The sequence below is a fragment of the Tenrec ecaudatus genome, chromosome 2, assembly GCF_050624435.1.
Source record: "Tenrec ecaudatus isolate mTenEca1 chromosome 2, mTenEca1.hap1, whole genome shotgun sequence".
In the NCBI taxonomy this organism is placed as follows: domain Eukaryota; kingdom Metazoa; phylum Chordata; class Mammalia; order Afrosoricida; family Tenrecidae; genus Tenrec; species Tenrec ecaudatus.
The window spans coordinates 159,119,753-159,260,591 of NC_134531.1; the positions used below are offsets into that span (position 1 = coordinate 159,119,753).

At 56.2% G+C, this 140,839-nt stretch overlaps 2 protein-coding genes across 2 annotated transcripts; both read right to left on the minus strand.

The window, feature by feature from the left end:
* Positions 1 to 9,097: 9,097 nt before the first annotated feature.
* Positions 9,098 to 78,609, minus strand: CAMK2A (calcium/calmodulin dependent protein kinase II alpha). The gene is made up of 18 exons (XM_075542714.1): positions 78,546 to 78,609; positions 76,324 to 76,480; positions 58,788 to 58,882; positions 51,826 to 51,885; positions 45,260 to 45,314; positions 44,499 to 44,564; positions 44,335 to 44,407; positions 41,343 to 41,445; positions 39,405 to 39,488; positions 39,160 to 39,254; positions 37,464 to 37,586; positions 37,045 to 37,128; positions 33,341 to 33,383; positions 29,918 to 29,958; positions 25,066 to 25,114; positions 16,592 to 16,667; positions 14,171 to 14,265; positions 9,098 to 9,330 (listed from the first exon to the last, which is right to left on the minus strand). The coding sequence occupies exons 1-18, from the start codon at positions 78,607 to 78,609 to the stop codon at positions 9,098 to 9,100; spliced, it is 1,596 nt and encodes a 531-aa protein (XP_075398829.1).
* Positions 78,610 to 82,959: 4,350 nt separating this feature from the next.
* Positions 82,960 to 90,608, minus strand: ARSI (arylsulfatase family member I). Its single transcript, XM_075541806.1, has 2 exons — positions 89,755 to 90,608; positions 82,960 to 84,968 (listed from the first exon to the last, which is right to left on the minus strand). The coding sequence occupies exons 1-2, from the start codon at positions 90,066 to 90,068 to the stop codon at positions 83,540 to 83,542; spliced, it is 1,743 nt and encodes a 580-aa protein (XP_075397921.1). The 5' UTR covers positions 90,069 to 90,608; the 3' UTR covers positions 82,960 to 83,539.
* Between the last annotated feature and the right edge of the window lie 50,231 nt (positions 90,609 to 140,839).

The following is a 140,839-nucleotide window of genomic DNA, read 5'->3' on the forward strand; positions in this document are numbered from 1 at the left end:
GTTGAATTTGCTAATTTGCCGAGGGTGCTTGAAGGGCCTCACCTTTAGGAGTGCTCCTCCCGCCCCTCCCCGGGTGCTCCCTCTGGTGGCCAGAGGTCTGTGCAGGCTCTCCCTTTGGCCAGGTGACTGAGGATCAGGGATGGAGGACCCTAGGGGCTCATCTAGGGTTCCCTCCACCCAAAATCCTGAGACTGGGCTTGGGGGGCTCTGGGAGCCCTGGTGACGGTGGGGAAGGGGAGGCTTTAGCCTGCTGGCCCCCAGGTGCGCAGTTGAAACCCACCCGCGGCTCCACAGGAGAAAGATGAAGCTGCGTGGTCCCGTGAGGATGCACCCTCTTGGAAACCCAAGGAGCGGTTCAGAAAAACCCGTCGCTTGGGAACGTGGAAGCACAATGAGATGAAGGGGGCGAGCCCCCATGAGCGTGAAGCAGTGGCCACAGCAACGGGAGCTCTCAAACTCCCTATTGAGAGCATGGCTCAGCACCCCCCCCTCCGCGACCTGAGGGCGGCCCCTCCCCACCCTGCCTCCCAGCTCTTCTCACTCCCCTCTCCCCACCCCCTCTGGGCCTCCCAACCTGCTTCTGGACTGCCTCCCCACCCCCACCTGCTGGCCCATCTGTCAGTCTGTCCTGGTCCTGCTTTTCCCATTTCCTCAGCTCCCAGAAGGGCCCTTGGCTCCAGCCACTCCCCTGCCTTTCCCCCTTCATGTCCGGCGCCCTGGCCCAGAGCTCACCATGCACCAGGAAGCTCAGCTAGGAGACCCACAGTAGGCAGCGGGCACCTTGGGACAGCACATCAGAACTGGGGGCGCAAACGGAGGATCAGTGGTTGGCACTGAGGAGCACTGGAGAGAGACTAGAGGCTCTGCGCACCCACATTGGGGGGAGGGTTCCTTTCCACACCGGCAGAGTCTGCCAGCTTCTGGAGTTCAGGTGAGGGCCAGCAAGCCACACCAGGGGTCCTCACTAAGTAAGCTCTGCTCCCAGGCCAGTCCATCACCCAGCCCACCCCAGCAGGCCAGGAAGGCCCCCATGGCCCAGGTCGCACCTCACATTGGCCCAGGGTCTGTCCCACGCCTACACCTACTCATGGCAACCATGCGTCTGAGGGGACTGCCCTCTAGGGTCACCTTCTTGAAGTCAACTGGCAGGGCTTTCTCCCGAGGCACTCTGAGCGGACTCCAACCTCCCTCTTTACCGGGAGCAGACACCGTGTTAGCCATTTCCTCTGCCCGGGACTCCGTGCTTGCGCCTCTTAATACACCTTCTCCCAGAAACCTCCCTCAGCTCTCCAGCCCGGGGAGTGGGGGTGCGGGCGGGGAGTGGGGGTGGGGCGCCCCGTCCCCTCCCCCATGGTGGATGGAGCCTCATCAGGAGAGAGTGCTTTGGGAGGGCAGTTGGGCCGGGCGGGTCTGCAGCCCAGTTGCATGGCAAGGGTGGAGCCGCGTCACTCTGCCAGCCTTACTTCCCGAACCTGGGATCAGGCCTCCTAGGTACGGCATGAAGCGCAGGGACCTTACTCAGGGACCACCCTCGCCCCCACGCCCCCCAGCGCCAGCCCGCAGCTCTGCACCAGGGAGCCGCGAAGAGTTAAGCCAGCCCCTCCTCTCCTTCCCTCCCCTCCCCTCCCCTCTCCTCCCCTCCGACGGGTCCACGTGGCCCGGGTCTGCGGTGGACCTTCTCGCCGGGCTCATTTTTGGCTGGTGGCTCACGGAAAGTCTGACTTCTCCAGCTGCTCGTCACTCCCTGGGGCGGGGCCTCGCTGGCGCAGTCTGCGGGAGAGGACACCCAGGACCGCCGGCTGCTGGGGGAAGCAGTGGGCGGCGGGGTCCCGGAGGGGCACCTCTCGGCGGTGCCCCGGGGGAGCGCGGCGGAGCGGGCGTCCGCTGGCCGCAGCCACTGGCCGCAGCCGGCTCTGCTGCCTCTGTAGACGCGCAGCGGGGAGACGCTCCACGCAGACCATAAAGATGACTCGGGTGCTGAGCACCAACTGCGGAATCGAGGCCTCTGTGCGGGGTGTGAGCATCAGCAGCTGACACTGGGACCGGTGCGAACACGGAGGCCCAGCGCCTGCCTCCAGCCAGCGCTGGGAGGAGACCAGACCTCCCGGCTGCGTGTACCTGGAGCTAGGTGTGGCTGAACCCAAGCCCTAGGCTCGCCTGCGCTGTCCAGCTCCACAGCGAGGTGGCTTGGAGGCGGGGTCCCAGGGTGCCGCCTGTCAAATACCTGGGTTGGATTGGATCTCCGTGCTCCACAGAGGGGCATCTGGGATAGCGGTGGGCAAAGGGTGCCCGGGGAGCTCCAGGGGGATCCGTTGCTCCCGTCTGCATCCCACCTGGTGGGAAGGTGTTCTCCCTCCTCCAGCAGCAGGAGCTTCCTGGTCAGGACACAAACCTGGTGGTTTCTTCAGCCAGCTGGCCTGCCCTGCCAACCCAGGAAAACATGCCCCACACCAGGTGGCATCACAGGGACCGCGTGTGCCCTCGTTTTCTTGATGACCGAAATTTGGGTGTAGGCCCCAAGCTTTTCTCCTGAGGCATCCGGGGGTCCCCTGCCCAATCAGAAGGCAGAAGCCACGAGAGGTGGGGGAGTGAGAAACCCCAAATTTGCTGACAGGCTCTCAGAGAAGTCGGGGGCCCCAGGGGTGGCAGGGGTTGGAGTGGTGAGGGTCAGTGTTGATCTAGCTGTGTCAATGGGAGAAGGATGGGGAAGTAGAAGGGATTTGGGGGCCCCCGGCCTGACCGTGGGAACTGGGGCAGGACAGGCTCCAGGCAGGATTCCCAGCCCCAGGCGGACCTGCCCTGCCCTCTGAGCGTGGGACCCCAAACATGGGGGTTTTCAGCAAGCTCTCTGGGTGCACCTGCAGCTCCCTCCCAGCTCACCATAGAGCCAACCCCATTTATGATAAGGAGGAAACAGGGATGGATGCCTAGTCATATTGGAGAGAACCGGCTTGGGGGCTGGATGGACCTGCCCTCTCTGGCTGTGAGCTGTGCCCAGGAATGACTGCCCCCGGCTGGCCAGGCAGCCCCAGGAAGCAGCTCTGAGACCTGGGCAGGAGGGAGAAGGGAGGTGAGGTCTCCGAGGAAGGACAAGGAGAGGGGCTATTCCCACATGGGACCATATGCCCCACTCTGCCCTGTGCACATCCCCCCGCATCTGACGACTGTCTGGTGCTGGGAAACCACCTACGGCAGCTCGCCGGGGCCCTGGAAGGGTACAGCCACATCGCAGCATACATCCTCTGCCCACCCCCAGCCCCACCTCTCCTCTCTCACCCCTGCCTGATGCACTGCTCCTGGGGGGCCCTCAGCCTGCATGCTTGCCTCCTCCCTTGCCCCACCCCAACCTGCCAAGCCCCCCACAAACCCTCCCCAGAACCCAGTCACCACTCTTCTCTCCCCTCCTGGCTCTTGGGTTCCAGCATCAGTTTAACCCCTGCCCACCCCCCCACCCCCCAGCCTGTCCGAGTTCTGGCTCTCCTCCTGCCCCTTGCTCTTCTAGTAGGCACCATGGGGGGGCATCTTGGGGGTCAAGCCATGGGTCTGGCTCACCACAGGCAGTCTGTGCCCAGGGAAGCTGGCTGGCCATGTGACTGAGAGTCTGTGCCTCACCTCCCTACTCCTGGGAGGGCCAAGCAGGCACCTGCACCCTGGGATTGAAGGGGATACCGTGCACACAGGCTAGAGGGAGGCTGGAAGGGGCTTGAATAGAGGAGGTGGGTAGGGCAGGCCTGGAACTCGGTCATCGGGTGCCCATGTCCACATGGCACCCACCTCCCAGAGGCCCACCCCCAAATAAAGCCATCGCATGGAGCCAATCACGGTTCACAGCCCCCGAGCAGAACCGCTTTGTGGGGTTTGCGAAGCTGCACACCTGCACAGGGGCAGACAGCCTCAACTTCCTTCTGCAGAGTGGAGGCGCATTCAACCTGCTTGCCTGCCGGCTGGCAGCCCAACACACAAACTACTGCACCACCAGGGCTCCTCCCCTCCGCGCAGCAGCACACAAAGGCCAGGGGCCAACTGCAATGAGGACACGGCCAGTGGCGGTGGTGTGCAGCCTGGGCCCAGACAAGAGGCTGCCCCTTCAGGGGGATTCCCTACAGGACAGTGGGCACTTGCTGGCTCTTCAGGGGCTATCCAGTGGATTCTGGCTCTGAACCCCGTGAGGGACAGAAGGACTACCCCAGAGGCCACAGTCTCTGGGCTGCAATCCTAGCGGAAGTTGACTACCACCTCCTTCTTTCTCCTAAGGGGTGAGTGGGTGGGCTTGAAGCCAAGGTGACTTCCCATCACAGCACTAGTGTGAGGTAGGGAGAGGGGGCTGTGGAGGCCCACAGTGGGATCCAGCCCAGCTGAGGCTGAGGAGGGAGATAGTGGGGCAGTGTTCTGAGGCTGAGGGGTTGCTGCTCTGCAAGAGAGGAGGGATGGGAAGCAGCCATCTGCAGTGGGGTTTGCAGCACAGAGGCCTGTGGGTGCAGACAGTGGCAAGATGGGAAAATTGCTGGAAGTAAACAGAGGATGGGAAGAGGGGGTTTCTGAGAACCGCAGTAATGCTGTGCTGGCTATCCAGAGGCGCCATCCAGTTCTGAGCAGGGCAGGGAGCCCCAGGAAGGGACAGACGGACAGAGGCCTATTGGCAAAGCATGGGGCTGAGTCCTGCCTCTCTGCCTTGGAGGAAGCCTCTTTGCCCTGAAGCTCAGTGTCTTTCCCTTTCCTGTTGTAAGGGTGAACTGGGGCAAGCACGTGGTTTGGAAGCACATTGTGAACTTATCAATAAATTTAGCACCGTGCACCTGTGGACTCATGAATGCGCTGGACGTGGAGTTGTTAGTAGTTTTTGAGAGTTGAAGCCACTCACAGGGGGTCCAGGGCTGCCCGTAACCTGCTCCTGTGCTGCCGCCTGCTGGCCAGTATCTACAATGGCAGCCCAAGCCCTCTAGTCCTCGCGGACACCCAGGGGAGAGAGTGTACCTGGGAAGCACTGGGGAGGTAGGTCACTAACCTTGGCGGGGGCCCAGGGCAAGAGTGTAAATGGGAGCTGTCAGGCCCCTCAGCAGCCTTCCCCCTTCTTGTCTTCCCAGCCTGTGCCTGCTCTCCCTGTGAAGCTGGTCACGTGTGTGAACACAGGGCCACCCTCCTGGCAGCAGGGAGGATGTCTGCCTGCTCTGTGGCAGGTTCCAGTCCTGGGAGAGAAACACTGCACCCTGGACACGTGGGGCATAGTCTAGAGGGGCCTGTGGGCTCCACGGGCACACCTCCAGGTCCTGTGTCGCCAGGCCTCTCAGGGCATGGCTTAGGGTGAGGGCTTGGCTTCTGTGGGGGCTTAGCCTGGCCTTGGGGGCACTGGATCTCAGCCCTGCAAGTCCTCTGTGAACACAGAAGGGCTGTCAGCCACCTTCACGTGACCTGACCAGGTCACAGCCCACCCTTGCTCTGACTTGGGTTCCAAGACCCACAAAGCCTTCCTGCTGGGCCCTCTTATTCCTCCGCTCCTTTTCTAAGGGCATGTTGTGAGGTGCAGTGGCTGGGGGAGGGGAGGAGGGGGAGGAGGAAGAGATGGGTGTTCTTCTGGAGCCCCTCTTTTCTTTGGGGGCCCCAAGGAGGGAGCTCAGCCGTAGACTGTTTGGGGGCACCTATGTACCTGGCAGGAAGATGATCCACCCTGGCTCTAAGGAAAGCATGGTGGGAGGTGACCCCCCCCTCCCACTGCCCCCTCTAACACCTCAGTAAGTGGCTTCAGTGCTGAGCAGGAGACCTAAGCAGAGTCAAACACTGAGATCAAGACTTCTGGCAATTGGGGTGGTGGGGAAGGAGCTGTCTTCAGCAAGTCAGAGAGGCAAGGTGTGCACAGAAGTTGGTAGCTGTTTATTGCACTGAAAACACCAGGAATGAAACAGACACCCTGCTTCCCACCCCCAGCCCCCCAATAGCAGAAAGTTTGAGCAGTGGTCATTCAAGTTCACAGCCACATATTTAAAAAAAAGGAACTGACCCCCCAAAAAAATGGTAACAAGGAAAGCAGCACGGGGTGGGAAGGCATGGGAGGTGGTGTATGTGGAGGTGTGCCACACGGTGGGCCCAAACCCAGGAGAGCACTTTCCCATCACCTCCGGCACGGCCAAGCCGTGCTTTTTTTTTTTTTGCATCTAAAGGTCGGTTTGGAGGAGCACAGGGGCTTGTCTGGTTTGGCTGGGCTCTGGGTGGCTTTTTCTTCCAGCATCACCTGCCTGCTGCCTCCAGGGAATGCCCAGTGCCCTGGGGTCTACCCCGGGGGGGGGGGGCTGTCTGCCCACAGGAGTGGCCATCACAGTGAGGCCATCTCAGCCCGGGGTGGGGCTGCCTCTGTGTCTCTGGCACTTGGAGAAGAAAAGAGAGGGGCATAGAGAACAGGAGAGGTGCTACCCAATGAGAGGCAGGACCTCGGGGGCCTCCAGCTCCATTTCCCCTGCTGCGGAAACCGAGGCCCAGGGAGGGGAAAGGACCTGGCCACACAGCTGGGAGTTGAAGCCACTAATCTCCCAAACGGTGCTCCTTCCCCTGCAGCACTGCTGAGCAGCTGACGGGCACCGAAGAGGGGACCCGGGGGCCGCAGGTCAGGGAGGCAGCAGAGGGCGGCCACACCCGGGGGAAGCAGGAGGCCAGGCTTCAGCCAGGCCAATAAGCTCTCCTGCTGCATTAGGCTTCACACCCTTAGGCTGTGTGTCCCCATCAGCCTTAAAATACAGGTTGGGTAGGAACCTTCAACCCTTTTAACAAATAGGGAAACTGAGGCTGCAGAAGGGGGACCAGGCCTTGCCACAGTATTTGCAGTGTCCCCTGGTGGCGGCCACACCTGCCTTTAGCCTGGGCAGCTGGGAGCCTGTGGGCAAGGCCGGTGGCCGTAGGCTGGGGCACTGGGATCACTGGTCTTTCAGGCATGCCCTCTGGGCCCAGGGCAGCTAAGTGCCCTCCATTGGGCGTGGGCAGTGGGCTCTCTGCCAATGACAGAGGCCATTGAGGGTCCAGCTTAGAAGTCAGGGGGCCTTGGCAGGCTCCTCCTGACCTATAGCTCCTGTCCAACCTGTCTGAGCTGCTCTCAGTCTTCAGCCCCAGGTAGCAGGAGCAGATATAGAACCTGGCAGACAGTGGGTGATCAGGGGCAACTCAGAAAGTTCTGGATCAAACCCCCCCACCAGCCCTGCTCCAGACAATAGCCCCTAGGGACTCCCTGAAGGGTCAGGGGTACCGGAGCCCTGTCCAGGTTCTGGGGATGCAGCGCCCCCCTCCAACATCCTCCAGAGGGTACAGTATCTCGTGCTGGCAAAGCAGGGCCACACAGAGGCCAGAGCACAGAGAGGAAGTACTGATCCCGAGTCGGACACTGAGAATACGACCTCTATTTGTTTTTCTCATCCCAAAACATGAAGATTGGTTTTGCTTGAGTGCATCTTCTTCTTTTTGTCATTTGTTTTTGTTTTTCCAACATATTTACTGCATATAAAGTCATGCAAAGAAAACAGTGTGGACAGTAGGCCCTGAGGGGATGCATCCGTCACCCCCGGGGGGGGAGGAGGGAGCAGGCAGGGGCTGCAAACCCAAGATGGGGGGAAAGCATGGAGAGGGGAGATTCCTGGAGTCTGCTGGCAGTCAGACGGCCAGGGGGAAAGCAATGAAGACACAAGCTTTATGGTCCCCCCTGAGGTGGGCAGGGGACCCAGGGGACAAGCGGATGTGGTAGGAGGGATGGATGGAACCTTGGGAAGCTTGGTTGTGGGAGAAGCAGAGAAGCCCAGGTAGTCCTGTCCTGACAGCCTCCCCCTCTGTTCTGCACTGACATTGGAGGTTCGCACCAGCCTCAAAGAACTTCTATGAGCTTCAGAGAGGCCGCCCCACCCCCACCATCCCCCACAACCAGGGCCGAGTCCAACTGGGTCCCACAAGTCCACCGGTGACTAAGCCCACCTCAGAGATGACGCAAAATTAAATTAAAACAGGAGATATTGAACAGAAAAGAGCTACCCCTCTTCCCACCCCCATCCCGCCCGTCCGCCCCACAACTGGAGAGGTCTAGTGATTACATAAATACCCATGAGCGGGAACCCCATTTACGAAATACACGGAAGTCTGGCTATAAAAAGGCATGCGGTCCAAGTAGAAGCGAAGCCTACACGCTGCTTTCTTCTCCCCGAGAAACAACGGGGTTCCCTCCCTGGGATTCAGAGGTGCTGGAATTCACCCCACATGAGTTGGGGATGGTGGTCGGGTGGGTCAGGTGTTGGAGGTAAACATAACCAGGGGGCAGGGGGAGTGGGGGCAACCTGAGAGGACATGCCCCCCACACAGAGGGGGAGGCCAGGAGTCAGCAAGGACCAAGAAGTCAGGGCGGGAGAGGGTCAAGTGTCACGTTCAGGCCTGAAGCTCCTGTAGCAGGTGTGGTGCTCTAGTACCTGCTTCCACAGGGGCTGGCTCAGGGGCCTGGGGACTCATTGGCCCAACCATCCAGCGGGGAGGGGGAGGAGCACATCCCACAGGACTCTGCCCCTCCTCCTCCCCAGCCCCTGGTCCTAGCTGATAGCCACAAAGGGTGGTCTTGGGAGCCAGCCCCCTGGCACCCAAGCCTGGGGAGGGTCACCCTGGCAGGGGCGGCTTCGAGGGAGATGAGGCGAAAGGGAGAGACGGGATGGCTTTTGTGAACAGACAGTTGTTCCTGGCGCAGGTGTGGAGGCGATCTGTGATGACGATGGCGGTGGGGGACGTGGTGAAGGGAATTCCAGCTGAATCCAAGTGGGAGAACCCGCAGCCACATTCCACGGACAAAGAGTGGGTCTCTGTGGCCCAGCAACACAGCGACCCCTCGGCCTGGTCCTTCAGCTGCAAGACACGGGGCCAGGGTAGGGGCTGCGTTTCTGCATGGGTACCGTCCCCACCCCCCCTTTCCATGTAGTTCCAGCTACTCCTAAGCTCCTGCCCCCGTCGGCTGGCCTCCCCCCTGCACATGCCCCTGCCCCCATCCCTGTTCACCCGCCCCCCGCCGTCCGTCCCCGCCCCCCAATCTGCCCCTTCAGATCCAAATCTCCTGGAGAATTGGCCTGTGTCAGGGGTGAAGGCAGGGCCCTTACTGCGGCAGGACGGAGGGTGCCCCAGATCTGTGGAAGTGGACGATTTGCCACTTGCCGTCCCGGCGGTGCCAGATGCGGGTCTCCTCGGACTGGGCCGTGCGGGGGATGCCGCCGGCGTCCAGGTACTGCGTGATGCGGATGTAGGCAATGCAGGCCGACTCATCGCCCATCAGGTGGATGTGTGGGTTCAGGATGGTGGTGTGCACCGGCTTGCTGTTCCGGGACCACACTGGAGATAGGGTCAGGGCAGGGAAGATGCATCTGGGCCTCCTCTGCACTTCCTTCACACCCCACTCCCAAGACCTCCTGCTGAGCCACCTCTGAGGCAAGCAAGCAAGAAGCCCCCCACCCAGCTTAGATAGTGGATAGTAGACACCCATTCCTCAAGTCCAGCCAGTAACCAGCTGCTGAAGAGCAAGCCCCTGAGGGTGGAGGTAGGACTGCTCTGCTAGGTGTCCAATGGCTGAGTTTGGGGGAGTAGAGGGCCAGGCCTTTCCTTGGCGGCACCCCTGGATCGACTTAACCTTCGGCCTTTCTGATTAGCAGCTGAGCAACCCAGGGGCTACGCTGCCTTCTTAGGGGAACAGGATTTTAGAATCAGCATCTCTGGACCAGAAGCATAAGACCAAGTTAGCTTAAGAATCAGATACGGGTAGTTAAGGCCACAGACGGAACCTCAAACCTCTGCAGCAGCCGGCAAGTACGAAGTTGGGGGAGGGACCTTGGTGTGAGCTGGGGTAAGAGGCTGGCTGTGTGCCAGCTGACCAGTGCCTCGGGGTTAGAGAGGCGGTAGGGAGTGGCCGGGAAGGTGAAGAAGAAAGCGGCCCGCGTTCGCTGCCTGAGTTCAACCAGTGTCACTGGAACCTCCCGAGTCCGAGGAAAGTAGGACAGCTGGACTTTCATGTGAAACCTCTCGCTTTGATTGTGGGCATCTCTTTGGAATTTAAGGAGCCCGGGAGGCTATCTGGCCCCCTAAAGCGTTACAGTCCCTGAAGATCTATGGAGGGTGGCGGTGGGTTTGGGCTTTGGGGAGGGGGGGCGCCCTGGTTAAGCACCTGGAGGCTAATGGACAGGTTGGCGGCTCAACGCCACCAGCCACTCCACAGGACAAAGACGAGGCAGTGGCCATCCATAAAGATGGTGTACTTAGAAGCCCTCTGGGGGCAGGTCTGCTCTCTCCAGTAGAGTCGCTGCAGAGGAAATTCTATCTCAACAGGTAGGGCAGTTGGAATGTCAGACATCCAACCGGCCCTGTGAGGTGCATCCACACCCCAGAGAGAGGCTGTGAGCTTCCTCAGCCACCTCTAAAGTAGACCGGGCACCTGAGAACTGTAGCGCCTTAGAACCGTGGCCCTGGAAGGATGGCTTTGGAGGCCACAGGGTGAGGTCAGGAGCTGTGGGGGAAGTGCAGACAAAGAACCTGCAAGCAGCCCCCGGGCTGTGCGCTACCAGCTGCCACCTAGTCGCTGTTGTTCAGACACTTTCCACCACTTCACTCAGATCAACTAAAAAATACAATTCACTGCCACCCAGTCGATGCCAACGCATAGCGGCCTCATAGGACTGGTTAGAACTGCCCCTGTGAGCTTCCAAGACTGCCACTCTGTGTGTGAGGTGCCATTGAGTCAGCTGCGACCCATAGCAACTGTCAGCACCACACAAAGAAACACTGCAGGGCCCTGTGCCATCCTCACCCTTGTTCCCAGCAGGCCTGGGCCCGTCTCGTGGATGCAGCACGGTGTCAAGCCATCTCCTGCAGGGTCTTCCTTGTTTTCACTGCCCCTCCACTTTACCAAACATGATGTCCCTTTCCAGGGACCGGGCTCTTCTGACAAGATGCCCAAAGTCTTGAAGACGGAATCTTGCCATCATCCTGGCCTTGAAGGAGGATCCTGGCCTTACTTCTTCCAGCACAGATCAATCTGCCCATGGTACTTTCTTCTCCAGCACCACAATGCAAACGCAACGATTCTTCTGCCATCTCCTTATTCAATGTCCAGCTTTCACGTGTGTGTGAGGCAATGGAGAACACCATGGCTGGGTCAGGCACATCTTAGTCCTCAAAGTGACATACTTGTTCTTCCCTACTCTATAAAGAGGTCTCGTGCAGCATATGTACCGAGTGCAATACACCTACTGGTCTCTTGACTGATGTTTCCATGAGCACTGATTGTGGATCCAACTAAGACCCAATCCTGGGTAACATCAACCATTTCCCCACTTATCCTGATGGTACCTATTGGTCCAGTTGTGAGGATTTTGGCTTTGACCATTGAGCTATAATCCAAACTGAGGGCTACAATCCTTGATTGTCTTCAGATCCACTGAGAAACAAAACTCACTGCCGTCCAGTTCATCCAACCGTGACCCTATGGGACAGATTAGAATCTGCTTCTAATCCTCCTCACCTCCCAAATAAACAAGATTGTTTCAACTGCATACTGATGACAAAAGCCTTCCTTGTCAATAAGCCTTCCTCCAATCGGATGCCACACTCTTCTTAAAGTAATCCAGCTTCTCTGATGATTTGCTCGGCATATGGATTGAACAAGTCTGGAGAGAGGATACAGCCCTGACACACATCTTTCCTGACTTTAAACCATGCAGGATCCCCTGCGCTGTTCCCACAACTGCCTCTTGGTTCGTGTGCAGATCCAACGGAGCACAATGACATGCTCTGGAACCCCCCTTCTCCTCAAGACGATTCACAGCTTTTTAGGGTCCACACAGTTGAATGGTTTTACATCATCAACGAATCACAAGTGAACGTCTTTCTGGCATTCTCTGCTTCGAGCCAAGATCCATCTGACATCAGCGACTCTTTACAGGGGTAGGAAGCCCTGTCTTTCTCCCTCGGGCAGACTGGATAGAGCATGGAGCCCTGGTGGTGTGGTGGAGGCCCAGGGCAGGTCGGCCGTCTCTCTGGTTATTCCTTTCTGCCACCAGAGCCGAATCTGTAGAGGCAGGTCTTACCTGGTCACCGGGCTCATCGTGGAGAACTAGCGCCCCTAGGGGACAGACTGGCTGATGGCGGTTACATGTTGTGCTAGGGTGCTTCAGGATGATAGTCCTCCTGGGGCCCAGCTACCTCTTCTCCCATTAGAATCCAGCTCCCTTTGCTAAGTGTGGAGGACCAGGGTTTGATTGGTTGGGGAAGATGCAGCTCCCTCCCTCGCAGCTCTTTTAGGTGTGTTGCATTCCAGGATCAGGAGCCTGGTGGCATAGAGGTTATATGTGTTGGGCTTCTTACTGAAAGATTGGCAGATCAAAGCCACTAGCCACTCCAATGGAGAAAGACGGGGCTTTCTACTCCCACCAAGAGTTACAGTCTCAGAAACTCTGGGGCAGTTCTCCCCTGCCCTATAGGGTCACAGTGCATCAGCACTGACTGAGTATTTAGTCTGGTGGCCTGGGGGAGGGGCTGTACCAGCAGGAGTGCTGAGTACTGTCCAGTGCGCAGAAGAGAGGGAATCCGGAGGGGTGGGGGGGAGGGGGGCGTGGCATGGGGAAGGGGGCCCTGGAGCCACTAAGGTCTGGGTTCTGCTAGCCGCTGCTCAAGTGCTTTTGGACAGGCCCTCTCCTCTCTCTGGGTCTCAGTATCCCCTGCTACCCTCCCCCGATGGGGAAGAGTTGGACTAGCTCAGCTGCCTCTGCTTCTGTCATTTAAATTCTGCTGCCTGTAATAATGCCATTAGACGATTCCCTTCAACTGACACGCTCTGTTCATTTACAGCAATGAATTCTCGAACACTCCTCACCAACCACCAGGAGGGCAGGAGGGGGAGCGTAGTAAGAAACCCAGTGAAAGCAAAATCGAGTCCCAGCTCCTGCTCTTGCCTTCGAGGGACCCGTGCCAAACTCCACTGTTGGACAGAGAGGTATGCAGGTCAGGCTAGCACCCACTAAGCTTCTCCTGATGAAGCGGGGGGTTCTGAGAGCATCATAAAGGGGGCAAGCTTCTCACTCTGTGAACTACTGCAGGTATGTGTGTGGCTGGGGGCTATCTGTACCCAAAACTGTGAGGATACACAGCAAGGTAAGCAGAGGCTTCCTTGTGCTTGCTTGCTAATCTGGAGTCAATAGCTTCCCGTTTGTGCACCACATCAAAGGCAGTGTTTGGAGGTCTGGCTGGGCTTCCTTCCCGCCCCACAGTACGCTCCTTTTGCTGCTGTTGTTTTGCACATTTACAATCCCTGATGGGGACAGAGTATCTAGCAAGTATGGCAAGCATGGGCTTCCTTGTGTTTACTTACTAACCGGTAGGGAACCATTTCCGCTGTTTATTTATTAATTATTATTACCATATCTTTGATAGGAAACCCATGTGAAATTGTTCACTGCAGATTCCTCTTACTTACTGACCCCAAATCGTCTTGTGGCACCTCAGAGGTATGTGCCCTTCATTGAGGGAGGGGACCCTTCTTTCTTTCTGGCTTTGGCTGATCTCCCCAGGACCCCTGACCAAGGAGAGTTGCAGACAAAGGCACACATAGGTCCAGCCTCATTGTCAGCTTCGAGTCAGAAAGGCCGAGATTGGCCCTCCTGTAGACCAGGGACCCAGGAAGGACAGACATACAGGACAGAGACCTAGACAAACAGGCAGGGCACAGAGTGGGAGCTCAGGGCCTCTCCTCTCCCCATGGGGACACTTGCTCAGCCTGGAACAGCTGTCACCATTTGGGCAGCCAGAATGGTCCCAAGTGTCAAGCACATAATTTGGTCTTTTGGGTCTGAGGGAAACCTCCTTTAACCACTCAGTGGGAATCGAGCCCTTCCGCAGGCCCCTGGCAAGGCAGTAGGTAGGCAGGGTGAGAGGGCTGGCCACACATTCCCCTGTCATGGGGGTCCCTTCCCCCATCCTCGGCCACAGGAGTGACAGCTGACAGCCTCCTACACAGCATTAGAAGCAGGAGCCAAGAGGGTACCCACCCTGTCCACACAGGCTCTTCTACTCCTTGGGCTCCTGAGCCGCCCCTGGGCCCTGCCTGTCACCCTGATGCGCCATCCAACTGGACAGGGGACACAGGAGAGCAGACAACAGGCACCCGAGAGAGAAGAGATTGGCTCACGGTTTTCAAAATAGAATCGATGGAAGTCCAGGCCCTCAACCAGGTTCCCCAGAGCCTCAGGCTCGAAGGCTGTCATCCCAGGGTCGCACATCTTCCTGGGGAAGGAGGGCAGAGAAAGAGGGCTGAGCTCACTTCTGGAGGAACTTCAGACCCACAGAGTCTGCTGGGGCAGGAAGTGGGCTACCCGGGGCCATACCTAAGGGATGGACTCAGTCCAGCCTGCCTCACAGGCCCAGTAAGGCTGCCGGTGGAAAAGGGCCTGCCAGGGCCGACAGGTAGGGCATTTAGAACTGGAAAGATGGGTCAGGTCCTGGCACTGCCACTGACTGGGAGGGAACCCTTGTCAGCAGTGTGAGGTCTCCACACCTCGCACCGTGACGTTGGGCCAAGCTGTGTGATGCCCAGGGGCCAGCTGGGGAGGAACTCAGCCTGCTCTCCCCTCTCTAGCCTGCAGCTCCCCCGCCAGGCAGAGGGGGCTCCTTCCTGCTCTGTCTACTCCAAAGGGGCACCTTTTCCTCCACATGGATGTGGCTTGCATTCGTCAAACCAGGCTTGTCCATCTGACCCAAAGTGCCCTATCATTGGCAGCAGCTTGACTGGTTCCTCGGGGTCCTCTTCCACCAGGAGCAGGAAGGAGGAAAACCAATCTCTCCTTCCCAGGTCTCTGGAGTCTTCTGTGGCTCAAGATGAGCCTTGTGGCCCTGACCATGACCCCAGGCCCCAGCACAAGTAAGGCCTGCACCTGGTTGTGCTGGGAAGAGGATGTCAGGGCAGCACTGGCTGAGCGGATGGCTGGGATCTGAGAGACAGAGAGGCCTGCTTCTCCATCCTGCTCATCCCTGAGAGCCCAGGCAGCTGACCTCTCCCTTCGGGGCTCAGATGCTCCAGAGGGATTATGTTGTTCGGGGTTTGAGGAGGTGGGTATGCATGATTCAGACTAGAATCTTCCAGAACTGGAGGTCCAAGGCAGCAGGAGAGGCCTGTTTCAAAGCCAACTTTGAGTGTCTTGGAGACTGACACACACATGGCTGCAGGGGGAGCCCCACTCCTGGAGGTATGTGGGCATTCTGCCTCTTGGATATAGGGACTTGGGGGCTGGAGGTCCAGGGAGATGAAGAGTTACAGAGCCAGACTGAGAGGCACCAACATTAGAGGTCATGACCAGGGGTCAGGATTCAGATGCCAGAGGCAGGGACATTGCAGGGGGAGGAGGGGCTCCCCAGGGCCACCCAAATGGCTGGGGCAGGCTTGAGCTTCCTGGGGGCCCCTCCCTCTGTCCTTCCGGAACCACCAACATGATAGACCCTGCTAACCCATCCCACAGTCACATCGAGACCCTTTATCCACCCGGCTCCGTGCTGGATGTGACACCCAGGCACACACGCCTGTGCACCCTGCCCTCTCCACATCCCACACACGTGCGCAGAGGACACGTGCATGCACACCCGGAGAAGCATGCTGGGCTCGGCTCACACATGCTCCTGCCAACGTCCTTGTCCTCCAGAGAAAGCCGGTTACTTTCTGGGGGTTTCGTCACCACGCCCAGCCACAAACCTCCTCCCCACAGTCAAAATGTGCTTGGCCTGCCAAGCCTTTGGAAGATAAACCCCAGTTCTGGGCTCAGTGGGACCTTGAATCAGGCTGCCCAGGAGTAAGCCCTGTCCCTGTTATTACCATCTCACCTGAACCCACAGGCAGGAGGGGGACCTGGGGGTTCAAGGCCACATCTAAAGCCTTGTCAGTGCTGGGGAGACAGAGCCCAAAGCTGGGTACCGACCCTTCCGCCGAGTGAGCCCCAGGGGGCGCTCTGGTTCAGCCTGGGCACCGCCTCCCGGAGCCCATCCTGCTGCACACGGGTATCATCTCACACTCGTTCCCATCCACGTGATCTCCCCCCCCCCCGCCCCCCGTATTCTGTCTCCTTCCCAGGTGAGTGCAGGTTCCATCCTGTGGTACCGTGGCTCACCTCAGCTCATAGCACACACACCCTGTGGATTCTTGCCTATGTCCTTCGATCTACCCCTCAGAGGCCGGGAGTCTGAGGAAGTCCAAGCTGAGGACCAGGGCCATGCAGTAGGGCTAATAAGGGATCTGTCCCCATCTTCCCAGCTTATCCTGGGGACCCCCCACACTGGGGACAGCCCCCCTCATTCCCTGGGAAGCATAGACGTGTGTTGGCATTGCTCCTGGGGAGAAGATGGAAGAGGAGGTGGGGCAGACACAGAGGAGGCTTGCTAGCAGAAAATTTCACAAACGGAAAAGCAGGAAGTCCGAATACAGAGCCAAATCGTTCCACCTGGCCCACAGCACATGCAAGGAGAGCCAGCGAGGGTCCGAGACGAGAACCCCCAAAGTAACCACCAGCACCCCCTGAAGCGAGATCCAGGCAGGGGCACATGCAGAATGCGCCCAGCGACTCACGTGTAGGACTCAAAGTCTCCGTTGCTTATGGCTTCAATCAGCTGTTCCGTCACTTTAATAATCTCCTGCTTCCGCACTGCAAGGCAGGAGGAGCAGAGAGGTGGTCATAGCAATACTGACTCCCGAGTCCCCACTGCGTGCCAGCCGGGGGTCCCCACTCAGGGACCTCCTACCAATGATGTTGTTGGTCTTCACATCATCCTGGGGACATATGTCTCATTGACCCCATTTCCCGAAAGGAGAAACAGGTTTCACAAGATGAACAAGGTCAAAGTTCCCTCCACTGGATAAGACAGAGCCAGCATCTGGGCGGGCAGCCTTTGCCTTCCTGGACCCAACCAACCATTGTGCTGACGCCAGGCCCGAACAGCACCCTGGTCATGACTCTACAGGATGAGAGGTGTCCTTGCCCTCTTGCTTTGCAAGGAGTAGCCTTTGTCCTTGGCCACCATGAACCAGGGGCACCTCTTCCAGGGTCAAAAGGTGTCCAGGGATCCTGCAGCACCTCTTGCAGTGAGTCCTGGTGAGTTATGGGTGCCATTTGGGTGCCTGGAGAAATCAGGCACGGAGCCCCTGAGAACCTTCCGGACATAAGGAACTCAAGTTGCTGAGACCTGGCTCCCCTGCGCCCCCGGATCCCCAGTGCAGGGCTAGACGCTGGGGGCCCTGGGCTCATGCCTTCTTACTAGCTCGGTGGTATCTTGAGGCCCAGCTTTCCCATATGTGAAGTGGGGCCTAGGCCTCCTTCACACACAGGGGAAAGAACCCAGGTTTCAGCATCAGCTCACGCTCAGCCTACACGCAGACAAACCATGTGATCTTCCCGGTCTGTCAAAGGGGGGCGGCAGAGGCCTACTGGCTGGCTTGTTCTCAGGGTGGGCTGAGGCTATGCTGCTGGAGCACTTGGCCCAGAGCCTGGCACGCAGCAGGGACACCCTGGGAGTGCTGGAATTGCCGGCACCTCCCACCCAGGTTGGCTCTTCACAAACACGCCGGGAGGTGGCAGAGCTGGGCTCCCCTGAATTTATACTAGAGAAACCTGAGCAGCGACACAGGCCAGGTACGCTGGCTCTGAGCCGACTTCAGCAGAAGTCTCACCAGATTCCCTGCCCGGCCGCAAAAACCCGACCAGCCTCCTGGAGCAGGGTTGGGGCAGTGACAGGCCCAGCTCAGTCTGAGTCCCCACAGTTCTCTGCCTGCTGGAGGCCTGTCTGTCCCTGTCCACTCCTCATACCAGGGCCATTGCCTTCACACCGGGCGCCCAGAAGACAGAGTCACAAGGCATCAGGCCAAGAAGAATCCCGGAAGGTCAGGAAATCCAGCCCCTGCCACATGGATGGGAATACTGTTGCACGGTAAGAGTTGTGACTTGCCGAAGGACACAGGGCATTCCTGGTGCGGAGCCTGGCTCCCAGCCACCATTCTCCCACACGCTCCTGGTCTTAGCAAAATCCTCACCCTCTTGTTTAAAGGGGCCCCATTCCACACAGAGGCTGGCCTGAAGCTGCCTTTGCCCTGAGGTTACATGGAGCCTAGAACAGGCCTGGCCCCAGAGGCTTTCGTGAATGAATGAATGAATGAATGAATGAATGTGTGGGCCTGGCATTGCCCTGTCTGTTCTGCCCAAAATATCTGGACTCTCAGGGCAGACTTCACTGTGGTGGTCTCTTGCCAGTCACCGTGAGAGAGCTTAAATGATAAGCTCCGAGTCACCTCCACTTCCCCTCACCCTCTGCTCCACGCCACCTGCCTCTCAGGGCAGGACCCCATGCCCTCACAGCCCTGAGCACCTGGTGGGCTCTCAGAAGATGCACTGGTGACCATCTGCAACCTCTCGGCCAGTGACCAGAGGTCCCTGGGGGTGTAAAGGATTTGCACACCGCATCGCTAGCGGAAAGACTGGAGTTCCCACGTGCCCAGGGGCACCTCGGAAGAAAGGTATGGTGATATGTTTCTGAAACCCCCCTGGAGTTGCGCTCTGAGGCGCTACACAGTGCCTGGCTTCCTTTGTGTTTCCCCGGGGACGTGGAGACTGAGGATGGGAAGAGGTCCAGAAAGATAGGTCCAAGGACCCCCTCCCACCACACCCTCCAGCTGCTCCCCTGGGGAACCGGGGTGATGGCCTCTGATGGACTGGTGCGCTCATGCTATCTGTACGCCTTCAGAACCCACCCAGCTGGGCATTGCGTGGCATCCAGCAATGTCATCTCGTCCCCGAGGGGCTCAGGGGCCGGTCTTGCTGAGTTTGGGTCTTGGCTCCGTGTGACCCAGGGCGAGGTGCCTCAGTGCCCCAGGATGTAGAATGGGGATACTGCAGATACTTACCGTGGTATGCCAGCTCGAAGGGATATGAGAGTGTAGCCTGTCAATCAGGTCACAGCCTGATGGTGCCTCCTTGTGAGCGTGGCCTTCTCATAAGGAGTGCCTTGGGGGCTCCCCCCCTCCCCCTCTGCCTTCACCTTCCTGTTGAAGAGTCTCTGAGGCCTGCCAGAGCCACCACCATTGGCTCCAGATGGCATCGCACCCCCTGGCCTGAGATCTTGCTGCATCGTTGCATGTGACTGCGTGAGTCTGAAGAGGGCCTGATGGACTAGTGTCAGACTATGGACCTGAGTTGGACCGGGCTGGGATGATCTCCTGATATCTAAGCTTCTTGATATGAAGCTCTTTCTTACACATAGAAGATTGTTCCTGGATTTTTTTTCCTCCAGTCATCCAGACCTGTCCAATCACAGGACTGCTCTGCGCATTGTGTTTAGAGCTCATCAGTAGAAATAGCCGACATCACACGGGCCTCACCAAAAGCCAGGACGGGTTCTTTCATAGAAACAACAAAACGGACCAAAACCCCCAAAGCACTGCCATCGAGTTGAGCCCCACACATCGCCTCATCTTTCCCCTGCAGAGCGGCTGGTGGGTTTCAACCACTGGCCTTACAGTCCGCAGTCCAACACTTACCTGACAGCACTACCAGGGCTGTCTGTGCATCCGTACACTTAGGCGAGTGGTGACGCGCTGTGCCAAGCGACACAAGGAGCTCTGTCGTGACTATTTGGAAACCGGATAACAGGGGCCAGTGGAGGAGACTCCAGCCTGCCGCCCGAGACAGCACAGTTTTACAAGTCCTCTTTCTGGAAATCAACCTCCCACTCGACGTGTGCGCATGCCTCACTGGCTTTGCCCCTGGTTAGCCACATCCCGGTAAGTGGTGGTTGGCTGGGCCCTTGAGGCTGGCACACTGGTGGGTGGTGGGGTGGTCATTGTGTTTGCTGCCAGTGAGTGGACCCCTGACTCCACAAGTGGCCCAGCAGTGACAGAACCGCCCCCCCCTCATCTGAATGGCTGCAGACTGGACTATATAGCGCTCCTTCGAGTTCTCTGCGCAGAAGTGGGTCCCCGGATCTCCCTTCCTCGTGCACCTGAGCCTGGGAGCTCTGCTGAGACTTGTCCGCATCCGCTCCACTGCAGGTTCCGGCTGACAGACAGCGGGTGGGGGTGGTGGGAGGGGGTGGAAGCTGCTCAGGAGGAGCAGTCTGGCAAAGGGAAGGTGAGGATTTCTGTCATTGAGCCACTCAGACCCCTTCTTCCTTCAAGTCAAACTCCGTCTCTAAGAAAACCACCCCTTGCAGTACCCTTTGGGGCTCATTTTGCCTTCCAGGGTCCCGTGGGGAGGGCCTGCTCTTCACCCCTATGCCCTCTTCCAGCCGGCCTTCCCAGGCCCTGGGGCAAGGACCTTCCTGCCAGCAGAGTGCAGTACACCCCTCACATATGATGTGACTTTCGCATAGTATTGGTCCTGTGGTGGCATTTTCTGTCCCCTTCTCCGGCCTGGGCTCCACACATCAATTCAGGAGGGCTGAGACAGTGCTTACAGAGTTGAAGCATCCAAACATCATCCTGAAGAGGAAGGCCCTCTGAGAGTTAAGCCATTCTTCAGAGCCCTCATGGTGGCTGGCCACCCCATGGGGGAAAGACAAAGCTTTCTTCTCCAGTAAAGACTTCCTGGACACGGGGGCAGTTCTGCTCCGTCATAGAGGGTCGCACAGATTTAGAAGGACCTCAAGTGTGGGTCGAGTCAACCTCTGAGCCCCACAAGCATGGTCTTCTAACCACACTCTTGGCCTGGCCCCTGCGGACCCCAGCTCTGTGAGCCTGTGCCTCCAGCCATGCAGAAAGCCAGTGTGTAGTGGGCGGGCAGGAACCTCCTGGATGCACCCTGGATCTGAAGGCCAGTGTCCTGAGTTCCGGAGGAAGTGCTGAGCGGGCAGGGCCCCTGCTTTGCAGCAGTCCCCCAGGACCTTGTGAGAGGCTTGTCCCTCATTCCCAATCAGGAGCATGCTCTATAGATGGGGAAACTGCAGCCCCAGAGAGGTGAAGGGACTCTCCTGAGGTCACACAGCACACCCAATGGAGGTGGAAGTCTGAGATGGCTCCTTGGGTTGGAGAGGAAATTCATTTTCCATGGGGTGCTCTGGGAGGAAGGAGGGCTGGGGAGGGAGCAGGGCAGCGCCCCGGGCAGCTCAGAGGGCGCCAGCAGGCCAGTGCAGTCAGCCCGGGTGCTCTGAAATATTAATGTCCCTTTCTCTGCTTAGGGGAAAATGTTCCCCGGAGGATGACATTTCTAATTAACTTTAATGTTGGGTCACAGTCCATCCCACCAGCTGCTCCTCTCACTTAGTATGAAGACTTAACAAATTAGCACCAGAAAGTGGCTTGCTGGAAACCTTCCTGGAGCCTGGCAGAGCCGGGGAGGTGAGATCTTCCCTGCCACGCCCAGGAAGAGGTGGCTGCCTGACCAGGGGGCCATCATGGCACTAAATCTCGCCTCTGGGGCTTTTGGAGGGGGGGGTTGTTAGTTGCCGGCAAGTCAGTTCTGACTCATAGTGATCCCATGGGGGTTGGAGCACCACGACCCCATGGAGTTTGCTAGGTCCTAATCTTTGGGGGAGAAAGCCTTTCTCCTGTGAAGCTGCCGCAGCAGCCTTGGATCAGCAGCGGTGTGCTTAACCACGGTGCCCACAGGGGCCTCCACCCAAACCAAACTCATGGCCAGCAAGTGGGCTCCGACTCAGAGAGACCCTATCAGACAGGGCAGTACTGCCCCTCGGGGCTTCTTAGATGTAACATCTTCATGGGGACAGCCAGCCTCTCTCCCACGGAGCCCCTAGTGGGTTCGAACAGCTGAATTTGTGGTCAGCTCGATGCCCAGCCCACTGTGCCACCAGCTTCCTTTAGCTCCCTGTGAACTAGACTGTAACTCCTGACACAAATGTCCATCCAGATCCCTCTAAAGCAGGGCAGGAGGATTGCAAAAGCAGGGCCTCTCAGAGGCAGCCCCAACCCATCACCCCAGATGGGACAGGCCACGGACGCCTCGTACTTTGAGTTAACAACTTGCACAACTCTTGCCATCTAGTCCAGAACATACGGCTTGTTCGCTTAGCATACAAACATCCGGCACGAAATCACCGTGGAGGAAAGCATGCTTAAAGAGAATGCCACGTAGCTTTCTGCCATCCGAGCCCAAACTCCAGCCTGAAGGAGAGAAGTGTGGATTTACGAAGCCATTGCGGCATGCTGCTGGGATGGGGGAGCGATTCCACCAGCATTGCAGACACTAGCAGGACGGCGAGACTTCATCTCATGGATGTTGGACATGTTGTCAGGAGAGGCCAGTCCCTGGAGAAGGACGCCAGGCTGGGTAAAGTGGGGGGGGAGGGGCGGGCAACGAAGGAGAGGAAGGCCCTTCATGACGTGGGTCAACACAGTGGCTGCTACCACAGGTTCAAATGTAAGGACCGCTGTGAGGGTGGTGCCGGCCTGGGCCATGTTTCATTCTGTGCTGGAGAAGGACAGGACGAGCTGCCATCGATTTGGTGACACCCAGTACCAGCAGCGTGACAAATCTCTCATTTCAGCTGCAAGAAAATAGGGAGGCTGGTACTACCTTGTGACGGTTGACATCATACCCGGTGGTGCTGTGGGTAAGGCATTGGACTGCTAACCACCAGGTCGGTGGTTCAAGCCCACCAGCTACTCCGAGGGAGAAAAACGAGACTGCCTGCTCCCATAAAGATCTGTAATCTCAGAAACCCTAAGTGAGGTCCATCTGAGTCTGAATCCAACTTGATGGTACTGGCCTGAGTTTACCGCTAAGGAAATGGAGGTGCAGAGAGGTTGAATAACTTGAGGTTGTCCAGAAAATGTTCTCTGGAGGGGAGTCCCAGAGCTAGGTCACCTTCACAGACCCCATCTGCTCCAAGACGTAGGTTCCAAGGCCAAGCCAAGTTCTTACCATGGGGGCAGGCCCAGATGAGGAGGCACATCCTAGCAATGGCAGGGGCTCGGTGGACTCCACAGGGGCAGGGCCAGCGGTGTGCTTAGCAGATGATGTCCCCGGGGCTCAGGAGGCTCACCTGACTGGACTGAGGAATGCTTCTTCTGGGTAATGCATTTAACACGGTATATTTTATGGTGGTACTCTACACCACCAAATAGACATCCAGTCACTGTGTCTGTGAGCAGCTCGATGGTCATCCCTTCACTCTGTGTCACTGTGCTCTCCATCTCTGCCGTGTGGCGCCATCAGCTTCTGTGGGGGCTGTGCCCAGTTCCGCTCTCATCCGTCGCTCATCTGTGTTCTTCGCAGCGGGCTGAGCTCCAGGCCGGCAGTCGAGAGCTGGGTCGCACTGATGTGGAGTCCCTCATGGTTCACCCTTCCAGGCCTTAGATGAAGGGTTCGCGTCTTGGGAGAAGAATGCCTTTTTACCCCTGGTACCAAGGTGGTCGGTCCCTTGCGCCCTCACAGCAGAACGACTGCGTGCTTAGTGCCAGGTTGTGGTGAGAGAGTGGCCTCTTCCCCGAGCTGGGCGGGGTGGGGGAAGTCTTCCAGAGTATCCATCCAGGCAGTGCTGGCATGGGGATGGTTGGGGCTTTACTGCCCGAGTTGCACTGGGCCACAATACTTATCACACGGGCAAAGGCCCCACGTCAAGCATTGCATTCCTTAGGAGGTGGAGTAGCTCAAGTGCTGAGAAGTGTTTAATCAGGTTTAGCTGAGTTCCCGGGGGTTCTAGGGCTGTGGTTCTCAACCTGTGGGCCGTGACCCCTTTGGGGGTTTACCCTTTCACAGGGATTGCCCGATTCATCATAGTAGCAAAATGACAGTGATGAAGTAGCAACAAAAATGCTCTTATGGTTGGGGGGGGTCACCACAACATGAGGAACTGTATTAAAGGGTCGTGGCATTAAGAAGGTTGAGAACTACTGGTCTAGGCCAACAACCTTTTTCTACATTTTCAATGAGTGCAGAGCCCTTGCGTTGGCCTGTGCCCATCCTAGAGGAGCGACGAGGGTGGGCGTGGTGGGGCCAGCAGGGGCTGCTGCTCCTGAGCAGAGAAGGAAGCATCCCTGCCCCACAGGCATGCTCTGCTCACGGAGGCCCCAGAGAGGGACAGGCTGCTCCAGTTCCAGCCCTGCCTCCACCCGCCTGGCCAGGAGAGCTCGGGTGGAGGTACTCATCCTCTCTGCCCTCTGTTCCCCGGGCGACAGAGTGCAGCGATGATGTGAATACACACAGAGTACTCAGAACTGGGTCTGGTGCACGGGACCTGTCCCAGGCATGGTGGCCATCATGAGCATGGGCATCGTTGGCATGGCCTCACTAACTGTCTGGTCAGTGGCCTGAGGGTTTACTCCTGTGACCCACCGGCTGCAGCAGGCCCCGCAAGGCTGGCTGACTTCCAGCTGCGCACCCCATTCTCCAGTCAAATGAACTTGCTGGGGTTTGCTGCCCCAGCCTCTACTGCTATTGTTGGGACGTGTGGGTGCCCATGCCTTAATCAACGCCCTTAAGAAAAATTAAGGCGGAACCACAGAAACATGCGGGAAGGGAGACAGCGGTCGGTGCAAGATAGGAAAATAATAATAATAATAATAATAATTTATGATTTATCCAGGGATCATGAGGGTGGGAGTGGCGGCGGGGGTGGGGGGAGTGGAAGAAGAGGAGCTGATACCAAACGCTCAAGTAGAAAGTAAATGCTTGGAAAATGATGATGACAACATATGTACAAGAATGCTTGACACCATGGATGTATGGATTGTTATAAGAGCTGTGAGTCCCCCAATTAAAAAAAGAAAGAAAGAAAACTTAAGTGCACTTACTTCAGAAGGAAATTTTATACTGCGACCCTAGGTTTTCCCTATGACCACAAATTTATGATTTAGATTATATTAAGTTAAAATTTTTTTTTTCGACTACAGATAGAAATAAATTCAGAACCCTCAAATCCCCTGCATGATCTGAGCACACCACCACTTGGGGAAGCGGCCCTGCCTCACGCCCATCTGGAAGGCTCCTGGGCTGGGCTCTGTGAAGAGGGCAGGTGGTGGTGGTGGTGGGGGGGTGTCTTGCCAGCAGAAACTGTCAGTGAGGCCCAGGGCCCAGAGACTGAAGCCAAGGCCCGCCCTACCTTTGGTGTCTTCGTCCTCAATGGTGGTGTTGGTGCTCTCTGAGGACTCCTGTCAGGAGAGAAGACAGTGTGTGGTGAGCTCACCTGAGCCCCAAGACCAGGTGCCGCTGGCTGGGGCCGCCCCCGCTGTCTCATGGTGCTGCTGCTGATCCCAGCAAGCCACCTGGACTCCTCTGTCCATCCGGATGCTGCCCTGAAACCCCCCCCCCCCAGACTGTCAAGCCTAAGGGGGGGCCAGCTAAGCAGGTGGCTGGTGGAGGGATGGGGGTGGAGGAATGGATGCAAAGAGAACCCTGGCCTTTCTGGAAGAGTGGTGGGCTGTCTGGGCCCTGTCTGCTCAAGGAAGCAAAGGGGATGATGTGGGGGAGCAGAGAGACGCCATGGCGTCCAGAGTCGGGGAAGAGAAGGGTTGGGGTGAGCAGGGTCGGTGTGAGGAAGGGCAGACTTGTTAGAAGGGAGAAGAGCCACACTGCACAGTGAGACGGCAATGGAGTCAGAAGAGGAGGAGCAGGTCACCATGCCACCCCTGAACCCTGAGGCCGAGCAGAGGCAGGGTGGGGGCTCCTTGGCCCCCGGCAGGCCCCGGGCAGCCTTGCAGAAGCTCAAGAAGGGTCTCTATGACGGCCACCGCCGTCTTGCCAAACCAAGCCCCACCCTCACCACAACTGGCAACAACCAAGCCCTGAGATGAGTCCTACTGCCGAGGGGCAGGGTGAAGCGAGAAGCCCAGGGCTGCACGGGGCTGAGGGTTCAAATCTACCTGCGTACCAAAGAGAGCTCTCAGTTCTACTGTCAGGCTGCTGGTCCGGGCATGAAGTTGGAGGTGTTAACAGAAACACCAAACAACACACACACAACACACACATGTTGTCACACAATGCACACGTACCAAGCACACCCTGAGCACCCTCTCCCGCCCCCGCTTCCCGGCGCAGCCTGCAGGAGCGAGGGTTCGAGGCCCAGCATTTACCGGCGGTTCGGAGATAGCAGACACTCACCATTAACTGAACGCTGGAACTGGACTTTCTTTTCTGGAAAAACAAGGAGAAGAGAGGGGACAGGAAGAGACACCGCGTGAAAACAGCAGGGGGCAGCGGACAACACGGACCGGGTGGAAGGAGGATGGACCTTGGGGCAGCCTCTGGGGGCCTCTGATGTCAGGACACGAGTCAGGGCCCCCGGCCACAGCCTACCGACAGCGACAGCACCAGGCCTCTTTCGTCCCGAAGGGCGGGGTCTACACCTACCCGGCTCTCTCCAATCCAGGACAAGCCTTGCACCAAGAGCGGTGGGGAAAGAGAACGCTTTCCCTAGCTCTGCCCCAGAAGCGTGCTCCTGGAGGACTATAGGCTCTCAGGTCAGGAGACCTGGCTGGCCCCCAGCATGTGTGGGAGAGGACCCCTCTCCTGGTGGAGTGTATGGCTGTTTTGGAAACTGGCCCAAACCATACAGAACCAGACCCTCTCCAAGGAGTTGATTACTAGGTCTGGGGGTGGGGTGGGGGACACCTCCATTTTCAGCAATAACCCCAGGTGACTCCAACACAGGCCTGGTCCTCTACGTGACCTTTGACATCCTGCATGGTGACTGGCCCCTTGCGGAGCACGGCAGTGCAGCTGAGTCCGGGGCAGAGACCTTTGGGTGCTGCCAACCAGGCAGTTCTAACTCGGAGCATTTGTAGCCTCCCCTGGGAAGGAAGAGGACAAATGTAGGGAATCTCCTTGTCTTAGGGGGCTCTGAGGCAGGAGTCTCAAAGACTCACCCTCACAGAAGGACGCAGGCTGAGCCTGACCCTTCATTTGCACAGGGAAGAACCCGAGGCCCCGAGAGCGGCTGTGCCCTTGCCTGACGCCTTGGGTAAGCCCTAGCAGAGCTGCAAGCAAGACCCCTTCCTCACTCTCTGGACCTCTATTCAGAAACGCCTGCCCTGCTCTTGTTGCAGGCACATACCGGAGGCCAGGAGGCCTCTCTAGCTGCTGGGCGGGCACCGAGGAGAGCCCGGAGAGGATGCCTTCCAGGGGATGCCTTGGCCATGGCGGTGAACCCGCGCTAAGGGCCAAATTGTGGGCTTTCTGACTTCGGGCGCAGGTGCACCAGACCCTAGGCTCCCTGTCCAGGGCCTCCATGGACATGGCTGGGTTCCCAGCAGGCATCGGGATGCCTCACAGACCTGCCCTGTCCCCAGCCGGGCCAGACAGCAGGCTTCCTGCAGTTAGCACCCCCTTCCTCCTCCCGGCCCTCCTGCAGCTCAGCCTCTCCACTGGCTCACTGGCGGGAGCCCCGCCATGCACAGTGCTTGTGGGTCAGGGGACAGGCCCACACAGCTCAGCTGTCAGCAGAAACCTGAGGAGCTGCAGGGAGGCCAGGGGGTTCCAGGCAGGACACAAGGAGGGAACACAGAGCAGAGACTGCATCAGATTCGGACGCACAGTGACAGGATGGGACATGGGGGAGGTTCACAACTGCACGATGGGACACCAACAGCGGCAGTGAGTGGGTGGAAAGGTGGGAGGAGTCGGACCCTCCTCAAAGAAGCAGGACCCTAGGGATGGGTGTTGGTGCATTGACGGTGGGCTTGATCATGTTTACTAGCGGCTGGGGGCAGAGGCGGGGTGGGGGCATGGCCGCTTGGTGGCAGGAAGTCTCCATTTCTCAGAACGCCGAAGGAGGGTGATACTGAGACCCTCACACCGGCTGCTTTAGAGTTTAGTTCACCAGGGACCGTCATAGAAAGTCGAGTCGAGTCTCAGGGCCACAGGGTAGCAGGGGTCTACAGTCAGCACAGGTGTTGGGGCGGAGGCCGATCAAAGCCCTAGGTGTCCACGTAGCAGCACAGCGTCCTGTCCCATTGCTCAGAATCCCGGGTCTGCACCAGGGCTGGGCTCTATCCCTCTTTCTTCAGCTAAGCCCCAGGGGAAGTGCTGGCTTAGACGCCCCAGGACCCAGGTACAAAGAGACCACGGCGGCACTCTCCCCTCCAGTCCATACAAGAAGCGAGGGGCCTGGACTCCCCAGACCCCACAGCAGCCTCCATCCCCTCCCACGGACACAGAGCAATGAACACAGGCCCTCTGGTAGTGAAGGTACCTGGGACCCACCCCAGGCTCTACCCCTGCTTCAGGAAGCAGCAAATTCCACCAGGGGCCCCTCTTCCTCTTTCCTCTGTGAGAGGGACGGAACCCTTTGCATGGTTGTTGCTTCTCTCTCCACTAGGCCCGGGCCACCCTGAGAAGTCAGTCGTCTGTTCTGGCTACGTGGAGCCGGGCACCCTGCTCAGCAGGCCCAGTGAGAGGCTCCAAGCAAGCCCTGCCCCTCAATTGAGACCCCTTTCCTCAGACCCTACCTGGTCTCATTCTGAGAGGAGCCGGCTTGAGCTCCAGACCCCACCTGCAGCCTTAATAGCCAGCACACTAGGCCGACCCCTCTCCATCCCTTCATCCTCCACCGACCTGGAGTGCAGCCCCCACCCAGCCCGCCATCGGCAGCCTCTGTCCCCAACAGCCCCATGCCGGGGTCAGGGAGATGGCGTTCCTCAAGGGCTCCAGCTGCCCAGCTCAGCGCCAGAAACACAGCCCCGCACGTGCGACCTTCCTCACATCACTCTCCGGAACTGGGGGCGCAAAGGAGACTTATCCACAGTCCATTCCAAACAAACAAGTCAGCCAGCACTGAACTCTGGCCTCCAGGCCAGGATCTGTTCAGGCTACAGATCCGGTTGGCCTTCCAAATGGTTTCCTGAGCAAACGTTCTTTTTCCAAGACATGGTGGCCCATAGTCCAGGACACCAGAGAGAAAGGGCCCTGACAGTGAGTGGCAGGCATCCAGGGGCAGGGGCCTTGCTGGCCCTCGATTACGCCCTCAGTGTGCACCAGGTGTCTTCGTTAATTCTCTCACACGGCCAGCTGCTTGTAGTGGACAGCCCATTCACAGTGTACCTATTGCTGCCCAGCCACTTTGGGGGATATTCAGCCCTGCCGAGGGCTTGGGGCAGATGGGCCATCCAGCCCATCCCTGACACCCAGCTGGGAGCCTCTCCCTCATTCCCAACCAATTGAAGCCAGCAGCCTGCGGCCATCAGTGCCATCCTGCACAAAGCCACCAGCACACCTGGCTGCAGAGTCTGGAGCACCTTCAGACCTCCCGGGGTCACGGGCCGGCCCAGCCCTGGGACCCTGGTCAGGCAGGGCTCTGAGCCCAGCAAAGGCAAGGCTGGAGAGAAGGGAAGGCGCACACAGACCGGCGACCCAGTGGCAGAGCGGGGCCCAGGCCCGAGAGCAGAGGAGGAGAGAGATAGACAGGAGGGAGGGCTCAGCATGGGGAGGGAAGGAACTCGGGTATTTGGGGGGATAGGGGGTTTCAGAGAGTGGGCCTCGGTCTCCTCCAGTCCCTGGGGCTTGGCAGGGGGCAGGGGGCCTTGGAGGCAGAGACACCTCTGGGTCCCAGAGGTGAGAGGACAGCTCCGTCCTCCCCAGGTTTTGTGGGCTGGGCCAGGAGGAGATCCGTTTCAGCAGTCCACCCTTGGGAAGATGAGCCGCCTGGGGCTTGCCTTTACTCAGACCCCGCCCACCCCCAGCTCCCCAGGTCTCCAGCCTCCATAAACCTACCAACCAGCCCCTCCTTCACACCCCAGACCACCTGCCCCTGGCCCCAGCCTGCCCCCACCAGCCAAGTCCCAGCACACCGGGCAGGAGGGCAGACACTTGAAGTCTGTGTCTCAGGCCTGGTGACAGCCTGGCCACAGGTACTACAGGTCTACTCAGACCTCCATCAGCGGGGCCTGGTGCTGGCCCAGTCCTGAAGCCAGTCGGTGAGGGCCGCCGGCCGCCCGCCCTGCCAACTCTCGGGAGCTTACCTTCACTCCATCATTCTTCTTGTTTCCCCCGCTCTTGCCTCCTGCAGAGGAGAGAAAGTAGAGGGTTACCAACACCAGGCAGGGCACCAGGGCCCACAGGGCGAGGAAGAGCAGCATCCTGGTGCGGACAGGCGGGCGCTGCGGGGCACAGAGCGGTCCTGTGAGGCTTCCTCCGCCCCTGCCCTGCTCAGCCACCCAGTAGCACTCGGTGGCCTGGGCTCTAGCTTCTCAGCAGTCCTGAGTTTGTCCCTTGGGCCCTATGGGTCCAGGAAGGTGGCCGGGGTGTCCTCGGCAGTGGAGCTGCTGCTTCAGCCTTGGAATTCCCCTGGTCCCGGTCACCGCCCCCAGCTGTCGGTGGTCCACCGGAGGCCTGACTGCCAGCCTGCCTGGGGCTGGTCGCCGCTCCGCCCCATCCTCTCTAATTTTAGCCCCATGCTGCTGTGGAGGTCATGTGTCAGCCCTGCCTCCTCCCTCTGGACAGCTGCAGCCTGAGCTTTCCTGATGACAAGAAGCAGATGCCCCTTGGGGGCCCACCCCTGCTGGAGCACCCACTCCAGCCTTGCTCCCAGGCTCCACAGCCCCAAGCTGGGCTGGCTGTCTTCCTGGTGGCCCACACAGTGGGGCCATCACTCTCAGGGAGGCCTGGCCACTGCCATTTAGCTGCCCCTCCCTCTCGTCTTCTGGCCAGAGCCCCGGGAGAGGCCACCAGCCAGGAAATGGCGTGGAATGCCCAGCCTGGGCCAGCCTGGCACCCGGCTTTCACCCGTAAGCAAGTGCCTTAAGTTCAACGAGGCAGGATATATATAAAGTAGGTGCTCAGTAAACAGTTCGTCACTGTACTTTATTTTCCTAGTGACCTGAAGAGATGAGCTGGAATGGTGTAGGGGTGCGGATGCCCCAGGAGCTCTTGCCTATCCCCCTCACATTCCACCCACGACCCTGAAGTATCCCTCTTTGCTGCAAAGCAAAGATGCAGGGTCCCCTCCTGGCCATCCCCTCTCACTTTCCTTAGCCCCCTCCCGCCCATGGGCCCCACTTCCCACTCTAGTGTGGCCCCTTGGTGTGGCCCTGCCCAGTCCATGAACATTTCCTGCTTCTGAGCTGTCCAGTGGAGCCAGAAACTCAGCCAACAGCCCCCTCCTCCCCCACCCCCCACCCTGGGCACCTCAGAATGAGGACCCACCAGGTGGGCTGACCTCAGAGCAGCCCCTCCCACGTGACAGCTGGCGGGGCCCTGTCACCACCACATGTCCCTGAGAGCCACCACATGGCGGGAGGCTTGGCAAGCCGGTTTTTCAGATAGAGAAATCAAGAGGGAAGAGGTCCCGTTCAAGGTCAGTGGTTAGTGGCTTAGGGGCAGGACTCCAGTGAGGCTCACCCTGTGCCTCAGTCCCTGCTGGGAGACCTGGGCAGAGGAACCCCCCAAGCCTGCCCTTGGGGAGGTGACCTCAGTCAAAGCTGAGGCTGGAGCAGAAGGGCCTGGCTCTGTCGCCTATAGTTAATGTCCTCCTTCTCAGGAACTCAGCTTCTTCATCTGTGAGAGGGGAGATTTGGAGGGTTGGGGAAGGGTCTGGACCTCAAACCCAAGTACTCAGAGTAGCCCAAACCAAATTTGCTGCCATCAGCTCGGCTCTGACTCATAGCGACCCCATAGGGCAGCACCACGAGAGTGGGAAGATTCGCCTGTTTCCAGGAGCAGGGGCTGGTTTAGAACTAAGGACCTTGGAATTAATGCCTGGTGCTTAGTAGATCACTGTGCAACCACTGTGTCACCCTCCAGCCCCCCACCCTCCGAAAAGCCCAAACTCACTGCCCTTAAGTCAGTTCTGCTCATGGCAACCCTACAGGGAGGGGCCTGTAGGTGTCTGAGACTGGAACTCTTTATGGGAGCAGAAAGCCTCATCTTTCCTCCTCAGAGTGGCTGGTGGTTTCGAGCTGCTGACCTGACGGTTAGCAGCCCACTATACCATTACGCCCTTAGCAATGAGCATGAATGAAGTGAGAGGGCCAACCAAGAGAAGAATTTCTTAAAACACAGCGCTCTCTGACAGTCTTTCACGTTCCCGCTTTGAACAGAGCCCAGTGTAAGGAACCTGACCTCCCCTCCCACTTCCATAGATAGGCGACAATCATGGAGACAGGCCAGAGAGGCTGGAAGCGTGCCCCCTGGAGGAGAGTGACCCTGGGCCTCTGCTGACAGCAGGGTACTTAGACTCTGAAAGGAAGCCAGATATTTGGGGGGTATCCTGAAACCCCTTGATCCCCAAATGCTTTGTGCCTGTTCTAAAAAGCAGACATGTATTCGCTGGCCCCAAAGAGCACATGCAGCGATTGGATCGGCCCACAGGCACCATTTTGTGAGCTGGGGGCTGGAATTGTCTAGGTGAGCTTCGGGTGTTAAAAAAAGACTCTGACTATCTGGGCAGCTCATCTTTCAGGATAAGGACCTGTCGGATCCCTGTCCAGGGAGAGGGTGGGAGAGGAGTCCTGTGTGGTGGGCTCTCACCTCTGGGATTCCCTCTTCCTGCCGGCTTACCCAGCAGATGGGCCCTTCAGGAATCCAAAGCCCTGCATTCCCCTTCTGAGAGCTGAGCCCCCTCCAACTCCACCCCACCCCAAGTATAGTATACTGGTGGCCACATGGCCCCTGAAGCCATCTCTGCTGGCCGGGCCCCAGCCAGAGGGCCCCTCAGGTGAGCTTGTTATATCTATTGGCTCAGCTGCCCCGTCAGCCTTCCTGGGCTCCAGAGGGCAGCTCTGGCGGGCAAGGGCCCCACTCCTCCCCACTGAGCCAAGGGGAGTTTCCTGCTAAGCCCTGGCACTAATCCCTTCCCCTACTCTCTTTGGGGCCACATGCCACAGGTCACTGGGCACTCCCCAACTTAACTGGCTCAGCTTTGGCCAAAGGCCTGGAGGCTCCTCGTCTGGGCTGCCGGGTGACCCGGGCTGCTTAGAGGCACTGGCTCGGGCTGGTCAGCCCTATGCTGAACCTGGGTGCTGCCTCTCTGAAGCAGTGCGGGGAGTCAGTTTCCTCATCTGGACCTAAAGGATGGCAGCACCCCCTAACTTCTTTGTCATGAAAGCTACCCAGTGTGGTACATGGGGCGTGCTTAACACAGCACTCCAAGAATGATGGGTGGCAGTGTTTCTCCCCTGGCCTAACTCAGTCCAACATGGATCTGTACCCCAACATTCAGGAAATATGCTCCTATGACTAGCCACGTCGGAGAACGCCAGCCCAGCGGGGCAGTGGGGAGCGATCTTGGACCTCAAGTGTGTTGCGGGTAAGGCCCAAGCCCCATGGTCCTCTACAGCCCCCTCTGACCCAGGCCCTTGGGCAAAGAGCACCCCAACATTCAGTAGGACGCTGCCCCAGCAGACCAGTGCAAGACGTGTTGGGGACGCTGAGGTCCCAGCACATACCCGAGAAGTTCCTGGTGGCCAGCATGGTAGTGAGGATGGCCCCCTGCAACAGAGAAGAGGGGGTGGACAGGGGAAGGGCCATGGCGGTGGAGGCGAGGGGCAGGGGAGAGAGGAAGAAGGGAGGGGCAGTGAGAAAGGAGGCCCAGGTGCTACCCTCTGAGACTGTGTCTTCTACCCCTGTGCCCCCATTTGTCCCCCCACACAGCCCAGAGATCACCCCTGCCAAACACATTCAGCCAGGACTGTGAACCCCTAGCCCAGGCGGAAGTCAGGGGCTAGCAGGCCTTCGCTGGCCCAGCTCCTTGGGACAGATATTAATAGATCCTGGGGGCCCAGCCAAGCCTGGTGCGGGCTCCCAGGACACCTGCTACGGACGCTCAGAAAGGCTGGGACAGCTTCCTGCCTGGACAGGGACAGCCGATGGACCCACGCATGCCGGCCTTTCCGCTTCTCTGCTGGGCACTAGCACCTCCCTCCCTGGCCCCTGGGCTCAACTCTGGGGGGGTTCTTAATATGGAGTGTGCCCTGCTTGCTGATTAAGCAGGGGCCGGCGGCCCTGCAGTCAGGCCTAGTGGACACTCTATGAGTCTGACAGCCTGTGGTTTCCAGAATCCCCGATTGCGACATTTGAAACTTCCTCTACGGCCCCACTCAGCTCTCCTGGCACCCATCAGCCACTACTGTCTCGCCCGTCCAGGCATGGGCGCAGTTGGTAGAGATGCTGAGTGACCCAGCCTGCGCCTATCGCTTCTCATCTCACGACGTCCTGGTGGCTTCTCTGCTGCGTGGGCTGGGACATCATGGTTCTTCCACCAACCAGCTCACAGGGTCTCCAACCAGGGGAGACCAGGAGCTGTCTAGACCCTGAGATCACACAGTTTGGGGCCCGCTGGCCTCCTCGGGACCTTGACCACTGACTGAGCCTCTCATTCTCTGTGCCCCCGGAACTTCAGAGCCAGGACCTCACACCCTCCACCATGGCCTCCTGTCCAGCCACAGCTGGTTCAAGCAAGGGCCATGAGCACACTTCCAGACGATTCTCACTCTCTCAGGGACCCCTTCCCACCCTGACCCTAACACCTGCCCATCTTTCAAGGTCTCGGTTTGAATACCGCCTGCTCCATGAGGGTTTCTGGGGGTCCCACCAGGCCTGGTTCAGGGGCCTGCTTTGTGCTCCGGTGGCCTTGGCCACCACACTCACCATGACCCTGCCGTGTCCTGGTCATCTGTCTGTCCTTCCTCAGTCAGGGAGGCATGGCAGCTAACACACTGCAGATGCCCTGTGATGGCTACAGGTCCAGTTGGCTGGACTATGGTACTCAGTTGTTTGACCAACTACCCATAGTCCTGGAGGCCTCATGGTTACACACTAGGCTACGATACGTAAGGTCTGCAGTTCAAAACCACCAGCCACTTCGAGGGAGAAAGATGAGGCTTTCTACTCCCATAAACAGCTACAGTCTCAGAAACCCATAGGGGCAGTCCTGTCCTGTTCTATAGGGTCCCTATGGTTCAGCACCGACTTGATGGCAGTGAGTTTGGCTTGCTTTTTTGGGGGGGGCATTTAAATCAGTTGGTCTTAAATAAAGCCTATTCAATCAGTTAAAGATCTGAGGAGCAATAACTGACGTTTTCAAGGGAGAAGAATTCTTTCAGACTGTGGCATATCCATTCTGCCGACATTTCCAGCCCACTGCCAGGCCTACAAATTTAAGACTTGCCGATCACAATCCTATAAGCCAATTCCTTAAAATAAGCTTCTCTCTCTCTTTGTAAAGCCACCCCTGCCATCAAGCAGATTCCGACTCATAGCAGCCCTACCCGGGGTTTCTGAGACTGTAACTCTTTACAGGCGCAGACTTTCCACAAAGTCTGCCTCCCTCAGAGCAGTGGGTGGACTTGAACCACTGACCTTATGGTCAGCAGCCTAATTCCTAACCCTCATGGTCACCAGGGTTCCTTTATCTTTATATCCCTGTCTCTATTTACCTATCAATCTACCTATCTCATCAATATATAAACACTTCTGTCTTGCAAGAATGCTCCTGAGAAGCGCGCATGGTGAGACTTCATCTCACGTCCTTTGGGCGCGTCCTTAGGAGAGACCACTCTTTGGAAGAGGACACCATGTTTGGTGAAGTGGAAGGACAGCGAAAGAGAGGAAGGCCCTCAATCAGCTGGATGGACACAGTGGCTGCAACAATGGGCTTGAACATCACAAGAGTCGTGAGGATGGCATGGGGCTGGGTACTGTTTCCTTCTGCTGTTGAATGGCACCTCAGAACAACAGCAGCGATGTGTCCACTTAAAGCGAGCAAGCAAGCAAAACAAGCCTGTTTCCGCCCAGTTCCCTTTCACTCCTGGTGCCCTCGTGTATCCCAGAGTGGAACTGCTCCATCCGGAGCCAGTGGCCGGGACTTTTCTTCTGTGGGGCACTGGCCGGGGGGTTTGCACCACCAAATATGTGGGAGAAAACAGCTGAGAGCACGCTGTGTGTACCACCCAGGAAACACACACACACACACTCATTGTTGCCGTGGGCTGTTGAGTCGATTCCAGCTCACAGCAATCCTATAGCACAGAGGGGTCCTCAAATCACACACCGCATTGGGCAAACCTGCAGCACAAGCTTTTTTAGAGCTTTCAAGAGCAAAGATTTTGCATTGAGGACTAAGGCACACCTGACTGAGGGCCTGCCATTCCTCTAGCTTCCCGTGCACGCGGAAGCTGGATCAAGAACAAGGCGGACCGCCGAGGAATGGGTGCACTGGACTATGACATCGGGGGTGGACTGAAAGCTGATGGGCCGCCCAAAGAATAGACATGAGATGGAAACAATCACTTGTAATTTATCACAGGGTCACAGGGGAGGGAGGGCGGGGAAGGAGGGAACAAAGAGGAGCTGATACCAAGGGCTCAAGTAGAAAGAAATGTTCTGAAAATGATGATGGCAACATGTGTACAAATGTGCTTGACAGAATGGATTGTTATAAGAGCTGAAAGAGCCCCTGATAAAGTGATTTATTTTTTTAAAAAATGAAAAGGAAAAAAGAACAAACACATTTGTCTTGGAAGAAGTACAGCCAGAATGCTCCTGGAAGCAAGGATGGCGAGATTTGGTCTCATGTCCTTTGGACACGTTGTCAGGTGCGACCAGTCCCTGGAGAAGGATGTCATACATGGTCAAGTGTCAGCGCAGTGAAAGAGAGGCAGGTTCTCGACGATATGGACTGACACCGCCACAGTGGGCTCAGACGTAACACATGTGAGGGGGGTGCTTTGCTCTGCTGCACGTGAGTCAGACCCACTGAAGGCGCCTAAGAAGAAGTGCCACCTTTACAGAGTAGACGCCAGGGCTCTGGTCCCTCGGAGCTGCTAGTGAGTTTGAACTAATGACCTTTTTGTCACCGCCAAAAGCTTAACCAGGACTCCCTATCATATAGAGAGCTGTGTGTGTGTGCGTGCGTGTGTGTACACACACACGCACTCACACGCACACACACATCGATACACTAGCTCATTGGTTCTTTCCCCCTGAAGAATCCTGGCGGACATACTTGCCGAAGCCGAGCGCACTCTGGCGTTCACCACGTGCCCAGCAAGTGGGTGTGGAATGAACAGGCTGGAAGCACGAGCGAGCGAGCCCTTGGCTTCAGACTATATCCCAGCGACACCCGCATCCCGGGTGGCATCGGGGCCGTTACCTTCAGTTTCCTCCTGGCGTTGAACTTCTTCAGGCAGTCCACGGTCTCCTGTCTGTGCATGCAGGAGGCCACGGTGGAGCGGTGCTGTGGGGGGAGGAGCACTGTGAGCAGGGCAGGCTGGGGCTAAGGCCTGCATGAGGAGCCCTGAGCCCGCTGGCGTCTGGGTGGGGAGCTGCCCTTTGCTGTAGGGGTGTCATAACTCACTGGGATGTTTAGCACCCCTGGCACTGGCCATTCCGTGGCAGTAGCACCCCCAGTGGCGAGGCCAACCCAGAATACTCCCCATTTCCACATGCCCCCTGGAGTCACGGTGGGTGGGAGGTCTGAGTCTGTGTATGGAGCCTCCCTGCGGCCCAAGCTGGGGGCCTGGGCCTGACATCTGGGGACCCTGGGAAGGGCCCCTCGTGGGGAAGGCTCACGGAGATCCAGGGGTGCTTGAGGGCCTCGGCGGCCGTGATGCGTTTGGACGGGTTGATGGTCAGCATCTTATTGATCAGGTCCTTGGCTTCCGGAGTAACGGTGTCCCATTCCGGCGACGGGAACTGGAAGGGGCAGAGAGGCCAGATTTGCCCAGCCTGCCCCAGGCCACCCCTGCGATCCCCCAGCCCCTGACTGGCAGGGGAGCAGGCAGGGGGCCCACTGCCCACTGTCATGGGCGGCTGGAGCCAGGGAAGTGGGGTTCCTCAATGCAGGGGCCCTGCTGGGACCAGGGGCAGAGGGAAGGGGACCCCGGTCTCTGTTATCCCGAGCTTCTGCCTTATCTGGAAAGGTGCTGGCCAGTGGTCATACCATGGCTTCAGAAGTAGAAGGCCCGGTTTGAGCTGTGTGACACCCCCTGCTCCCCCACCCGACACCCCCCACCCCTGCCGAGGACTGAACATGGTATAAAAACCTCCGGCGCACAGTGGGTAGATGTCAGCAGAAAAGCAGGATTGCTTGTTAGCTAAACCACGGAGGCCAGGGCCAGACTGTCTGGGTCCAAATGCTACTTATTTAATCCCTCTGTGCCTCAGTTTCCCTCGTGTAAAATGAGGATAGTCATAGCACTTAATCTAAAACCAAACTCACTCCCATGGAGCGGATTCCGACTCACGGCAACGCTACAGGACAAGGTAGAACTTCCCCCGTGGGGCCCTGAGGCTGAACCTCTTATGGGAGCCCAGAGCCTTGTCTTTCTTCTGTGGGGCGGCTGGTGGTTTTGAATAGCTGGCCTTGCCGTTAGCAGCCCAGCTCACTGGCACCATGCCACCAGGGCTCCTCAGGAGTAGGACCTCAGCCACAGGAAAGACCCTCGGCGCGGCTGTGGGGGATGCCGTGGGCTACTAACCACAAGGCCCAGGGTTCAAACCCATGAGCCACTTGTTGAAAGGAAGACCAGGCTCTCTGCTCCCACAGAGAGTCACAGTCAGGGCAGCTCCATCAGCGGTTCTGCTCTGCCCTGGAGTCCATGCGTGTCTGAAATGGCTCGCCGGCACAGGGCTGATGTCACTGGCTGAAACGAGAGCCGGCTGTGCCGTGTCAGCTCTGACTCACAGGGGTCCGAGAGGTGACATTGTAGGTGTGTGCTTCCGCTGGTTTTCCTCGGCTGATTTTTCGGAAGTAGGTCGCCTGGCCTTTCTTCTGCGAGGCCTCTGAGTGCACATCGGGTAGCGGCTGAGCTCGCTAAGCATGTGTTGCTCCCAGGACAAACGGGCACTGGCTGTTGTTAGAAGGGACCCTGATGGCACTGTGTGCTATCGAGGCACCGGGCTGCTGCAGCCACCAGCAGCTTTGCAGGACAAAGGCCTGTCTGTCTGCCTCCATAAAGAGTTAGACTTAGAAAGCCTGGACACGGTTGCTAGAAGCGGAATCAGCCTGATGGCAGTGGGTTTGGTGTTTGGGATTTATTATTGGAGGGGAGAGGGGGAGACAAAAGTCTAGCTTCTGGGGCTTGCTCCCCAAGACCTGACCACCGTTGGGTGCTGTCTCTGTTTTTTGCGGGGAGGGGGAGCTTTCGGCTCACTTATTACTGGGCTGGGTCTCATCTCCTGCCCCAGGGCTTGAGTGTGAGGGACCTGGGTGGGGTGGGAGGGCAGAGGGGTGCTTCTGTGGAGGCAGAAGAGGAGCGACACTCACATCATAGGCGCCCGCTTTGATCTGCTGGTACAGCCGGTGCTGGTCCTCATCCCAGAATGGGGGGTACCCCACCAGCAGGATGTACAAGATGACCCCTGTGGGGGAGGGGAGGACAGAGAGCCTCAGCCTGGGGTGGGCAGGAAAGGCGAAGGCTGGGGAGGTGGAGGGGTGGGGGGAGTGAGGGAGAGAGGAGAGAGGGGCAGCCGAGGGGTGAGGTGGTCTTTTAGCTCCCAGGACAGACTCACCGCAGGCCCACAGGTCCACAGGCTTTCCATAGGGATCCTTCCGCAGCACTTCCGGGGAGAGGTATCCAGGTGTCCCTGCAAAGCCTGCTCACAGACACACACAGAGGATGGGACTTAAGTCTCTCAGAGCCGGACCTGCTGCGAGAGGGGATGGGGCTACCCTGGAGGTGGGAAGACACCCCCCCCCCACGCATGTCCACTGCACACCCCCACTTCACCCAGGACAGACATCAGGAAGCCGGAGACCAGAGCCAGCAAACACGGAGCACACTTCCCACTCCAGAGCCCCAGCAGAAACCATGCCTCAGTCACGGAGCTCCATGCCAATGCTTCTCCACAGTGCCCGCCTCCCCACCCCCGCCCCCATCCACCCCTCAGCACGGCTTACTGCCCTGAGACAAAGAAGGCTTTTGCCAGGGTGGGGGCTGAACCTTCGTCCACTCCTATCCCCCTGTAGGAGCTGGTGATGCCACATCAGGGGCCTATTTCTGCTCTGTCTTTGCCCCTGTGTCTTCAGGCAGGTTTCTATCTTTGGGCCCGCAGCCTCCTGACCTGACAGAGGGGAATCAGGCCCCGGTGGCATCGTATTGGTAACGTGCTGGGCTGCCAACAGCAAGGCCAGCAGTTCTGCTGCTCTGGGGCAGAGGCGTTCTACCACTGTGCAGAGTTATGGCCTCGGAAACCCACTGGGGCAGTCCTCCCCTGTCCCATAGGGTGGCCATGAGTCAAGTGTACTCGATGGCAGTGAGTTTGGGTTTGAGCTGCAGTCTGCAAGGCAGGCGGTTTGAAACCACCAGCCACGCCTCAGGAGAGAGACCAGCTTTCTACTCCCGTAAAGAGCTACTGTCTCAGAAACCCAAGGGAGCAGTTCCACCCTGTCCCTTGGAGTCACTGTGGGTTGGCACAGACTCAATGGCAGTACGTGCTGAGAAATGAGAAGAGCCCTGGGGGGGCGGGTTAGTGCTGGGTCGATACCCTCAAGGTCCACAGCTTTGGAAGCTTTCATGGGGCCACCATGAATGGGGACTGACTTACTGGCAGTGGACTTGACTGCATCTTAAATAACGCTGGAGCTCCTGGGTGGTGAGGATGGTCACAGTGCTTGGGGCTGTTGGGACCCACCCCCCAAATGGCTCAGAAAGAAAGACCCGGTGACTGTGGAGAGCCAGAGCTGACAGCCTGCTGGAGGGCAGTCCTACGCCGACAGCCAAGCCCCCACTTCCCCGCCCGTGTGCTGCTTGGCCAAACACTGGGTCGATCCTTTTAGGTGCCGAGACCGTTTCCTCCCCTCAGCTCCATGCATTGCAGCCGGGGAAACAAAGGCATGGGAGGGGAAGCGACTCGCCCTGAGTCACGGGGCAAAGTCAGAACCCAGGGTCCTAAACACAGAGCCACACTGCCCCATGAGAAAGGGCTCCAGATCCCTAAAAAGGGCCAGCATGACACTCAAATCTCCAAGGGCACCAGGCCATCGGAGTGCAAGTCCCGCCTCGACTCCTTTCAAGCACCGTCTAAGAAGCCGCCAGGGGCGGTCCTGCTCTGTCCTGCAGGGTGGCCATCATGGAACCCACTGGATGGCAGCGAGCACTTGCTTGCTCTGCTGGTGCCCTTCCCAGGGTGCTTGGCTCAGTCTCCGCCTCTGGGACTTCTCACGCCCTGACTGCTAGGGCAGGTGCTGGCTAGCAGTGTGTGGGGTGCCCATGGGAAGGAGTTGGGTTGCGGCTTTAACTATCATCACGCTCCTGAGCCAACCTTCAGCAGGGACGGGGGCACTGAGTTCATCAACCTAGAGGGCCAGCCAGGGTGGGGCCCTGCACCCCCAGCTGGGGCTGGACTGCAGAGATGGTCCGTGAGTGGCAAAGGGATCCTATGGGTTACCAGGTCAAAGCCAAGGCTGAGCCCCAAAATCGTGGCACTCCCCACCCCGAGCCCACTCACCAAACCATGCCTGCTGCTCCCCTTCCACCTCGATGGCCAGGCCAAAGTCGGCCAGCTTCACGGCCGCGCCCTTCAGCTTAGAGGCTAGCAGCAGATTCTCAGGCTTCGCGACGGCACCAGAGCACAGGGAGGGAGGGACAAGAGGGCCGTCAGCGAAGTCAGGCCCGTACTTCTGGGGCCTGGACTTACAGGAGGAGGGCAGCTGGACCATTCAGGGAACCCAGTGCCCACCCGCGGTCAGGAAGAACATGTGCCTTGTACTGATGTGCCCGATGACCTTCGGGAGCGGGGCCAGGGGTTCTGTGTGCACCGTCCCAGCCTTCCCCTCGACAGTCCTTGGCAGCAGGCTCTGGAGTTCCTGCTTCTGCAGGGGCCCTGCTTACACCCCCGAAATGGTCCTGCTCTTTCCTGCCACAGGGCCTTGGCACTTCCTGTTCTCCATGCCCAGAATGCTCTCCCCCTAAGCTAGACAGGGATGGCCCCTCCTCTCAAATGCTTCTCACTCAGCACCCCAAAAGGGCCACGGGCACCCGCAGTGGCCTCTACCTTAGCTCCTGGGTGCGAGCCTCAGAGATCCCATCAGGATTAGTGAAGCTTCTCCTCGTCTCTCTGTCTGTCTGTCTATGTGCTTGCTCTCCATCGTATCCAAGGCTTAGCTCAGGCCCCCGTGGGAGAGGGGAATGAAGATGTGAGGGTCTTTGCCACCAACTCTGAGAGGCTGCTTGCATTTGTCATGTGAGGAAACCAAGGCTCACAGGAACAGGTGGCTTGACCCAGATCCCACCTCTGAGATGGTCTGGGAGATCCAGGAGGAAGGAAGGCCGAGTCTGACTTCCGAGCGACGCTCTCAACCACTCTCAACTGGGAGGGAGAAGCTGGGATGGGGTCTAGTAGCTAGCTCCCTAGGGGAGGCCTCACGCCTGGTCTCTTGGGTATCTGCCACCCTGCGCTCTCAGCTCCCAGAATACCTGCATCTTCTGCTGCATGGGGAGGACTGGACGTATACACACACACACACACACACACACACACACACACACGCCTCCCCACCACCACCCCCACGCCTGGTGCAGAGGGGGGCTTGGAGCCTGGGCCTGGCTGTTGGGACATCTGTCTCCAGTCCCTGTGCCGCTTAACAGCACCTGTAGAAAGTGTTGACAAACCTAGGATTCAGAGTTTCTGCTTAGGAAGGGGCTCAAAGGCCCTGGAGATGCCTGCCCACCTCCAACTCTTTTCCCCACTGGGACTTCCAAAGGGTTCCACTTCTGACCCTTCACTGCCCAGCACTAGGCAGGAGCCAAACAAATATAGCTCCTGGTCTGCACAGCACATTCAGGCCTCGTTTGTCCTCTGGGCGTAGCATCCCCAGCATGTCCTGGGTCCCGGTTGCTGTCCTGCCCTGGTTTGATGAATGTGCTACTAATTAATCTGCCCAGCATGGCCTAAATTTGGACCTCCTCTGCTTTCCTCCCCGTGCCCAGGCTGCAGCTATAATGGGGACACCCGCTCTGGGAGAATGGGCCTGCCATCTGGCCTGAGACCCTCTTGAGCACACGCTTGCTCATAGTGGACACCAGGTCCCCAAGGGCTCACTTGGAGCTCCAGAGCGAAACCAGCAACTGCTCTGTGACAGCCAGTGGGGGCGGGGAGTCACCCCCAGAGGGGCCTGGGCATAGCCTGCAGGAAACATGGAGGCTGCACTCTGGCTGTCCGGTCCCTGCAGGTGTGCAGCAAGCTAGAGGCCCCGAGGGCAGAAACTTGGAACCCCACAGGGACCACAGCAGGAGCAGGAAAGACCCAAGGGGTGTTGTCTAACCCGCACGGGACTAGCTCCTGGGACTTGAGTCTGACGTCCCTGAAAAGCAGGCACTTGATGGACAGACACCTGGCAGGGTCACCCCACAGGGACCGCAGCAGGAGCAGGGAATGGATTGAGTGGCTTTGGGGCACCAGGGTGCTGAGGGCACAGGGCCCGGGGCCAGAAGTTGCAGTGCTAGATGCTCCAGCAGGAGCTGCAGGTCCATGGGCAATTCCTCCATCTCCTTAGGCCTTGGTGTCCTGCTTTGATCATCTTAGGAGGGCTCAGTGGCCAAAGGGAGACTCGTGCCTGCTTGGTCCTGGCAGTCTTCTTTAGGGGGACACCCAGAGAGCCCAATCCTCCTTGCCTTTCCCCCCAAGACTGGCAGACATCCCAGAAGCAGAAGAACAATGTGGCAGTGTTGGTGAAACCCAGTGCAGAGGTTGCTATGGCAACCTCCACAGTCAAGAAGTGGATGCTTCGAGAGGTTGGGGAAGCCCGGCCGCATGCAGGGTGCAGTGTAGCACCGATGAAGCACGCAACTACCCTCGAGTTCCTTAAAATTTCCTCCTCTCACTCTTAGGGCCTTAGCTTTACCTCACTAAGCTTGCTAGACCTGCGCGTGCACATTGGTACAATCAAGATCTTTTGATGCACAAAACTCAAGATAGATAAACCCCTCAGAAACAGTAAGGGGAGTAGTCATTCCCTGAGGATCCAGGAAGAGGTGGGGGATGGGGGGGACTGGTAGCAATGATGACTGTATAACCCCGCTTGAGGGGAAGGAACATCAGAATTTTAAGAGAATGGAAACAAGGGATGGTGTAAGTTATGGTCAAAAAAATTAAGAATACATAATATATTAAGGGTTCAGGGAGGGAGGGCTGAAAAAGAGGAGCAGACACCAAGGGCTCAAGTAGAAATAAATTGTTTTGGAAATGTTGATGGTAACATATGTCCAAGTACGCTTAATACCATTGAGTGATGGATTGTTATAAGATTTGTAAGAGCCCCCCAATAAAATGATCAATTTAAAAAAGAAAAGAAAGTCCAGGCCGAGCAGCTAGGAGGTGTCCTAAGTGGGATCTGGCCCCGGGCCCCTTAGTCCCTCTCCGAAGCTCACCCTCAGACTTCCTTCCTGGACACAAACACATGGGCCCCCCCCCCCCCCCCCCCGCGGAGCAGGTGGCTCACCTTCAGGTCCCGGTGCACCACCCCCATCTGGTGGCAGTGCAGCACAGCCTCCAGGATCTGCTGGATACAGTGACTGGGGAGAGAGTGGGGGAAAGGGGACCCGGTGTGAGGGTCAGCAGAGCCCCCCCACCCCCTTGTGCCCGCTGCCATACTGCCCCACGCACCTGGCATCGGCCTCACTGTAATACTCCCGGGCCACAATGTCTTCAAACAGCTCCCCACCGGTGACCCTGCAGACACAGGCAGGGAACCGCCACAACTCAGAGGCCGCAGGTGCAGGGACCCCAGGGAGTGAAGGGCGGGTCCCTGGTCTCTGAGAACCTCAACCCTCAAAGGAGGAGGCTGGGCCAAAGCCCTTGGGGGCCACTGGAGTGTTCCTGCTGCATTCCCATGACTAATGTCAATCATACACACTCCCACTGACCCCCAGGCTCCCTGCCCCCTGTCCCCTGGCTTCTGCTCGGGCTCCGCTGGCCATGGGACTGGGACATTGGGAGCATGTCACTCAAGTAGCTGGAAACTCACAGCTCCACAGTCACGCGTGAGCTCGGCATTGCCAGGCTTCCTGCCAACCTGGGTGCCACCAAAGTCTATTGGTTCGTGGTGACTTTGCCTTAAATCACTGGTACCAAGCATGTAACTATATTCCAGAAGGAAACTATCTGGCGGCTGTCGACGGGAAACCAGCCCCACTGACCATAAATAGAAGAGAAAGGCAAACAAGTATCGATGGGGCTGGCTTCCCAAGAGTGAGTGTGTTTGTCGATGCAGCGAGAAACCCAGTTGACACTGCTCCTGGACCAGAAGAGGGGTCTCAGCCCAGCCCAGGACACTGGGAACTCCTTAGCCCAGGGACCATGCAGGTCACCCCTGCCCAGGCTGCCCGCCCAACCTTTGGCCCATGCCAGGCCAGGGCCAAACTCACAGGTCGAAGATCAGGTAATGGTGTCCCTCCTCGGAGATGCTGTCGTGGAGCCGGACTGTGGAGGGACACAGGCAGCCGGTTACTCCTGGGTCCATGGCGCACCCCCCACCCCAGTTTACCTTCCTACAGAGGGCACTCTGACCTCTCAGCCAGCCACCGAGCATAAACGAGGCACCAGGTGCCTTGACAAACACCCCCCAGCACCATGTGCTCAGATATCTGGATTGAAAGGCAATGGACCCATTCTGATGACATGCGGCCCGCCCTGCCCTCTGCCTTTCTGCGCCTTGGGGCCCAGGCCCAGTCTTGAGAAGGAAGCTCCTGGACTGGCTGTGGGAGTCAGGGAGGCGTACAGTCTGTGTTTGCCCAGCGCCAGCCAGGGCGCTGGACAAAGGGTCATTGGTCATCCCTTCCCAGCTCATTTATCTAGAACAGGGGCAGGGCTCGCGGGGCTCCAGCACCCTCAAAACTACCCTCCGGGCTTCCAGAGCTGAAGGGGCTGCGCACACTCAATGCAGTCTGGGTTCCCAGGACGGGTTCACGTTGGCCCTGAGCCCCAACCTAAGAACACCCTGCCCGGGGTTGGCTCAGCTCAGTGAATCAGGGCAGTGGTAACCTGCCTGCAGGGCCCGAACCCTCTCCAGATCACACCGCCGGGCGAGGAAGTGTGGAGCAGAACTTTTACCCAAAGCGTGCATGTGCACATGTGTAACGTACTTCTCTCTGGAGTCACAGGGAAGCTGACATTGGGGGTGCGTTTGGGGAGAAGACATGAGGGAGAATTGTTCATGGGTGAGAGGAGACCCTTTCCCCCCACAAGTCCCAGTGCCTTCTGGGCGTGGCCATGTGCCTGAGTTTGCAATTCACTCTTGAGTCTCTGGGTTTTGTACCTGAGGTTTGGGGAGTGGGAAACAAGTAGCCAGAGTGGGGCCCAGTCTGTGAGCACCAGGGTGGGCATACAAATGGAACACAATTTTTCAGTGAAAAAGTGAAACAAAACAAAAAGCCTTCCACGGTGATACGTATTTATCAGTAATTGCTGAAAGATGTCTTAGATTTCATGGTGCAGAAAAGCAGGTCGTTCTGTGTGCCTGCGTTTTGCTGCTGGGTGCGATCGAGTAAGCCCTAACCTAGTGCACGACAGATCACAACACTGCCCGGTCCTGCGCCATCCTATGCCTGAGCCCCTTGTTGAAGCCACGGGGTCAACCCATCTCTGGAGGGGATTCCTGCCCCTCTATATTGCTGATCATGATGTCCTTCTCCAGGGACTCTTTTCTCCTGACCACGTGTCTAAAGGACGTGAGACAGTCTTGCCATCCTTGTCTCTCAGGAATATTCTGACTGTACTTCTTCCAGATAGATGTGTTTGTCCCTCGGGCAGTCCGTGGCACTGTCCAGAGTCTTCTCCGGCACCACAGCTCAAATGCACCGGTTCTTCTTCTGTCTTCCTTATTCGGTGTCCAGTGCATACGAAGCAACTGAACATGGCTGGGACTCAGTTGGGCATATTCTTGATGGCACGCGAGTCTGTTTCCCATGCCCGTCACTTTCTCTTTGACACATATACTGAATAAAATGTTTGTCTTCTTCTCATGGAAAAAAAAATTCCATGGCTTTGGTCGGGCGCACCTTAGTCCTCAAAGTAACACCTTTGCTCTTCAACACTCCAAAGAGGTCTTGTTAGCACGTTTGTCCGGCGCGCACGTCACTTGCTCTCTTGATGGCTGCTTCCATGAACATTGATTGCTGGGTGTTGCTTCCAGTTGGCTGAGAATCAGCAGGACCCCTACCCACCCGACAGAAGAGAGCTACCGCAGAGGGCCCTGTGGCTGTAATCTTCCGGAAAGGCCCACAGCGCCAGGCTTGTGTCCCGTGGAGCTGCCGGCTGGACTTGAAGCGCCGACATCTCAGTGAGCTGTGGAGTGCTCGCCCGTGTTGTCAGCAGGGCTTGTTTGCAGCGTCTGTGACACTGCTTCTACTTCCTATCAGCAGGTTACTTAAAAACTCTGCAGACATGCGGTCAAGGGGACATGCTGTTCTCTTGAGCTGGTTGGAGCCCCTTCCCCCAGCTGCTAATCCCCGGCTGTTAATCCCTGTCCACTCCCTCTTCTGGAGAATGACCGCAGCACAGGCAGCCACCAGGCCCACAAGGATACCTTGCTACCTTCAGCTAGTGACTGGCTAATGGGGGAGGGGGACAGTGTGGTTCATGCTTCTGAGACACCCCCTCTCCCCCACTCGGATTGAGCCTTGACCCGAGACGACAGGTCTTACTCAGCTCCGTCTCCTTTCCCATCCAGCTTCACCCTTCCAGGTGTCCCCTGGGAGCATCCCTCAGGAAACGACCATGCCCTGAGTCTCCCCCTCAGGCTCTGCTTCCAGGGAACCTAACTGCGTACACGCGCACGTAAGAGGAAAGCGTGGAAGCATAGATCATAGAATGTTAGCTCTAGATCATAGGTTTTCAAACGAATTTGGCCTACTGGCCCCTTTTCAGAAGGGAAAATTACGCAGTCCTCCCTGGCGATGAAAGACTCGTGGTGCGGCCTGTAATGAGAGATGAAGTGTAGGTATCTGCGTTTGCAGCCCCCACCCCACACAGATGGAGGAACCCCCCCACCCCGCCCCCTCCAATTCAAGCTCTTAGCACAGAGTCAAACTGCTCTCCAGAGTTTCTGAGGCTGTAATACTTGACAAGCAGTCTCACCTTGCTCCATCAGGGCAGCTGGGGGGTTGGAACTGCTGACCTTGCAGCTCAATGCAGAACCAACTACAGCACCAGGGTCCCTAGGGATTATAACTCACCTCAATTCTGATTCTTAGTGACCCTGTAGGACAAGGTAGAGCTGCCCTGGTGGGCTTCTGAAACTGTAACTCTTCATGGGAGTAAAAAGCTGCATGTTTGTCCTGCAGAGCAGGCTGGTGGCTTCAAACTGCTGACCTTGCACTTAGCAGCCCAACTTGTAACCACTAACCCCCCACAGCCCCTCTCCTAGGGATTATAGGAGATAATCCCTTTGTAAAATGATCTGTCTCCTCACGTATCTGTGATACACATGCTTTATTTGTGCATCAAGATAAAGTTCTGGGGAAAGAGCTCTCCATTCCTGGTCTTCCTCCAAGTAGGCTCGTGGTCAGCATGCCTCATGCCCTAGGCAGCGGCGGCATGAGTCCTTCTTTCTGGAGTGGGAGAAGCTTCGAGAAGCCAGCGGTGGCCAGACTCATCTCATAAATTCTCTTCGAATGGGTCAGTGGTATTGTGTGGGAGGGCCTCCCCTCCACCAAAGACTGGCGTCCCAGATCCGTCCTCTGACCCCATGCCCCCATCTCTCTACGGGTCCTCGGAGCACAGGGAACTAGGCATGGCTGGAGTGGACATGGCATTGGCTGTCCCTGGCTCAGACAGTGCCTTTGTGCTGACTATGAAAGGCTGCCCCTCTGAGAATCTGGTGAGGGGGGCCCGAGCTGGAGTCCAGCCCCGCTAGGCAGTGCACAGCCCATGCCGCTGTATCTGGGATGGTGAATCACAGCGGGGAGTTCAGGAGAGAGGATCCCTTATCACGATCCTGTTTTCACACAGAATGCCCTCTTCTCTCGGCCAAGGCTGCCCAGAGCAACGACTCGGCCGGCGAGGGGCAGGCTGTGGGGCACAGTCGTAAAGGCCCCTCCTCCCAGTGGAGTGATTGGTTTGTCTGTGAGGACTGAGTAGTGCTGTCACTTTTTGAAGTTTGAAAACATTGTCATGGAACAAACACATCTGTCACCTGCTTCTCCTTTCTGAAGCCGGGCTCATGAGTTTCCGGCATTCCTGCCCTCTTTGTATCCGTACCCATATTTTTCTTGGATGTTGAAGGGAGTGTGCTTGCTCATCCACTCGGGAAGCTAAAATAGAGCGACTCAGAGCCTGGGCTCTGGGGTCAGACTTGAAGGGTGATGGGTTCACATCCCAGCTCTGCTTCTTACTAGCTGCATGACTTTGGGCACATGACTTAGCCTCTCTGAGCCTCCATTCCTAATGACCCTGCTAAGAATCCCACTGGACTGCTGTGACGAATTAATGAGATGATGCTCCTAAGACACTTAGGACCTTACTCAGCATGGGAGAGCTCAAGAGGTGACGACGTCACCATCAACCAACCACGCACCCCTCCCGACCCAATGTCTGCATTCTCACGTGGCTCCTGACACAGCCCATGGCTTCTGCTCCTGGGGGGTGGGCCTCCAGAGACTACCTCCTCGACAGGCAGTAATAATCCAGGAAACAGGCCAAGGGAGATAAAGAGGCTTCATACACAGCCACCGGGACTATTCCATGCTGAGCCAGAGACTTCCTGGGCCAGTCCCTGTGGCCCCGTGTAGGCAGCAGCCAGTAATCTTGGCTGGATTCTCTGAGCAAGTTGGCTAGGCCTCTGAAGGTTTCTCAGGTTCTGTACCCCTGTGCACCTCCTTGGGGCAGATTGCAACCTGCGTTAAAGTGGGGTGCTTGAGGGAGCAGGACGGTGGCAGAGGTTGCTGGCAGCAGCTGACGGTTATTTGAGGGGCTCCCCTGTTCTGAGATGCTCTGTTGGCCCCTGGCAACATGTGCGTCTGCCTCCTCCGTTGCAACACCCACTCCCCGGGCCTCCGTCCATCCACACGTCCCCAGGCTCTTCGGAGGCACCTGTCATGGTCTGACTGAACGAAGGGGTAATGGCTTGGCGAAGGCGACCATGTGGGAGAGGACAACAGACATCCTGAGCCCGCCCCCATCTACCAAGCTCTGGCTTGCGATCCCTCAGCGGGGCTGGCACATCCTGGATGGTGAGCACAGTGATGACCCCCATTTCACAGAGGAGGACACTGAGGCCCAGAGAAGGCCAGAGCCCGTCTCAGTGCAAACCCCTAACAGATGGCAGAGCTCAGATCTGAAACAGGTGGGTCAGATACCCGGTCTCCTTCTCACGACAGTCACGCGGTAGGTGACCAGCTACCTTGAGGACAGAGAAATGACGGGCTTAGGGCAGGGTGTCAGGCTGGAGAGTCCTTCTTAAGTAAGGTTACTCTGTGGGGAGGTGGAGGCCGGGGAAAGGGAGACGGCTTGGTGACAATAAACACTTATCTGGGGACAACCCTGGTGCCATGTCTTCTTTAAACATCATCCCAGTCCTACAAAGGAACTGTCCTTCCCACATTCCAGAGAAATAAGCTTCAGACTGGCTACACAACATGCCTAGGCTCACCCAGCAAAATTGAACAGCAGCCTGTCAGCCTGCAGCCCATCACTCTCCGTCCCAGAATAGCCGGGCACGAGGTGGGCCGGAGGTGGACCGGAGACGGCTGCAGTCCTGCTGTAACACACAATCCCTCCTCCTTCCTCCAGAACTGACGGCCTTTATAAGAACCGTGGGCTGTAATGGTGGGCGGTCACTCGGACCCCCTCCGTCACACAGATGGGGAGCTGGAGGCTGAGAGAGGGCAGGGGCCGCCCTAGGCTGCCCCGTGAGAAGTAAGCAGGTCAGGAAGCAGGTCCAAGCGGGGGTTCCTCCCTGCCAGCCTCTGGCTGTCTTGTACAGCTTTGTTCCCCTTCCCCAGCAAGCTACAGGGAGGTGCCTTCTGGGTATAAATAGCAGGTGGAGATGCCAGCTTGAACAGCAGTGTTAACCCTTGGGGCCCTAGGCAGCAGAGAGCTGCTGGTCTCCTGCCGGGTGAAGACATGGCGGCGGTCAGAGGTAGGGTATCCCTGAGAGATCGCCTGGACATTTCTTCCCAGGCAGTGTGTCTGTCTGTCAGCCGTGGCTTCAGCCAGAAGGAGCATGTTAGACCTGTAGAACCTTGAGCTCCAGCCCTCGGGACCAGAAGCTGCCTTTGGCACAAGGCCCCAGTGGTTAAAGACAGGCAGCCCTCTCCGTGTGGACACGGAGAAAAGTGGTTCAGAGAGGGCAGTGCTCCTGCTCAAGGTCACACAGCCATTCCCAGAGGAATGGGACCGAAAACCTGCACTTCTTCCCATCATGATTCAGAATCCTGGTGGGAAGGGTGCAGCCCCTCGCTCCCATCTTGCCCCAGCTTGCAGGGATGGAGGAGAGGATGTTAGGCAGTGGTCACCCACAGCTTTAGTGTCCGGTCAGCAGATCCTGCTGCCCTGGCCCTGCCCTGGTCCACCTGCATGCTGGCCTCTCCATGCAGTCCGCATGGACTGACCCCTGAGAATTGGGCGGCAGGGCTAGGGAGGAGGCAGGGCCATGGTGCCAGGCTGACTCAGTGTGGGGGTGGGCTTGGGGAGTGGGCTGCGCCGTCCAGGCCAAGCTTTTTCCCTCCTGGCCTATTTTTGTCTCTCTTGGAGCTCCAAGAGTTTCCCGGAAACAGCTTTTCTGAAGGCGGCTGCCGCCGGCGGCGTGGGCAGGGAGCAAGGGCCCCCTTAACACTTTCCCCCAACCAAGCTGGTCTCTGAGGCAGGTGGAAACCGTTAGACACCCCCTCCTCAGCTCCCAGAAAGGAGAGCACTTCTTTCACCAACGCCCACATGCCCTGGCCCCTTGTTTCTCCGCTCAGACCTCTCACTCGCCCCCCCCACCAGGGCTCACCAATGTTGGGGTGCTTCAGCAGACGGCAGATGCGGGCTTCGCGCTCCAGTTTCTGATGATCTGAAAAACAGATGTCCAGGTGGGGACCAGGTGCGGGCCAGGTAAGGACCAGGCAGGAGGCAGGTAAGGACAGGAGGGGGGCAGGTAAGGACCAGGCAAGGGCAGACAAGATCTCTAGCTCTAGGCCAGCCCTTGGGGGATGGCAAAGCTCTGGGGAGGCCATAGGGCATCGAGGTCAGAGGGAGAGGCCTGGCTTGCAAGTTCCCTCTGGACCTCAAATGAGGGGCCTCTTTGAGCCCCTTCCTGTGTAAGACCCCAGCAACCTTCTTCCATCAGCCTGTACCACCCTGTGAGGTCAGACTCCTGCCGACTGACCCGAACCTCAGCCTCTCAGGTGCTCCACTCGGCCCAGACTGCACTGCTGAAAGCCTCGTGCAGTGGGACTTTCAGACATGCTAGGGCCATTCCCACTTGTCCTCAAGGCCGCCGCCTCCGAGAAGACCGCAGTGACTGCCTCTCCTCCGTGCTGCCGACTGTCTCATGGACACCTGACGCTCTGAGGGCAGGGACTTGGTCGTTCTGCTCCCTGGCACACTGTAGGGGCTCCAGAAATAGGCGAATGGAAGAAAAGGTGACAGATTAAGTGGACAGGCTTCCCAGGGAGTAGGTACTCTCCCCAGGAGAAGGGTTATGTTTATTCACAGAGGCCACACCCTCCCCCCCCCCCAGAGGGCACAAGGAGAGAGATGGCCTCAGAGGCCCCGCAGGCCCCGAGGCCAGCTCCGTGGCAGCCTGCAGTGTGCCCAGGGCGCTCACACCTGCTTCCTAGGACTGCCGTCCAGCCCCCTGGCCTCCCGTCCCTGGGAGAGAGGTCTTGCTTGGCTTTGATATCTGTAGCCTCTGACTCTCGGGCCGCTGCTCACAGTCAGGCCAATGACCCCATGCAGCCCTCCCAGCAGCCTGAGGCTCAGGTACAAGGGCCCCACCTTGAGGCCAAGGAAATGCAGCCTGAGTAATGAGAGCCCAGGACCAGCCAATTCCCTTCCTGGTGCTCCCCTCCCAATCTGGTAGTTAATGCCTTAATAATAATCATTTTAAAAAGCAATAAAAAGGTACTGCTAATAACAGTTGACTATGCGCCGGGGGCTCATGAATACAACACTATGCGCCGGGGCTGTGCTGTAATGTGGGTGCCCAGCATCACCATCCCCTTTGAGGGAGGGGCTCCTCTTATTCTGGTTTTACAGATGAGGAGAGAGAGGTTCAGTGAGGCCAAGTCACAGGCCCACAGTCACAGTAGTGCCCATGGCGGACGGAGGAGTCCTGTGTTAGACTCGGGCAGTTAGTGCCCAGAGCCTTGGCTTTAAGAGTGTGTGCCCCATGGCTCTCCACACCTGACTCCCCACCTCCACCTGCCCTCAGACTCCGGACGGGAAATTGAGGACCTCGGAAGGAAAGTGGTTTGCTTGAGCTCACACACTTACTCAGAGACCAAGCCGTCGCCCCAATAAGAGGGCGGCAAGGATAGAGAAGGGGCCCCCTCTCTCGCCTCTGGGCAGCCAGCGCCCCCCCCCCCCGCTGCCCCTCCATTAGAGCAATCACCGGCTGCCCTCCAAGGATGGCAAAGCCAAGATCAATACCGAAATGTGGCTTTTCCATCAGTAAAGCAATTAAGTCCAATTCTGTTTCCATAGACTCAACTCCCCAGCTGAAGACAAGAGCAAGGGGGGTGGGTGGGACCAGGCTGTGGGGGTGCCCTCCACACACCCCTCCCTCCTGGCTTCCTTCCATACCCTCCAGGGTGGGGGATGCCAGTTCTTGGACAAAGCAGGGGAACTCCCACCCCTGGCCCCAGGGTGGCCAAGGGCTGCCCCTCTTTCCCTACTCATCTTTCACTATCCCCACCTGCCCACACCCAGAGCAGGACCCAAATCCAAGACAATCAACACTGAGCTTCTCAGAGGTGGGAGGTGGGGGTGGGCAGGGCGCTGGGGGTCCTCTGACTCAGACTACTCATCTGGAGGCAGGATCCATGCAGAAATGAGATGGTTTTTCCACTTGAGGCTGCACTCCAAAAAGCCGAGTTACACGGCTGGATTGCAGGTCCGGAGAGCTGGCCACACAGCCCCATGCCATGCCTGCTCCCAGACCTCCCGGCTGCAGACTCCAGAAACGTGTTGTTTTTCTAACACTTGTCATCATTCTGTGAATAGTACAATTAGGCTGTGCTGCCAAGTTCAGTGTTAAGAGCATTAATCTGTTGACTGTAAACATATACATTATCCTGTCATTTTCATGACCCTCTTGAAATGTCTTGGTATTCTCCTCCACAGAGAACCTCGGCCAGCCCTCGCTCTGTTCTGTAGATGGGAAAACTGAGGCCCAGAGAAGGAAGGTCCCTTGACCAGAATCACTCATCAGGTGGTGGCGCCTTAGATTAGAACCAGAGCTCTGAGGACCATGCCTGGACTCTTCTTCCCTCCAGCCAATTTCTGGCCGCAGCCAGGGAGCTCCTCTTAAACTATAAATGAGATCATGTTACTTTCTGGCTTCAAACCCTCCAACAGCTTCCCAGAACATTTATAATAACATAATTCGACCTCCTCACCTCAGCCAATAAGGCCCTCCTTCATCCCAGGACAGCCTCCTCTCAGCCATGAAGTTCCAGCCACACCACCTCCTTTCTGGCCGCAGACACACCAAGCTGCAGTCTGGCGCAGGGCCTTTGTACGTGCTCTGCCCTCTGCCCTCTGTTCTTCCCAAGGCTGACTCTTCTCATCAGACAAGTCCCAGCTCTATGTCATTCGCTGCCCCCATCGTCCCAGAGTGGCCTTTCTGGGCTGCCATGTCTGAAAGTCTCCATCCACAGCTCCATCACTACCCCATGGCCCTTCTTCATAGCAGCCATGCTGCCTGAAGCACCCAGCTTATGCCACGTCCTTCTCTGCCTCACATCCTGGAAGACAGCTGAATAAGATCTGGCCTCCTGGTCACTGCCGAATGCCCAAGATCCCACGGCTAAGCTGGGATTTAAATCCACATTCACAATCACTATCCCGGAGCATCTCCCGTTCCAGTAATGGATTCATGAGTCCACTAAGGCATCTAGCTCAGCAGAGTTCCAAAAAGATGAGGGTGGAAGAGAAGCTGGCTGGCCCATCTCCTGCAGCTTCCTGCCTGGGGCCCGGGGAGGCGTTCTCTCAGTCTTCTTCCTCCCTCACCAGGGAGAGGTCTCTTGGCATTGGGGAAGAGGGGTGACCCTGCCCACAGATCAGCTAGCATGAGACCCCTGGGGTCAGGCCTGGAAGGTTGGGGGTGAGGTGGTAAGTGGGATCCCACAGGTGACAGGGCTCTGTCTGACCGGCAGAGTGAGCACCAGCAGGCCTGTGGGCACCAGGTTTCTGGCAGGGACCCCAGAGCCAGGGAGAGAAGAGGCCTCAAGTCTGGGGGCATGGAGAACACCCCACTCCTCGACGGGGCAGCAAGAGGGTTCTTAGCCCAGCAAGTTGGAGAACCGAGAGTGTGAGCGGTGGGGTCAGGGAAGGAAGCTGGGATGACCCCTCAGAGACTCCCTTACATGCACCTGAAGTTCAGGGGTGTCTGAATGAGCTCTGCCATGTGTCCTTACCAGACCAAGAAGACATGCTGATGCTGACAACCCCGTGTGTGTGTCAGAGTGGATCGGCATCGGGGGGCTTCACGGCTGGGACCTTCAGACCTGTTTGATCGCCAGGCCTTTCTGCCACTGCAGCTCAGAGGGGTTTCACTCTCCAGCTTTCTAGATAGAAGCCCATCTCTGAACCGTTGGTGCCAGTCCTGAGATGCTACTGCTCGCTGTGTGCCCAGGCGAGAGGGCGGGGTCTATAGTGGGCAGGATCATGGGCCCCGCATTGAGGGGTGAGATTCAAGGCAGCTGCCTTTTTTGTTTTGTAAAGGGGATTTGGGAGTGATCAAGTTTTTACTTTTCACTTCATGTCTCCTTATAATTTCTTTGCACGGCATATTCCATACACATTTAACACACACACACAAAACCGACTTGGCTAAAAATACACATGAAAATGATTTCCTGGGTCTGGGAGGCTCCTGCCAGAAGAGGCCGGGCTGGGAGGGGAAGGGGACCTACAGCTCCCTGGGAGGGACAGACTCCAGGGCCACAGCCCTGCAGGGAACTGCCAGAAGTCACCAGGAGCCAGCAGGAGAGGCTGCTCCCAATATTCCGCTTCCCACCCCCGCGGTGGCACCTTGAGTGGCAAACAAAGGCGCCTTCTAAAAGCAGCCCTGAGCCTCCTCTCCCGCTGGGAACATGGAGGCTGCCAGCAGGCACACTACTGGGAGGGGGTTCCCCTGATAACCTCCCCCCGCCCGGCACCCCCATGCCCTGAGGCTGGGCCACCTTCATCCCAGGAAGTCTGGTACCCAACACACAGCTGGACAGAGAGGGGGCCCGGGAGGCTGGTGCCCGCACAGCCAGCCTGGCTGTACTGCCCAGGAATGCTGAGTCACAGTCCAGAGGGACTCTGTCCCCTCCCCATACTCATCTGTCTCCGTCCATGAAGGGGAGCTGAAGGAAGTGTGTGTGTATGTGTGTGTGTGTGTGTATGTGCTTTCAAGAGTGTGATGAACTGGCCCCAGATCCCCAGCATGGGGGAGGACCCCATTTCTGACCCTCCTTCTGGCAGGCGACCTTGACCTGTCACTCCAAGTCATGGCACTAGCCTTGACCCCAGGGTACCTCAGCAGGCCTTGGGACACCTCCCTGGCGCTAAAGACATGAAATGCAGAGGGCTCCCACAGCAGTGAAGGAGCCACGCATCTGACAGTCCCATTTGGAGCTTCACAACCCCGATCTGGGCCCCCTGCCCTGGTTCCTGAGCTTTCACCTGCTCCCATCTGCTCCCCAAACAGCTCTGCCTGCGGGGGAGAGTAGTAACCCGGAGAGATGCCGGGTCTCCAGCAAGATAGAGCCTGGTAGATGAACCGTCCAACACAGGGCATGCTGGGAGGCCTGTGGGGAGCAGTGTGAACACGCGGTATCTGTCAGAGCATGGCCTCTGTGAACCCCACACCTGCTGAGCGCTGGCCTAGACAGTTACAGCCTGTGACAGGCAGGGCCCAGCATGAAGGCTGTCGAGTCCTGGATATGGTGCCAGCGCCCCACCCGCCTCTGCCAGGCTGCACACCTGCACATCACCAACACTGTTCGTTTCAGCACTGGTCCCCCAGGCACCCCCACACGCATACAGTCAGGGTGCACACTGGTCCTCTGCAGCCCACTGAGGTTCTCACCAGCATGACCACCCTAAATCCAAACTTGAACACAGGGAGACCCCAGCCTCCTGCAGAACAGAAGCGTGGACTCAGTGTTCAGGAGCAGACCACCAGGCCTCGAATCCCTCCAGGGATCCCAGCCCCTGTCTGTGGGTGTTAACTGTGAGAGAGCCCTGGGGAGCTGCAGGTCCCCTAACCACACGCTAACGGCACGCAGCTGTTAGGTCCGGAGAGAAGGGCAAGGAGTGGCCTTTCAAACCGCTCCCCGCAGGCTGCCGGCCACTTCCAACAGGGCAACAGAGACACACCCCTCCCTCCGACTTCTCTGCCTATTGGAGTTCCCTGGGAGATCTTGTCACAGCTCAGATTACTGCCATCTTTGGGACCAGCGTGCCAGATTACCCGTTTCTTTAAGTGCCTCTGTGATTCCAGTGGGCCACGTTTGGGACTGCTGTTTAAGAGACATTTAGGGCCCAGACAGTGGCTGTCACAGTCGAAGCAGCGTGCACGTGGGATTCACGGATGGAGCACTGGGTGTGCGCCGGGACGCCTGGGCGGCATTAATGGTTGACAGCACTGCTGGTAAGCAAAGGGTTGATAGTTCAACCCCGCCTGAGACCTTGCATAAGCAAAGACTCCGTGAGCCACACCCATGAAGATCGAAGAACAAAACAAAAAGCTCACCGGCAGCAAGTCGATTCTGACTCATAACGACCCTGCTGGACAGAGCAGAACTAGCGACCCCTGTGGGTTCCCAAGACTGTAAACCTTTCCAGGAGTAAAAAGCCTCCTCTTTCTGCTGACAGGCCACTGGTGGTCTCGAGTGGCATGACCCACTACAGCCACGGAAGCAGCCCCACGAAGCAGTTACGCTGTGCGAGGCACGGGCCACCATCCCGCAGGGTCCAGTCACAGCACAGAGGGCAACCACGAGCGTCTCCCAGAAGGACGTGTTGGAGCGCTAAGCCCAGGCCCGTGGACCCCGCCGCACCGTGGACGGAAGGCCGGCGTCTGCTTCCATAAAGATTATGAGCCAGGAAGCCCCACGGAACGCTTCCACCCCAGAACACACGAGCGCTCTGGGGGCTCGGATCCACTTTACAGCAAGGAGACTGGCTTTTCTGGTCTAAGTGTGTGCTGGGCGCTGTCCCAGGCACCGGGACACAGCGGTGGCAGAGACACAGCCCTACCCTCTTGGAGGGAACTTACAGTCCAGAGCACTCTCCCCCTCTCCTCCCCACTGAGGATCAACAGGTGGATATTGCACAAGTGAAGGCATGGGTAAAGGGGGTTCAGTCTCGGCTGGTAGAGAGGAAATGGGGGAGGCCGCCTCAGGTCGGGGGAGGTCAGGGAAGGTGCTGAGAGCTGAAGGTTGGGGAAGAGGCCACCAGGACTGGAGCTAGGGAAGCCCCCAGGGCTCTGCGCCTTGGGATGGCCAGTGCAGGGTCTGGCGGGGAGATTTGAAGGGGGCTGTCAGAAAAGTAGGGAAAGGGAGTCCCTATCAGCCCAGAAAAGCCTCTCACATAGGTGGGGTCCTTGAGGAAGGACCAGGGAGAGGTGTGTACCCAAAGGATACGCAGGAAGGGAGAAGCATGGCCAGCCTCGCCACCACCTGGCTCTGTCCCTGGGGCAGAGAGAGGGGTGACGGGCAGCAGAGCCCAAGGGTGTGTGGGCAAGGATCCGCCACCTACCTCTGGCAGAGAGCTTCTTGGTGTTGATGATCTTGGCCGCATACTCCTGGCCGGCCAGCACCTTCACACACCTGCGCACCACCGAGAAGGCGCCCCTGCGAGACAGAGGAGACGGAGAAGGTGAGGGGGAAACGAGAGCTTGGTTCCTGGGGAGGCAGGGGCGGGGCTGCTGGGGGCAGGGCGGGTGCCATCAGGCTGCTGGAACGCACAGAGGTTGCTGCAAGTGGCCCAGGGGAGCCTCTGAAGAACCAGTGGTCCTGGGAGGAGCCGGGCCTCACCCAAGACGAGCCTTGTGGAGCCCTAACAGGTTAGGCTCACCAAGTTGTACAGCGGTAGAATCACGGTGCGCGAGAAGCGCAGAATGCAGGTTCCTGAAAGCTGTCCGTTTTCACTCGATGTAGGTAGCACATTGACGTGGCTCAGCAGTCAATCGACTGATTCAGAGGTGAAAAGCTGCCCCCCAGCCCCAGATCCCCAGGTCTTCCCCAGAGATGGCCCACCCTTAAGACCAGTCCCTTAAGATTCTCCACAGAGCCTCCCCCCACCCACCCCAGCACCGGAGCTCCACACCCCCCGTTCTCCAGTAAACCATGTATCTTGGAGAGCCCCCTTCTTGTGCACGGCCCAGAGATCCTCCTTACGTAGCACAAGTGGGAGTATGTAAAAAAGTATAGCCACAAAATCATAGAAAACTTTCGTAAACGAAAGGATCAATATGTGAACTTCTTGCTTCTCAATACACGGAGGCCTAGACACTGCTGAAGGCAGCGCTTCCAGACCTCGACCCCTGCGTGTGGATTACAATGCGCTGAGAAGAAAACAGAAATCCTTACCGCCGGACCAATCAGCAACCTCATGATCTGGGGAGCAAAGGACGGAAGCTTTCAAGGTCCCACAATCAACACGCACAGAAGCAGTGGCCAACAAACGAGAGGACGTAGCGCATCGGGCAAATCGGCCGCCCCAACAGCCCTCTGTAAAGTGGTCAGGAGGAAAGCTGGCCCTTGGAGGACTGGAGGGCGCCTGACCCATATGCATGTGACAGTGGACATCAATTGTGGTGCCGGAGGAGAACGCTGGAAATACCCCGGACTGCCCCAAAAATAAATGCATCTGTCTTGGGGAAAGCACAGCCAGAGTGCTCCTAGGGGAAAGGATGGTGAGGCTTTTTCTCACGTTCTTGGGACTGTATTGTCCGGAGAGGCCCGTCCCTGGAAAAGGACATCCTGTCGGGTGAAATAGAAGGGCAGTGGACAAGAAGCCCTTTGAGGAGGTGGGTGGGCACAGTGACCAGAACAGAGCAGCCGTGGTGAGCACGGCACAGGACCGGCTGGTGGCTCATGCCGTTGTACATCAGGTTGCTGCGGGCTGAACCGACGGCAACAAGACTTTCCTGAAGAATCCATGCTCTTTGGTTTATACCGGGTCGAGATGGCTGTCTGGGCATCCCCGGGGATGGAGATGGTGCTTTTCGACATTTCTTGAGTTTGGGGGAACAAAGCAGTCTGAAGGGGCAAGACGAGGGTGGCAGAGGGTTGGGTAAGGTTTCCTGATGAGATTCCCATCGGATAGCCCTTGCTACCCTTGCCGGATGAGCAGGTGCACTGTCGTGATGAGAACAAATTCCTCCGAGCACTCTCCTGGCCTTTTCCTCACCAGAGCACTTGTCCATCTTCAGAAGCCTCCACGATCGCTCTGTGACTTTTGGGAAAAGTCTCTCAAGCCAATGCCTTCAAAATCCCCCCAGAACAATCGTCACTGGCTTCTGAGCTGATTTCTCTGCCTTCAATATACCAGGCCCAACACCTGTCCTCAGAAGCCACTGTTTTGATGGGAGATTTTTTACGACGCCCTGAGAAGGTAAGCATATCATTGAGAGAACTTTCACGCACTGATCGCAGTGCTGGGTTTAAACAGTGTCATGGCTTCTTGTTGGAATAGAGCCATTCCCGTAGGAGCTGGACCCCCGGTAGCGATCCTTTTTACTTACGCCATTGTTTCATCGTGCAGTTGTTCCATCGATTACCCAGCTACCAGTGAACTACAATAAACTGACTGGTGTCGTGCTTATTGGTGGGCGACTTGCCCCAAACCAAACCCATTGCTGTTGAGTTGCTTCCAACTCACAGACATCCTACAAAGTAGAACGACTCTGTAGGGTTTCCCGGACTGGGAATCTGCCCAGAAGCAGGCGCCCCCACCCCCAGAGGGGCAGCCGCAGGGCTCAAACCACCGGCCCTGCTGTGAGCAGCCTGCCGCTAAGCCACTGTGCCACCAGGGCTCCTCCGACGGGCAAGGAGGTTAGTTCAACTCTGCAGCGACTGCAAACAGTAGTTCAATGACTGACCTCCTCTCCCCCAAGTCCATTTCCCGCGTGTTGGATTATCTGTCGGATACAGAACCAGGACTGGGGTGGTTTGGCCCAAAGTTGGGTAGCTTTGCTGGATATTAAGAGATCGCCCACCAGAGCGTCGGTGCCACCCCCTTCACCACGGGCATGGGAGGGGACAGGGTGCTAGTACGTCTTTTCGCCATGGGCTGTCAGACAGGTGGAAGCAGCTTCCTTTGTAATCCTCGCATGGAGAGCGAGGCTGGGGTCTTGTCAGATGCTCACGAGCCTCCTGGCATTTTGTCCAGTAAGTTGTTACCATGGAGAGCTTGGTGGGAGGGCTGTGGGTTTAGGTGCTGGGCAGGGAGCCCCACTGTTGCCATGTGGGGTGCGGCCCCCATTTTCCAGGTCATGCAGTCTGTTGAAGGAAGCCGGGCATCTGGATCATTATGGGAAATGTCCTACTGTTTAAATTCTGACCCTTATTCAAAAATAGTTTAAGCGTGGTGCCAGGCCAAGCAAGGCAGGCCGGAGAAATAGCTTCAGAGCATCATCTTGTATCGTGTCTCCCAGAGGCCGGCCCCCGTCCTCCACAGAGGGCTCGCTGAGGAGCCTGACACCTCCACGGCCTCCACCCACCATGCTGGGCTCAGCTGGCGCTATGCCTGCCCGCATGCACATTCCATTCACCAGCCGGGTAACTTTCTGAAGCGCATCTCCTGAGACCCCTCCCTCTGGGTGGGGTAAGCTGATAACATTTCGTGGGTACCCAGTGCCATTTGTGACACCTGACAACCACTGTCAGGAGGCCTGGAGGTGCGTCTGGTAGGCGATGGCTAGCTAACTCCAAGGCCTGCTCTTCAATGCCCTCAGCCGCTCTGCAAGAACAAGCGGAGGCTGCTCCGTGAAGAGTTATAGCCTGGACACCTTCTATCAGGTTCCATAAGTCGGAATCGACCGCAGGGCGTGGGCAAGACTTCCACGATGCTTCCCCATCTTGGACGCCCAAGAGCAGCGGTTCTCATCCTGTGGGTAGTGACCCCTTGGGGGATCGACCGACCCTTTCACAGGGGTTGCCCGATTCATAACAGTAGTAAAAGTACAGTTATGAAGTAGTGATGAAAATAATTTTATGGTTGGAGGGTGTCACCACAACATGAGCCTTGGCATTAAGAACCCCTGCCCTCGGGGAACAGTCTTAATCTGGCCCCTAGGGGTGCCCTATGACTGGACTGGCCCAGCAGCAGTGGCTTCGGTTTGCATTTAACCATCTGCTAAGAGCCAAAAGCCAGTCTGGGGGCAGGCCTCCTGCCCTTCCTGTGTGCGTGAGGATCCCTGCGCATCTGGTTACACTGCGGATCCTCATCTTCTGAGGAGCGGGGCTCCCGAAGGTGAGCTCACGTGGAGCTCAGTGTAGTGCGAGGCCCACAGCAAGCTACAGGCAGAACTGTGTCTTCTCTCTCTCTCTCTCTCTCTCTCTCTCTCTCTCTCTCTCTCTCTCTCTCTCTCTCTCTCTCTCTCTCTCTCTCTCTCACACACACACACACACACACACACACACACACACATCCCGGCGAGCTAGGCCACATGCCCTCCTGTCCTTCAAACGGTGGCTCCACCGCAAGCTTACAGGCAGATTCAAGCCGCACAGACCTGGGTGGGTGGGGGGCGGCGGGAAGACCGGGCTCTGAGAAAGGCTGCCCTTGGTACCCATGCCCACCCTGCACATAGCCCAGAGCCTGAGTGCACAGGCTTTGTGCCTGGGCTGCAGGAGCTGAGCAAGCAGCCAGCAGGAGAGAAGGCTGAGGAAGAGCCAGCCAGGTGGAGTCTATGCCAAGTCACAGAGGCCCCAGGTGACAGAAGACAGAGGGAGCAGACAGCCATGCCTTTCCTCCTCAGAAATGCTGGTGGGTTTGTATCACTGACTTTTCTGTTAGCAGCCAACACAGAACACTCAACCCTTGTCCCCTCGTTCCCCGCCTTCCAGCTCCTGGAGATGGGGATGAGGAGGCAGGAATGGTGATCCCCAGGGAAGGTGGAGATGCCAGGACTCCTCTGAGCACTTTTTCCAGGGGTTCTTCCTCTGCCAGATCAGTACTACCCTGTCTGCCAGCAGTGCTGCTTGAGCCCTGCTCCTGCTGGGCACCAGCCCTGACAGGCTGCCCGCTGGGCCGCAGTCTCCAGGGCTCTGCCCCTGAAGGAGATCCATCTCTCCAGCAGGAGAAGCAGCATTTGCTGCATGCACTTCCCACTGGGAACACAGCCCCAAGTTTTGGTGAAGAGCAGAGGTTCCTAACTAGGGGTCCTGCAAAGGTGGCCCGGGAGGTGGGCCCTGAAACCTGAATGACGTCATGCATCTGAGTGTCGCTTTCCCAGGGAGGGCTCGTAGCTTAGATTTGAGTCTCAGAGCAGGGATCTGACCCCCAGCACTCCACAACTGTTGCCCCAGAGGGTGCCAGCCCCTCACACCCCACATGCTGACCCACTCTGCGTTTACATTCACGCTGAGCCCCTTTCTGGCCTCCGAGACTGGAATGATACACTTCTACCGACAGCTCAGGAAGCCGAGGTCCTGAGTGAGGCTGAGAAGAGAATCCAGGCCTCCTGCACTTCTTCCTCGGACTCCGCCCGCCACAGGCGGGAGGGCAAGGTCCTTGCGAGCAGGGCTTCCCACGGCACAAAGACCTGCGTCCACTCCTGGCCAGCCCCTGACTAGTGGTGTGACCTTAGCGGTGTGACCTCGAGCAAGGCGCTTTGCCTCTCAGAGGCTGTTTCTTGCCCCTGGAGGGCAATCGAGGCATCTGCCTCCTGGATTTGCTCGGGAGATTAAGGTGATGCATACAGAGCACTGGGCACCGTGCCCTGCACAGCATGAGCGGATGTGGTGGGTGGACTGAGCAAATGCTGAGCCAGGGGGCCACTGTCTCTCCCAGGACAGCCTCAGGCGAGGCTGCTGCATTTCTCTGGGCCACTGACCTCTATCCAAAAGTGGGAAAGTTCAGAAGCAGTGGAAGACAGAGATGAGGGGCAGGGGCAGAGGCAGAGGCAGGGGCAGGGATAGGGGCAGAGACAAGACAGGGGCAGGGGACCTTGCCACCCTACCATCCTCTCTGTATCTTCTGTCTAAAAGGGAGTATTTCCGCATGCTCATCCTGCAGGAGCAAGTGGTCACAACCCAGCTGCCTGGGCAAACAGAAGAGCCACCCACTCCTCGTGGGCCCCTGAGCTGAGCAGGTGGCCAGCAGGTGGGTGGGTGGGCAGGAGTAGTTGGGAACAGGACAAGGAGAGAAGGGCAAGGCAGGCAGGGGTATTGGTGGTCAGTGGTAGCCAAGAGGAAGGGGTTAGGCTTGGGTACGAGGGCCCTCTGTGGGTGAAGGTGCCTGGGGGCAGGTCTTAGGAGCACCCCTTGGTGTCATCACAGGGGTCACATGTCTGGCCATAGGTGTGCCAGCTGCCTGGCCAATGCCCTGGCATGTGTGGCACCACGGGACCCTGGGCTGATGAAGCGCATGTATGTAGTCACTATGGGTAGGAAGTATATATCCACGTGAGCAAGAGGGCCACAGGACGTGGGCAGGGGGTGTGGGTGAGAAAGGGACTGGCCCTATGGGAAAGCCTGTAGGAAAGCCTCTTGCCCTGCCGGAAGGCTGTGCAGGGACCTGCCCCAGCCTGGGCCTCAGTCTGTCTGTCTGCAACATGTAATTTCCAACCACCTAGTAGTTTCCAGACTTTTCTAGCTTTGTTCTGTCCAATAGAACTTTCTGTGAGCGTGGGATTTCTCCACACTGTCCTGCATGGCAGCCACGAGTCACATGTGGCAACGAAGGCAACAACCACACAAAAACAAACGCAAACAAACCAAGGGGCCACTGGGTTGGTTCGGGCCCATGTTACCTGCATGTGCTGCAGAGTGGCTCTGATCTACAGGTTTTCCAGGGCTGTGGCCCATCCGAAGCAGGCCACCAGGCCTTTCTTCCGAGCCACCTCTGGGCGGTCAGAAAGGCTGAGCTTTTTGATGAACAGTGGCGTGCTTAGTCATTTGTATGCATACACAGCTATAGAGCACTCAAAACTGGGCTCGTGGGATGGAATAACGGGATGCTCTTTGTTTGATTTACATATCAATAGCTAAATGTGGCTGATGACTGTTATACTAGACTGGTTACAGGCAAGCACCGCTGCCTCAGACTAACCAGCGTTTGGATCCTGGCTCAGCCCACTTACTACACGTGACCCCAGGAAGCCTGTTTCCTCACTTCAGGGCCTGACCTGAGAATGCCCACCTGGGGCAGCGGCTCCAGGGCCCTGGGAGAGAGAAAGGTTTGCAGTGGGCTCAGCAGCACCCCTGGGGTTCAGTAAGTACTCAAATTTTGCAGGCATAATTATCTATGACACAATGGTGAGCAGCCGAGTCGTGGGCAATAAAATGGGCTTGCTTCTCCAAGCTCAGGGAAGCAGGGCAGGAGCAAGGGAGTGGGGGTGGAGGGCAGGGCAAGGATGGGAGGTGGTCTGGGAGCAACTCTAGTTTGCAGGCAGGGGCTGCTGTGCCGCTGAGGCCCAGGGCTGTAGCATCCAGGGAGGACAGGGGGGCAGCGAGCACCCAGCCGGGTGGTTGAGAATGTGGGAACGTGCTAATGGGCCGTGAAAGTGAGATTCACACTGGGAAATTGCTTTCTGACTGCCTGGCAGGTTTGGTGTCCCGAGTTGCTGCCTGGCCACCCACAGCGGGATACTACCACCTGCTCTGGCCTGACACGCCCTGGGATGCTGACTTGCAGCCTGGTACTGCACCCAGGATGGGGAGTCAAGGAACACCTGCTTATGCTTATGGGCAGAGGCGCAGCTAAGGTCGGGCATGTTTGGCATGGCCCTGCCCTTGGATGGGCTGGGGTGGGAGGCCGGAGCAGCTTCGATTCACCACGAATGTGCTGTGGATTGCGAGAGGCCATTCAGCAATTTAAACCCATTGCCATCAGTGCTGGTTTCCTTAGCTTTGCCTCTGCTTCTGGGCCTGTGCCGCTCTAGCGGGGGCCCTTTGTGAGCGGCCCCTGCTGTGCAGCAATGGGAAGCAATTCCACAGGCCCTGGCCAGTTATGGCTAACTGCCTTTCTTCAGCTGGAGCCTGGAATTCCACAGCTGGAAACCTCTGCAGGCTGGGGCAGTTCACCTGGGCCTTCTAGGGAGCTGATGCTTTGGGGTCCCTATGGTCTAGGGTCCTTATGGTCCTCCAACACACCAGGCCTCCCTTGAGCAGGGAAAATAAATCCCGCTCCCCACCCAAGGCAAACACCCAGAGCCTCTCTTAGGACCCAGCAGCCTGGGCTACTTCCTCTCTCCTTTCTTTGCTGCCAAACTTTCAGAACAAGTGTCCGCCATCCGCTGCCTCCTCCTCCCTCCGCCCACCCACCATGAACCCCTGCCATCTGCACCCACCCCCGCGCCATGGCATTGCCCAGGCCTGCTGCCCCACCCAGCTCCTCTCTGGGCTCTAATGCGCCTTGCCAGCCTTGTCATGTGGCTGGTGTCTGGCCCCCACGACCACCCAGCCTGGAGGCTCATTCTCGTCTTGGTCTCTTCGGTCCGCTGACATCCCGCCTTAAAGACTGCGCCTTTCTTGGCTCCACATTTGCTCTCCCTCAGCTCCCGCAGCCTTGCTGGTTGTTTATGCCTCTCTTGCCACTTTCTCCTCTGTCCTTGCTACCGGGAGGCCCTAATTGGCATCTCTGGAGGACTCGCCTGTAATTGTATTAAAGCTCTGCCTGGGAAGAGGGTGTATATACATATACATAGACTTATATAATTTGTTTCTTGCATCAGCCTCACAGGGAAGTCTTGTGACCCACCATGGTCAAGCCATTGACCATCACCACCACCAGATTTCCTTGAAATCTCCACCTCCAGCCTTCTAGAGCATCAATCCCTCATTTCTAGCCACTCACAGCCCAGGCTGCATCCCAATACTCCAGCCTGAGTTCAGATGTCTATGCATATTCTGCTCTCATCTCTGAGATGAGCTGGGTAGATTCAGAAAGTCCCAGGTCAAAGTCCCAGCAGATCTGTTACCTGGCCCGTACACAGCTAGTCCAGCTTAGTGGACAAGAGAGCCCAGCATGGGGCCAGGCACAGGGAGAAGGGGGTCCAGAGCAGACAGGGTTCCCAACAATTGTCTGGTAAATTGGGCTAGTCTTGTTTCTTAAATTACCCATTCCCTTCTCTGCTTTGATGAGTGGTGTGTGGGGTCTGAAAAGTTTGTGAGAGACCACCCAAGATACAAGAGTGGGTCTCTCTTTAGCTGGCGCAGCAGAGGGGTGAGAAGAACCCACGAAGCAGAGAGGGGGCTGCACGACAGATGAGCCCAGAGGGACTGGGTGGTGCCCAGCTACCATTACGGAATGCTCTGATCAAGGAATCAACAGAAAATCCAGTTCAAAGGGGGGTGGTAGTGGTGGCATGGGACAGAATCTCAAATTCTTACAGAACCCAGACTTACCAGACTTCGTGAGACCGGAGGCACCCCCAAATCAAACACTCAGAGACAACCTCCAAACCATGAGCAGCAATTATCGGTTGGCACTGTCTTTAAACAACTGTCGAGCTAAATGAATACAGCGCAATGTCCCACTCTCTCAAAGCATTCTTGACATGCGGTCCAAGAACTGCAGAGCCAGGGTGAGGAAGGAGTGCAGGGGGCAGTGAGCCTAAGTTGGGGTGGGGACACAACAGAGCAGGAAGGAGGGGGGTGACCGGAGTCAAAGAACATAACCAATGCTCGCTGGTAGGTGTCGATATTGGTGAATTTTAAAATAGGATGTCAGCATCCGAGGGGCTTAGCATGGGCCACACACAGCTGCAGCGGAAGTTGCTGTGCCTGCTTGAGGTCCACTGTCTCCTTCATCGATGCTCAAGCTGAGACCAAGAGAGGAGACTGGCTGCAGGACTAGCACTCCTGGCTGAGGTCAACTGTGCTGCCCAAGGCCTTTCAGTTCTGAGGGGTCTGAGCTTGGGGCACCCAGATGGGGCTCAGGGCAGGAGGATGGTTGGGAAATGTTAGTCAGCATTCTGTGGGGGCAGCCATTTCTCTGGGGCCAATGGCCCTGGCTTACATGGGATTCTCTGCAAGGGCCCGGATGCCCTAAGCAGCTCAAAAACTGGAGTTAGATCCTAGACCCTGCCCGGCCTGCTTCTACTGCACCCGCCTCCACCCACTCCTCACTGTCAGTACCCCTCCCTTTGGGGACTCAGCCTCCCCATCTCGGAAACCAGCTGCTGGGTCAGATGAGAAGGTTCACGCTCGCCCTCTTTCTTTAGGGCTGTGGTGACTTTTCTTTATTAAAAATAAATAAAAGGCAGCTATGTAAGCCCCCAAATGACAAATAACTCTAAGGAGCTGGGGGTAGGGGGGACTGCAGACCCCCCCCCCCTCTCCAGGCCTTTCTCCTCCCTCTCCTCAGCTCACCACAGCCCATAATGCTACAAAGCCTGGGATTTTGCAGCCAGAAAATCCCAGGGCGTACTCTTAAGCCTAGGCCCCCCGCTACCCTCTGCCCGTGGCTGCAGCCGCCCACTGCCAGGCTCCAGAAGGTGCTGCAGGGACGCAGTGTCTCCGATCTGTCCCACTAACCACCCCCCCAGCCTGCCCCATGCCAAACCAGCAGCAGTCTCGTGGGGACACAGAAGGCCTGGGAACCGGAAGAGTCTGTTTGCTGTGGGGAACATTGAACCAACAGAAGTTCCAACATATTCCTTGTTTGGGCTGCGCATGGGTTTTCTTGAATGGGTGACAAAAAAGAAAGAGGGGGGAAATAAAGAAGAAGAAAGAAATATCTGCACAGGGCCAGAGCATGGCAGAGCAAGGACGGTGTGGACCGGCGACTGCCTGCTGTCCTCTGACCAGGGCTTTCAGGGTGGCACACAGTTGGGCTGGGGATCTGCTGCTGCAGGCTGCAGCCTTGAAGACCGTGTGGGGCAGCCCTCTTGCACAGCCCGGGCTGCCACGGTTCAGTTGGTCAGCACTTGGTTTGGATTTTTCATGTGTGTCAGGAAGAGAAGCCCAGAGGGGCCCCCAAGCACTAGAGCAGAAAGAGGCTGGTCATGGACTGCTGTGACCACAGCAAAGGCCCTTGCCCTCTCTAGGCTTCCTTCCCCGTTTTCAAAACATGGAACAGCACGCTCAAGGTAATTTCCCCCAATAGGAACAGAGCAAGGATATCTTGCCCATAAATTGGCTCCCATGTCATTCTGGCAGCAAAACCTCTCTCTGGACCAGGCAGGGGGCTTCTAGAGAGGCCAGGGGATGGGATGAGCTACAGGTTTGCATCTCTGCTCTCAACGAGCCCACTGTCTCTGGAAGCAGCCCTGCTATGTGGGGCAGGGGAGCAGCCTTGGTGGGTAGAAATGTCTTCCTTAAGTTGAGCCAGAACCCACCTCCCCATTATATTCCTGTGTCCCCCCAGCTGCACCCCGCAGGTCCCCCCAGAGGCCCTCCCAGCAGAGGCGAGGGAAGAGGGCAGTCTCTGGGAATCTTAGCCCCAACCTTATCCCCAAGCCTCAGTCTTCCATCACATGACTTGACCTGCCCTGCCCAGCCCTGTACATCCACCGTCCAATGGGCAGCAAAGAACTATTGCAGCGTGTTTCTGAGACAGACCAGAAAGCTTTTCAGGAACAGGACAGCCTCGGCTTCCTCCTACGAGCGGTTGGTGGGTTTGAACTGCTGACCTTGCAGTTAGCAGCTCGACGCGTAACCCACTGTGTCACAAGGACTGCTCCACAGAACAAAACTCAGATTTCCAGGACTCCGTCCAGCCAGAGCTGAGCAGGGCACGAGCGACTGCAATCTAAGTCCCCTGGGCCTGCCGGCCTCCATCACAGTGCCTCTCCCTGGGTTGATACCCCTTTGAAAGCCACTCTTCCATTCATTTCCCTCCAGTGAACTCTTACTCCACCTCCAGTTTCCTGTTGCCTCCTCAGGGGACCTGCCCTGGCTACTGCCTTCCCCCCTTCTAGTTGAGGCATCTTTGTCGCCTGTAATGCTATGTGTGCTTATAAACTGTATTCAGTTGCATTTACATGATTTCTGGACAGTAGTGGCTGCTTCCCGCCCCCACCCCCACCCCCGGACCATGAGCCCATCAAACCGTGGTACCATCTATCCTGCATGTGGTCCAGGCCAGGCTCTCAGCCCAGGGCTGGGAACGGAGTACGTCCTTGCTGTTAAATGCCACACGACTCGTACACGTTTCTCCTTTTTCATGGCCCCGAAATACAAATGTCCCCAGCCTTCTCCAGGGCAGAAAATCCCACTGGTCTTTAGTCCCTCCAGACCCCTGGGTCATAGCCCAGCCACCCCGACATAGGGCCTGGGCTGGGCCTCAGCAGGCTGGGACACAGGTGGGGACTGGGCCAGACTGGCCTGGTATGAGAGGCTGCCTACAGGCCCACAGAAATGCTCTGAGGAGGATAGGTCACAGGCAGCAGCCCTGCAGGAGAGAGTAGACTGAAGCAAAGAGAGATGGACAGAGACAGAGAGACAGAACTGGAGAGGAATCAGAGAGAGAGAGAGAGAGAGAGAGAGAGAGAGAGAGAAAACACACCCCTAGAAGTCGGTCGGAATCCTTCTGCTCTGCAATATGCACTGTTGCAGCCAGCCCAGGTGCTTGTTCACCTACGCATGAGTGTGGGTCTGGGCACCCACGGGAAGGTGCACGAGTGTGCTCGAATGTGCAAGTGTGCGCAAGCAGCTGGACACCGGGACTGCATTCCGGGATGCTGCCTCCCTCCTCTGAGAGGCTGGTGGGGTGGAGGCCCTGGGATGGGGTGCAGGCAGCAGGGCCACTGTGTGCTGTGCTGAGAGGCGGGCAGGCAGGAGGGAGGCTCTCGGAGTGTCAGTGTGGCTCAGCCTATGTGGGGGCGGCAGTGTGGGGGCGGAGGGCTGCGGCATGCACCAGAACATGTGTGCCTGCCTGCGCTCGCTCGCTTGGTGGCTCGAGGGAGGGAGGAGAGAAGGGCTCTCCCTGATCCTGCCCCACACTTCCCATTCCTGAGCCCCTGACCCCCAGCCTGGCTTTGTCACTGACTCTCCCTGTGACCTTGGGCACATCCCTTCTCTCTGGGCAAGGAGGGCACACAGTCCCCCTGTCCTTCTGGGGTCTGTAATCTCCCCTGGTACTCCACAAAGGGAGCCCACCAGGGCATCGCCCCGAGAAGCGTGTGGCCCCCATTTTACAGATGAAAACATGAGGCACATCAGATGGTGTGGGATCCACCTGGACTGGCCCCATTCATGACAGCCAGATGCTGCAGGGGAAGGGAACACAGCTCAGAGGCCCCCATCCCCGGGCCAGCGCCCTCTGCCCACAGATACCAGAGGCGTGCCTATTCAACAATGCCCCCACTCCCACCACCACAGATGCACCCTGGGAGGGCCTGGAGAGAAGGACACACTACTAAGCACTGCTGCCCACCCCTGAGCTAGACCCTCCGCCCCTCTGAGCCTGTACACTGGATGCATACACCTGCCTGTCTCCCCCCAAGCTGCACTAATGGAGCACAAACCACTTCCCAGGCCCTGGAAGGCGGGGCAGCTGTGCAAGGCTATTGGAAGCTGGGGGGGGGGGATGGGGGGGCGATAAGCTCTCCTTCAAGATGACATCATCCTATCCTCCAACAGCTCTACCTGGGAGGGCCTGGACTGCTGACCCACTTTGCAGATGGTCAAGCTCAGTCCGTAGCAGACACCTATGCACCCGGCACACTGCACCCTGTGGGCCCCACTGCCATGCCAACCACACAGCTCAGCCAGGCTCCCGAAGAGCGGGGAGGGGCTGGGATGGGGGAGTCAGGGGAACACTCTGGGATTAAGTTGAAGAGGACATCCTCTACAGTCCTCTCTGCTCGGAAGCCAATTTGGGACCAGCCAGGCCGGGCCTTCTGGGCAATTTCAGACCCCTGCTGTTTCTGGAGAGAAGCTGAGCTGTGCTCTCTGCAGGCCCCTCCCTCTCCTTTTCCAGGTAAATCCTCCTTGGAAGCTCTTTCCCCAGGCTGGGGTAGGACCCACCTTCTCCTCTTCCAGTGCCTGGCTGGGCCTCCTGCCCTGGGCCCACTGGCACTTTCCCCCACTCTCTCCCATTGGCCCACCCACCTTTCTCAGAGACTCTGGTCTTCAGAGGCCAGCTCTGGGTGGGACCCTTACCTGCTGCCCAGGCACCCTTTAGAGCCAGGTGCCACCACCCAGGGCCCTGGGGATTGTATTTCCTAGCTCTCTCATGCACTTGGAGGGACAAGGGCTAGGATGGTGGAAGGAGGAAATAGCTGGTGTGAGGACCCAGGAGACAGCCCACACAGCCCTCTTACTCGTCTCGTTACCTTTCCAGTTAGCCCCAACCCGATACAACCTCCTGAACCACAGAACCAAACACAGCCCACTCCTAGGCCAGCTCTCAAGATTGGCTGCCAGTCAAACTGGGTCTTTTTTTTTTTTTGGACAGGTTCTCAGGCTTGGCTGTCAGTCAAACTGGATCTTTTTTTTTTTTTTTGGACAAGTTCTCAGTAGAGTGTCAGGCCTTTCTTCCTAGCCTTTCTTAGTCAGGAAGCTCCTCTGAACCCTGTTAGGCATCATCTTAACAGGTGGCAGGTGGGTGGTGGCTACAGGTGAACCCAGCACTCCCGAGTATACCGCAGCCTTCTGTCCCCAAATCCTCCATGCCCCCAATCTTACTCTTTAGGGACTCTAAAAGCAGGTCCCTGGTGGATCTGAATTCATGTGCTGCAGTGCAGTTGGCAGTTACTTTCCCTAAAGTTTTGGTCTTGTCCAGAGGCCCCAGGAGCCCCTGCACCCAGGTTGGCTCCAGCCCATACCCACCAGCTGGCTGCCCACTACTCTTGTGTCCACAGCCTGCCCCAGACTCCTCAAAAGCCCGGGAAGAGTGCCTAGATTCCCTCGAGAGGCCCTGCCCTCCTCTGTAGCTAGGCAGCTGGGGCCTGCCAAGGCCCTCCAATGCCCCTTAGAAGCCCAACGCCCATCATCTCAAGTGGGCTTCTAAAAGGGGGCCCAGCTTCTGGGTGGTGACTTCAGTGCCCTGACTGGCAGAGATCACGGACCCTCCACTAACAAGGGGACCCTGTGAACATCTTCACCATCCCCGCCCCACCATCCCCAGCCAGGCTAGAGGCAGCCACTGAGGTCAGCACCCTCTCCCAGCTGGGCAAACTGTGGACAATGGGAAAGGCTCGAGCAGGCCCCCTCCTCCATCTGCAGTGCTGCCCGGGCTTCTGGGAACAACAGCCCTCACCCTCAAGGGAGGTCCCTGTGGGCCAGGCCTGCTTATCCACTTCGACTTCACGCTCACGGTCCTCTCCTTGTTCCCGATGATGGGTGTAGGGGAAGGTGACCAGACGTCCCACTTTTGGCGGGATAGTCCTGATTTTTAACAATTTTTCTTGCATCTCAGCATTTTTTAAAAAGACCTGATTTTTTGAAAGAATGCACGACCAGCTAGGGTATACGGTTTTCGGCTGCCATGTGGCTATTTCGCCAGAATATGAGTTTTATCACTGGTGTCCCGCTGGTGTCCCGCTGGTGTCCCGCTTTACCAATGTTAAAATCTGGTCACATCAGTGTAGGGAAACTGAGGACTAGAGAAGTGTGCCATCTGCCCAGAGCTCACAAAGAAAGACAAGGCAAGGCAAGGCAAACCCACTGCCATCAAGCTTGTTCTGACTCAGAGCAAGCCAATGGGAGAAAGTAGAACTGCCCCATGGTTTCTGCCGCTGGTGGTTTCAAACTGCTGATCTTGAGACTTGAAGCCCAATGTACAACCCACTATGCTATGCAGGCTCCAGAGCTTCTGGATAATCAGGACAAATTCAAAGCCTGGCTCCAGAGCTGGCGTCCCTTATGTCACATGGGGAATGGCCCCTGCCTGGCACACTGGACTAAGCGGACTGCTGACCAGGGTAGCAGGGTCCCATGACCACATCAGTGACGAGCTCTTTGGCCTATGAAACCTAATGCCTGGAGGCGAGGGACCATGTGCCCTTTCCCCCGACACGCACAGCCTTCTCCCTGACATGCCAGAAGCCCTGAGCACTGCGTGCAGCATTTTGTAGTCTCATGGGGAATGTACGCTTAGACCTCCACCAGATTCCTAGAGGAATACGTGACCTAAAAAAGTTAGGGACACAGATTGTTCTGCAATTGATTAGACAAGGCCCAGCCATGTCTGCCAGCCTTGCCTTTGCTGCCAGGGCCCAACTCAGGCTACCTCGCCCTGGAATTTGGCCCCTGCACTGGTCCCTCAGAAAGCCAGGCTCTGTGTGGCAGGGCTTGGGTGGCCCCCAGAGACTCTTCCCTGCCAATTGCCCCCACCGCACCCAGTCTTTAATGACACACAGCTCCTCTTGGGGCAAAACATCACTTTTCTTGTTCCTTCGAGTGCCTGAGTCACAGCTCAACTCCTTTCCACTGTGCTGTGTGACGCAGTCTTGCCCGCACCAGCCGTGGCTGGACCTGACAGCAGCTCCCAGTTCATCGGGGGAATCCTTGGGGTCCATGTGGGCACCAGGGGCCCACTAGAGGAAGGAGCCATGGCTGAGCCCATAGCGGACACCTTGAGTCCTCCAGAGCAGCCCACCCCTCCCCAGTAGAAACATAAACTCAGAATAGCCGGAAGTCTGCAGACTGATGGAGCAGACATCTGCGCACATGAGTGCGTGTCCATATGAGGGAGCTGGTGTGTACCTATAAGTCTGGGTTTTGTATGTGTGTGTGTGTGTGTGCAGGCAGCCTACTTGTGCACAGCCACAGGCCTACTGCCCACACATATGCAAATATCCAGCCTGAGCTCACATATGCTGACAGCACCCATACTCCCACACAAGCAAGTGGGCCCAGGCCTCACCATCTATGTGTGTACACACACGTATGTAGTCTATATGCACACCCGTCCTCATACACGCACAACTGGGCCCACATCTCCCAGGCACACAGACATGTATATCCCCACACTGATGCGTATTAGCACATAGCCACGCATGCACGCACCTCCAGGCCCCTGACCTGTCATCCCCAGGCACACACAGGGGCACATGTCCACCCTCTCACTCCTTGCACGCCAGTCAACAGCATCCCCTGTGACATGTGCCCATGCACCCATGCAAGGCACACTTGCATTTGCAGACTCCACACATGAAGCACACACTACTACCTCCTATTGGTTCACATGCATGAACATTTGCATGTGTTCTGAACACACACAGCCAGGCCCCACACATCACACATCCCCCCCCACCAAAATGCATGCTTGGGGACCTCACTCCAGCACACACCTGAGGACAGGGCCCCTCTCTCCTGCACCTCGATGCGACAGCAGAAGCCAACCCAAGGACAAGCTCCGCCTCCAAACTGCACCCCAGCCCTTGATCCATACCAGGATGCTCTCCACACCTAGCGAGGGCAGCCAGGATCCCTTCCCTGACACACACTCCCCAGCCTGACCGGCTACCCCAAGGGGTTCCCCTGTCCTCCTCTTCCCACCCTCCTCTCCACCACCAGTCATCAGAGGCAGAAATGAGCTCCAGGGCTGGACAACTTTGCAAAGGGACCAGAGAGGAGCCACCCTTTGTGCCACTAGCCCCCTCAGGCAGTGGTGGCCCTTAGCTTGCCTGATGGCCCCTCCCGAGGTCCCAAGACTAGGAAACCTCCGGTATTAACCCCTGCTGTACCCACGCCCTCACGGCTGGCCGGAGCTGGGGCGGGAGGTGCTCACAGGGAGAGGTCAGGAATCCTGCAACTGGGCGCAGGTGTAAAGTCATGAAGGACTGCTCAGAAGGAATGAGGTTTCTGTCCCTGGAAGAATCCAAGTTGAAGCCAGATGGCCACCTCCAGGGAAACGGAACGGGCAAGCCCCCCTTTCCCCCTGAGTTTCTAAGAGTCTGAGTGTGCTCAGGTCACATGGACTTTGGGGTTCTTATGTCCTGGCATGCACATTCACCCCTCCATCCCCACCCCCACCCCACACACGCACTCAACCGCCTAGCCGACCTCAGCACATTGTACCCTGCAAACATCCGCGTGTCCTGCTCTGAGCGCCCTAGGCACCAGCAAATGCCCGAAGGCAGGCACTTGCCCGCCGCGCACTGCAGGCACGTGCTCCCCTCCCGCTGCGCTGACCCCTGGCACCTCCAGGACTCCCCAGAGGCGCAACTCACTTCCCCAATTCCTCGAAGAGCTGGTACTCCTCCGTGAAGCGGGTGCAGGTGATGGTGGCCATCCTAGAGCTGGGCGGGCAGGCGAGGTTCGGGGCTGCGCCGGGACTGGGGCGCCGCTGCTCTGCTCCCGGAACGAGGTGCCGCTCGCCTGCCCGAGCTGCCGTGCGCGAACCGAGAGCGGGCTTGACTGACGAGCCCCCGGCTTCTGAACAGGGCACTGTGGCTGCTCGCAGCCTCGCGAGCCTTCGTCAGCATCCAGGTCCCCATGGCAACCACCTCCGAAACGCCCTGTTCCCGTTGCCCCGGTAACTGCCTCCCCAACACCTGCCTGCCTTCCACTGCAAAACCTGCTCCTGGTTGTCCTGGCCCTCCTGCGCACAAAACCGTAGGCCTGTGTGGGCCGGGGGCTGTGAGCCCAGTGCCCCCGGGGGAGGGGTGTGGCTGGCCAGGGGAGGGGCGGGAGTTCAGGAGAACAAACTTAGTCCGCAAGTAATCTTCGCTCATCCCACCTCCCCCACTCCCAACAGCGGGGGCCCTTGGAGCAGACGGGATGGGATTAAGTGGGGCAAAAAAGCGGTTGCCATGGTAACGTCCAATGGGTGCCGCATTCTGGGATGGTCCCCGGGAAAGACAGGATGCAGTTACCCTGGCAACTTCATCTTCCATAGAGAGACAGGTATTGCCCCGTTGCCCTGGCAACAGCTGGAATCAGGTTTACAGAGAAATGTTGGCTAACTCACAGGGATGCCTCTGTCCCCTGTGATCACTGTGGTTTCTGTCACAGTTTCTCTGTCCCCTGTGATCACTGTAGTTTCTGTCACAATCTCTCTGTAACGTGATTACTGGAGTCTGTCCTAGTCTCTCTGTCCCCCTAGGGATCACTGGAGTCTGTCCTAGTCTCTCTGTCCCCCGGGGGATCACTGGAGTCTGTCCTAGTCTCTCTGTCCCCCGGGGGATCACTGGAGTCTGTCCTAGTCTCTCTGTCCTCTTTGATCACTGTGGTCTCTGTCACAGTCCCTCTGCCCCTCTTCATCTTTTTGGTTCAGCTGTACTTCTCTTTCTCGCTGCCTTCCCCCACCATGCCCACCACATGGACACTCTCGTCTGGGGGAGAAGCATAGAGGAGATGGCAGAGTCCTGCTGCCCCCACCCTTGGGACCTCCTGAGGCCTCTCTCATAACCTCTCCCCGCCCCATGCCCAAAGGAACCACAGAGATCTGGTCTCCTGCTTCTGCTTCAAGTGGAAGCAAATGCAGCAGGAGGCCACAGCGGGGAAGGGATCATGGCCCAGTACACCTCCAGCTGGGCCAGCAACCAGGCACTGGCCTGAAACCCCCAGGCCCAGGTTTTGTTGGCGCCTTGCCCACCAACATCAAAGCTGTGAGGCAGCAGCCACAGCTCCCAGATGGGGCTTCTGAGCCTCTGGAGTCAAGCTCCAGCTCTGACATTTATGAGCTGTGTGACCCTGAGCAAGTCACTGACCCTCTCTGAGCCCCCAGCTCCTTTTCCACAAGGCAGAGACAATGCTGCCAGGGCTGAGGAGGGCTGTGAAGAGGGCGGAGGTGGAAGGTCATTGAGAGTAAGCAAGCACACGGCCTCTCTTTCATTTCCAGGAAAGGAAGAGGCAGGTCTAAAGGGGGACACCCTACAACTCCAGCTAGGACTTACGGGTGTCAGTTCTCTCTCTCTCTCTCTCTCTCTCTCTCTCTCTCTCACACACACACACACACACACACACACACACACACACATGCATTCACAGCTCGTGGGGCTGAGGTAGCTTGTTAGTTTTTGCCCCCAGAGAATAGAGGTGGGGTCGGTGGGAATTGAACCAGGGATTGAAACCTTTGGAGCTTTAACCCACTCTGGGCCTCCTCACCCCTTACTTGTCACCTCTTCCTGGACACATCACCAACCCCATCAAAGCCCTGACTCACTACCCCGGGTGTAGGGGCCCCTGGAGACAGCCAGGTGCCCTCTTCCTGGGAGTCTGGGGTGAACTCTGTAATGCAGGTACCTCTTCCCAGGAGAGGGGAGGGAGGAGAGGCAGGCGGGGGTGGGGGGTGGGGGTGGGGTAATGGCTTAGCCACTAATTTGCACCATCGCCACCTTCAGAAAAAGGAAAAACCACTCAGGTTTGTCTCTGCACAACGGGCCGCCTGCTTCTGCCGCCAACGTCGCAATTCAGAGGCAGAGAAGCGAGACTCGTGCCGGGTCCACACTGTTGGTGGGCAGCAGCAGGGCACACATGCGGAACTCCGCCCTTGGCAGGGCTGGAGGAGGCATGGCTGCAGAGGTGGGGGAAGGGCTGGGTGCCAGCTGGCCATGCCTCAGGCCCTGGAGCCTGTGCCCTGGAGTGCATGGCTTCCACTTCTGAAAGGGCTGTGACCACCCTCAGTGCCCTCTGAGGCGACCCCATCATTGCCCAAGGGAGAGGCAGTGTTGTGTAGTAGTTAGAACACAGCCTTGGCTTGGGGGTGGGAGGTGGAGCGGGGGGTGGGGTGGGGAGACAAGGGGTTTAGACCAGGATGTGAATCTCAGCCTATTGTGTGATTTGGGATGAGTACCTTCACTTCTTCTCAGTTTCTTCCTCAGCAAAATAGGGTGAATGATACCCCCCACACCCTTTCCAGAGCTGCTCCGTGACTTCAGTGAGAGAGCCACCGTGGCTGACACATTGCAAATGCTCAGCAACTGGACAAGGATCGGTCCTGAGATTCAAACAGCCCTCCCCCACACCCCTTCTCTATGAATCTCCGGCCAGCACACCACCACACTGCAGCCCTGTGCTCTAAGCCCCCAAAGTTCTGGGAACCCCAGGCCCCAGGCTTGGTGTGCAAGCCTCTATGGACCGAAGCACTGGTCCAGAGGGTCTGCGGCTCATCAAGTCCCCACAGGAGGATGCTGCAGCTTACAGAATGATCCAAAGCAAATGTGCTGCGAGGCCGCATTCATACAAGTATTATATTCTGAACCAAGGAGGTGACTGTCCTAGTGAACTCGGTACAGTTCCACCCATCTGCCTGCCCCCCACTGTAGGCACTGATGACATGGCACATCCCACAGAGGTGGTGGAGGTCCCTGGAGAGGGCAGGGCCACCTCAGTCCCATCTAAGCTGTCCCCCTGCTTGGCCATCCTGCACTCTCCCCCCTCTCTTCCTTTCCACTCTCTTCTCTCTGTCCGTCTCTTTCTCCCTCCCCCGCCTCCCACCCTTGCTTGTCCCTGCGTTCTCAGTTCTCCTTTTTACTCTTCTTATTCCGTTCGTGCCCACGTGCCCACGGCTCTTGGCCCCTGTCACTCCTCTCTGGCCGCGTCCCAGGCAATGGTTGGGAGCAGGCTGCGGGACTCTGCTGGGGCTGGGGTGGGGGTGGGGCAGGAAGAGAGTTGATTGGTAACACACACACACACACACACACCTGTGGAGAGCTGGCTCAGGGTGCAGGCACTGCCTCCGCATGGAGCAGGAGGGCAGCACTGGACCAGCAGACCACCCCTACACTCCGACTCTATGTGTAACGGCTGACAGTGCACTGTGTCCCTGTGCCCACAGGGCTGGCCGCTGTGCCCAGTGGTGTTGAGCAGCAAGGAGTCAGCTGCATCTATGGCGCTGAGAGAATGAGAGGATCATTGCATCAAAGGGATTGTTCCAGGCAGACTCCCCGCTCCCGGGGCCAGGGCTGCATGCCAACCAGGACACGTGTCCCATCTGGAATACACGTGTGGGCTCGAGGGCAGGCCTGCGTGCCACGGGCCAGTGGGCCGGAGTGGGAGCCCGGGAGAACATGAATGGCTCTGACATGCCAGCACAGGGACAGCACGTGGCTGCAGGCCATGCTCCATGTAGATGGGGATGGAGGAAGGGCACGTGAGGCGAAGGAGCAGGTGGGTGCCTGCAGCTCCAGTGGCATCGAGACAGCAACCTCAAACCCCACTTTTGCCCCCCACACTCATGCTCACAGGCACATGGTCAGGTGCCCAGGATTGTCCGGGACTGGCAGACACCACAGAAAGAGTGGGACTCAAAGGGCCAGCAGATAAAGCATCAGGGGGGCTGAACTCAGAAAGAGGTCAAGAAGGCAGGGGGCAGGGAGGTATCTCCGAGAAGAAGCACACCCTTGTGAGATTGAAGGGGCTGAAGGCTTGTGGCGAGAGAGCCAGAGGCCGCAAGTTCAAGGACCACCATTGGCTGTAAGCCCGGTGGCAGCTCTTTTCCCCACCGGAGCTTCCACATCTCCTAGAGAAACATGGGAATAAAATGTCTGCTCGCTGCCTGAAAGGACATGAAAAATCATTATTCCCACTGGAAAACCCTCCCGTGCCAACCATTCTACACACTGCTGGCTCAAACCTCGCCGCATATGTCCATTTAGATGGGCTACTTCCTGCCCATTTTGCAGACATGTGACAGGAATGACCCAACCAAGGCCATCCAGCTGGCTCACATGCAGGTCTGTGTGACTCCACCTCCATCCCCCCACACATGTCATTAGCGTCCATTAGTGCTGGGAGGGCCCCAAGGGAGCCCCTTATGGTAAGTCAGAGTGGTGAAGCCCAGAGAGGGGACAGGGTCCAGATGCAGTTGGATAAATCAGAGGCAGTGTTGAGATGCCAGTCCTGAATTCTGGACTCTCAGAGCTGTGTTCCGTCCCTCCTCCGCTCGGCTCACTTCTTCCTGCACCCTTCAGCCCGCGCCTCTATGTATAAGGGGTCAGAGGGCCCCAAGCGACAGGCAGAAGGGACATTCAGGACCTGAGTGGGGCTCAGAACCCTGCCCTCCAGCAGTTCCAGGCACTCTCCCCTTCCTGGTCATCACAGCTCAGGAATTCATAAGCAGGCCTGGCTTGGGCAAGGCTGCCCCCTAAATCTATCCCCCTGGCTGGCAGCGCTGCTCTACCTGGCGCCAAGCAGACAGCAGGAACCAGACCAATCATTACTGGCACCCATCTCTCAGATCTGAGACCCCAGCAGCCAGGGCTGCTCTGCCCCCATCCAAGCCCTCCCCACCACAGGGGCTCCAGTAGCACAAGCACCCAGCTGGCGCAGGGGCATGGAGCCTGGACACAGCCCCTGGCTGTGTGTGTGTGTGTATGTGTGTGTGTGTGTAACACAGGAGGTAGGCGGGGGCAGCTGGGAACTGTGCTGATAGCCAGTAGTAACAGACATCCCAGGGGGTGCACATCTCTCCCAAATGAGGAGTTCTCCCATTATCCTAAGGCCTCCCACCATTTCGGGCCCTCAGCACCTTTGAGTTCTGGCCTATTAGCTGGTGTGGCAATGCTGGGGCCTGGAGTAAGCTCCTAGCTTACTAGTTGGGGTCCAGGGAGGTGCGGGCTCTGAGCGTGGTGAGGGCTGGGCCGGGCTGAGTACTCAGCCTCCTCCTAGTCTACCAAAACCAGGTGCCTGCTCCCAGCCCCAGCTGGGTTCTCTTAGGGGATCCTCAGGAAGTATGCCTTGGTAGGAAACAGAATAGGCTTTGTAGCACTCATGGCTCCAAAGGGCAGGAGCCCCATTAAGAGAATCTACAGCCAGCAGCTGGCAGCGGGGCCAGGCCACCTTTGGCAGAATTAATGCTTAGCAGACACAGACGAAGCCTCCAGAGGTGCAGCCAGGGGCCATTCGGCAGGGCCAATGCATACAGCTGCCCAGCAGTCAGTGGAGCTAGGGCACCCTGGGAAATGAACTGAGCACAAGCAGTCTGCTATCCCCTGAGGCCCACTGGGCCTGGGACCTGGACTCAGTGGGACACTTCTTCAGAGTCTCCCTCCTATGCAGGCTGGGGCAGCTGGACTCCAGAGGCCTCTCAGCCGGTCCTGGCCTGTGCCCCAGGCAATGGCATCGTGGGTTCCAGGTCGGGGAGGTGTTAAGAGAGCAGGACCCAGAGGCTTGGGGCAGGGAGGGTGCCCTCCACTCTGCATCCCGGGGCTGGACCCTCACTGCAAGGCTCAGCCCCCTCTGCAGCCTGAAACCCAAACCCAAGCCTGCCCCCCACCACCCACTGTACCCACCCCACCCATCCCACTCATCCACATGCTGACGAGTCCTAACAGGCTCCTTTGCCAGCGACAAAAATAACTATTTTCAAAATTCACAGCAGGGCTTTCGCCTACACACACTGCGCCTCCTGGAACCCGAGAGAGTGCTGTGGGACTCAGTGTGCGGAGCGGAGGCAGCCATGCAGCAGGCAGGTTTAACCCCCCACCGCCCATCCAGTGCCCACGCATGCAGGCACACATGCCAGGGTGCCCGGGATGGCCAAGTGCAAGAGCACTCTGATCACCCGCTACACACAGGGGACACTGAGGCCCAGAGAGGGCCAGGGATTTGCCCTCGGCTACACAGCCACCTAGCCAGTATTGTACCAGTCATAGGCAGAGCCGAGGTCACGATGCTGCTTGACCCCCTGACTCCTGAAACAATGCTCCTGCCCTGCTCAGTCCCCCGCCCTTCCAGGAGCCATCAGGTTTGCTTGCCTCCGGCCTCAGTGTGACAGGATTAGATGAGAGCCCAACCAGCCCAACCTCCTAGCTGGACTGCCTGGTCACCCTTGCTCACTCTGCCAGCCAGGACCGCACCCCCTCCCAGCAAGCACAAGCCCGCACATCCACTCATGGGCACAGACAGCACGGCACCCTGTCTCCATCTTCTGGCATTTTAATCAGGCTCACAGACTCCTCCACAGCCATGCCCTCAGCCCATCCTCGGCAGAGCTGGCGCTGGCACCCCACTCAGAGAGAGAGGATGGGGAGGGGGACTCCAAGGAGGACATGGGAAACCTGTTCACGCAGGGGCTCATCCCCAGCCCTCCATCCTTCAGCAGCTCACAGGGAGCCAATTTCTCTGGGCTCAGGGGTGGGGGCAGGGCACTCTCTCCCACAGTCCCCACCAGCAGTGCAGCCTCAAATCTGCCCCAGCACGGTCCCTTCCCTGCTCAGGGGAGTGTCCTCAAGGGTGGCCGTCCTCTGGCCCCAGGCCTGGAGCTCTGAGCCCTTCTCCACTAAGAAGTCGCACAGAGTGCAAGGTGCCAGGGCCAGGAGATCAAGGAGGAAGGGCTGAGGAACCACAGAGTCACCTAGTCCTCAGCACACACTTCACGGGCCAGGCAGCTGCGGTTGGGGGGCTTGTCACAGGAACAATGTCTTCTCTCTACCACAAGCCGGCTGAGTCCCCCCGCCCTGTCCAAGAGCCCTCATATCCCGAGGTAAATGGTCCTGCTCATCAGATCCGGTGTGACATCAGCCTGGTGTTAAGTTTTCTGAAAAAGGATCGCAGCTTGCAAATCTTGCATTTCTTCTTGCGGCGACCCGGGTAGAAGCCCCGAGCCCTGCCTTCCTCCTCCTGCTCCTCCCGGTCCTCCTCCTCCTCTTCTTCCTCCTCCTCCTCACTGGCCCAGGGACCCCAGGCTCCCCCATTGAGGTCGGGGTGGGCCCGGGGATTCTCTGCCGGGTAGCGCACGGGGACTGCCGTGCGGTTATAGTCTGCCAGGCGGGCCAGCAGGGCGCGGACCACGTCCGGCCTCCGCTCAGCCAGGTCGTCCCGCTCATAGGGGTCAGCGCTGATGTTGAAGAGCCACACGGCCTGGCGGGCGTTGGCCATCCGCTCCAAGTTCCACCAGCTGCCGGGGAAGGTGGCGAGGGTCTGCGGCGGGATCCAGTCCCCGTAGCCCGGGTCCCCGGTCAGCAGCTTCCACTCTCCCACGCGGATGGCGGCCTGCACGGCTGTGTTCCAGATGCCGAAGCCGCCCTCCAGCGAGCCTCGCGGGGCGTGGTTGTAGAGTGGGTCGATGTTGTGCAGGATCTCTGTCCGCGGGGAGGCCCGGCCCTCGCTGATGGCCGGCCACACGTCGTAGCCATCCAGCGCATCAGCCGCTGACGCGGTGCCACCCGCCAGCCCCACAAGGGTGGGGTACCAGTCGGTGATGTGCACCAGGGCGCGGCTCGTCCTTCGCTTCCGCTTGAGCAGGGGGCTGTGGACGAAGCCGAGGCCGCGCACACCGCCTTCCCAGTAAGTGCCTTTGCGTCCGCGGAGCGGCCAGTTGCTGCCTCCTGAGAAGGTCTGGCCACCATTGTCGCTGGAGAAGATGATGACGCTGTTGTTGTAGAAGCCGTAGCGCTTGAGAGCGCCGGTGATGTTGCGCACGGCCTCGTCCATGCACGTCACCATGGCCGCGTACTTGCGCCGGGCCACGTTGCCCATGGCGCGGTAGCGGTAAAGGTACTCCCGCGGGGACTGCAGCGGCGTGTGCACCGCCTGGAAGGCCACATAGAGGAAGAGGGGCCTGCGGGGGCTGTGGCTGGCCAGGATGTGGCTGACCCGCTGCGCATACAGCAGCGTGGAGTACTGGCCACTGAGACCCCAGGCCGCGCTCTCCCCCTCGTGCAGGTCAAAGCCGCACACCCCAGGGCCGTCACAGTTGTCATAGGTGTAGTAGTCCACATTCCCCGTGAGCGAGCCCAGGAAGGTGTCGAAGCCGCGGCGGGTGGGCAGGCACTCCTTCCGGTAGAAGCCCAGGTGCCACTTGCCCACCATGTGGGTGGAGTACCCCGCCTCCTGCAGCTTCTGGGGCAGTGTCACCAGCCCCAGGGGCAAGCAGTTGGGCTGCCGGGGCCGGATGATGGAGTGCTGGAGCCCCGTATGGATCTGATACCTGGGGGGGGGGGGGATAGAAGGTATAGGTGAGTTACAGAGCACTTTTGCACAGCCCAGTGCTACCGGCAAACCCTAACAGTACCCACCACCTGTTACGTTACAGAATGTGCTAACTGCTTTGCATGTGTTCTCACTCAATGCTCAGAATCAGGTGAAGCTGACACCGCCATCAGGCGGCTGCAGGTGAGGAGGTTGAAGCTCTGCATGGTTAGCCCACTGGCATAGGGTCACAGACCTAGGAAGCTGGGGCATTGGGACAGAGCCCAGTAACTATAACAGCAACAACAACCATGAACACTAAGCCCTCCGTGCTATCTGCTGAGCTCCTTACATGACTTTTCTCCCTCGATACTCACCACTGTCTAAGAGGTTTCCAAAGGGCCCAAACCCACCATCACCAAGTCAACTGCAACTCATGGCAACCCTCTAGGACAGGCTAACACTGCCCCTCTGGGTTGCCGGCACTGTTACTCTGCATGGGAATAGAATCACCTTTCTCCCACGGAGCAGCCTGTGGTTTCAAACTACTGACCTTGTGATGATCAGCCTAATTTGTAACCCACTGTGCCACCCAGGCGCCTCCTAAGACAATGGTTCTCAACCTGTGGGTCACGACCCCTTTGGGTGTTGAATGACCCTTTCACAGGGCTCGCCCGATACATAACAGTAGCAAAATGACAGTTATGAAGTAGCAGCGAAAATCATTTTATGGTTGGGGGGGGGTCACCACCTTAGGAACTGTATGAAAGGGTTGCGGCATTAGGAAGGGTGAAAACCACTGTCCTAATATGTTTACATTATTATTCATGACTCGCCAAAGGGAAGCTGGGGCTAGTCATGCTATATGCAGCTGCTATGTGGAGTTGCCAGTCTGTTACGATGGAGTCTAGAGCAAGTCCAGCTTCCCGAGGGAAACTCCTAGGGGCACTTCAAACCCAACTGTAAAGTCTTTCATATTTTCCCAAGGACTGAGTTGCTTTTGTCCTCTCTTCCCCAGCATGTGCTAATCAGTATCCTTCCAAGGAAGGAGACCTGGTGAGGCAGCGTTGAAAGCACGGTGCCGGTGGGAGAGAAAGGTGGCGGTCTGTTCCCACAAGCAGCAGCCTTGAGATCCCTAGGAGGCAGTTTTACTCTGTCCTCTCTGGTTGCTATGAGTCAAAAATCAGTCTGGCGGCCACAGTTTGGGTTTATCGTTAGTCTAAAGGCACCCTGGTCCCCTTGTCCAGCTGCTATCCAAAAGGTGGACAATTGGAACTCAATAGCAGGTGTGTGGGAGAAAACACCTGACGATTTGCTCTCATGAAGGGCAGCTTCAGAAACCCTATAAGGCAGTTCTACAGGGTTGCTATGAATCAGAATCCACTGGACGGATGCGGTAACAATACCACCATTCTACTTGGCCATGGGATTATAGTCAGCTGTACGTGGGTCCTGAATTCAGGCACATGTGAGGGGACTATGTTACTCCACCTTGTATTTCTACTACCTAACTGAAGTGGGCACGCCATGACTTACGGTGTCATTGGGTAAAGAATGACACGCAGAGGGTTTTGTAGCAGCGGTGGGAGTAGGGTGGGGCGGGGCACGGGCAGGATGCACATCTCCATCCCATCCAGAAACAGAGGTCTGGAAAAGAGGAAGGGCCTTTCCCAAGGTCACTCAGTGGTCAAGGGCAGAGCCAGGACTTAAACATCATAAAATGAAGCAAAATCCAAAGAGACCCTTTCCCAGCAAACAAGATCCCTGAGGCTCGTGTGTGTGTCTGTGTGTGTGTATGTGTCTGTGTGTGTGTGTGTGTGTGATTGTTGGTGTGTTCTTTTGAGTTGGTGAGTTGGTTAGAATGGGAGATCTCTAAGGCCCTTCCGGTTCTAAATACTATGAGACCAGCTCCCATGTGCTTGCCCTGTACCCCTTGTTATGGATTGAACGCTGTCCTCCCCAAATATGAGTTATCAATCCCAATTTCTATGCTCGTGGCTATGATCCTCTTTGGGAAAGGGCTGGTTGTCTCCGGTCTCTCAATGAGGCAGAATGAGTACAGGGTGTATCCTGAGTCCATCTCTTTTGAGATATGACGGAGATTCAATGAGGGAGCGAGCAGAGGTGTGGGGGCAGGGGGAGTAAGGGGTGGGGAGGGAGATAGAAGCTAACACACCTGGAAACAATTGTGGAAGACACACAGCCCTTCCTCCAGAGCTAAAGAAACGAGGCTTTTCCTGGAGCAAGCCCTCAGAATATCCACTTGTGCCGCCCCAGACTATAGAGAAATGTGTCTCTGTTGGGTAAAGCACCCCTGGGGCATGTCTGTGATAGCAGCACTGGCTAAAACACCCCTTGGTCCAACATGCCTCACTGGAGCAAATAGGCAGGTCCTGCTTCTCTCCTTAGTCCTCCATTGCCCATTCACTCTCCTGTGTCAAGCACCACCATCCCCCACCCCCAGCCCTGTGATCCCACACACACTGGAGGTCCTGCCTATACTCAAGTCTTAAAAGTCCCAGAGCCTGGAACTTCACAAGTATGTTAGAAGCCCACACTTTTCCTCTCACCCCTAGGCATGCAAGGGAAGCCAAGACGGAATGCCTGACACCTTTCACGGGGCCTCTAGGACGGGTTTCTCTGTTTGGGTTTGTTTGTTTTTAATTTATTCGAAAGCTATCACTGTTGTAGCGATGATGAGCTACTACTGCCATGTGTAAGGAGCCCTGGTGGCACGGTGGCTACAGCATTCCTCTCCTAACCGTAAAGTGAGCGGGTCAAACCCACCAGCCTCTCCACGGGAGAAGGATGCAGCAGTCTGTTCCCCCAAACACCACGGCCTTGGAAACGTGCGGGGGCAGTTCTGTCTGAGCCGTCGGGTCATGATGAGTCAGAATCAACTCTACAGCCACGGTGGGTGACTGCCAGTGTTAACAATGCGAGCGTGCTTCGTAGGTTTCCGGTCTCGCTTAATCCTCATTTAGAAATAGACAGGGAAGACCACAATGAGACCCGTTCCACAGCCAGCATCCAAATCGACACAGCGGAACGAGCTCCCCAAACAGCATCACAAGCGCTAGGGCTGACATTTGGATCCAGGTTCCACCCAGATTGGACCAACGCAGGGAAGCTCCCAAGAGCCTCTCTTCCTAGGGGTGGGGCCGTGGGACACTGATCTGTACAGTGAAGCCAGCCAGCTAAGAGTCACCAAGTGAGTAACGTGGGAAAGTTTGGTTCTCTACAGCTTCCCCGACACCACTGGAAGCGGTAACAACCCCTAAGGAGAGCAGTGAACATCAGTTAGGCGGAGCCAGCTGCAGGGGAGGAGGGCAGAACACCACCGACCATGCTTAGCCAACTTTGAAATTCCAAGGGCTGGAGTGCTGCCCGCTGGCTGCTCTGCTCATTCCTTGCTTAAACCAAAAGTCAGCCCTGGGAGAGAAGTGCAAACGAAAGAAGGAACGAACAAAGAGACAGACAAATGTATGTGCCCTTCTCAGGACGCAGATGCCTCAGGCCTCTTCTGGATTGTCAGCGCTTGGACTTCACCCCCACCCCCCACACCTTTCATCCCTAACACGTACACTCCCTCCTCTCTTCCTCTTCCTCCCCACCCCCATTCTGGCTTTAACCGTTGTATGTCAGATCGGGGCAACAAAGACACCGTAGATGTCCAGCTCCAGGACCCCCTGGGCCCTGCCTCAGTTTTCCTCATCCAGGAACAGGAAGAATAAGGCTGTGGATTCTGAGCGCACACTGGTGGCTGTTAGGTGGGGCCTGGGAGAAAGCATGCCTTGGAGGCCACCCAAGAAGGATTAGTTTCAGCCCTGCCTGGGATTTTCTCCTAAGTGGCCCGAGGTCCCCTTGCACTCCCCAGTCTCCCTGCTCCTCTAATCTTCCAAAGCTGCTGCCTCACCAGAGGACAACTCCTGACAAGGAGAGCTGTACACCTCCTTAGGGCCGCCAGCCAACTTGGACGGATTTCATAGATGAAAACGCAGAGAATCCCAGAGAAATGAAGTACCATGCTTTTAGGAGAAGAGAGAGCTCTATGCAGTGTGTGTGTGTGTGTGTGTGTGTGTGTGTGTGTTCGCAGGTGCAAATGCCACGTTAGTTTCATATGCACCCAGCTATGCACATAATATGCATGTGGGTGTTGTTTATGAAGGCACATACATTAGATGGGGGGAAATGGTAACCACCAGTCCATGGGCACCCAGACATGGCACCTTGTGGGTGTTTCTCTTCTACCTATCAACTCCCAGGCCTCCTCCAGTGTAGTCATGGAGCAGTCTGGGACCCTAAGCCTCCCAACAAGGAACCCTGGTGCCACTGTTGGAAAAGCGTCTGACTGCTAGCTCAGAGGTTGGTGGTGCAAATCCCACTGCTGCTTCTCAGGAGAAAGATGAGGCTATCGGCTCTTATAAAGATTTGCAGCCTCTGCAGGCTGGTGCTGGGTCAGAACCCACTGGATGGCAGTGAGTTTGATTTGCTTGGGTGTCAATCCTCCCAGTAATAGTAAAAGAAACAGACAGACCTTGAGGTCTATTCTGACTGACAGTCACTCACTCAGTCATACCATGGGCGTGTGAGTGTGCTAGAACATCAGAGATGAGAGACTTCAAAGTATACAGGTAGGGAAACTGAGGTACATGGTGGACAGGCTAAGGACTTACTAACAATCACTAGAATTTCCCCGGGCCTTGGTGTCCCAGGTCTCAGCACCAGGGTTGCAGGTGCAGGTGAAATCTACTGACTTGGCTTGCCTTGGGCGTCCAGGGTCAGCGGAAGCCATCCATCCCTACCTGCCGGTGAGGAGCTGGCTCCGGGAAGGCGTGCAGATGGGCTGGATATAGTAATTCTCCAACTTGACGCCTTCTGCCGCCAGCCGGTCCAGCGTAGGGGTCTCGATTTCTGAGCCGTGGTAGCCCACGTCGTGGAAGCCCTGGTCGTCCGTGAGGATGAAGACGATGTGGGGAGGTTGAGGTGATGCAGCCGACGGCTGCTCTGAGCCAGCCTCCCCGGGCTCATCGGACATTAGGCTCGGTTTGGTCCAGTCCCAGGACAAGTAGCCAAAGCTGAGCAGGCTGACCAGTGAGAAGCCGGTGAGGGCGTGCATCGCCACACTGGTGCGCGCGTCACAGCGCGCAGGGCTCCTCCGGCCTCACTGCTTCGCGCGCCCAGGACGCACCACCCGGCAGCCCGCCCGCCAGCTGTTGGGCGCTGCCACAGCGCTCTGCGCCCCGAGGGCGACCCAGTGACCGGTGGTCCGGGACTGCCAGCCAGACGCCGCTGCGGGGCGCTCTGGGCAGGTCAGGCCTGTGCCCAAGTGTCTCTCGCCACCGGGCTCCCCTCTCGGTCCCTTTACCCCAGCTCAATCCGGCCAGTTTGAGATGCGGCTTGGCAGCTTCCAAAGAGTGCTCTCCACCATCCTCTGACTCGCCTCTCCTTTTAACCCCGATTTCTCCCGCCTCCTAATTTCTCTCGCCTGGGCTCTCCCTTTCTCCTCCCCCGACCCTTCAGCCACCCCCCTCCGGCCCGGCCTCTCGCCCCGCCCGGAGTCTTCAGAACTGGGAGGACTCCCCACAGGGAGGTGGGCAGGACCCCAACGGAGAACGGGAGGGAGGCGCGGCTGGGCGGGTCTGGCGTGAGCGTGGGAGAGGAGGGGCGGGCACCGCGCGCGAAAATGCCAAAAAGTTGTAACATCTGCCGGGCCGAGCCCCAGGTGGAGAGGCGGGACGTCGAACTTCGGCTCCGCCCCCGGGCGGGAGGCCCAGGCTCTCTGGTCCTGCGGGCTCCAGGCCCCGCCCTGGCCGGGACTGGTGACAAGGAGCTGGACTGCTTGGAATGAGACGGAACTGCTCCCGTATGGCCGGTCCTGGATTCCTAGATCACGCCAACTTAGCATTGCCTCCCAGCAGTTCAATGAGGGAGAGAGACTGGTGATCTGTTTCCGAAAGATCGTAGCTAGAAAACCCAAGGGGGGTACGGTTCTAATTGGGACTGGCACACAAGGTCCCTGAGAGTCAAACCCGCTGGCTCATGGCACACAGCAAGCTGTCGAGGACCCGCATGGTTGGAGAAACGGGGACAGATTTGTCAGGCACCTGGGCCTTGAATCCGGATGCTGGGAACTGCCAGCTCTCCACTTCTCAGACCCTGTCAGCACCTCCCTGAGTGACTCACCGATTTGAGTCTTAGATGGTCAGAACTGGAATCCAGAGGACAGGCACTCTTATACCCATCTGTGTCCACAGCAAAAGCTCAATATTTGTTGCATGAATGAATGAACCAACGAATGAATGAGCCACAGGTGTGACCCTAGGCAACTCCCACCCAAGGAAACCTTTGGGCCAAAGAAGGCAAGTATGGGATCTGGGCCAGACAAGTGTGAGTTAGCAGGGTTGCGAGGCATGGGCCACCCAGAGCTGAGCCCTCTTACCTAGATCTGACTTGGCCATGGCTTTGCAGCTGTAGAGCAGTATCACCAGGTCTCCCGAGTTTTCCAAGAAGGATTCCAATCCAGATTACTGTGAACAATATAGTCTGATTCTTAAGCATTAATAATGAATTTAAGACAGAAGCTAAATATCATGCAGGCCAAATACAACCTCTAGGAGGCATACCCGGGACCACTGGGCTATTGAAAGTTGGACTGGGCGCCAGCCTGCAGCGTCAGCCTCCCTGTCTCCTGGGATGTGACCAGTGCACACTTTCAATGCGGAGCAGGGGTGTCTCTCATCCACCACATGGGAGACCCAGGTGGCATCCAGGGCCAATGCACCACAGACACCCACACTGTCAGGGGAGGTTTCCCTCTTGCTATAATTCCAAAGGGCTTTCCGCCGAGCTTCTAGACTAAGACAGATGAGGAAGAAACGCCTGGACATCTACTTCCCAAACTCAGCCCAGGAAACCCTATGGAGCACAGGGGCCCAATCGACAACCAACCTTGGGAATGGTGTAGGAGCAGGCAGCACCTCATTCCGCTGTGCCTAGGGTCCCCCTGAGTCCAGGTCACTCTGATAAGTGGGAACACGGGGTTAAAGAGAGCAACAGGCTCCTCTGCTACTGGAATTTCGGCTTGTGTTTAACAGGCGCGTTACACTGTTGGCCTCCGGGAGGGAGGTTGGCCAGGCAGTAGTTCCCAGTTGCATGTGCCCAAGGACCCTCTTTGTCACAGAGTAGCGTGCAGGCTGCCATCCGGAGAAGTGTGGGAACCGTGGCTCCACATGTGTACACACACCCTGCTGTCCAGGTGAGCCTTCCCACCCGGCATCTTCTCCTGTCATCGCTCCCCTCTGACTTCAAACCACGGTGTTTGGTGAAAGAAGCCAGATTTCCAAAATAGCCACCCACCTGAGACCACATTTTGAAATGAGGGCTGCGTGGGACCAGCCACTCCTGTTTTGCTCAGAGTCCTGCATTTAGGCTGACCAGATTGATCAGATGGGAAAACTGAGCTTGTTGTTCTGGTGGGAAAACTGTGGAGGACAAGCAGGAAAAGCACAGCCTCCTGAGGGGGAATATGCTAAAAAGGGCTTCCGGAGGCTTCAGCCGGAGGCTGTCCAAGGGCCAAGAGGGGACACCTCACTAGAGGTCAGATGAACTTGGACTTGGCGTTCTCTGCGTTGTTCAGGGCTACCGTGCACATGGGTAGGAGTCGTCCTGAGGCTGGGTCACAGGAGAAGCAGCCAGGGGACGGAGTGGGGGCTCAACCAGGAGGCAGGACATGTGACACAGGCTGCAGACCTCTGTGGACTGTCACGGGAACAGGCCTGGTGGAATTTCTGAGGGCCCAAGTTGCAGGCTCTGGTGGCAAACGACTTGAGTTCAAATCCTGCCACTGATTTGGATCTGGCCCCGGGCACGTTAGCTCTCAGTCTCTATACAGGAGGAGAATAATAGAAATGAGATACTGTGCAGGGCCCAGCACATAGTGAGCCCTCAATAAATGTGATTATGATTCCTTTGTGTGGTGCCGAAGGCACCCTGGTGGCAAAGTAGATTACGAGTTGGATTGCTAACTGCAAGTTCGGCAGTTTGAAACCACTAGCCTCTCCGAGGGAGAACTTCAAGGCTTTCTACTCCTGTAAGAGGTACAGCCTCGGAAACCCACAGGACAGCTCTACCCTGTCCCATAGAGTCGCTGTAGTCGGCATGGATTCGATGGCAGCTGCTCCTTCTGAAGAGGCAGGAATAGGCCTGTGGGTAAGTTGCTGAGAGGCGGATATTGGCACTTCTTTTGTAAGAAGTTGAGCAGCTTCCTTACTGAAAGCATGGCAGTGATGGGTGGATCACCGGTGGGGAAGAACAGGTGAATGTCTTGGGCCCAAGGCTTGCCCCCCAATATGCACATTTCTTTTAATCACTGAAAGTGGGGACTGAGGGCACCATCTCCCACCCCCCTAATGTCCTCGAGAAATAAGCATGGACCCTCCATGCTCCCTGTAAGGCCAAGCTGGGGCATTTGAACAAGACATTCGAAAGGCTGTGGGGAGGTAAGGAGAAACCAGCACAAAGAGTAAAGACTCCAGGCCCTGTCACAGTGCTTCACGTTTCTTTCTGTGCCTTATTCGGCCCTACCACCACCATGGCAGACTCTCAAGGACTCCCAGTGTCTGCAGTGCAGGCCCAAGAAGCGGAGCTCAGAGAAACACAGGTCTCTTCTCCAGTCAGGCTCTAAAGAGCCTGGGCCGTTTCCCCCGCAGGACCCCCAAACTTTACAAGGCAATTGACATCAGGAATGACCACCCCAGGCAAGAGCGGTCTACCCCCATCCACAGAGGGGGTCTCCTCACTCCAGAGCCCCCAAAGTACAACCACTTAGAGTCCATCCCCACCCCCCACCCCTGCCCCAGCCCATGGCTGTTCAAAGCATCTCAGAGAGAATCAATATATAAGGAGGTGCCTGGAGGCAGTGGCCCTCTTTACAATAATACATTTTCACTGTGAAATCCTGAGGGGGAAATAAAGAGATAAGCATGGAACTCAGACAGATGAATTCCTGAAAGCTGGGTGTTTGGGACCATTTAGTGCAGGAGCAAAGAGCAGTCTTCACCTGATTAGACCCAAAGTCTTCACCAAACCTCAGCTCGGAACAGAAGTGGATGATGGGTCACCATGTAGAATTGGAATCCGGTTCTGGGTTCATATTTCTCTCTCTCTCTCTCTCTCTCTCTCTCTCTCTCTCACTCTCTTTCTGAAAGAAAGGAAAGACGTCCTCTATTTTTAAAGGTTTCCGTGCAAAATGGAGACTGTCAGCTCCGCTTCAGCTGTGGAGCATCTTCCCTGCAGATGCAGCCTCAGTGGGATTAGCATTAGCGGAAGCTTTGCTGGTGATGAGGGGCCCTGCACTGCTGAAAGCCTGGCGACCAGCCTCAGCTGCCCAACCAGAGGCTTCTCCCCAGCGGCAGCCTCCTCTTCCGAGCCCCCAGCTGCCAGCATGATGGCGCCTGCACTGCAAACCCCACATGGCCTCTGTGGCTGAACTGGGCACGCAGCCCTCGGGAACGAGACGCACTGAGCCAGCCTGTAGACCCAGCCCCAATACCCTCGCCTCAGCCAGAACCGGGACATAGCCTCTATTTGAAAACCGACATGTTCAAGCAAAAGGCCCAGTTTTCCTGCTCACCTAGGCTGGTGACCACTGACTCTGACACTCTCTCGATGGGTGCATCCTTCATCCTAATTCTAGTAGTCAAGTGCATCCTTAAGTGCAATTAGTGATTCACAGAAAAGTCAGGTGGGCTTCAGAGAGACAGATTGGCTCTATGGTGGAGAATGGACTGCAAGGCCCCCAGCTAAGGGGCCATGCAGGAAGTCCTGAATTTAAGCGCTTAAACCTAAAGGTTAAAGGTTCGAGTACACACCTAGACACCTGGGAAGAAAGGCCTGAGAGTCAACTCCAAAGAGACAGTCACTGGGAGGCCTGGGAGCTCTAAGTGCTTGCTGGCTACTGTGTGGACACAAGAGCTCTGGATGGAAGGGGGCTTTCCCCCTGAGGCTGCAGCATTTCCGGGGAAGACGTCTGTCCCCCTTTGACCCCTGCTTCCCAGCTTCCCTGTGGTCTCACTGAGTGCCTCTTGTCTTCATGGTCAGAATGCGCACATCAGGCATCTGAGTTAGGAGTGGGGAAGGTTGGGGCACCCCGCGCCCCTTGTCTTTAACCCTTCGTGGGGCCCGGCCCCAGGCAAGTCAATGGCTCCTTTCTCTGGTGCTCAATGAGACATTCTTCCTAGCGGATTATTGAAAGCAGAGCTCCAGGTGCACAATGGGCACTCTGTGCTCCCAGCCGAGGCCCAATCTGTTTGCCCAGCCCGACTGCGGCCTCGCCTGTCCGTCCGCACACTCCCCACCCTCCACCCACCGACCCCAGCCCCACCCGGAGGCTGGCTCAAAGGGAGGCCATATGAAAGGACTTGTTCTCCATGCCCTCAGAAGTGCCCGCCAGGGCCTCTGCCAGCCTTGGGAGGAATTAGCTTAACATGACCCAGGCCTGCTTCCAACCCATCTATCCAGGGGTCTGCTGCTGCCCGCTTTGATGTCTGGAAGCTTCCGTCCTCACTGGTCAGCTAACATTTCTCTCGCCCTTGCGCACAGGATCACACACCCCAAAGAAAGAGGTGGAGCTCTCAGGAGCCACACGGAGACCAGGGGAACTAAGATCCAGGCCCATGGAAACCCCACTGCCACAGGGCTAATCCCAGCTGTTAGTGACCTTAAACTACTCCTTGGGGTTCCTGAGACTGCAAGTCCTGCCGGGAGCAGGCAGCCTCATCTTTCTCTCGGCAAAGTGGCTGGTAGGTTTGAACTGCCAGCCTTGCAGTGAACAGCCCAAGGTCTAACCCACAGGACCCCGAGGGGGCCCTAGAAGAGCGGCAGGTTGTTGGTGACCACCTTCAACAAGGGTTGGAAGTTTCTGCACAGGTTTAAAGAGGCAAAGGAAGGTCCTAGGAGCACGCTAGGTTGCTGGGTTCTCTCCCCGGCCCTGCCAGTTGCTAGCTGAGCGACTTAGCAATGTAACTCTATGTGAGCCTGTTTTCTTCCTTATAAGTTGAGGGTGACGTGAGCACTCACCCCAGTGGTTGCCGACAGGGTTCCCACTGACGGAATGTGTGAAACTCTTTGCACAGTGCCGACTGCATGAAAAGCTTTCACGAAATGATAGCTGTTGTTATTATGGGTACATGGCTTCCATTCCATTGCCGCTGACTTAGATCCTCGTCCTACAGGTACATAGCTCCAGGGACAAAAATCTGCATTCCTTATTAAGCTATCTCTCGCCTTCAAAACTTTCGGTGGCTGCCAGCTGCCTGCCCACAATCCAAACCCGGGCTCCTTGGCGGGCACTCAGGGACAGAACGCTTGTCTTCCTCTCTTCATGGCCATTGACACTGGGCACAAGGCAGGTAAATGGACACCCCCCCCCCCAATGCCTTTACCACTGTCATCGCTAGCTGTGCTTGGAGAAATAGACTTTTAAGCCAAAGTTATAAAGAATCTTTGCCTGCAGGCTGTGGGGGCGGACCCTGAATCAATATCAAGTCAAAACTCAGCAGTAATAACAAGAACAATAGCATAAATGCTGACATTTATGAGATTTCTACTATGAATGTGGCAGGCGTCCTTAGGGGCACAGACAGTTGAGCTCTCGGGTGCCCACAGAAAGGTTGTGGGTTCAAGTCCATACAGAGGAGCCTCGGAAGAAAGGCCTGGTGATCTACTTAAAAAAAAATCAGCCACTGAAAACCCCACAGTGCACAGCGCTGCGCTGCGGCTCCTCAGTGGTCTTCAGTTGGAGCAGACTTCACAACGAGGGGCTCAGTGTTTGCTGTGGCTCTCGCTCGTGCTCACCCGGCGCCGGGCACCCTTCTGGCCTCTTCTGTTATCTTCTTCCGCTCACCACCCAGTGGTTGCTGCGGGTGTCAGGTGCTGTCAAGCCAGCTCCAAGCCACAGCGACCGCATGCAGCACAGCACGCAACGCTGCCATCCTGGGCCGTCCTCACAATCACTGCTGCGCCTGAGCCCACTGTTGCAGCCACTGTGTCCATCGCCGTGTCACGGACCTTCCTCTGTGTCATTGCCCCTCCACTTTACCGAGCAGGATGTCCTCCGGGGACTGATCTCTCCTGACAGGTCCAGAGTACGTAAGACAAAGTCTCACTCTCCGTTCTTCCGAGGACCACTCTGGCCATACTTCTTCCAGGACGGGTGTTTGGTATGCTGCTGACCCATGGTCCTTTCAACACGCTTCATCCTGTGAGTCAGGTAAAACAATTACTGTCTGCGTGGCACAGACAGAGAAACCAAGTCACTCTGCAGACTTAAGGGATTTGCCCAAGGTCACGAGGCTAGAAATTATCTGAGCCAGGATTTGAACCTAGGTCTTAAATCTAGTGCCCACTTTATCAGACAGCCCGTCACCTGCTCCTTGGCATCAGAGATGCCAACCTGGCTAGGGGCTGTTCACTTACAAGCTAGTTTCCCCTCTTCACTCTCTGTGGAATGCCTGGCAGCACACAGGGCCGGGGACTCCATGGAGAGGGAGTAACGGGAATCCATACTCTGGCAGGCTCCTCCACCCCGAGCTGACATCCTGGGTGGAGTTGGCTCCCACATGCCTCCACCCACTGGTTGTTGCTGCTTTTGTTGTTCGTGTGTGAGGTTGAGGCGCTTCTGGTGCCTAGCAGCTCTATAAGACACGAAAAGTCAAGCCCTGGGGTTTCCTGGGCTGTAATTTTTCCCAACATAGTTGATGGGCTGTTTTCTCTCCCAGAGCAGCTGGGTGGGTTTGAACTGCTGACTTTTCAGTTAGCAGGTGAACATTTAACCATTGCACCCACCAGGGCTCCTTCCACCTGCCAGGTGCCAAGTGGGGACGGAGCCACCTTGGAAGCCTGTTCTCCGGCCTCTCCTGCCCTTTGTTCACCTCCCTGCAGCTCCATCGCAGGCACCCACAGCTTCGGATGTCCCAAAACCCTTCAAGCATAGGCTTGGCCTGGCTGTCTAGCTTCTTAGGCTCCAGCGTCACCGGTCAGCCCTGCTCCCAGTGACCCAAGAGCCATCCTCTCGGACCAGCAATCTCGCTGGGGTTTTTTTTCTGTAAGGGGCAGCACAATCCAGCCCCCTGCTGGCTTCTGGCCTTGGAGAGCGAGAAAGCTCCAAGTCAGGGATGCTCACTAATGACTGGGATGAGGCTTGCCTCAGTTCCCATGGCAACTGCTGTGCTCTACTTAGTCCATCATTTTGAAGCTCCTGCTGGTGTGCACGCTATTTTGCATAGAAATGCCCACCCCTTGTGCAGCAACCTGCTCTGGCTCCTCCAAGCCTCCCAAGCCCCGTATGAAGCGGATTTTCTGCTCTCCCTCTTTGTGAAGGCCCTTTGAGTCTTTAAAGCCCCGCTCAGATCTTCCAACACACTTTCCCAGACTGCCGTCCATTACACACCTCCCCACGTGGAGTCGGTCTCTTGCTCCCCCACCCCCACGCCCCCTCCCAGGGCCATGTTTATGACTCTGTTAGATCACAGTCTGCCTGTTTGATGCCTATTTATACGTCTCCTGCTGAGCCCCTGGTGAGTGATCAGCCCATAGTAGGTGCTAAACAAACATTTGTTTGAATTTATTTGAATTTCCCTTTTCAGGTTTTTAAAAATTACTATTATTAACAGTACAGACCATTACTAATAATCCCTTCTGCTTGTAAAATTATTTACAGTTTATATATGGCTCCATGCTTGAGGGCACGGCCTTCAACAGCAGCTCCACCCTTTCCAGCCGGCGGACCGTGTGTGGGCTGCAACACCCTCCCAGCCTGCTTCTCACCAAGAGCTGGACTCTCGGGAATACGGAAATGGCCTGTGAAGGGTTCACTTAGCACGGGGCCAGCTGTCTGCGACACCTCCAGAAAGGTCAGCTGCTAGTGCCCATTTGGGCCTCAGGACGGCTCTCTGAGGGAAGGAGAGAGGTGGGGGGCGGGGGGTGTTGTCATGGTTTTTGATGACAGATGCAGAGACCCCGGTCAGGTGGGCGTGGGGCTTGTGCAGACTTTATCAGACACCTGTTGTCTGCTTTGTGGCCACCTCCCACTTCCTTGTGCAGAACTAGCCCTCGCCTCATGAGGGCCAGCTCCAGAAGCAAACGTGGCCACTCACAGTGAGCGTTTGAGATCCCTGGCTGCTGTGAGGAGGTCCAGGAGAGACAGTTTGCCCAGGTCTGTCCAGAAAGAAAAAGCCCGCTTCCACAGAGTGGACTCTGACTCCTGGTGACCCCATGTATGTCCAAGGAGGCTTCGTTGTGAGATTCTGGATTGGACGTTTGAGAACAAGGTTCTCTGCATTCTGCAAGATGACAATACAACAGGATCCATGGGACGGGGGGCTACGTATTGTTAGGGGCGGTATTAAGGGATTGACTCTGACTCACAGCCACTCCAAGGAGGGCTCTGGGTGGTGCAGAGAGGTCAGCGCTTGCCTAAATAGGGAGCACTCACCCAGATGTGCCTCGGAAGACAGGCCTGGCAACCGGCTTCCAAATGGTCCCAGCCTTGAAACCCTGTGGGGCAGCTCTGCCCTGCATAGACAGGGGTGCCATGGGGGCACCCTAACAGACAGGTAACAGAGTGCGCCCATGAGACAGGAAGGTCTCTGATACTCTCCTTCAAGCACCTGAATCCTTTTCTAGTGACACCTGAGCTAGCCCTGCCCTCTCCTCTGGCTTTAGTTTAATAGCCCAATGGCGTCTTCCTATCCCATGGCCTTGTCTACTGCCTCCCCACCAGGGAAGTCAAGGTGCTCTTTCTTCTATTGTGATTATATCTAAATTCTCATCCAGCACCTCCTGTGCCATCCCTACCGGGCTGAGACCACCCGCCCAGTCCTCCTGCAGCATGGATTCCACCGGCCTCTGACTTGACACACAAAGAGGCTGAAACTGGGCAGAAGGTGCCCTTCCTTCCAATGATTAAGAGGGTGGAGGATCTGAGTGGGGCTGGACAGGAGCAAGGCCACCAATGGGCACTGTCTGGCACTGGCAGGAAGGGCTGGTTTGTGAACTAGTGGGTTTCTGCTCAACCCCGGTCACAGCAGGAAGGGGCCCGGACAAGGCCAGAGATTGAACCAAGAGGCTGGGGTTCAGAGGACTCCGGGTAGGGGTGAGTTTCCTGGGAGCCACGTGGCTCTGATTGGAGGGTGTTGCTCCCATGGGTGCACCAGCCTGCCATGTTAGACAGCCCCCGTGCACTGGGACGCCCATCCTGAGCTCTCTGGCATCAAGACCGCCCTGAGAGGAGGCGTTTCTCACAGAAGTGCTTGAATAGGCTTCTCAAGAAGAAAGATCCCATTTTCAAGGCTAAGTGAGGCTCAGTCCACCCCACTTCGTCTAATGACTCAAAGAGCCCTGGGGATGTCATAGGTTGTGCATGGCCTGCTAACCGCAAGGTGAGGACTTTGAAACCACCAGCTGCTCTGTGGGGAAGGGTGAGGCTTTCCACTTCCGTCAAGAGATCCCATCTCGGAAACCCACAGGGCAGTTCCAGTCTGTCCGTAGGGTTCACGGGGCATCAGAATGGATCCAGTTGCCAGGGCGGCAGGGAGCCTGGCTTGTTTTCTAAGGCCGCATCTGTGGGAGGGCCCAGGCTCTGGCCAGGCTCCTCCTGGAGCTCCTGATTCCGAGCAGCTGGGGTTGCCTTCGGCATGCTCCTTTGCCCCTGAATCACCAGTGCCTCACACAGGGCCTGGCACCCAGCAACCGCTGCTGTTGTTAAAACTCACTGCCATCGGGTCCATTCTGACTCGCAGAGGCCCTTGGAGGACACCCCTGTGGGGGTCCCAGACTGTTCCTCTTCACAGGAGTAGAAAGCCTCCTCTTTCCCACAGAGCAGCTGGTTTCAAACTGCTGACCTTGCTGTGAGCAGCCCAGCTTGTAACCACTATGCCACCGGGCTCCACCAAGTGCATGTTCCGCTCGTAGTGGCCCCAGGGGAAGCCCTGGGAGAGGGGAGCTGCCCCGCTGGTGGTCTAGGCTGTCATCTCAATGGAAGCAGGTCGCCAGGTCGTTCTTCCGTGGAACCCGTAGATGAGTTTGAATTCAGAGGGTTAGCAGCTACGTGTTTACATTGTGACCCTAGAGCTTCTGGGTATAGGACAGCCCACCCACCACCATCAAGTTGATCACGACTCATAGCAACCCTACAGGGTAGAATAGAATGGCCCCACCGGGTGTCCGAGGCTGGAGACCCGGAGGGCAGCAGAGCGCCTCCTCTTTCTCCCGAGCGCTGGCTGGGACGTGCAAATCACCGACCTTTCCATCAACACTCCCGAGCTTAACCCGTGGTGCCACCAGGATCCTTGACACATGAATGCTGCTGGATCTATTTGTCTCAAATCAGCTCTCTTGGGTTCTCTTTCAGAGGCACCCACCCTGAGACAGACTGTCCTTGAAATTAGAATCCTGCACTCAGGGCCCTTGGCCGGCACGGCCCCTCTCTGGGTCCTGGTGGTGCCCCTAATAATATTTAGGTGTTTGCATCTGCACACGTCATTTGAACCACACCCACTCTGGTGTCCTCATGGGCACACTGTCCCTTGGGCCAGATGCCTTCAGAATGACCGTGGCATTTGGGGGTTCTGGTTAAAGGGGAGTCGAACTTGGGAGTCATTATGAACTGAATTGTGACCCTCCCTGCCCAGAATACATATTGAAGCCCTCACCCCTCAGCCCTGCCAATGTGACCTTGTTTGGAAGCAGGGCCTGTGAAGATGTGGCCTGTTAACATGAGGTGGTGTAACAGTCACGCGGGGGTGGGGGTGGTGTAACAATCACCGAGAAGGTGGAAGCTTCAATCCGCCCAGACATGCCTCAGGAGAAAGGTGACCACCTTCCTGTGAAAACGTGGTGACTGAAAATCCAAGGAGCACACACGAGGTCACCAGCGGTGGAATCCACTTGGTGGCACCTGATAATCCAATCTGAGTCCAGAGAGGAGATGGGATGACAGGCGTACAGCAGGAGCCGAGAGGGACCAAAAGGCTCTGGAGCACCCCCAGGGATCCCGCCAGAGGCCCCATGGAGGCGCTGAGTTGAGACTCCGGCTCCCCGGATAAGCGGGACACAGCATTTCTGTTCTTATGAGCTGCCCTCGCGTGGAATGTTGTGGCAGCAGCTCTAGGAATCCGGAGCAGGGAGACGCTGAGTCTGAGCTTGGTGGAACTCCAGGGTCCATACCTAGATACGTTCCTTGCTTGGGTATAGAGCTAGCTCCTGGATTCTCTCACTGTCCACTGAGCCCCCTCCCCTGCCAAAATGCCACACAGGGGCAGACCCAGAGGTCGTCCACAGTTGTGAAGCCCCTTACAGTGCCCGGGGTAGAAGTGTGTGGATTGGAAAAGAGGCAGCTTGAACTCTCTAGAGTCAGAAGCTAGGCTGTGAGAAATGCCTCCCATCGCCAAGCCTACAAAACCGTATGTGAGAGATTCTATGCTCCGAGATGCTTCCACCGAGTATCCTGTCAGGAATGGTCTCTATGCCGCGGTGTATACAGTTATGAATACGCCGTGACCTTTTTTTAAATGGAGACTATTTGAAATTCAACTCTTTTTTTAATTAAACTTTAGAGAACATCTCCAGAACAGATTTGACTCATCCAACACTAATGGCCTGCGAGTTGTGGGGTGACATCGAGAACATCGTACATGAAGAAACCCAAAGGTCAGGAAGCGACGGAAAAGGAAGAACAGGCCAAGTAGATGTCAGAAGAGATTCCGAAACTTGCTCTCGAAGGTCGAGTTGCGAAAGCTAATGGAAGAAATGACAACAAACAAGAGCCGAACAGAACATGGCAAAGGGCGGCTGACGAAGACCAAGGAAAGCCAAGACCTGGAGCTAGCGAGCCAACGAGGAAGCGCAGTCAGCCCAACATGCTTGGAGCTCTGGGTGACAAACAGAGCAGAGCCCTCGGCGTGATGGACGGGCAGTGGCTGCAGCGATGGACGGGCAGTGGCTGCAGCGATGGGCTCCAACGGCACCTCCGGTGCAAAACCCTGGCTGGGCTGCAGTCCCTGGCACGTAGGGTCTCTGTGAGCTGGAGCCAACTCGGCGGCACCTAATCACGACAGCAACCTGTGAACTAGCACTTGGCAGGCCGCGCCTCTCAGAAATCACCATGGCTCACCAGACCCGCGCCAGGACCGCAAACAGCAGCTCCGTCCCGGGGTGAGATCCCGAGTTTGATGTGTCCCGACCATCAAAGCTTAAAAAGCAAATTTCATAAGATGAAAAAGAATGGAACTTTCAATTTGCCGTGTTGGAGGCAAGACTGGTTTGTCTTTCTCCTCTCTCTGGAGAAAATGGTCACAAAAACCTTTTCTGATAAGGAGGCGATCGAGATTTTACCCAAGTCACACCTGGGGCCTGGATCCCGTTCTCCCAGCACCGCATGGCTCCTGCTGCCTGGGCCCTTGGCCGGCTGTCTGCGGCAGGACTTCCCTACCTCCACCCCAGAGTCCTTCACCTTGGGGCCTGGGTCTCCTGGTTGGGCCCAGGGTCTCAGAGCTGGAGTTTTGGAGGCTGAGCTCATCAGAGTGGCCTGGATCCTAGGTCCCCAACGACCTGCCCTCATTATGTCTCTCCCCTTCGCCTCCACCCAGAGAATGAAGTCAGAGTGATTTCCGCCCCTAACCTGCAGGAATGCTGCCTTCATGCTTGGCCAGGGCAGGCATCTCAATTACCCTCAAAGTGGCCTCTGTGAAAGGCCATCTAAACATTGGCCATTCTGCTGGGTTTTTCTTTCCTCCTTTTCCTCCACCACTCCACCGCTCCTCCACCACCCCACCCCCCGCCCCCAGGGCCTCCAGCTTGTCCTGCATTCCCCCCATCCACAGTGTCCTCAGAGGAACTGCAGTCCTCTTTAGCCACCCAGGCCTGCCCCACCTCTCGCCTGCTCTTACCACCAGCTTCCTTGGCTGCCTCTCAGTCAGAGGACTGGCCGGGTAGGAACAGAAGGAAGGACAGAGCTTCTCAGCTGCAGGGTGCCGGCTGGGATGTAGTGTCTCCCAACACAACCCAAGCCCCGTGGAGGACAGGGGATCAGTCAGGACCCTTTGGGCTGCAAGCGACAGAGCGGCGACGTCCTGCCTCAGGCAAGAAGGGCCAGCGCCCTGCCTCCTGTAACCATCAGGAGAGACGTGAGCAGGAGGTGGACTTGAACTCTTGCATCGTTTCTCTGTCCTTAGCGCTCCCTGCGTGCCATTTCCATTCTCGCGGACAGAGCAGGAGGCCTCAGGGCTGCCAGAGATGGACGAGAAACCACTTCCCCTTGTTCCAGTTTCAAAGTCGCAGAGACAAACGCGGAGTGGCCTAGCTTGTCCACCTGGTCAATCAACAGGGTGTGAAGGTGGAGTCTGCAAAGAGACAGCAGCTCCCATTGGGCTCACATGCTTGCTAGTGGGGAAAGTTACATCTCTGGAGCCAGTAGAACCTCTTTAGAGAAAACAAACAAACCAATCTTTTAGTTTAATAAGTAAGATGTGACCAAGTGAAGAGCCCTTCAGCCCCAGAACCAGGAGAGAATTTAGAACTACACCTGCCATCTGTCCATCCCTATGGTGGCCCCTCCTCCATCCATCCATCCCTATGGTGGCCCCTCCTCCATCCATCCCTATGGTGGCCCCTCGACAAATGCAACTATTCACGTGCAAATTAATGGCGCTCCTAAGGTCTCCTAGCCACCTCTCCAGGGCAGTTGTTGCTGCGTGTTGCTGTTCGGTGCCACAGTCAGCTCTAACTGGTGGCCACCTGTGCACAACGGAACCAAACCTGCCTGGTTCTGTGCCATCCTCGAAATGGGCTCTTTGAGCCCACTGTTGCAGTCTCTATGTGCATCCATCTCACGCAGGGTATTCCTTCTTCTCACGGGCCCTCTCCTCTACCCAGCACGGCCCTTCCCCAGGCACGGGTCCCTTGGGATACCATGCCCAAAGTGTATGAGACAAAGTCTCCCCATGCTTGCGCTTCTTCAGACAAAGTCTCCCCATGCTTGCACTTCTTGAGACAGTCTCACCATGCTTGCACTTCTTGAGACAAAGTCTCACCATGCTTGCACTTCTTGAGACAAAGTCTCACCATGCTTGCACTTCTTGAGACAAAGTCTCACCATGCTTGCACTTCTTGAGACAAAGTCTCACCATGCTTGCACTTCTTGAGACAAAGTCTCACCATGCTTGCACTTCTTGAGACAAAGTCTCACCATGCTTGCACTTCTTCAGACAAAGTCTCCCCATGCTTGCACTTCTTGCTCGCTCTTCTGGCAGTCTGCAGTGCATGTCAGATTCTTCACCAACACCACCATACCAGGCACCGGCTCCTCTCTGCTCTTCTTCGTCTGTCCTCCAGCTCTCACATACATGTAGGCCATTGAGAATGCCCTGGCAGGTGCCAGGTGCACCTTAGTCACAGAGTGACATCTTTGCCCTTTCACACCTCAGAGAAGTGTTGAGCAGCAGATTGCCCCAAGGCAACGCATCATTTGCTTTCTTGACTTGCTCCTACCCTAAGCAATGGTTGGGAGCCCGACTGGATCGAAACCTTTGACCACTTCCACTCTTTGTTCCTCCATGTGTCATGGTGCGGCCCACTGGTCAGTGGTGAGGATCTTCGTTCTCTTCCTACACATGTGCAGCCCACACCGAAAGCTGTGTCTCAAGTCTTCTACACTTTTAGCAAGCAAGGCTGTGTTAGCTGCTTGTCACAAGTTGGTAGTCTTCTTCCGATGTTGATGCCACATTCTTCTTCATATCGTCCAGCGTCTCAGATCATCTGCTCAGTGTGCAGAGTGAATGAATATGGTGAAAAGAGACAACTCTGGTGCCTACTTCTGATTTAAAAGCACACATTGTACCCCTGTTCGCTCTGGATGTCGGCCTCTCGTCTACGAGCAAGTGCAGGTTCTGAATGAGCACAATTAAGGGTTCTTGGGAATTCCCGTTTTCTACCCTGCTATCCAGAATGTCCTTCAATCCACACAGTCAAAGGCCTTTACATAGTCAACGAAACAAGCAAACATCTTCGTGGTGTTCTCTGCTTTCAGCCGAGATCCATCTGACATCACAGTGACCTGCCTGGTTCCATGCTGTCTCTGGAAGCCAGCTTAAATGGCTGGCAGTTCCTTGTCAATGTACTGCTGGACCATTGTTACTGACCTTCAGCAAGAGTTGACTTTTTGTGTGGTATTAATGATGTTGTCACACGATTGATGCATTCTGCTGGGTCTCTTTTCTTTGGGATGGACACAGACGTGGATCTTTTCTAGTAGTCTGGCCAGGTAGCCATCTTCCAAATCCTTTGGCCTAGATGTATGAGTGGTTCCAGTGTTGCGTCTATGTTGAAACATCTCAATTAGTATTCTGCCCATTCCTGGAGCCCTGTCTCACTACAATGCCTTCGAGGCAGCTTGGACTTTAACACCACTGTGCTTCGATCACATGCTATCTCATAACATGGTTGAATGTCAACTACTTTTTTTAATCATTATTTGGGGCTCATACAATTCTTATCACAATCTATACATACATCAATTGTGTAAAGCACATTTGTACATTCATTACTCTCATCATTCTCAAAACATTTGCTCTTCACTTAAGCCCCTGGCATCAGCTTCTCATTTTCCCCTCCCTCCCTGCTCCCCTCCCTCATGAACCCTTGATAATTTATAAATTATTTTTTCATATCTTGCACTGTCCAAGATCTCCCTTCACCCACTTTTCTGTTGTCTGTCCCCCAGGGAGGAGGTTATATGTAGATCCTTGTAATTAATTCCCTCTCTCTACCCCACCCTCCCTCCACCCTCTTGGTATCACCACTCTCAGAACTGGTCCTGAAGGGATCATCTTCCCTGAATTCCCTGTGTTTCCAGTTCCTATCTGTACCAGTGTACATCCTCTGGTCTAGCCAGACTTGTAAGGTAGAATTGGGATCATGATAGTGGGTGGGGAGGAAGCATTTAGGAACTAGAGGAAAGTTGTATGTTTCATCATTGTTGCACTGCACCCTGACTGGATCATCTCCTCCCGCAACCCTTCCATAATGGGATGTCCAGTTGTCTACAGATGAGCTTTGGGTCCCCACTCCGCACTTCTCCTCATTCACAATAATATGATTTTTAGTTCTTTGATGCCTGATACCTCATCGTTTTAACACCTCATGATCACACAGGCTGGTGTGCTTCTTCCATGTGGGCTTTGTTGCTTCTCAGCTAGATGGCCACTTGTTTACCTTCAAGCCTTTAAGACCCCAGACGCTATATCTTTTGATATCTGGGCATCATCAGCGTTCTTCACCACATTTGCTTATGCACCCATTTGTCTTCAGGGATCCTGTCCGGAAGGTTAGCATTATGGAATGTCAGTTTAATAGAACAAAATGTTCTTGCATTGAGGGAGTGCTTCATTGGAGGCCCAATGTCCATCTGCTACCTTAATACTAAATCTATAAATATATGTGCATAGATCTATTTCCCCATCATCATATATAAATATATTTACATGTGTACATGCCTTTATTTAAACCTCTGTAAATGTCCTTTGCCTCCTAGCTCTTTCCTTTGACTTTCCTCTTGTCCCACTATCATGTTCAGCCTTAATTGGGGTCTCAGTAATTCTTCTCAGTTACAATACCCTTGATCACGCCCTACCAGGCATCCTACACCCTCCTCACCACCGATTTGGATCACTTGTTGTTCCCTTGTCCCTGGGTTTGTTAACAGCACCTCCCTCTCTCCCATGTGCTCCCGGAGCTGTCGTTCCCATTGTTTTTTCCTCCAGATTGTTCACCCAGCCTACCTTATTTATACAGACCTGCGGAGGTAATAGCATGCACAAAAACAAGACAGAGCAAAACCAAGTAACAAAAGAAAACCACAACAACAAAAAGCCAATGACAAAACAAAACACAACAATAACAAAAAAGAAAAGCTTGTAGTTAGTTCAAGGAGTGCTTTTTGGCCTTTAGGTGTGTTTTCTGGTAGAGTCTGATGGGGTTCCAACACCTGGACCCAAAGTCTATTTTTGGTATTTCCTGGGGACTTCGTTGCTCTGTTCACCTTGCTGTTCTGTTGCACACCCATAGTGTTTTGCCCTGGTGTGGTAGGATCAGATCGGGCACAATTCCCACACTGCGTCTCCAGTGTTGTCCCCTGTAGGGCTATGGGTCAGTGTGGGATGTCGTGTTTCATAGTGGGGCCGGCCATATGGTCTTCTCTGTGGATTGCCTGCTCTGAGCAGGAATATCATCATCAAGACTTGGTGGGCCAGCATGTGCTCTACTCTGTCTTTCTCCCCCTTCATTTGCTCCCATGTGCTCTCATCAGACCCGTCTGTCTCCCTGAGGTGCAGCTTCAGTTCTGTCCTCTGTAGTGAATTCTTCTGGGGGAGGGGCAGCTGTCCACGTAGTAGTTGGCGTGGGGCCAGCCCCTCAGATCTCTCAGATAGTTCCCTACTCCACGCCGGCATGTTGCATTCATATCTTGGAGCACTGGGTTGAAGTCTGGTCCCTCTTTCCCTGTGGAGATATAAGCAATACCCTCCCCTTGGATGGGTTAGTGCCCTGTGCCCCCACTACCCATTTCTTTTTTTCTTTTTTCTCCCCCTCCTTTTTCATTGGTTACCATATATATCCCTGGATTTGGTCTGGCCCCTGCCAGACTACCTGGTCCTTGCCCCAGGAATGTTTGTATACAGTAGCTTTTTCCCTATGTCCCTTTTGCATTTTTTTAAGCTTACCTCAGTGGAATGTCAAGTACTTCCTTTAGGTACAGTGACTTTGGGTATGTCTTCCATCTTCTTCCTACATGGTTAGTCACTCTTTTGCCCAAAAATCCTCCAATGTTGTCACTCAAGGCTTGACCTTTTCCTTTACTTCTTTAGCTTGAGAAATATCAACCATCTATCCTTTTGACTCTGGGCCTGCACATGTCAGTATAATACTTCACTTGATCTTCCGAGGCTGTCTCTGAAATCATCTTCTGTGCTGCTCTTTATGCTGTGCTTTCCCCCGTCTGCCTCAGCATCTCTAAGGGCAAGCAGCAGAGTCTCGTCTGACATCCATTTTGGTCTTTGCTTTCTCGCCGGTCTTCACGAAGGCTGTCCTTGATGCCCTCCCACAGCTCATCAGTCCACGGTCACTCCTGTCCAATGCATCGGACCTTTCTGAAATGGTCTCTCAATGCAACGGAGGTTACTTGGGGTTGTACGTTGCCTCTTGTGGACTTGTTTGGATTTTCTTCAACTTCACCTTGCGTGTGCGGATGGACATTGAGGATCTGCTCCGCTGTCAGCCCCTGACCTTGCTCTGACTGATGATCTTGCACTTCTCCCTCGTCTCTTTCTACAGATGTTGTCCAATGACCACTATGTATCATACTGAAGAATGATATTCACAATGAAGTCACTGCTCTTGCAAAATTCCATCATGTGATCTCTAGCAGCCTGTTTATAGCCAAGATCATACTTTCCAGCTACTATGCTTGGTCAATTTCAGGCTCCAGTTGTTGGTAGGAATCTTCAGTTTCTTCATACTGTGGTTCATGTGGAAATATGAATAACAGTCACATGAACTGGTTGTCCTGGAAGGTGTATAGAAAACATGCCCATTCTATTCCACTTTTTGTAGCTTATCAAAGGCTCTGAAAATTCCTTCAGACAGAAGATAACTTTGGTTATCCAATATCCCAACTATTTGACCATGAAGCAACCATTTTGCCTGTAGATCATCCATTGATAGAAGCAGAATTTGGGTTCCATGAGACCCAATTTAGGAGACATGGCTCTATGCCTTACCACTCTCTGCAAGGACCTTCAGTCCCACAGAGAGGCGACAGGCCCATGAGAATGGCAGGGCTGCTCTGTGAGTTCCAGTCTCAAATATTCCTGGAGTCTGTGGTGGCCACCCCTGTGCCAGGCACAGCCATACGTACCACCTCACGGGGAGGGTGGCTGGCAAAAGGCCGAACATGTTCTGGGAAAATGGAGGTGAGTTTTTGTAACTGCTGTGTTGTCTTTCTGTTTATAAAGGCAACATGCTTGTTGCATGCAGTTGAGGAACTCTCCCCCCAAAGATAGTAAGAAAGAAAATTAAGACCACCATGCTTTTCATGGTAAACCCAGAGGATGGCGAACATTTTTAGAGAGACTGAAAAGTCCCTGTCTTCCAATGCATTTCCACACAGGTCTAAAAATAAATGCATTCTGTGTACTTTACTCTGTCCCTGGCTTTATTTTCATTGCATACATTTGAGGCTTTTTCTGTGTCATAAAATATAGATTTCAACACCCTCATTTCAATATCTATGAGACATTAATTTTGAATAAAAGATTCCGGAAGGCTGTGTTGATGAGGTGGCATTTGAATAGGGCCCTGAAGGAGAAGGAGGAAGAGATTGGCAGCCAGGGTCCCCATGGGAAAGGCATCTGGGTGCACAAAGTCAAACCGGTGACTGTCTTTTTGGCTCACTAGGGAGCTGTGGGGGCTGGGGTCCAGAGAGGGAGCGGCAGTTTCCCAATGTCACACATGATTTGTAGTCAAGGGTGGCACTTGAGCCAAGGACTGCCAACTCCCACTCCTGGAGTTGGCCACCTGGAGGTCTAGTCCTGATACTACACAGTAGCATTCAAGGTCTTAGGTCACCTGATTCTCATCCACCTTTACTGTCCCACTCACAGGTTACCTCCCATCATGAAGTGTCCCCTGGATCGGAGCATTACACACATCTTGTCAGGAGGGTCCCGTCATCGGAGGACACCACACACAGAAGTGGTGAGCATCTGAGAGGAAGAGGAGGACTCTCTGGGAGACGGATTGATGCAGTGGCTGCAGCAACGAGCTCAGACACAGTATTGATCGTGAGGGTGACCAGACCGGGTGGTATTTCCTTATGCTGTCCATGTGGGGTCACTGTGAGTCGAATACCAACAGCCTCAAGTTCATGCCCACACAGGGAAATCAAGGCCCATTGAGGAGAAGGGCTATCCACGGCTGGTGAACTGGAGATACTGGTTGACATGGAGCAAGCCTTCACAGCATGTCGGGCCGAGGGCTGCAGCCAGGCTCAGGCTCTCCCATGGGACCCTCTTCCCCTCTCTCTAGGCTGCTGCCAGCCTGGCGGCTGAGTCACAGTCTGCCTGCCTGCTCTGAGTCAGCAGCATTCTTCAAGGCTGAGCATGCTCAAATCAACCTCAAGACCTTTCCCGTGAACCTTGGGGTGCCTGGCACATCCCCCCGCTAAGCAAGATCCGACAGATGGACGGCCTGAGGCCATGGCCAACAGCCTGGGAGCTGACCTGCGGAAACCTGGGTGGCTCAGAATGCCCAGCGTGAGGTGTGGAGCTCACGTGCTCTGGGTGAAGGAGCAGGGAGGGGTGGGGGGCAGTGGCAGGTTTCTGACACCCTCACCATGACTCTCTGGACAAGCCACTCTCCCAATTCTCTGGGCAGCCGAGGGGCTGTGAAGAGCATTGGTTTTGCCATAGAACAAACGTGGGTTGAAGTTTGACCTCGTCTCTGGCTCTTCCTCACGGGGCGGCCTTCACCTCCTGGGCCTCTGAATGGGGTAAGAGAGCTGCTGCGGGGCCAGGCAAGGAAGTGGTAAGCTGCCCCTAGCACGAGGCACAGGGAGCGCCCAGCATCACCAGCTAGAATTCAGAAAGGACCCTTGGGGCTGCAGTGGTCGATCATCTCGTGTCAACTTGAGGATATTCAGAGAGGGGGGCTCCTTGTAGGTCTCAGCAAGTCTCTGCGTGGCTATCAACAGGAAGATGAAGGCAGAGAAAGAGGGGGAGCTGGAGGAATGACCAGAATCCTCATGAGAAAGCCACGCCCATAAGGAGGCATCGCCAGGCTGGACTCCACCCCCACCCTTAAGTTGACTCGAGATGGTGTAACTACCCCAGCGGCACTGGCTGGTAAGTATCCGACGATTCACTTCAAGGTTGGTGCTTCAAACCCACCAGCTTCTCCTTGGCAGAAAGATGAGATTTTCTGCTCCTGTAAAAATTCAGTCTCAAAACCCCAATGGAGGGGTTGCCGTCCGTTTTGCACAGGGTGGCGGTGGGTTGGAACTGACACCCAACAATAATGAGTATTATTCAGGACCTCCTCTAACATGCTTCTTTCCTTCATTTATTCGCCCCTCCATACATTCACTCGGTCAGGAAAATGTGTTCATTCTCCTGCAGTCGATGGACAGAGAGGCTGCCAGGAACTCAAGCTGGATTCAGAAGCAGACGTGGAATGGGGGTCTCGTTGCTGGCGTGAGATGGATCTTGGCTGAAATCAGAGCACACTAGAAAGATGTTTATTTGTTGTGATGGACTGCACTCTGGCACTCGGCTGCGAGGGTTATAACAAACCATGGAGACGTAGGGCTGCTATGAGTCAGAGCGAACTCAACGCTGCCTGAGGACAACGAGGTGGAACCTGGGATCTGCACAAGCTGGCGAAGTCTCAGCCGTCGCTCATCTCGGGACGTACCTTCTTGGGAAGACACCAGGTGTTAAACAGGCAGGTAGATGATAAGCAAAGCAATCACAGACACGGCTGGGAGGTTATTGGGATCGGCCACTGGAGATGAAGAGGCTGGGCCAGCCCTCTAGGCAGATGATGCTCAGGCTGAGATGCCCACCTGAACCATGAGTCAAAGCTGGCCGAAACAAGGCAGGAAGGGTGGTGTCTCGGGCTAGAGGAAGAGCCAGTGGCAGCCCCAGGGCCAGGAGAAGGGTCTGCCGTGTGTAGAGTGGACAGGATGGCTGCAGGGAGAATGGAAGTGGGAGGAGACAAGGACAGGGAGTGGTTGGTTCTTTGTTAGGTCACCTAACAAGTGCTGAGACTCCTGCAAACTGTCGACGCACTCAGCTACTAACTAAAAGGTTGGAGGTTCAAAGTTACCCACAAGCAACATGGGAGAAAGGTCTGGCCTTCTATTTTGTTCTACTCTGAACACACAGGGGCTCACCATGAGTCAGCCCACCCAACAGCAAGAGCTGTAAGAAATGCTCGTTTCTTCTGAGGTGCATCCCAGGCCTCTGTTAGCTGGGCTTCCCGAACGAGGCCTCTGAATGCCTGACTCAGAGCGAGGCAGGGATGAACTGACCTTTGTCCGAGAGCAGCTGTGACCTATCCCGGTTACTGTGGCCCTCAGCCTTCAAAGCGCCAGCAGGGCCCTTGCTGGTGAGCCCCTCCCGGGCACAGGGAGACCACAGCGGGACTGCCCCACCCAGCTATTTCTGGGGGAGGGCCTGGACCTCCAGCCGCATTCCACGAACAGATCTGCCACATGGTTGGGTCTAAGGAACGCAGAGCCCACCCCACCCCAGACACAAGGAGCATTTCTCACCCAGGCTCTGGGCTGGGGTCACTCGATTGCTGCTGTTTATGGTTCAGGCTTTGGCCAAGCAGAGAAAACAGCTGTCAGCCAGAGGCCTGGCACAACACCTGCAGGGAGGCGGAGGGTGGGGGTGGGGTGGGGGGAGGAAAGGAGGGCTTACCTATACCCACTGGGATCCTCCCCCATCTCCAAAGTCCCGTCTCCAGGCTCCATGCTTCATTCAAAGGCCTGCATCTCCATGGCTCTTCCCAAGCTGGGTGACAGCCTGCCACAGACCCTTCTCTGAACCCACCTTTAGGGACAGGGGAACTGAGGGCCAGCGAGGGGAGGGAGCCAGCCAGATGGACAATGGCTGGCACTGTCTGCTTGCTATGTGTGGTGAGCACTGCACCAGCCCCTCACAACCCGTATCTTTGTCAATTCTAACTGGACACTGCTCCTGGTCAGAGGTCTGAGCCTGCACCTAGTTCCCGAGGGATTGAAAAGCGAGATCAATGAGCATGAGGAAGGTGTCGGCGATCCCCAGGGATGAACTGGGGCTGCCGTTGTCCAGGGCATAACCTGGAAATGCAAACAAGATGGAAGTTGGTGTTTCACGTGGTGCTTTATTGTTATTGAATACCACTCAGCGATGTAGTCATCCTTAGTGTTGTGCACCTGCGGGGCGCGTGACCAATCTGAATTACACATGACTTCCGGGCCAGTGCAGTGAGCCGCTGGTGGGAGGCCATCTTGCACTCGTTGCCAGAGAGTGGCTGCCTGTACCGAGGTCCACCCCCAGCTGGGTCACAGTGACTGTGTGACATGGACAAGAAATAAGGAGCCTTGATGGGGTTTTTAAAAGAAAAACCTGCTTCCCTTCCTGGGCAGCTTTAGCAGAGAACTGCAGAGTGGGTGTTTTAACAGCAGACACATATTGCCTCGCAGCCAGGAAGCTACGCATTCCCTGCCTTCAGTCCACACGACTCACAGCGACCCTATAGGACAGAGGACAGCCCCTGTGGGTCTCAAGCTGCGGCTCAGTGCTTAAAGAGCACCTGAGTCCTCATTTACAAGGCCGAAGCCTGGGTCTCATGAGACTTTCCGATCCGTTTTACATGGACCCCTTTTGATCAAGATTCTTCTATCAAATCCTCTAAGCAATGGGCATGGCGAGCTGAAGCTACACGCTGCAGTTTTCTGGTCTCGTGCGAGGAAGACTGCTGTCCATGAGTGAATGGACACGTATTCCATTCTCTCTATGGGTGCTGGACTCGCCTTCTAGAAGCACAGTGCGTACACAGGCCCATTCGTTACACACTGCCAAGCTGGACCCTAGAAGCCATGCCCTCCCCGGGGGTCTCCCTGTGAGCACACCCTCCCTCCTCCTGCTTTCTGAGTTTGGTTGCTTGGCTCTTCGTGCCTCCGTTTCCTCTGTAAAGTGGGAAGAGTCGTTCCAAACCTAATGCATGGAAGAAGGACTCAAGCCAGAGAACGCTCAGCTATTCAGCGGAGTCTGACACAGGAGAGATCCGGGCACACGCTGCTTACTGCTGTCTGATTACATAACGTAAGCTGCCCCACAGCAGGAAGCAGCGCATGCCACAAAAGGCAGGCAGCTCCCACGGCCTCGGCCTCTCCCCTAGCCCGGGGCCCTCACACACGCTCTCATCCATGGGGCCTTCACTCAGCCCCTACTTAGCACCTGGCCAGGGCCTCTGCGGAAGATTGGAATTCAGGAAACCCACAGTTCTGCTCCCACTGCAGCTTGAGGAGGGGCCCCTCCCTCTCTGGTCCTTAGTCTGGTCCTCAGACAGCCAGGGCTTTCGGACTAATCACCCCAAGGCCGGCTGGCTTGGCCCATGATGCTCACCTTGGCAGCCAGGCTCTTGCTTGCAGAACTCTGACAAGTGGACACCGCGGGGCTGAGGCCGGGCACGATGGCTGGAGCTCTGGACACAGGTTGGGACACCTGGTTCTGTTTCCGACTCCACCACTGCGTGCCTGGGTGATCTCTTCCTCTCCCGGGGCTGTTTCCTCCTCCTTCAGAGAAGAGACTGGTCAGCAGGAAGCCCTTCCAGTTTCCTCTCTCTGCTCCCCAATCAGCCCCTTTGGGCCATGCCACGATTGTCCCACCACTTGGCCTCAGCATCTGCTGTCCTGTTACCAGAATCACCCGCCCTCAAGTCTGCGGGGTGCAGTTCTTCACGGCACGCACTCAAGTCCTCGACTTTCAACGACGCCTCCTCTTTCCACCCTGCCTAGAGCCTTGACGTCCACCGCCCTGACCCTCCCTTCCCTTGTCCTTCAAACGTGTATTTGCCGCTCGATCCCTGACACCAGTGGTCATCGTTGACTCCAAGTCACAGCCACCCTTGTGTGTCAGGTAGGACTGTGCGCCACTGGGTGTCCCACGCCTGGCTGCTTGGGAGCAGGTGGCCAGGCCTTTCTGACGAGCCACCTCTTCTGGTTAGCAGGGGAGCACATTAACCACTGGAAGCACCCCGGGGCTTTGCCGGATCCCAGGCCACACGTGCATGTGCGGCCAAGGCCTCCAGCTAGAGGAGCACCGTGTAGTAACAGGTGTCTGTCTCATTCAGTGTCGTGTCCTTGGTGCTTACGACACAGAGGGGAGTGTGTAGTGAGAGGGGGTGTGGCAATTATATAACCTGGTGCCAATTTGAGAGGATTATGAGTAAAGGGGTGGAGTCTGGCCTATCGATCAAGATCTAACCAATGAGGCTTCTGTGTGGGCATGGCCTTCTCCTGAGAATTCTTGGAAGTCCTGAATTTCCACCTTGGAGGTGGAAGACACTTCTCTCTCTCTCTCTCTCTCTTTCTCTCTCTCTCTCTCTCTCTCTCTCTCTCTCTCTCTCTCTCTCTCTCTCTCTCTCTCTCTCTCTCTCTTCACTCCCTGAGAGACACTCTGCTGACAAGACACATGGCTCTATGCCCTGGGAGCTGGAGAAGCCGCATGGATCTACCCTGATTCAACCAAACCACTGGAACTGGAGAAGCCACATGGATCTACCTTGATGCAACCTGACCTCTGGAGCTGGAAAATCCACATTGAGACCCCTGCCAGCACTGAGATGCTTACAACGCCACTGGATCCACAAGACTTCCCACCCACTGGCCTGCGATCCTCCTGCATTTGCCATCGTTGCATGTATTTCGTGAGTCTGAAGAGGACTTTGTAAATTGATATTGGACATATGGGCTAATATCAGACTTATGGACTTGATCTTCTCTGGGCTGGGACATTTTCTCAATATTCAATTGTTCTTGTATATAAAGCTCTTTCTTATACAAATATGAATGTCTATGAATTTGTTTCTCCAGCCTACCCACACTAACACAGGGGTCAAAGGGAGGAAGAGAGGGAGAGAGGGATGGAAGGAAGGAACTTTAGATGCATGATTTTAAAAGCCTAGGTTTTGTTCTTCACCATTGATATTGCTAAGCTGTGTCTCTTCTTGCTTGAATGTATCTGTTTGGGGTATTTATTTCTGACCTGCTGTGCCCCAGGGAAGGAACCTCGGTGGTGTAGTTGTTACACAATGGGCTGCAATCCACAAGGTCGGCAGTTTAAAACCCCTGTGGGTTAGGCATTGGGCTGCAAACTGCACTGGCTGTTCCAACCTGCCAGCTTCCCTGCAGGAGAAAGAGGCAGCTGTCTGATCTCTCTTGAAAACCCTATCTAGGGTCACTATGAGTCAGAACCAAGTCAATGGCAGTGGATTTGGATTTTTAGTAGCTCTGCCCATGCATGGTCTGAGTCTAAGGATCTGGAGGTGTGGCAGTTACAATCTGTCGACTTGTGAAGGGCGGGGTCTAGCCTGTCAATCAGACCATAGCCAATGAAACCTCTGAGTGGGCATGGCCGTCTCCTGAGGATTCTGGGAACTCCTGTCTTCCTCCCTAGAGGCCGGACGCACATTCTCTCTGCCTCACATTCCTGTTGGCAAGCCACGTGGAGCTACGCTAGAGCCCTAGAGCTGGAGGAGCCATGTGGAGACCCTGCCAGCGCTGAAATGCTTCCACTGCCGCTGGATCCACAAGACTTTCCACCCACTGGCCTGTGATCTCAACATACAATGACTCTTTGATATCAAGCTCGTTCTTACACACATGAGTGTCGAGGAATTTGTTTCTTTAGTCTACCTGGACTAACACAGGAGGAGAACCTGAAGACCCAGTGCCTCTCCCCCAGATCTCCCAACTCTAAGAAAGGGACAAGATGACATTGAGCCCAAATGCTAAGCGAGGACTGTGGGAAGTGCACTGAAGGAGGACCAGGTTCAATGTGATTAGGAGTCAGGGGCACAGGGAGGCGTTGGGAGAAGGCTCCTCAGAGCAGGGAGAAGAGGAGCTGAAAGGTGAGTTGGCGGGGAGTGGGGATGGGGGTGGGGGCTGCTGACGAGCTGGATCCCCAGCATGGACCATTGCAGTAGAGGAATGGAGTCGGCACTCTGGGGTCTGGAGCCCTCTCTGCCTATTTCCGGAAGAACTCTGTTCCCTTAGTCACCCTCTTGGACACCCCCAGATACACCCAGCCTGGCCAAGGTCCTCTCTCCATGCACCTGGATATTCCAGTGGCCGGATACCTTCTCTTTGGGAGGTCCCTGTCTGCCTTGGACTTCTTGCTGTCTGCCTTCTCCACAGAGCAGGCCTCTCCCACCTCACCCTTCAACACACGCTGGGGGCTGGGGAGCAAGCCCACGCTTCTCCCTCAGTCCGGCCCTGACTGACCCCAAGGGGATGTGGAAGACTTCCCAAGTGGCCATTTCTCATTAGGCTGTTTCTGCCCTAGGTCCTTGACGCTCTTGTTCTCATTGCATCTGCCCAGCAGCCCCGTCCTGAGGCCCGTTTTGCAGAGGGAGACCAAGAACGCTTGCCAGAACTCCAAGCCAGATCCATCCTCCGAGCTGCAGCCTCACACTCCTGGCCTCGCACTCCTGGCCCTCAGGTCTGCAGTGGGCAGAGTGCCTGCTCTCCTTCCCGGGAGCTCAGTCCTTCCTTGAGGGGCCAGTGGGGTCGAGGTCATGAAGGGATCTGAACTACTACAAGGCACACTCCAGGTCTTGGAGAAGGGGATTCCATAGCGATCATGCTTCTCGACTTCCCATAAATAACAGCCATTCCAACTCCAGGACTCAGTTGCTATCCGATAAGCTCTGACTCATGGTGACTCCTCATGTGGCTGAGTTGTCAGATAGGGCTACAATGGCTGATGCTTTAGAAACTGTCCGTTCCCAGGCCTTTCTCCCAGAGTACGTCTGGGTGGATTCAAGCCTTCAGTTTTCTGGTGAGAAGCCTGGCATGTAGCGCTCTGTACCCCCGGGGGACACCTACGAACCACCATGCCTGGTGCTGGCATGACAACCCTGTGAGAGTCAGAACAGAACTGTGAGCCATGAGATGTCAATGGCTGACGCATCAGAAGGAGACCACCAAGCCTCTCTTGCGAGGTGTCTTAGGATGAAATCAAACTACCAACCTTTCAGTTAGTAGCCAAACACCACCCAGGGACTCCTGCTAATTATAATAGGTGATATTTAACATAGTGCTTCTCTGTGCCAGGCACTGTGCTAAGTAACTATGAAAGGTGGCTAGACTAGAGGGAAGGTGGCAGGGGGATGGCAGGGGGAGCTTCTCTATTGCCTGCGCTAAATGAAAACTAGCTGTCCGTGCCACAATCATGGGGTTGGAAAGAAATCAGGCAGCCATGGGAAAATGGGAAAATCCAGAACTGAGCGTACTCAGGCCCAAATCACCCTGGCCCCGGTGGAAGCCAACCTGGGTACGCTCACCTTAGGCATCAGCAATACGACATCGCTCAGGTGTGCTTAAACTCAGCCAATAAGATCAGCCAATACCCTCAACCATGCCTCCCAACCAGTGGGGGTAAAAGCAATCCACAGGCAGACCACCTTGCTTTTTCAGGTGTGCTTGGCAGGTGGAGGGTGGGAATCGCGCCCATGTGCAGGCACACATGCGCCGCTTGGTCCCTGGGGCCAAGCCCTCTCAGGCCTCCCTTGGCCCCTGGGATTTCCTGGTCCCCAAGTTTGGTTTGTGTGCTCTTGTTCCATGGTTTGTCCACGTTCAGTCGCGACCTTCTGCTCAGTGTCTGCACAGCCTTGTCTGCTTTTCTGAAACAGCGTGTGCTTGTTTGAGACTCTAATACCTGAGACTTCCTTTCTCGTAAAAGCCACTTGCATGACAAAAAAAGTGCTTCTGCCATGTGAATTCTTTCAGAAGCAGGAGCCCAGGTGCCCCACTCCAGAAACCTAACCAATTACAGGTATGTTCACTGGTTTAATCCTCAAGGAAAGTAGTGTCCCCACTTGGCAGAGAAGGGCAGGGAGGCATGGGACCCAGAGCGCGCACTAGTGAGGCGCTAAGGGGGAGTGAACCTAGGCAGGCTCCTCGGGCGCCTACACTCGGGTGCAGTGTTCCTCAGGCCAGCATAGCCCTGGTCTACAGGCTCTCCCAGACTCGTCTTGTCTTGGGGCAGATAAGAGCAAAGGAACCAGCACTTCCTCCTGTGTTCAGCCCCGACCTCCTGAACCAGTCCCCCAGACCAGAGGCCATTTCCATGGTAATGGGTCTGGATCCCGGTTCAAAGAAAAATAGGACTTTCTTTTCCTTTCAACAAGCCGTGGCTTTCCCCTCCTTCCAGCCTCAATGTTTATTTGGGCAAGGCACAGCCTTTGAAGGTTCTCGCTTTCTGAAAGCCAAGAGGGAGAAGGGAGGGAGACACTGAAAACATTTGAAAGTATGTCCACATTTTGGTCGGAGTCCGGAATTTTTAAAGGATTAATAATGGTTTTTGGAATTCATGAGCCCTGCTGCTCTTTCAAGGTTTAAAAAAAAAAAACCTTCGGAGAGTCCTGCTGCCAGGGTGTGGGGTGGGCGAGCGTCACAGCAGAGAGCAGTGCTGAGGCTCCTCAGGTAGAGGAGGCAGACGCTGATGGAGGACAGTCCTGAATGCTGGCCCAAGGGCAAGCTGTCGCAGATTGTAAGCACAACACCGCGTTCATAAGGCTCCATTCATTCTGTTTAAAGGTCCGTCTCTCCGTAAGGAATGGCTTAGGTATCTAGCGCTGTCATAATAGAAGCCCCAAAGTGGGCAGCGGTGGCAAACAGAAGCTTATTCTCTCACAGTCAGGAAGCTGGCTCTCTGGGGGAAGGTCCCTGTCTTTCTACATCTGTGGGTCTGACATTCCGCGGAGACCTCCACGTGTCCAGGTGTCACGAGTCCCCTGAGTGCAGGAGCTCGGTTCAAAGGGCACTCTGTGTCCCAGTTTATCTTTCCTGGCAGGAGTGAGGGCCTTCCTCTTCCACTTCCTTCTCTCTCCTTGTCTCTCCTGGAAGAGAGACGCTGTCGATCTAGGGAGGCTGGGGCTTCAGTAAGGGTGGGACTTGAGTAAGGGTGGGGTCTCACATTCATTCTGCCTCATTAACAAATGGAGTTTGGGGTTTACAACACAGACGAAAATGGAGGATCATTACATCATCTCACAAAATGACAGGCAATCACACAACACTGAAAATCATAGCCTAGCCAAGTTCACTCATATTTTAGGCCAACACAATTCAATCCGTGGTTTTCCACCTTTTGGTGTCCAAGGATTCATGCCCTTGCCATATATATAAGTGCATTCACCCCATATCACCCCCAAAGTCTTAAACCAACAACACCAAGTCCAAATCCTCACCTTCTGAACCATTTGAATCAAGTTTTGGTGAGACTTTGTGTGTGTTGCATCCTGCTGCAGAATTCTTCGTCTGTGAACTTACGTCATCTAGAGTACAGGTGATGCGTTTCCAAAGTACAATGGTGGGTGTCATAGGTTCACACAAGGCAGACATTCTCATTACAAATAAGCCCAAGCCCATCACAGTAATTGACATTCACTTTCAAGGCTTGGAAAGAATCTTCTGCTCTCTGAGACCACCTGGGCACTGGTCCTGCCCTCTAGACTCTGAATACTGGCCATGCTTTCTGAATTCCAGGTACAGGTCCTTCAGCGCAAAAACAAGACAGAGCAAAACCAAGCAACAAAAGAAAACAACAATAACAAAAAGCCAATGACAAAACAAAACACAAAAACAACAAAAAAGAAAAGCTTGTAATTAGTTCCAGGACTATTTGTTGGCCTTTAGGAATGTTCTCCAGTTGAGTCTGATGGGGTGCCAAGTCCTGGCCCCAAAGTCTATTTTTGGTATTCCCTGGGGACTTCATTGCTCTGTTTCCCTTGCTGTTCTGTTGCATGCCCTTAGTGTTTTGCCTCAGTGTGGTGGGATCAGATCGGGCACAATTCCCACATGGTGTCTTCAGTGTTGTCTCCCGTAGGGCTATGGGTCAGTGAGGGATGCCGTGTCTCATAGTGGGGCCTGCCATGTGGCCTTCTCTGTGCCTTGGCTGCTCTGAGCAGGAATATCATCCTCAAGGCTTGGTGGGCCAGGATGTAATCCACTCTCTCTTCCTCCCCCTTCACTTGCTCCCATGTGCCCTGATCAGGCATGTCCCTCTCCCTGAGCTGCAGCTTCAGAGTTGCACCTTCAGGGCTGTCCTCTGAAATAAATTCTTCTGGGGGGAGAAGTGGGTGACATAAAATATGAGGTGTCGAAGGCATGAGATATCAGGCATCAAAGAACAAAAACGCATATCATTGTGAATGAAGGGGAGTGTGGAGTGGTGACCCAAAGCCCATCTGCAGACAATTGGACATCTCCTTATAGAAGGGTCGCAGGGGGAAGACAAGTCAGTCAGGGTGCAGTGTAGCAACAATGAAATATACAACTTTCCTCTAGTTCCTAAATGCTTCCTCCCTCCACTATCATAATCCCAATTCTACCTTACAAGTCTGGCTAGACAAGAGGATGTACACTGGTACACATAGGAACTGGAAACACTGGGAATGCAGGATGGATGATCTCTTCAGGACCAGTGGTGAGAGTGGCCATACCAGGGGGGTGGAAGGAGGGTGGAGTGGGAAGGGGGGACCAATTACAAGTATCTACATATAACCTCCTCCCTGGGGAACAGACAACAGAAAACTGGGTGAAGGGAGATGTTGGACAGTGTAAGATATGAAAAAATAATAATTTATAAATTATCACGGGTTCATGAGGGAGATGAGAGCAGGGGGAGGGGGGAAAATGAGGAGCTGGTGCCAAGTGGAGGTCAAACGTTTTGAAAATGATGAGGGCAACAAATGTACAAATGTGCTTTACACAATTGATGTATGTATGGACTGTGATAAGAGTTGTATGAGCCCCCAATAAAATGATTTTTTAAAGTTTATGTCATCTTGTCCTTGATGAAAATTCTAGGATATGTAAAAAAAAGAAAATTTCCAATCGGTATGTTTTCATCTTGACAAGTTATACCTTCCACCAAATATGTGAACATAAGTCAGACCGATTGCATATCCACAATCATCTTCTTTCACAGCCCCTGGAAGCACGCTTACTGGCCGCCTGTCTAGCAACACTGGTTACTGGCATCATGTGGACACATTCTCTAAGCTACGGAGCCTTGCTCGATAGCGCTCCTCACTTTCTGAGCCCTCATCAGGATTTATCCATAGTTCCACTGACAGCCTCTTCCAGGAAGAGCCTCTTTCACTACTAGACACTCTCAGGTGCTTCCAGGCCTTACTCATTTCCCTATGCCAAATTTTAGGGATCTATTTCAATAACAACCAACTTCCAGCTACACACTCTGACCTGACATGCCAGGAACACCACCAATGGAAGGCTTGAGCAAACAGAAATGTATTCTCCTACATGCTGAGAGGCTCGGGTGCCCAGTCCAGGAAAAGCCTTCCTCCGTGTGTGTCAGCTCTGGAGGAGGGGCTTTGTCTCCATCCAACGTCTGGGGCTCGGCATTCCTGGGCTGCTGATACCCTCTGTCTTGGCGCCAATCGTTCACTCCTTGGTTCTGGGAGGCTTTCAGCACCCAAAGGGCATGCTCTTCTTTCTTGGTGCCCAAGAGGCCACTCCTTCTCAGCTTACTTCTCTCTCCTTTTACCTCTGACAAGGTCAAAGGTGTCACTCAAGCAAGGCTATGACTTAAGTCAGGGTGGGACCTGTGTCATCCTCTTGTAGGCCTGTGATGCCAGACAATAGTGCACATTGGCCCTTCCTCACTAACAGATAGAGGGCTGGAATTACAGTGCATCCAAAATGGAGGGTAATTATATCCAATCACAAAATGGAAGATAACCACCCAATAGTGGCAATCGTGAGCTAGCCAAGGGGCACCTATTTGGCCAGGGGCTGGGGGGGGATGGTGTCAGGGGGGCACAATTCCTGCATAACAAGAACTTGACCTTTCCTGCCGGGTTTAAGACCAAAAAGTCCTACCTAAGGAGATGATTGTTACATAAACATTTTAAAATGGCTTTAGTACAAGGAAATCATTGGCAATCATATCTCAATCTTCTCTCTCTCTTTTTTTTTAAATGGGTCTAGTCTGTAAAATCCCAGGACGGAGGCCCCAGGTGAGGAAGGAAAAACAGGCACCAAGTGATCCGAAGCTGAAGTAGAAACCGGGCCTCATAAGAGACCAAAAAGAGCCAAGGAGGGTGCAGCGGGAATCTCTCCGGGGCAGAGTGGGATGGAGTTGCCTGTCCGCTTGACCAGGCTGCGGCCGGTGCCCAGTTTTTCAATCCAGGATTCATCTCAGTGTTGCCGGGCAGGTGTCATAATATGCACTCCGAGACCGCTAAGTAAAGGTGGAAGCAGCAGTTAAGAAACGGAAACACCCTGCACTGGGCATACTCGCTGCACAGGCCTCTTTAAGGTGCTGAAGAGCGAGGATGTCCCGTGGAGGACGGCCATGTGGCTGGCCCGGGCCCTGGTAGTCCCCATGGCTTCCTGTGCGTGTGAGATCTGGACAGCAGAGCGGTGCGCGTGAGTGACGGTGCTCGACCAGGAAGCACTGCAGACTGCCAGCAGCACACGCAAAGCTGTCTGGGGAGAGGTGCAGCCAGAACGCCCGCTCAGGCCCCAGCCAGCCAGCTGTGTGGTGTCGAGGGCCAGTGCAGACTGAAAAGGTGCCCCCACCCGTCCTTGTTCACCAGCTCACAATGGCGGCAGCTGAGCACAAGGTCCCCAGGGTGTGGCACGGCTGTGTTGGGGTCCAACCTGGAGCCCCACCACCAGCCCGTTCCTTCATCTGCTGTGCTTTCTGTCAGACGGTGGAAGCCAACCTAAGATGACCTGTTCAGTAGACTACCCGACATACCTTTCCAGTCTAGTGCGGATCAACGGTGCAGTCTGGAGGATACGGAAGGATTTCTTTAAAATGGAAAGGCAATGGGCGTCTGTGTTGTTTTATTTGTGTGGCTTCTCCTGTAGGACAAGGGAGAGAGCTGGGCTTTCCGCAGAGCACGCTGGGGAAAATCAGAGCATGAGCCCAGCAGAGAGAGAAGCTGGATCTGATCCCTGCTCTGCCACGAGCGTGCTGTGTGACCTTGGACAAGCCCCTTGCCCTCTCTGAGGCTGAGGAGGTGAGTGTCTAGGTTTCACAGAGGGTCAACACTCAGTGATCGTCCGGTCAGGGAGCCAGCTCCGCTCCATCACGAGCCTTTCTGAGTGCCCTCCCTGTCGTGGAGGGGCCTGTGGTAGGATGCCACATGCTCTGGGCTGCCACCAGGGACACCAAGTCAGGGTGTCCAGCGCAGGGCTGTTGACTCCTCTTTGAGCATCTGTCCTTCATAACCCAAACCCTTTGCATCTATCTTCCAAGTGCCCCCAGAATCACCCCCAAATGCCTTCCCCTGGTCCCACATGCCCTGTCCTGCCTGCCTGCACCCCTGCCTCCTGTCTTCCCTCCTTTCCTTCTTGTGGCCTCCCTCCCCCCCCCCCCTCCATGCCAACATCCCCAAACACAAGCTGGTCTCCTCACCCCTGGATATCTGTTAATGAGGCCCCGTCAGTGGCATGTGTGTGTGAAGCCTACCCACCTTGGAGAGATAAAAAGCACTGGGTACCTAGAGTGAGCGTGGGCAAAGAGGAAGGGACCTGTCATATGGATGGACGTGGCCGGGGACTCGGGGAAGGCTGGCTTCCGGCGGCCAAAAGAGCTCTCCCTTCTTCAGGGCCGCCAGACAGGGAGCCGCCCCAGAGCCAGTATGCTGCGTCCAGGCTTCTGGCCTCCTGGGTTGGGACCGCGGGTGGCTGCCCCGAGAGCTACCATGCACGCAAGGCGTTTCTGTCGGCGCAGCAGGGAACAGAGACAGCTTCCCTCCAACACCCACCCCCCTCGTGGCCTTTGCGCTTGTCTCCTCTCCCAGCTGTCCTGTGGCTTCTTCTTCCCTGACTACACCAGCTGAAATGTCACTTCTTCACAGTGGCTGCCCCCGCCAGCCAGCCCCCTGGCCCGTGAGCTCACGTTAGTGGCTTCTCAGCCGCCATCATCTGGAACATTCCTGTGCGTGTTTGCGAGCTGATGGTCTGTGGGTGTCACCTGCATCTCTGCCCCATGACAGTCAAAACCATGCCATCAGGACCTGCGTGTCTGGCCCACACACTGTGAGCCTGGTGTGTAAGCATTCGATAAGGTTTGGACGGAGGGTGGGAGGGAAAGGATGAATGGGCCTCAGCTTGCCCACCACCCACCGATGCAGAGGGAGGGTGACCAGACCTCAGTGGTGTGCTCACAGGTGCCTGTTAGCACGTGGTGACAGGCAGGAACCTCTCCCCAAGAAAACCAAGACATATAGCACTTGGGGCGAGTGTGAGGCGCAGGTCTCCCAGGCGGTCCAGGTCTGACTCCACGCCTCTCAGGTTGGAGAACAGAACAGCAAGGATCCTGACTTTGACCTTGCTTACAAAGTGCTGTGGGTGCAGGGCCCTGAACCCTTTTGTGTGGCACTGATGTCTATATCTGAGGCAAGGCGCCCCCAAGTCCTGCCTCAACCACAGGGACCCCTCTGCCGGGCGGATCTTGTTATTCTTGCTCCCTGGTTGGCCTCGGTGTTTTCCTCCTGGCCCTCTCTCCTCTCCTTCCTGCCACGAGGAACTTCACACAGCCAATGGCAGCCCCCTGGGGACACCATCTCCCTGAATGCCAGCACGGTGCCCTGTCTATAAAACCTTTTAACTTTGTAGACTCGTAACTGCAGAAATCTGTCCAAACAGTCCGGGGTGTGTAACTATTGGTGTTGGCTGGCAGACCCGAGCTGAGTTGCCAGGCCTTTAATGAGGAAATACTTAACAGGACCAGCCCAAGGTGCCGGCCAGGGAGGGTGGGGAGTCTGTCACCGGGTGCCAGGGAGCCTCCAGCCAACCTCTACTGGGCACCAGTGGACAAGATGGTCTAGTGTAGGGCCTGCTTTCTCAGAAACGTATCATTGACTTCATCCTGTTCCCCTCTGGGGGCAGAGGACAAGATGAGTCGGCGACAGCCGGGCAGCTATCAAGACTGAGAGCTTATTCCAGGCAGATGGGAAAGCGCTTTCTCCCGTGCAGGCTGGGGCGCACTGTCCTTTCCATGATTGGTGTGGGGAGAACGGCTTCAGAGCCTTTGAAGGCTGTGGAGACGCGGTCCTTGTCCCTGGTCCAGGGCGCCTGTCTGGACCATGGTGGGTAGGGATGGTCAGACGTGTGGGAGGGGCTGCTCTAGGACTTGCACGGGCGTCCTGGTGACTGGACACTGGGCCTCTGGCTGGACTGCGGCTGGACTGCGGGTGACCTCAGGACAAAAGGGCAGCCACAGTGAGGCCAGGAAGGGAGGGGGCATGTGGGCAGCTGCTTGTGGCTCTTGGGCTCCCGGTGGGCCACATGAAACAACTCTTGGGGGAGAGGGAGTGAAAAGGCACCTTAGAAGTGGGCGTGTGCTGACAGTGCCTCTGAGAGAAAGGGCAACTGCTTAGCCTTGGACTGCCTGGGATCTGAGTCCCAAGGAGCTCCCTTCAACTCGGGCATCAGGAGAAAGGACCCCTTGGATGTGTGGTGGGACCAAACTGCGGCCCCACCCTGGCTGGCTGGTTTGAAGCCCGCAGCAGCGACTACGCTGTCACAGCCAAGTCCGTGCAGCAGCTCTGGCCCCTGCTGGGCTCTGCCTGCTGCCAGACCCTGGAGCCCCAATGCTCAGGGCCAGCAGGCCCCACCTAGGGGAGCCCTTAATCCCCAGGAATGTGGGGAAACCAACTTTGCTCTTGTAGGAGGTAGGAGCGGGGCTCTTCTCCCTCCTCCATCAGATGCTCTTGTGACCTTGTCTTGCTTCTGTTTTGCCTCATGTTTTGGGCCCTGCTGAGACCCAGGGGGGAGGCAAAACCAAATTACCAACATGACATATGAAAAGTGGGTTGGGAGGGAGCCCAAACTCCGAATAGATATGACCCTGGGGATCCGGCTTGTGGCCCTGGGGGGCACAGGAAAAGAGTTGGTGAGGTGCTGAATAATTGGACAGGAAAAAAAAAAACCCACTGAATCCCAGAAGGGAGCTGAGTTAGAATCATTGAGCGGGCCTCCCCTCGGAGGCCACCTGGTGACCAACGGCTCAGTGGATGGAAAGAACCCCACATCTCTAGACCCCCTGCCCACTGAACTCTGCTCCCGACTGGAGGGGACCCAGCAGCAATTTTCAACAGATGCCCCATCAACTCGTAAGCGAGAGCACTCAGAGAACCCTCAAGAAGGACTTCATCACCCGGGGGCCCAAGAAAGGCCCCCGATGCACAGCTAGGCGCCAGGAATGCTGGTTCCGTGCCAGTCTCCTCTTAGAGCCCACCCCGTCTTATAAGACTCTCCCACGCGCCCACTCTCATTTCCTTCTCGATCTCCCGGCCTTCCGTTTCTCCGCATCAGGAGCCAAGAGACGGCTTCCAGGATTTGTCCCCAGCTGCGGATATTTTGTGAGAGGCCGTGTGGCCCAGCTGGTCACCTACTCCAGTGTCTAGTGCTGGCACTGGAGGTGCCAAATGTCTGCGGACTGCGATCCCAGGGTCCTGGGTCTCGTAAACCAGTGGCTTTGGGTTCTGAGACGATGTCGTCTTTTGTTCCATGACGGCGTGTGCCAGCGTTTCCAAACGTGCTGTCCGGTGCCACCTTCAACACGGATTCCAGGCCAGCATGCCACCTGTATTATTACTCATTGAATGATTTTCTTTAAATAGACTCTTTTTAACTTAAATACATGCCTTTAAAATGGAAACTTTATATCACTGCTGTGAATGGAAAACCCGTCTCACCTGCCATAAATAGGAGCTAAAAGTAAAAATAAATACAATAAAAGCGACGTTATTAAAATCTAACTAGATACTGTTGCCTGCCAAAGGCTCCAAGCCCAAGGCCTACTCTTAAAAAAAAATGAGACACACACAACTAGCCAGGCTGAGAGCATATTAATTAATGACATGTCAGCATCAAATTGAAACATTCTCAGCGGCACAATGAGAATGACTGAACGTATACGTGCACCTTTGCCCTCTTTTGCATTCGACGATCCTGTGCTGCCTGGCCCCGTACCTGCCCATCAGCTGGGACACGTCTCCTCACGCTGCAAACGGCTGCTCTGCTCTGTGCTTGAAGGAAGGAGTCTGGACCTCTCCCACTTCCTGCACCGCCCCCCCCACACACACATGCCGGTGGGCCAGAGAGTCCGGATGATGATTTCTGGCCCCTGTGCTTGAAGGCGGGGCCTCTTGGCACGGCTAAAGCCATTCCCTCAGATTCAAGCCTGGGGCTGCCCTCTGTCGTCTCCCTCTGACGGAAGTGCCCCTGGAGTGCAGCACCTGGAGGTAGTCAGGCCTCATGGGCCCTGGAGCCCGGAGCCCCAGTCGGAGCCTGCAGGAATAAGTGGAGAGGAAACGCACTTGACTCAGGGCAGCTTCACTGACAGCTGAGCTGGCTGGGCGGCAGGTTGGAGAACAGGCAGGGCTGAGAGAGGAGCCGGGCAGGAGCCAGCGCCCCAGGGGGCCCAAGGCTGCACTCGCCTCTTTGGGACTAGTTGCAGAGCCAGCTGGGTATCAGGTCAGACACTGCCCTGTGGGCAGGTGACCCCGCATTCCACTGTCATGCCTGCTTCTGACCCACAGTGTGACCTTGAGCTAGTCCTTGTCCTCTGCGGGGGGGCCCGGGCTCCGTGCAGAATCGAATGAGCACACAGACTCTGGTCGTGTCTGGGGAAGCAATCGTGCCCGCTGGCCTGCTAGAGCAAGCTCAGCAGCATCTGAGCCTCACAAGTCTTTGAGCAAACATGGCATGGTCAGTGATTTCCTCACTGGCAGGGACAAGAGCTGTCAGTGTTTGCGTACGCAGAAGCACTCTATACATTTGATAACAATACTTCTTTTGCCTTCCTGCCAGGCCACCTGGAGAGGCAGCAAAAAAAAAAAAAAAAAAAAAGGAGGAAGGCGAGATGGAGTGACACGTGGCTGCAGCAATGGGCTCCGGCACAGGAACAGTGTGAGCGCAGTGTTCCTTCTGTCGGGCTGTTCATGGCGACTGTATGCACAGCAGGACGGAGCACCGCCTGGCCCTGCGCCATCGCCACACCCCTTCTGATGTTCAAGCCCTTGTGGGCCGCTATGTGGATCCATCTCGTCAAAGCCTTCCCCTTTGTCAAAGCCCTTCCGCTTTGCCAAGTCTTTAACCTTAACCGTCCCCCGGGGGGCCAGCCCCCTCGGTCTTTTCCTCCAAGCTCGGACTGCAGTATTAGCTCAGGAGGGCATTGGGCTCTGTGTGAGAGAGACCCGGAGACCGAGAGGCAATTCGCTTGAGGGAACGTCACGGCTACAGCGCACTCAGGCTTTGTGGCAGCTGGTCTTCCTGCTGATATTCATTCGTTTGTCTCATAAACAGTTCTCTGCTGGGAACCAGCAGGCCTGATACCTGAAATGGGGCGGTCGAGAGGGCTGGCAGGTGTGGGGGCCACACACACAACACAGGCATGCCATTTTGGGTCCGCACACTTGGTTTCTAGCCCCAGCCCTGAAGAGGATTCTTGGTGTGGCTGTGTTCTCGTCTATAAAATAAATGGGGGGGGGGGGGGGGCCTGGGCTGGATACTCCCTCACGGTCATCCCAACCCCAGCGTTCCCATTTGCCCCAGCTCCAGTCTCCAGTCTCCACCTGTGGGCTGCAGATTCCTGGAGTGGGAGCCAGAGCTGTTGAACATAGTGTGGCTAGGGGTCTGTGCTCTATTGGATACCTGTGAGACCCTCGAAGTGGCCACTCCTTGGTAACACACTTTAGCAACGTGCTGTTAGGGCAGCTGATGGGGAGATCAATGGAGTGCGGGTTACCAAGGGCACTAACAAAGCAACGACCCACCAGAAAGCCCTCGGGACCCTTTATCATCAACTGGACGTGAATCAAGGCCTGCCCGTAACTCCAGCAGCCCTGCTACCCTGCCAGAAGCAGACATGGGGCCTGGATACACAGAGGCAGGGATGTTCAGGGAGCCTTGGAGACAATGACTGGCCATCGCCCATGGAAACCCACGCACTGGCCAAATGTCACCTAAAAGTTCAGGGTGACAGCAGGCCTCATGGTCCCAGCTCTAGGGAAGACAGAGCCCCCCCCCCCCCCCCCCCCGCAGCATCACAGGCGTCTGGAGCACCTGCAGGCACGTTACTAGGAGGGCCAGTGCACCCATAGCCTGGAGGCAAAGCTGCAGCATCAGGGTCCTCGGTGACCTCAGTCAGAGAGAGGGAGGAAGAGGAGGGGGCTTTGGCAAAATAAATGGTAAGCCGTCTAGTTGGCGCTTCACCTGCTAGACAGAGCCATTCCTTAAGCTAAGTTGTAAGACCAACCTCATAAACCCCACAACGTCAACCAGCACAGAGGCCCTTCCTCCCTGGAGAGTTGTTGGTGAATGCCATTGTGAGAGTAAATGGTGTGTTCATAACACACAGAGGTCTGGGCTGGGGGTCGGGGAACAGGGATCCAGGAAGGGCCCTTGGTGGGAAGAGACCCCCATCCCAGAGGCCCCTGCTCACAAGACCACCAGCTAGAAACCGCTGCAGTCTCCATACTCAAGAGCATGAGGTGGTGGAAACTGGATAGACGTGCAAGGTTTAAAAGGGATACAATGCTTTGGGGGCCTTACGTGGTGATCTTTCTAATGGTCACAGCCAAAGCCACCTGCCCTGTAATCACAGGTAGCCGTAGCAAAGGACAAAAGGTCGGATGGCCTGTGCAGTCTGATGGAGGCTGCTTGGTGGCATCAGCTGCATCTGGAGCACCATGCACATTACTAAAAGCCAGCGATGCCCACAGTCTGGCGGCAAATAGATGACGTAGACCCACTGAGTGGCTGAGGGAGTGGGCTGGCAGGTGAGGAGGGAGGACGCACGAGTCCCCCCAAACTGTGCTTCTCACACTGTATTAACACAGGTTCGGATCCTCTGGGCACCTTTGCACAGTGCAGATCCTGATTTCATGCGCTGGAAAGGGGCTGAGACGCTGCATTTCCCACTAGCTCCCTGGCGGTGCTAACGACGCTGGTACCCGGTCACGCGTGGACAGGAAGGCCCAAGACAATGGCAGTGACCACAGGGCACAGCTAAGCCTGGTAGCTGTGGAGTCAGAGACCCACGTTCAAATGCTGGCTTGCCCACCAGGTCAGCTGGGAAACCTCAACCGCTTCGCTCATTTGAAACTCGGTTTGCTATCTGCAAATTAAGAGTAACACGCAAGATTCTGAGATTATTAGACCACACGTGTATTAATCATGTCCTCTGTCCCAGGCTTATGCAAGGCCCTGGGGGTGCAAGAGGGAGCCCCAACAGACTCCGTTCCTCCTCTCCAGGGCCTGACAGTCTTTGAGGTGATGGCCGTAAAGGACTCGGAGCGGCGCCTCGTTCGTGGCAGGAGCTCCACAAACGGTGTCTGTTCTTCTTAGTCGCCACTGTTGTTCGGTGTTGTCCGGTCAGTTCCCAGCTCAGGGCAACTCCATGTGCAACAGAGAGAAGCCAAGCCTGGTCCTACACCACCCCCTGGGCCATTGTGCTCCATGGCGTTTCCTCTGCTGATGTTCAGCAGTAGATCACCTGGCCTTTCCTCCTAGCCTGCTGGAGTCTAGAAGCACCATGGAAACCTGTTCAAGGTAAAAAGTAGCACACAAGCCTCCACTGACACACAGGTGCCGGCTGCTTCTGAGGTGCCCTGCCTGGGAATCAAGCCGGCCTCCCACACAGACGACAAGAATTCTACCACGGAACATCTCGTTGGTCATTGTTGTTGGGCGCTACTGAGTCCATTCCAGCTCGCGGGGACCCTGGGGACGAGAGAACAAAGCCCTGTGTGGGCGTGTGACAGCCCCCGGCCCCCAGTTGCTGTTGAGCTCCTTGTTGGGGTCACTGTCCAGCCGTCTCACTGAGGCTCTTCCTCTTTCTGGCTGACCCTCCATTTGATCAAGCGCGATGCCCTTCTCGGGGACAGGCCCCTCAGTCGTAGCCCTGCTCATGGGCGTAATGTCCATAGCAAATGCCCGGGGGAGTCCTGCTGCATACTTGCTGCCTGCATGAGAGGATTTGGGGGTTCAATCGGCAATGCAAAGGCTGTGGACGCAAGGAGTGCACAGCCCCTGCCCGGGAGGAGCTCCTGGTGGGTGGAGAGGTGCACATTTAGTCTGAGTGGACCCTCTAAGCTGCCCTGCTCTGCGCAAAGACCCATGTGAGTCGAAGAACTCAACGTCTGTTCCCAGACGTGGTCCTGACCCATTCGCCGCCCCAACTCACTTCTCAAAGCTGGTCCTGATTCTGAGCTGACCCCCCCCACCCCCCAGCTTTTAGTTTATTACTTGGCCTCTCCTTTTTCTACCCTTTCTGTATTTGACTTGAGAAGCATGGTTTCCCGTCGGTCACAATGATGACCCAGGCCTGCGATGTTGCCCCCCCCACCACCCCGCCAGGCTGGAGAGCCGCCACCTCGAGCCACACCCCACCTCCTTGGGCCCCTGCCTTAGCCCCCTGCTCACCAAGGCCACACGGAGAGATCCACCTAATGTGGTACTGGGCAGACACCGATGCTGTGGCACTCTGGAGGGAAAGCCTGGGGCGCTCCACAAAGCCACATAGTGCCCTTGGGCAAGGGCCCAGCTGACTGGGGACAGGCTTCCTGTCTCGGGCTGGAGCTGCCATTGTTGCAAGCACCCAGGCTGCTCCGGTTGGGCTCCAAAAGCTGAGCCTCAGGATCCCCATTCCCACTCCTGGGGCAGACCTTGCTCAGCCGGCTTCCCCAGAAAGGTGGGATGGCCCGGGGAGATGCTCCAAGAACCCGCTAATGGAAGGGAGCCCTGAGGCCATGCTGACCTTCAGTGATCGGCAGGTGAAGTGCAGAGGTCTCTCCGGAAACCCTGCGATGCCCCACTGGGATGTGGCGATGGACAGGGCCAGGTCCTGTCCACAAAGAGCTGCCGGCCTGACACAGGAAGCCCGCACAGCAACAGAGCATCAAGGGTCACAGGCAACACCCAGGAGCCCAAGTGAGCCACCCACTGCCCCAGAAAGGGTTCCTGCAGCAGGGACGGGAGGTGACGGGAATGTGCGGCAGGGGGCTGGAGGAAGGGAAGGCTGTTGGGGAAGCGTGACAACATGCATGCAGGCTTTGCCCAGAGGCTGCTCTCTTCTGTGCTGCTCTCTTGACGAGCGTCCTGCATGGGCACCGTGAGGAGTCTGGCCCTTCCGAGGGCCTAGGACACTCTCCCGAGCGCCAGCCAGAGCCACGGAAGCGTGCCACATGCAATTCGGTGGCACACTTGATAGACTGCCTTTTCAAATGAGGGAACTGAAGCCCTTTAAAAGTGGGTAGGTTTCCAGACTCAGGTCCCACTGGGAGGAAGTGCTGGGGTCAGAGTCTGTGATCACAAGCATGTTGTCCAGGACACACACAGGTACAAAGTATGTCAAGGACACACACAGGTACAAAGCATGTTGTCCAGGACACACACATGTACAAAGTATGTCAAGGACACACACAGGTACAAAGCATGTTGCCCAGGACACACACAGGTACAAAACATGTTTCCAGGACACACATAGGTACAAAGTGTGTCCATACACACACAGGTACAAAGCATGTTGTCCAGGACACCCAGGTATAAAGGCACATGCATTACCAAGGAAAAAAACCCACAGCAAAGAAAAGGGCTCAGCCCGAGGCCTCGCAGGCAAACTCTATTTAAACTTATTTAACAAGGAGTCTCTTAATGATCTCATTAGCCCAGACAGGGCCCTTAGGAAACCTGAGGCGAGACCCTGCTTTAAATGGCCCCTTTGAAGTGGCCACCACCTGAAGCAGCCACCTGAGAGGGCTGGTAACAAAGCCAGCCTGTGCGCCCGTGCTGCGTGGGCAGGCACCGCGGCCCCTCTTTCGCCAAAGACCCTGGCCTTGGCATGGCTAGGGCGCCCAGTGGGTTTCCACTGGCTCGCCCGCACCGCCTTCTCTGCAAGCAGGTTCAGATGGGTGGTCTGGGCGGCCTTCCCTAGGCCTCCCTCTCAGACTGTGCTTGTAGACCACCTTCACCTGGTCTGGCTCAGGACTCTCCCTGGCTCCAGGCCAGACCTCCACCCAGGCCCTTTCACCAGGCCCCTCTGAACTGGCCCCCCATCATTCTGATTTCCCTTGACCCCTTTAAGTGGATTGCCTCACCAGAGCAGCCCCGCAGGTATGAACCAGACCTCCCCCACCCACATTGTCCCTGTGGGTGCCTGCTTCTCTGGCCACCTCTGGGCTCCTGTCCCCTCTGACTGGGCCCAGCAGGAGTGAGAGGGATTGGTGTCCCCTCTGAAGCTACCCCACGAGGGCTTAGGGTGGGTGGCAACCTTCTGAGGACTAAGCACCTGGCTGGTTGTCCTACTGCAGGGTGCGAACTCCAGACGGGCCCAGGGATCGGCCCACCTTCCCCTGCCGCACACCCAGGGCCCCAGCAGGCTGCAGCTAAAGCCCCTACCTATTAATAGCCGAGCAGCTGTTTGCCTTGCTGAAGGAGACTCTTCATTGCAGGCGACATTGACAAAATAGATCCCACTCCTTCCTGCCCAGGATATTCAGGGGCAGAGGGGCGGCGGGGGGCGGCTCCTTCCTTCCAGGGAAGTTGAGGAGGTCAGCTCTGGGAGAGACTGTAGCAATGACACCCTCTTCATCAGAGAGGCCAGAGCCAAGCCCTGAGCCCCCCTCCCTCGCACTCCTGCTCCCCCTCCCTCCGTTCCCAGCTTCTGCCAGAGACCCTACTTTTCCCTCTGTCCTGCCTCAGCATTCTCAGCCCTCCTGTGTCCAGACCCCAGCCGAGACGCCCCAAAGGCAAGGCCTGGAGTGACTCTCCCTGCCGACCTGCAGCCGCAATGCTTGTGCCCCCTCCCTCCTAGTCAACTGCCTGGTCCGCAGGAAGAAAGGCCTGGCGATCTGATCCCGAGAAGTCCCGGCCTTGGAAACCCCAGACGCATCCCTGAGTCAGAATCAGCTCCATGGCCACCAGTGTGGTTGTGGGTTTCCACGTGGAGCTCTCGAAACCACCAGCTGCTCTGTGGGGAAGGCGAGCTTGTCTACTCCTGGAAAGAATCATCGTCTCAGGCGCCTGAAGGGGCAGTTCTACCCTGTCCGCGAGGGTCTCCGAGAGTCCGAATGAACTGGGTGGCGATGAGGGACTAACTTAACGTGCTATTCCCATCTGACCTCAGAATCTTCTCTCTGTTCCTTAACCTCCCACGGGAGTTATGCTCCCTGGCCCAGACTTTGAGAGCTGCTCATCCAGGTCTACGCTCCGGCCAGGTGACAGATGGGAATCCGGCCAGCGGGGACACACGAGAGCAGCCACAGTCGTGCCAGCTGCGTCTCGGCTTTGGGGTCTGAGTGCCGAAGCCTGTGGCCACCCACTGACCCGGCAGCCCACCGCAGCAAAAAAAAAACCCTGGAAAAATGCATTCATAATATGCCTTCTCTCCAGGAGGTGAGCATCAGGCAACTCGCTCTGAGTTAGTGCACCCAGTGGCATCTCCTGGGAAGGTTCTCTGTGGTCACAGTGAAATTTTTTTCATAAAAGCTGTTTTGTTCAAACCTCGTTTTTGTGATAGTCGATTGAAGAGAACAGTGTGCAACTGTGAAATTTTGTTTCTTGCTCAGGAAAATCCTGCAAAATCTGTTGTGATGTTCAACACCGCTTATAAAGATAACACTATGGAAAAAACTCAAGTGTACAAAATTTTTTTTCATTTCAGAAAAGGTGAAATATCGATTGAGGACAAATCTCGTTTTGGATGTCCGTCAACTTCCCAGATGAAAATGTCCACTCATAGTGCATTTGGAGTTCGTTCCACCAGGTCAGACTGGTAATCAAGCTTTCTGTTTAGAAGTTCTGAAAAAATAGCATAGCAATGTATGACAAAAAGGCCTGATTTGTGTCAGACAGGGCACTGGTTTTGCTACCACAACAATGCACCTGCTCATGCAGCCATCTCAGTGTGCCAGTTGGGGGAGGAGGGGAATCATGCCTCTCTTGCCCCACGCACCTTACTCACTTGACCTCATTCTGTGAAACTTCATTTTGTTTCCACAAACAAAGAGGGGCTAGAAAGGACAGTGATTTCATGACTTAAAAGAGACAAAGGAAAAAACAAGGAAGGTTTTGACAGCCATCCAAACAGACGAGTTTGGGAAATGTTTCCCAGAATGGAATCGCAGATTTGACAACTGTATTAAGTGTGCTGGAGAGTGCTTTGAACGTGATAAGGTTGTTTTGTTAAAAAAAAAAAAAATTAAGTGATTGGGGCAGGGAATGTATGGATGTGCTTTATACAATTGATGTATGTATATGTATGGATGGTGATAAGAGTTGTATGAGTCCCTAATAAAATGTAAAAAAAGAAAAGAGGAGAAAAAAATGATTAGGGCAAAGACTGTACAGATGTGCTTTGTACAATTGATGTATGTATATGTATGAACTGTGATAAGAATTGTATGAGCCCCTAATAAATTGTTAAAATTTTAAAAAAAAAGACTGAAAAAATCTCCAATACTTAAAAAAAATTAAGTATATAGCTTTGGAAAAAAAGTTGGGGTTTTTTGGGGGTACCCCCTCATACAGCATGTCAATCAGTAAGCAGCCTCTCCTATGAGCCATCTCTGCTCTAGCCACCCCAGACCTTTGTCCCCCAATTCCCAGAAGGCTCACTCCTAGACCAACTGGGAACCTTTCTCCTGCCAGGGGCCATTTGATAGTTAGAGCCTCATTCAAGGGCCATACAAAATTATCAACTTAAAAATTAGCCTGCTGTAGGTGGCCAAACATCTAATTAGCTCACCCTAGTGTGATGGCAGGGGCTGCGGCTCTCCAGTGAGGCCTGTGGCTCTCCAGTGAGGCCTGTGGCTCTCCAGTGAGGCCTGTGGCTCTCCAGTGAGGCCTGTGGCTCTCCAGTGAAGCCTGTGATGTTAGTTGGCGTGGATGATTGGTAGGGTCTTCTATGGCCCACAGGCCAGGCGGTCCCCACCCGTGACCTCTCTTCAGTGGATCCGACAGAGAGAGAAGAGGCTTTCTGCTTCTGTAAAGAGTTACACTATCAGAAACCTGTCCTATTGGGTTACTATGAGTCGGCACTGACTCGATCACAGTGAGTTTGGTGTGTACACGGCACTGAGTGAAGCTTGGGAGAAACAACAGTGCCCAGACACATCCTTATTTTTTGTCCTGAGTCACCCCACCCCTGAAACCAGGTTCCCCAGCACAGCCCAAGTCTGCAATGAAGCCCTGCCTGGCTAGGGGCCGTCCTGAGGAATGAGTTGAGCCTTGGCACTGTGGCGATAGCCACCTGGTTGGGTGTTTGTCCCCATAAGCCTCCCATCACCTTTTGCCCCCCGGGAAGAAGTTGTTTTCACTCTGGGAAGAGGGCAGTTCAATGTGCTCCTTTATTGCTTTGGTTTTCTTAATTTAATCTCTTGAACAAATAAAAATAGAGATGGCTTGTTTGCCCAAGAGTGACAGGCCCCACCTGAGACGTTATTATTACACTTTCCAGAATTAGGACCCCGCAGTCACCGGAGAGCTGCTTCCTTCTGTGCCCCGGGGCAAGGAAGGAGGTGGGGGGCTGGTGGGGGGAGCTAGCGGGGGTTGGAAGCCCGGATCTCCACAGCAACTCTTCAGGCGCACGGGGCGGCGGTGGGAGGCTCGGGTCAGCTCTGTCCTGTCCTCACCCTCTCCATCTCGCCTTGCCTTCGTGCACCGTGACGTCGCGGTCGCTGTGGTTGTTGGTAGCTGTCATCGAGCCTGCTCCCCCATGGACGGCAACGCCATCAGTCACAGAGCGGACCTGAGCTCCGCAGGCCTTTCTCGGTGGTAACTATTTCACCAGCAGTTTACCAGGGCTTCCTTCCCAGGAGCCGCGCAGTGGGTTCAAACCGCCAGCCTTCAGGGTAGCAGCAAACCCAGGCTCCTTCAAGACCCAGCAACGAAGGCATTTGGGCTCTAGGTTATAGATGGGGAAATGAAAGCAGAAAGCCAGTCAGGTAGCCCCGACCAAGAGGCAGCCATAGGGCCTGAACCCAGGGCCCCCGGCCTTGCCTCTGGGCCTACGGCCTTAGCAGTGTCTATGCTGGTACAGTAATAGGCAGGTGCCTTTAAAAAGGATTCCCTGGTCTGGAGAGCACATTCAGGAATCTATAGATGCGACGTCAGGCCCCGCAGGTACCATCCTGGCTCCCTCAGGGTTAGCCCTGGCCGGTGCGATCAGAAATACCAGTCCCAGCTCGGTGCAGAAGTCAGGGGCCCCACAGAGTTCTAAGACAGGCAGCCAGAGGACCCCAAAAATAGAATTCTTCGTGTTTTTTGGATTATCACTGAAATGAAAATTAAACATGAAAAGTCTTCAAGAACTTGTGGGGCAAACTCCCCGCCCCCAACACCCTCCAAATTGAGATTCCTTCAAGCTGCTGCCGAAGCATTGCCTGGACGCCCCGCCCTATTCTAACATTCTCCCCGTTTCCCTGGAAACCATCTGCTGGTGGCAATGACAAGCCCTCAGCTGCCTGGTGCATTCAGTTCCCCCATCAGGGCTCTGTGCCAGGGTCAAGAAAGCCTGGATGTGCCCACGTGCGACAGCACATGAGAGAGCCTTCCGGAGTCGGGAATGAACGGGAAAACGGTGGGAAAAGATGGCGTGAGAAACTGTTTTAAAAGGCAGGTTCCCCATCACGTGTGGTTGAAGCAGCAGCTCCGCAAAAATCATGAATGATGGCGCTGGACGATGCTTTGTGATGTCTCGGGGTTACCTCAAGCCGGCCATCTCCATGGTAACTCACAACAACCACACTGGGCACGGTGCACTGCTGTCTCTGAAGAGGAGTCCCTAGCCAGTGCTGCTGACTGAAAGAGTGGCCGTCCAAGTCCACCTAGAGGTGCCTCGGAAGAAAAGCCTGGCCATCTACTTTGAACACATCAACCACTAGCGCTCTCTGGAGTACAGCTCTGCTTTGGCACACTGGGGGTGTGATGAGTTAGCAAGTGGAGTGGGCCGAGGGGGCAGCAAGGTGGTGTTCTTCTTCCTGAGAAGAGCACTGGTGAGCAGGGGATCAGGAAGTGGGGCTTGAGGGGGGCAGGGGACTGAAGAGACGTAATTTTCTCTGTACCTTTACAGTTTTACACCCTGCTGCATACCACACATGCACGAGCTACTGTACTACAAAATCTCCTTCCATCCCAGCCTGCCAGGCGGCTGCTCAAGCAGGCTGATCCCTGGGCAGGAGGTGATATGGGGGCGTCGGTGCGGGGCACTAGGAAAACCATCGTGTTTAGTAAAGCAGGGGCCCCGCAGAAAGGAGGGAAACCCTCACAGAGATGGGTGGCCGTGACTGCCTCAGATGCACTCAGCCACTATGGCAGGCCTCCTGAGGCCCGAAAGCAATACGGGATCCTTTCACCTCCCTCTTGGCCCATTTTATTAAGTTGATTTGTTTTTTGAATAGAAATAACACGTGGATTAAGTCTGCGGTGAATCCCCTCTGACCAAACACCAAAGATGCGAGCAGACTTGCTATCGTGCAGGCGCTTTGGAACGTGGATAATTGCAGATGCAACCAAAACGCCAAGCCCCCTGCCACCAGGTTGGTGCCGAGTCACAGCAACCCTGTAGGACAGGGTAGGACTGCCCCGCGGAGTTTCCAAAACTGTCAGTCTTCATGAGAGTAGAAGCCCGCAGAGCGGCTGGTGGTTTTGAACTCAGACCTTGCAGATTGCAGCTCAACTCGTAACCACAGTGCTGGTGGGGCTACTACCTCATCATTCGCCCTCCTTTTACACCTCTTCTGAATTTGCGCTAGTTTTTAATAATTTCTGCCTTCTATTGAGGTTTTTCTCTATCGCGCTCAGGTTTGTTTTTTGTTTGCTTGTTGTTTCTCTGTATATGAAATCCAGGCTTGGTAAGCCTAGGGCGACAGTGACTGGGTGAATGGTTTCTTCGGGGTGGCAGCAGAAGGTGGGGGGGAGTGGGGAGTTAATAGCAGTGAGTTCCAGGAAGAAGGAAACGTTCCACAGTTGGTTGTGGCGATGACTGTACAAGTCTTCTCAGATTGATTGCACTATTGAAT

Excerpts from the sequence above, each read along its gene's own strand:
- CAMK2A (XM_075542714.1), bottom strand. The coding sequence starts at position 78,609 with ATGCCTCCTCCAGCCCTGCCAAGGGCGGAGTTCCGCATGTGTGCCCTG. Across the intron at positions 37,129-37,463 it reads TCAAGCACCCCTGGATCTCC|CACCGCTCCACCGTGGCCTC; the intron begins GTGAGCCTTCCC and ends CTCCCCCCACAG. Across the intron at positions 29,959-33,340 it reads GGCCACCAGGAACTTCTCGG|GAGGCAAGAGCGGGGGAAAC; the intron begins GTATGTGCTGGG and ends TCTCCTCTGCAG.
- ARSI (XM_075541806.1), bottom strand. The coding sequence starts at position 90,068 with ATGCACGCCCTCACCGGCTTCTCACTGGTCAGCCTGCTCAGCTTTGGC. Across the intron at positions 84,969-89,754 it reads AGCCAGCTCCTCACCGGCAG|GTATCAGATCCATACGGGGC; the intron begins GTAGGGATGGAT and ends CCCCCCCCCCAG.